General features: G+C 42.8%; 1 protein-coding gene and 3 pseudogenes across 1 annotated transcript; all 4 read left to right on the top strand.

The window, feature by feature from the left end:
- Window positions 1-277: 277 nt before the first annotated feature.
- LOC143390225 (transmembrane protein 132B-like) lies at window positions 278-25,883 on the top strand (annotated as a pseudogene).
- Window positions 25,884-32,595: 6,712 nt separating this feature from the next.
- LOC143390238 (protein transport protein Sec61 subunit alpha-like) lies at window positions 32,596-43,330 on the top strand (annotated as a pseudogene).
- A 21,194-nt stretch (window positions 43,331-64,524) lies between these two features.
- Window positions 64,525-78,951, top strand: LOC143390226 (zinc finger CCHC domain-containing protein 14-like; annotated as a pseudogene).
- A 17,907-nt stretch (window positions 78,952-96,858) lies between these two features.
- Window positions 96,859-98,076, top strand: LOC143390242 (methionine aminopeptidase 1). Its single transcript, XM_076842746.1, has one exon. The coding sequence runs from the start codon at window positions 96,891-96,893 to the stop codon at window positions 98,049-98,051; it is 1,161 nt and encodes a 386-aa protein (XP_076698861.1). The 5' UTR covers window positions 96,859-96,890; the 3' UTR covers window positions 98,052-98,076.
- Window positions 98,077-129,965: the final 31,889 nt, after the last annotated feature.

The following is a 129,965-nucleotide window of genomic DNA, read 5'->3' on the forward strand; positions in this document are numbered from 1 at the left end:
AGTCCAGACCATCACTTCCACAATTCCTGTACCACCTGCCAAGACTTCCTTCCAGACACGGGCCTCTGAATACTGAAACATGGAGGGTAGTTGGCTCACAGTTCTAGCCAAGGCAGCAAATGGCCTTGTAGAGAAATCTTTACACACTCCATGCCACCCCAATAATCAGGAGAAATTTCTAATAGTAGAAGTGTGAAGCCAAAGATTTGCCCTTCTTTTAATGATTCTGGATATATCTCAGCATCTGAATTTTGTCTCCTATGGAAAGGAGAGAAGCATGAGCTGCCAAGTCCTAGAGCTGGGTGGGCCCCATGTGGATCATGGGAATGGTGGGTTCTGTCTGGTCTGCAGGGTAATGAGCCATGAAGATGACCCCATGCTTGGATGTTGGGCTCTCTCTGTGAGGTTGAGATCTGGAGGAGTAACGTTTTCCCTTTGAGGAGGCAGCTGTGTGCATCAGGGCCATGGAATCAGTGACCATCTGGGCTCCTTCCCACTTCACATGGTTTTGGGGATGGTCCTGAAGAACACATTTTTGTGGAATTATAAGACTTTCCCTGTGGCCATCAGGTGGCTCACTGGGTGGCAGGCAGGGACTCCATTGGGTCATCTTCTCACACAGCGTAACAGGGTCTCACTCTTGTTTTGCTGCCCTCCTCACAGAGGTCGAGGGTCCAGTCACCATAAATGGCCTGCAGAGGTTCTCCTCACTGCCCAACTTCCTCCCCTTCAGCTTGCACATCTCCAACTCCTTACTTGAGGAGGCCAAGCAAGACCTCAGGTGCAACTCCTGCCTACAGCCTAGGGGGAGTCCTTCTTGATCCACAGAGCCTGGAGCCCCCTTCAGTCAGCACCAGCTATGGCCTGTTATCCATGGAGCTCCTGCTAATTCCCATGGCCTTCAGTAACTTGGAGAAGTTTCCCTTCAACTGGGAGGTGAAGTCCCACATCTTCCACAGCTCCATCCACTCCAACAGACCCAAAGTGAAGTCCCACATCTTCCACAGCTCCATCCACTCCAACAGACCCAAAGTGCAGTTCTATGTCACTCACATGGGCTGGAATGAGAGTGACCCTGCTGAGGATCTAACCTGCATCAAGATGTTTGCCATTCTTGAGTCCAGGGAGATGGTGGCCAGCTGCTGGCTGCAGGGGGGGCCCTGACTGTGCATGGCTGAGCTGGAGCTGCTGCATGAGTGGATTAGCTCCAAACTGGGCCTGGAGCCCAAGGAAGAGATCCTGACCCTGCTGGGGGGCATGGCCATGGAGCTCTCCTTCAGCTTCTCCTTCTGGCCAATGAGGCAGTCCAGCATCCCCTAGAGGAGGAGGGTGAGTGGGAGGACAAGATCCACTTGGGCCAGGACAGCCCCACACAGGTGCCTTCTGCCTGAGAGTGCATCTGCAGCATTGCAGTCTACCTGACCCAGGACAACCTGTAGAGGTCCCTGTTGAGCCTGGATGAGAACATCACCTTCTCTGTTCTGCTGAACCTCATCTGTGAAGGGGATACAACCACCTTTCAGATCTCTGACCAGCGGCAGCATGGCAGACCAGTTCACTCTTCAGTTAGAGGCTTTGCCATGTTGGGTTGAGTGGCAGTCAATTCTTAGAAACCCCAAGCTACAGGCTGTTAGATGGTGTCGGTCATTGGCTGGGGTTTGTCATCAATAAACATAGCCAGGAATTAAAGTGGCCAGGACAACTTTTGTCTGGAAGGAGGGAGCTAAGGCCCTCACGTGTGTGCAAAGGTGGGCTGGGTATCAGAAAGGGACCATGAGGGAGGGGAGCACAGGAGTTGAGACAGAGAAGTGACCCAGCACCAAGGGTTGGTGGCATGGACCCAATACCACTTCTGTCTACCTACACTAGCTGTGACCTAAGTTAGTGGTCTGTCCTCCTTTGGAGTCCAGAAGACAGAGCTTGTCCTTTCTGATGGTTCTATTTTATGAAATTCTTATACCTTGCTCTGAGTTGTCAGTGACAGCTACATACTATTGCAAGCCGTCATTAGAATATTCTCCAAAAAGGAGGGTTCATGGGCCAGTTACCACATGTGCTTGGCTAAACAAGCAGCAGACCTTCCCTGCCAGGCCTGCTGGCAGCATTCCAGGGGCCTGTGGGGTCGGCTAGTGCTGTGTGTGCTGACCTGTCCTGGGCTGAGAATACTGCAGTTCTCCATGTGTGGGGAGTGAGCCCCTCAGGAACAGGGGCTCACTCTGTTTTATTTTTGATGTCCATATTTTCTGAGCCCAACAGGTTCTTAAGTACTTGTTGATGTTTAATAGAGCAAGAGTGCAGAGGGATCCACAGCAAGAAGTAGGCAAGGTTAGATGACTGGAATGGACGAAAGGCCAGACCAAGCTGTGGTCAGCACATGCACAGGCACTGGGGTAATTGGTACTTTTGAATACTGGAAAGTGGCATACTGAGATTGAATTATTGTATGTATAAAGAATAATGTTGTAGCAATGACTACTAATGAAAAATGTCCGACATACTTGAGAAAATGAATAGATTCTGCTTGCCTTTGCACCAGAAAGAGTGATGATTTATTTGATCAACATTGGTCTTGTTTGAAACACATCTTGAGCTCTCTGAGACCTTAGGCTTCTTTAAATTTTCTTTCTCTCGACAGGCAGTATTTGCAGGCTATGTCTAAAGACTATCAGAAGTGGTGGTGTACATTTTAGGAATCCGGAGCATAGGGTGGATACTGTCAAAGCAAGAGGGTCCTGAGCTTTTTCGGCTTGAACATTTAGAGAGAAGTTTTGAATGTGAGCACCCAAATTGGTTCTCTGGGTTATTGAATAATTAAGAATTGTTTGGTGCCTAGTCTGTGTGCAGATGATGGACTTTGGCCTGGCAGGAAGGCCACTCAAGGCAATGTCAACCGGTGCTTGGTTTCCTTGGTCTTTGTGTGACCCCATGTAGATTAGAACCACAACACTCTGCCATTCCTCAGTGATCTTTTCTTCTACTTTAGGCTGAAAGCTTCTGTTGGTAACTTTTGTGGCTGCAGTAGCAGATATAGCTTTTATAATCTTGTTTGTAATCTTAGTTTGTAAATATCACAAACATTGTTGTAGATAGTCATTCATGGAGCTGCTGTGACTGGATCAGGTAGGACATTGGAAATCTGGAGTAAAAAATGATAATCACTCTAAGAGGCTTATCCTTGAGATTGAGAAATACCTATCTCCATCTGTCTGTCCTTCTGTTTGACTCTATCCATCCGTTCAACTACCATCCATTTATCATTCATCCATCCTTCCATCTACCATCCATCTATTCATCCTTCCATTCATCATCCATCATTTATCCCTCTATCCACCCATTTATCTATCCATCCATCTTACACCATCCATCCTTCCATCCACCATTAAAGTTTTCTGTCAAGTGTGGTCTCAGGAGGTATACCTTAGACTGTAAAAATAGAGAAGAATTGTCCTGGAGAATAGTCAGAAGGACAAGGGTAGGAGCTTCTCTGATACCACCTCTGTAGAGGGGGCCCCAGCTGCAGCTCTGCTGCCTAGTGGTGTGAACAACATGAGAATGGCAGGTCCTGTTGCCAGAGAGCTGCTTCCTCTCCAGGTTGAAAGGGGCCTGATGCCACTCAGAGGGGCAGCCTCTGGATCGAGATTTGTGATTGTGATCACCAGGTTTCCAGTCTCTACACTACCTGCCTGGCCCATGGAAGCAATGGAGATTTGTGAATGTGATCACCAGGTTCCCAGGCTCTACACTACCTGCCTGGCCCATGGAGGCACTGGATCTTCCCAGGGTTTTGGGAATGGGACATAGTGACCTAAGAAAATCCTCTGGCCTGTCAGGTGAGTATCAGAGCCCCCTTCTCACCCATGGCTGACCTGAAAGATCAGGAGGCATAGTGCTGAGGCTGCAGGGCCTGTGTGTGAAGATGACAAAAGTCCTATTGGTCTTCTCTTTCTCCTCTTTGTCCAGCCTCAGAACTCCGGAACTACCCACTGCCTTTGATCCCCAAGAGGATGCAGAAAATCTAGGAAGATATCTCTTCCAGCTTTATTTTAAAAACTAGCCTGACCAAAGGGGCTGAGAATCAAAACTGATTTGAATAATAGAAAGTTACAAAAATGATTTCTGAGTTTATGGCCTGGGAGACACGCCTGCTCTGGGCTTTTCTCTTCACCCAGGGACAGAGCTAGGGGCAGGGTGTAATGAGATTTCTACCCCTCTGAAAGACTGGAAGCATGTAGTGGGGATAGGGAAGCTGGACATGGTTGGAAGTGTGTCAGTCAGCTTTCTGTAACTGCGATACATTCCTGAGATGATTTCAACATATGGAGTCAGAAGGTTTATTTCAGCCCACTGCTTTGGAGGTTTCAATCCTAAGGATTGGGCTTGTTGCTGTGAACCTGTGGTGCTGATTGGTGAGGGATTAAAGCTGTTGCCCTTATGGCTGTGAGCACAAAGGAGAAAGAGGAAAGGGCTGGGACCCAGCTCTCCCCTCAAGGGCACCCCTGATGCTGGACTCCCTCCCACCAGGCCTCCCATCCTAAGAGTACCAATGCCTCCCAGTAGTTCCCCACTCCCAATGTCTTCTACTTGTGCCTTTGTGGGACAGGCAGATTTACACTAGAGCAGAAGGAGGGCCACGTAGGCATTTGCAACAGTCAAGGCAAGTACTGTGCTTCAGGTGTGTGTGAATGTGTTCATTCAGTGCCTGGGGGGGGTGCCACCCACATTTGCATGCTTGTCCTCATCTTGTAGACAGGGACATTGAGCTCAGAGAGACTGAATAAATAGCCTCAGGTTCACAGGTCCAACAGGGCAAAGCTAGGCTTTGAACCTGGATGTCAGGGCTTGGGGACACTGTTTTTGGCCCTTCTGTAAGCTGCCTTTTCAGAAACTGTCACAGGGAGAGGGGTAAAACCAAAGCCTAGATCTCACCTCCAAGAGGGTGCACAGCTGTGTGGCCCTGGCTGGTTGACTCTTCCTGGGTCCTCCTGGCAGGGTCCTATTGCAGCCCGGTTCTGTATCAACCCTGGGAGATTGTGAGCATATGGATTGTTTCTTTGCTTCAGTCATCTCTTTTTTTTGAAGGGAAAGTAAGGTAAAGTGAGAACACTTGGAAGCCTTCATGGTGGCTGCCTTGAGCCGCCCTCAGTGGTGGCAGTAAGGAGTGGGATGGGAGGGCAAGTGAATGCAGCAGTCCTGAGGCCCTGAAGACAACCTCCATCCCTTCTCCCTGGCCTGCCTTTGTGCCCAGATTTGCAACATTGGCTCTAATAAGACTTCAAAAAGGTGTATCTCTCATTAGCAGCTGTAGGCCATGGGTGGCAGGGGGGCCATTATCCCCAAGCTGGGAGACCTGAGAAGTTTGCCTTCAACGGCAGTTTGCCAACCTCTTCTGAGCAGGAAAAAGTCCAGATATGTCAGTCTCAGGGGCCCATGGCATTTGTTGTTTAATTTGATAATTGCATCCTGAGCACCAAGTGTGTGCAGGGCATGGCACCAAGTGGAGGGTGTGCAACAATTAGCAAGATGAGGACTCGCAGTCCAGAAGGGGAAACACTAATGAAGCATGCATGGTGGATGTAGCATGGTGGGTGCTCCGAAGGAAAGCAGTTCATGGAAGCAGCAGACAGCTTGATCTTATGCCCTGGGAGGGCTTTCTGGAGGAGGGACCATCACCTTGAGACTTGAAGGATGGACAGTGAAAGTCCAGACAACCAGGGGCCCCCAAGTGTGAGGGGGAAAGGTTCAGAGGGCCTAGAGTGTCCTTGCAAAGGCAGGCAGCAACTGGTGCACACTGAACAGAGCACAGTGGGGGGATTTAGCTAAAGGTGGGCCAGAGGCACCCATGATCAGGAAGCAGGGTGATTTACAGGAAGAAGGATGTCAGATGAGAGGTTCCAGCAGAGCCAAGTTCCTGGGGGATGAGCCCTATTATCTATGTAAATCAGCCTGCCTCTGTGTCCAGCCTCCCTTCACACTGGCTTCCAGCTAGTTCTGCCAGAAGGGGCATAGCACAGGCCCCAAAGCAGAAGACTCCAGTGTGATTTTGAGTGTGGTAGGATGGCTTGAGCTCCAGCAGACCACCCTGAGGCTGCATGGGGTGTGGCTAGGAACCTGGGTGCTTCTGGGGACATGCATGGGAGGACAGTGGCAGGGAGCATAGGGACACACACATCCTATGTTGCCAGTCACTTGATGTGAGCAGCACCTTGAGACTACAGTGGCTGGTGAAGTCCACATAGTGGTTGCTGGTCATTTCTAAAAGGGCACAGAAGGGGGAGTTCTGTGTTTTTGTTTGGGTGGGTTGATCTTGAGTTTGGCTTGGGCTGTTTTATTTTTCTTGGAAATTCTAGGAGGCAATGTTGGTGTTCCTTTGCCTATGAATTTGGTACTTGGAAGAAAGTTCTGTGCAGTTCTGATGACCATCTTAGTACAGATGGTAGGTGAGCTGTGAAGGTGTCACGGTAGGCGTGAGTACCCAGGTGTCCGACAGCTCTTCAAAGATAGGAGTGCCTAGAGCACCAGGGCAAAGCCCAAGTGTGTTTGAGTGAGAGAAAGAAAAGTGACAACATTTCACCCTGGCTCATGGACTACTTTGAATCACCACAATGAAGTGGTTCTTTCTTGAGCATTTGAAAGTTAATGTCAGCAAGCATTATACAAAGAGCAGGTTGGACACAAAATGAGTTTAATTGTATAAAAGATCATATTGCTTTGCAGCTATAAATTGATTTTTTCTATCTTAGCTTTGTTTATTAATATTTATTCTTATTGTGATAAATATTGACAGGAGAGGCTCTCTGGCTATTTCCATGGATCCCCTTTACTTAATATTTTCTCTCTGTATTCACAGAAATGATTGGAACAATAAATACCCACTCACCATCTGTTTTATTTATTTATTTATTTTTAAATTTTACCTTGAATTGCAGGGGATACACTTGTGTGTGTGTCTTCTGTGGACCTCAGGTGGATTTTGTCTGGTCTTCTGAGTGGTGAAAATTTCAGTGCCTAACTGTTTTTGCTAGTGAACTTTCAATTTCAAATAGAATAAACCCAACCCAATGTGGCTTAAGGGAATTTTCTGGCACATATAACTGAAAACCTCAAGGATAGCCTCGGGGCTGGCTAGATCCAGGTGTTCAGAGATATGGCCAGAAAGTGATCTATGTCCATCTGTTGCCTTTGTGTTCCTCTATTGGCTTTAGTCTCTGGGAGGTGCTGGATACTTGGAGCAATCAGTGCTTTGTAGAAGGACAAATGAGCTCAACAATTCCTGACAAGTTCTGGTCACCTGTCTCTTTGTGAGTCAATCAACTGTGGCCAGAAGATGAAAAATCTGATTGGCTTGGGTGATTGCACAGTTCCTTCTTAGACCAGTCTCTCTCCATAAAGATGTTGTGCTTTGGCCACACATGTCAATTCCAGAAGCTGGAGTACAGCCGGCCCAGCCTGAGCTGCCTGGAATGCACAGGGTGCCCCTCCCCTGGGAAGCCCTGGTGCTGAGTCGCTGGGTTTGGGCAGGTGTCACTGTTCCCAAGGACCCTCTTTATGGAGAGACACAGAGCAGGAGCTGTTGATGATTCATGAGAGATTCTCTCCAGGTCTGTGTGTCCCTGAGGCAGGGTGGGACCGAAGGTGACTGAAGTGTGGCAGGTGGACAGGAATGGCTTCTGAGGGGGCAGTTCCTGGACCCCATCACCTATCACCATAAGCCTGTGTGGTACAGATTGCCTGGCAGAGTCTGCAGTAAGTTCTTTGCACATAAGATCCTGATCCTTGCAGAGATGCTGAGAGGTACCTGTTGCTTCCAGCATCCCAATTTTACAGATGAGGCATTGGAAGGCCAGAGGTGTGGTAATTTCTATGGCTTTATGCTGGCAGGTGTGTGGTCCCAACTTCACTAAGCTACCCGGGTGCCTCTGGGGTGTGTGGTCCCAACTTCACTAAGCTACCCGGGTGCCTCTGGGGATGGCCATTCCCACAGCAAAAAGTAGGTAGTCAACTCCTGGTGTGTAGCAGGGTCTTGGTGAATAGACATCAAAGTAAAACACATGGTTTAGTGTTGTTCCTGAGTTCTTCTGAGCTGCACCTGCCATATTTGACTTTCTCAGATGGACAGTTAGGCTGAGTGGTGAGACCAGAGCTGACAGCCCCTCCTAGGAGCTAGGGCACTTTTGGGGGTCCTCACCTGTACCCAGATCCCTTCCTGCATTACCCTGGAGCTGTGCTCTGGCCTATCCAGCTCATCTTTTTGGCAGATGCATTTTCTCAGCTCCCGTGGTCTGCTGGTCCTCCTGGTCCCTTTCCAAGTCAGAGGCAAAAAATTTACATCCTCAAGGTTCTCTGCTTCCTGGGAAGGCACCTACAGAAGGAAGATCCACTGGGCCAGGACTTCCTGGCAAGTGTGAAGAGAGATCTCCCCGCCTGCTCTCAGGGCTCCTTACTCTGTCCTATCATCTTTCAAGTTTATATCCCATTTTGAAAGGCACACCCGGCAGGGCACATATTGGCAGCCTCCATATCCCTATTGGGATGCAAGGGGCTCTCTGCTAATTGATCATAGGCAGAGTGGTTGGCCAAAGAGACAGAATCTGTATGCTCCCCTTAACCAGAGCAGAGGCACTGCTCCTGGGGCTGGGCTTAGCTCTGGGGCTGTGAGGTGATCTCACCTTCCTCCCACATGATGGGATTCCCTTAAATGTGCTCCAGATCACACTGCCTGGTGAGGGCTGCCTGGAGCCCATTGCAGAGTCACCCCCTGAAGCCCATGTGTCCTCTTTATCAGCTCAGTCTCAGCTCTGGAGGGTGGGCACAGAACTCTGAAGTATCCCTGGTGGCACCAGTGATCCTGTGTGCTTCTGAATCTGAGGATTGCTAAACCATGGGATCCCTCCCTCCATACAGTGTTGGTGACATTCCTTACTGGGGCTGGGGGGAGGGCTCAATAGAGGTGATGGTCACTGATTCCTGCCCCAGGTATGTGAGGGCAGCCCCTGGAGGCCCTGAGACTGAGAAGAGAGGCCAAGGCTCAGGATTGCACAGGGAGGACCACTGGGGCACTTCCTGCTCCGACCATCATCCTGGGCACAGCAAGCCTAGTGGGTCCCTTAAATCTGAGTAAGAAGAAGGGCTGTCTACATGTTGCTGGTGCATGGGCAGGGGTTTCCAGGGGGTACCTGGTCCAGGTTCTTGGCATCCCAAACAAAGAATGGAGTAAGATGTGAGGCTGGTGGGCAAAGCTAGTGGGGGTTGACGAAGGGGAAAGTCCACACTGTGGCCCCAGAAAAGGCTGAGCATGTAGCTCAAGGCCCATGGACACAGTGATCTCCTCTGTGCTGGAATGTGCTGGTTCCCCTTTCCCCCCAGCAGATCTGGGGATAATGTGCACTGATCGATCACTTCCTGAACTTGATGTGAATGCTATAGTGCCCATGTATTTTCTCCCAGCAAAGGCACAGGAGAGGCACATAGCTCAGGGCTAACCATGTATATACAAGCAAGCTGCAGGTCAGTGCCTCGGGCCATGTCATGCCCAAGATAGGGACTACCCCCTGCAGGGTATTGACTTGAGGGTCATCATCTGACTTCCTCCCTTAACCACAGATGCCTCAGTTCCCCTCACAGGAAGATTCTAGCTGGGGAAGGGGGGTCCTGGCCCTGCCCATCCCCGTCTTCTACACCACAAACAGGACTGAGGTGCAGGTGACTTCTCTTGACTGAAACCCACCTCAGGTCACCTTAGGTAAATGTAAGACAGTCAGACTCATGCCTTAGCAAGGCTGGCAGCAAACTCCACCCAGCACACAGTGGTTTTGTCAGCATTTATGGTGCTGAGAAATGACCTATGTCAGTACCCCTTGGGGCACTCTGGAGCAACCATGTTGTTATGTCTCCACATGTCATGTAAGCTGAATCCATAAGGTGACACCTACCCAGACATGAAGGAGACTAGGGAGTGAGCCCCACATGCACCCATGGGAGAGTATTTCTGGCAGAGGGAACAGCATGTACAGAGGCTCAGAGGCAGGAAGGAAGGTGCTATTTTGAGAAGGAAGGGAGAGTTCTTTTCTTCTCCAAGATAGAATATTCACATATTTTCACACAAAAAATATGCATTTTCATGAGCATTGCCATTCAAAAATAGAAGGGTATTATGGGAAATTATTCTGTACCAAGAGAATATTTGCCTAATTAAAATGGAAACCAAGATTTCACAAGAATTACAAAAATTAAAAAATGAGAAAAATGTTGATTGGGTGTATTTCTTGAGAAATGAAATTCAGATTATTATAATAAGTTTACTTGATCTTATGTTAAAGAAAACACAGGTTTAATAATTTGCATGTTCTAATATGCAGAACAAAGAATTTATAGCATGCAGATCATCTGTGACTCTTCTTCAATTTTATATTGTCACATAATATTGAATTTTTAACTTCACATTTGACATTGCCAATATGATCATTGAAAGGGTCAATTCAGCAGAAATATTCAAGGGCTTCTGCAGTCCCCAGCAGCTTCACTGTGCCTGGCAGTATAAGCTGCTCTCTTATAAAGCACTGCTCCCCTTGGTCTTCTCCTCTCCACTTGTTAACTGTCAATGACTCTCCCTTGAGGAGTGACTATAGACCTTGCTGCATTCTTGTTGCCAAGCACCCTCCTGGCATGTGTCAATCCTCCAGGATCACAAGACTTGCAATAAAGATGCACTGCATGCATATTTTGTTTGAAGCTGCCAGTAAGCAGAGCCCACACAACCAAGATGGCAGAGATGTCAGAGTAGTGGGTGGGATAGATGCTGCTGTTGTCCAAGGACAATGGCTAAGTGAGGGCAGACATTCTTCCTTCCTTCCATCCTCAACACCCAACTCCATCCTCCCTTCCTTCTTTTCTTTCTTCATTTTTCTTTAAAAGAAAATTCTTGGAATGGTGGTATAAGGATTTATAAGAATTTTTTATTATAATGGAAGCCATGTTCCTTTTTTGTGTGTGCACCAAATGTGGGACCATATGCAGAGACTTGAGAAATTACATGTAGTTTTTACTTTAATGATGCCAGGACATATATAACAGATGACACCGATTGGTATTGAGTTGTTAGCAGGGAATTTTTTTGAGAGCATTGTAGTACTTTCTAGTAGTTTCATTCATCCTGACAAAGTCATAAATGCATGGGATTTGATTTCAGCTCATGGACTCCCTTCCCCCCTCCCTTCCCCCATTCTACTTTCTCCACTCTATAGATGTTTCTCATCTATTTATTTATATTGAGTGGTTCTCTGTACTTACATATAAAGTTGAAATTTCCTGTGGTGTACTTATATATGCACATACATGGTTTTTCAGAATTCACTCCCTTGTCCTGCCCTTGACCACCCCTACTCCCTCTCAGTCTATTTCTACTCCACTGACCTTCCCTGGACACTCTGCTCCCTCTTTCCTTTATTTCACTCTAGTTTCCACATGTGAGAGAAAACATTTGACCTTTGATTCTCTGAGACTGGGCTCATTTTCCTTGGCACAGTGTTCTCCACTTCCATGATTTCATTTTTTCTTATGGCTGAGAACAACTCCATTGTGGGGCTAGAACACATTTTCTTAATTCATATATCTATGACAGGCATCTGGGTTGATTCCATGACTTGGTTGTTGTGATTTTTGCTGCTGTAAACGTTGATGTACCCACATCATTGTAGTATATTGATTTTAGTGTTTTTTTGGATAAATACCAGGGAATGGGATAGCTGGGCCCCATGGTGGTTCCATTCCTAATTTTTGAGGAATCTCCATCCTGCTTCCCAGAATAATTGTGCTAATTTGCTTCTCCACCAGCAATGTGGAAATGCGCCTTTTCCCAAAAATTCTTCTGAGCATTTATAATTCTTTGTGGTCTTGATAATTGCTATGCAGATGGAAGGAGATGAAATCTTGATGCAGTTTTGGTTTTCATTCCTCTGATTGCTAGGGCGGGTGAGCATTTTGTCATATATTTATTGTCATTTGTTTTTCTTCTTTTGGGAAGTGTCTGTTTAGTTATTTTGGCCATTTACTGATTTGGTTATTTGTTTTCTGGAGGTAGTTTTTTGAGTTTTTATGTGTTCTGGGTATTGATCTCCCTCACAGGAACAGCTGGCCAGGGTCTTCTGCCATTCCATAGGTGCTCTCTTCACACTCTTAATCATGTCATTCACTGTGTAGAAGCTTTTAATTTGATGTTACCTCACTCACTGATTCTTGTTTTATTTTGGGGGGTGTAGGGTTTTTTGAGAAAGCTGGTTCTGCATCTGTATGTTGGAGTATTGACTGTATGTTTTCTATGAGAAGTTGCAAGGTTTCTGTTCTGATTCCTAAGGTTTGGATCCATTTAGACTTGACTTTTGTGAAGGGTGACAGAAAGGGCTCCAGTTTCTTTCTTCTACATATACATATACAGTTTTCCCAGCACAATTTGTTAGAAAGACTATCTTTTATCCAACATAAATTTTTGGAAACTTTGTCAAGTATACAATGGCTGTAAGTGTGCGGGTCTATTTCTTTGTCTTCTAGTCTATAGTATTCGTCTTCATGTCTGTTTTTATGCCAAACGATGCTGTTTCTGTAACTACAGTTCTGGAGTATGATTTGAAATCCTCTACATCATTGTGATGCCTCCTATGTCACTCTTTGTGCTTAGTATCACTTAGACTATTCTGTGTATCTTATTCTTTCAAATGAATTTTAGGGCTGTTTTGTCAATTTCTGTGAAAAAAAATTGACATTTTAATAAAGATAACATTGAATGTGTATATTACTATACTGGTAGTATGGCCATTTTGACAGTACTAATTCTGCCAATACAAGAACATGGGAGGTCTTTTCCATTTTCTAGGGTCTTCTTCAATTTATTTGTTCAGTGTTGCATGATTTTAATTTTAAAATATTTCACCTTCTTAGTTACATTAGTACTCAAGTATTTTATTTTTTTGAGGTTATTGTGAATGGGATGATTTTCTTGATATCTATCTTGGCTGAATCAGTGTTGGAGTCTGGGCTTAAATTGCTCCAAACAAATACAACCTAAATTGAAGGAATATTTGGACCAAGGACTGTGATTAGGAAAAAAAATTAACTTGTGTTAAAGAAAGGTGCAAAATGTCAATAGTTTGGCATCAGGCTTATACTTTTGATACACAGCACTCCACTTTAATTATAACTTCAATCTTCTTTGAGGAGCTTCTCTTTGATAACCCTTCATGGATGATTAAAATGGGATTAACTTTGCCCTTGGTGCAGGAATAAAAATTGTATACTCAATAGGATTCATCTCATAAAATTTTGGCTCCAGAATTTTTGTTATGGGCAAGAGAGTTATGCTTTCTTTCTTTATGGATGTCGGTATAAGATCTGGAGCTGTGGCAAGCACACTTTGACCATGAGAAGCCTCAGGTGTAAATTTAATAGGATCAGCTGCCTGAAAGAAATGGAGGCATCAATTAAACCTCAGTAGTGAGCTGCACTGAAAATGGCTCTATGAATAGAACTTGAGCAGTCATGAAGCAGAGTTGGTGTTTGTGTGTGTGTGTGTGTGTGTGTGTGTTTACAATTGCAACCACCATAAAATTTCTGCGAATTTTCATATATGCACTGAGGTCTTATGGGTCCAAAGGTTTCAGAGTTTGATGTTCTCTAGAGAAAATATTATATGAAAGAAGTGGAATTGCCATGCCAAAGTGAGGAGTTTTCCCTGCCTTGGTGTGTGGGAAGAATTTTCTGCCAAGAAACAGGAGGTGTATAAGGAAATCATATCTCGACAGCAGGTGGTTGGGGTGATGCTGGGGTTTTAGAACAGTTCCCAGAGGACCTCAGGGGAGGTGGTTGGGATGCTGCTGGGGTCTTAGAGCAGCTCCCAGGGACTTCATAGAGGTAGTTGGGTGCTGACTGGTGTCCTAGAGCAGTTCCCATAGAACCTCATCAGGTGGGATCAAGTGCTGAGTTTGTCCTCTCTGGGGAGTATCTGGAGGTTCATGTTCAGAAAGTATCAGTAATTAACATGGATCAGTTTCTAATACTCCATGCAGGGCACATGTGTGTCTCATTTAACATTCATCATGGCAAGGAGGGTGAGTGTCATCACCTACTATTCATGTACATGGATGCCAAGTCCCAGCAGCTCAGGTGCACTGCCCAGGTCTCACTTGGAGTCAGCTGAACCCCAACCTGCTCCCAGTGCCTCTGTGATCCTCTCTGGCCCAACTGCCTCCTTCATCCTGCATGACTCCTGCTGTCCTGGGGGCTGGTGGATGGCGTGTTTAGGGCTTCTTAAGCCTCCACGGCAAACTCATACCATTCATTCCTCCTCACCTGCCATGTTGTATTATTTGCATAGTTGTTGTCCCCTAGAAATTCTTGACACCTCCTCTGTGCATCATATGTATAATAACATGCATGCCAGGACCTACCCTCTACCTGTTCTCTACTTGCACCACACCTGCCCTGCCCACATCTGCCCTCTTCCTGCTCTGCACCTGCATCCCACAACACCATCGTAGGACTTCATGAAACAGCCCTGCACAAGTGGCCTTCAGCTACCACACCAATGACCAAGGAGGTGGTGGTTAGAGCAGTGGGGATCTGTGCTCTGGGCATGGGGTGCCCAAACTCACAGTGCAGATGTTGTGGGGTGGAGAAGGTGCTCCAGCCTCTGCTCTTCATCTTATCCATGACTCTGTGTCTTTTCCTGTTTTGTCTCTAAAAGACACGACTCCCTGGACTCAGCACCCACACTAAAACAACAAGCCTCCTCTGAAGATCCTTAAGGAACTCCAGGGGTGGAGGACTCCCCCTCTACATAAAGCCACATCATGGGTGCTGGGTGGATGTGGGGTTGGGGAGCTCTTCAGACACCACTGAATTTTACTCTCAGCACTTTCCATTACAGTCTTAGCTACTGGCAGAGCCAGGGCCTGGAACTGGCCCCTGTGTGGCCAGCCATGCTGTGCCTCCCAGGGGCAGTGTCTGGGCTTTGGCCTGCTCTGCAGTAGGTGTACCTTCTGGTCATGTTGCTTGGCTCCCCAGGCTTCTCATCTGGGAGGCCAGATAATGAGTCCTGTTGCTGTGCTGGAGGGGTCAGCCTGCTGCAGGCAGGGCCTGAGGCAGTCTGTGCAGAGCCCACTGGTTTGGCCATGGCCCCCGTGGATTTTGGTTCTGGAAGCTACACAGACCCATGAGAGCCCTGTGGGCCTTCAGCTGCTGCTGTCCTGTTCACACCAGACATGGTGTTCTCACTTGTGACCTGGGTTGGTCGTGGTGCCTTTGCATTTGGATCATGAGTGCTTTTCCCGGGGGTCATGGGGCCTTGATCTAGTGGATGCACTGACTTCACTCTCCTGCCTGTTGGCTACCAGTAGAGATGGTGGCATCTGCTCTCCAAATATGAGCCATCTTTACTTTTGCTGGCTGAAGTGGACAGTTTTCTCTTTGGCCACCCACATAAGAGCCTGTCCAGTGACACCTCAGCAGTGTAATTACATGGAAAATGGGAGCAGAAAGCATGCCTGCCACCCAGTGGGATGAGGGTGCCATGGATCTATGAGAGTCTTCAGGCTGAGTGGCCTGTAGCAGAAGGCCAGAGGCATGTTGTCATTGGTTACTAAGTCATTTTCCTACTGTTAAATTGGTCCTGGGAATGTGTGTCCATGGTCTTGGCCTGTGGCCCATGCCATCTGAGACTCACAGTCCAACCTTAGCTCTGTGCCTTCTTATTTCCTTGGGCTATGTGCATAGCACTTGAGCCCAAAAAGTTCTTAAGTGTCAGGGGATGTTGGAAACAGTGAGTGGAAGAAGGTGCTTGGCAGCCTTGAGCATCACTGAGTCCTGGTCACAGGCTTCCTAAGTGATCCCTACCTATGGCACATAGGGACCACTGTACTCACCCACTGGAAAGTTTGGAGTTGTTGCCACCTGTGCACATTATTAAAAAAGCCAACAGGATACAGAAAAAGGGACAAAAGAGTCAGGGAAGATTTGTGAGGGTCTCCAGTGGATGCCATCTCTCCTGGCCGAGGTTTTTCAGAAAATGCCAGGAACAAGAGATGGCAGCCAAGCAGCTGGGAGTCTGGGGACAGACTTGTCAGAGAGAGAGGGGGGATGCAGAAGAGGGGGCATAAGGAAGAGGGAGGCAGGAAAGAAGGGCAGCTGGGGAGGGATCCATGTCAGGAAGGGGACAGCAACAGGAGTGGAGGGCAGCAGGACAGGGAGCAGCTGGAGGGGACAATACCGCATTTCCTTTTTTTAGTTAGAGAGGCACACCTGAGTCCCCAGTCCCACTGCAGGGTTCCCTGGGCAGGCAGCAGCAAGAGCTTCATACCACCCCCAAGCTCCATCCTTCAATGCCTCAAATTCTGCTACAAGAGCATTGCTCGCTTGGGCCATACAAAGGTTAGGATTTTGACAAATCCTTTTAGAAATTTTTTAAAGTTTCATCCACATGGAATTATGGTGGGTCATTTACCTGTCCCCTCCGCAAACTTTTTTCTTTTTTGAAAGATTGAGTCACAATTCATGTAACCTAAAATTAACGACTTTAAAGCCATCAATTCAGTGGCACTTAGCACATCACCAAAAAAAAAAAAAAATAGTTTGTACCCACTAGCTAAACAGTACCTCCCAATTCCCCTGCTGTTCCTAGACCCTGGAGACCACTGATCTGCATTTCTGTCTCTGTGGTTCACTTTCTGTATGAATCATACCACTCAATATGTTCACTTTCCCACACTTCATAGAATATTTTTTTGATGGGCACTGTTGGAGCATGCATCTTTTTTCAGCCATTTAAACAGCTCAGTAATACTCCAAGTTCATGAATGAACCATGCTTTAGTTTTTCCTCAACAGTCAATGGACATTTGAGTTCTTGCCCACTGTGCACATTATAAACAGCACTGGCCAGGTGGTGATGCACAGCTTTAATCTGGGTGGCTTGGGAGCCTGGGGAGGAGGGTTACAAGCTCAAAGCCAGCCTTAGCAACTTAGGAAGTCCCAAAGCAATTTAGCAACCCCTGTCTCTAAACAAAATTTAAGAAGGGCTGGGGATGTGGCTCAGTGACTAAGTGCCCCTACATTCAATCATTGGTACCATAACAAAACAAATCAAAAACCCCAAACAAACAAACAGTGCTCTTGTGCACGTTTGTATGTGTATTTTACTGAGTTCCTGTTTTCAATTCTTTGGACTCTAAGCCTAGGAGTGGGATTGCTTGGTCCTGTAGTCATTTTATAAGAAACTAATTGTTATACATATTAGGGGACCTCTTGCATCCATAAGTATGCAAACATGATTTGGTCCAGTTCATTCCCCACTCCCTCCTCTTCTGGTTTTTCATCTATTTTCATGAGACCCTCCCCAGATTTTTTTCCTTTTTGCTTTCTAGTTTTGTAACGAGGGAAAGCATATGTGGGTCCTACAGTAGTTCTAGGTTAACGTTTTGAGAAATTGGCAAACTGTTTCCATGGCAGCTGTGCCTTTTATATCCCCACCAGCAACATGTGAGGATCTGATCTCTCAGGACCTTGCCACCTCCTTTATGTCATATTTTAACCAGTGAGTGAGTGTGGAGTGGTGGCTCAATGTGGTCTTGATTTGCATTTCCCAATGACTGACGATGCTGAGCATCTTCTCATGTACCTGTTGGCCATCTGTATGTCTTCTCTGTAGAATTATGCAGTCAAGACATTTGCCTATTTTTTTTTGCATGATTTGTCTTTTTGTTATTGATTTGAAAGAACACTCTGCATATTCTGGATATTAGCTCTTATCAGATGATCTGTAGATCATTCCTCCCATGTCACTGTCTACGATATCTTCACTTTTGCTCATCTTGTTTTAACCAGCAGCACCTTGGACCGTATGTGGTCTGATGATTAATCTTGAGGGGATCTTGGCTCCCTAGGTCTCAGCAGTGCTGAACATGAACTCCCTATGCATGTCTTTGCTCTCTGACTCCTGCACATGGGCCTCGTCTGCCCTTGGCATTCCTTTTTTCTGTTCATAGGAAAGACTGCGGGAGCTTTGCTGAGCATTCCCCATCACTGAGTGCTCAGTGCAGTGGCCTCCTGGGTCCTTGATGTGGCAGCGCCTGGCTTTCCCCATCCCATGGTGACTGTTTCCCACTTGCAGGTGAGGGGCAGAGTCCATCTATTTCCCCACATGCCTATCACACCCAATGAATCCCAGTGGCAGGAAGTGACCTGTCCAAACTCAGACTAAATTGAAAATTAATGGAAATGGCCAAAGCTTTGGGCTCTGATTTTCAGGAACTCATAAAAATAACAGGACACTTTGTTTTCAGAGGAAAGCCACTCACAGTGTTCTTCTTGTCTCCTGGGGAGAGGACAGTATGCCCACACTCCCCCTTATAGGGTCGTGTTGGCCTATGGAGTTGTCCTGGGATGTTTTATTATACATTTTGTTTCCTACCTCTCAGAATTAAGGTGGCAGAAGGTGTGAAGATCGCAGCCTTGAGAACCAGCAATAGAGACCAGTAGGCAGTGGACCACAGCAGCACCCAGATGATGGTCACTTTGGCCTGCATGGGCCACCAGACACCCAGGGCAGGTGAATGGTCCAAGGCCCAAGGCAGTTGAGAGACTGGGTACTGTGTGGGAACCCAGGGCTGGTGGTGGCGTCTAGACCAATGCAGCTCCACTGAGGGGGTCATTGTTTCTTTCCACTTAAATAGTCATTTTTCTGATGTCACACCTGGGGACTGGTGCATGTCTTTGGTCTTAAGCTAGGTTCCTGGCACTGCTGGGGGGCAGCCTTTCTTTTCCAGCTGGGGCTCGAACCTCAGGTATGTGGGCTGTGCTCAGCTCTGCTGCAGAGAGAGGCCCTCACTGATGATGTTGCATCGGGAAAACTTGTGGGTGACCAGATCCCTTGCCTGAAGTCCCGGCCCCTGCCCTGTCCCATATGTGGGGCAAGCATCTTCAGTGGTTATTCAGGTTAATTACTGTGGAAGCTATGCAGCCACAATCATGGCTCAGGCCTCACCCCGAATGAGGCATCAGCTCCTTATCTGGGTACATGAGCCCCTCAGGCAACTGCTCTGTCACGCTGCATTGTCATAGTCTTTTCTCTTTCCTTTCTTCTCTATTAGATTCTTTGAGGACCACAAACACAGGATCTTTGGTGGGTGTGTGAGTGGTGGGGACAGCCTGTTCCCTGAAGTGGCATGGTGTGGCTGCCTCTTCCTGGTGACCCTGACAGCATCAGCTGGTGTTTCCCTATGCCTGCTCTTTCAGGGGAAAAAGGGCCTCAGATAAGTGCTGGTCAGAAGCTTGTTAGGAACCACTGTCAGGGTGATCTGGACACTTCTCCCTTCAATCTCATTCTAGCAGCCTCAGGTGACCACAATGTCTCTGGAAATCTATGTCTATCTGATGCTCACCCCTAAATGTTGGGCACCCAAAATCCAGAGCATCCCCAAATCCTGAACATACCCAAATACTGAGCACCCCAATTCTTGATCACATCAAATTCCTGAGTTGTTAATATTAGCTCAGGGCATTCAGCTGCAAGTAATAGATCATCTGCCTGCATATGGCTGCTACAAAAAATTTTGTCATCTCACATCCCAAGCAATTCAAATCTGGTTGGTCTTGTTATTGGTGACAAAGTGGTACCACATGTTTGCTCAGTGTTTCTGTCCTTCTACTCCAATCCAGCCAGAGAACTGACCACCATCCTCTACCTCATCTCCTCATGGTCACAAAATGGCTGCAGCTCTTTCAGTCATTGAAAACTTACCCAGAAATATTCACGGGTTGAAAAGGAGTGGGACTTGTCCTAAGTGTCTTCTTCTATAATCAGTCTTTAGGGGAGTCTTCCCTTAAGAGCTCAACAGTAAGTCGTGGGATCTCTGCTTTTGCCCAAGAAGCAGGTGCTCTTGGGAAGTAACTGTTGGGTAGTATTTTGGGCTTTGTAGTGGGAGATGGTCTCTGCCATCAGGGAATGAAGAGGGGAGAGGGCAGATAGTACTCTTCAGAGTTGGTGTCTGTCAAGGGCTGTGGCTTTATTCTGTTTTGCACAGTGTGTGATGAAGCTTTTCATTACTGTGACCAGGATACATGACCCCCTGCAGCTCTGAGTAAAGAAGATTTACTTTGTCTTACCATTTCAGAGCCTTCAGTTCGTGGTTGACCAAATAGATTGCTCTGTGCCTGAGGTGAGGCAGAACATAATGGCTAGAGGGTGTGGTGGGGAGAGCTGCTCAGCCCCAGGCCTTGGGAGTGGAGAAGGCAGGAGCTGGGGATGAGAGGAACCTTCTCAGGCCACATCCCCAGTGATAACCTTCCTCCAACAGGGTCCCACTCCCAATAATCCATTCCCATCTTCAATCCATCTGGTGCATTATTCCAATGAGGAGGTCAGCACCTGGGGATGGAGTCATTTCCTATGATCCCCACTGTTTCCACTGTTGACCAGTGATGAGTCCTTGCTTCCCCAATGTTGAGAAATAACTCCAGAGAAGCATGCCAAGGCAAGGTCAGAGTGAAAAATTAGAAGTTTATTAAAAAACAGCAGAAAAGACTTCTCCCAGAGGAAGAAGGGGATCCAAGAGGTGGAATCAGTTGAAGGGAGAATGTGTTCACCTTTTTATAGATTTTGGTGATGGAAGGTTGAATGTGTTCCCCTTTTTATAGTTTTTGGTGGGAAGGGTTGGGACACAGGTGGACCAAAGAAGTAATCTGGGCATTTCTGAGTAAAGTTTGATGTTCATTAACATTTCTTTGGGATGGGGTATCTTCAAATCTGTTGGGGGATGTTTCCTGGACTTCATTAACTTTCTTTTGGATGGGCTGTCTTCAAATCTGTTGCGGACTGTTTTCTGGGCTTCATTAATATTCCGAGAGTTGCTCAGCTTTTCCATAAATTCATTCTCAACATAACCTCCATTTTAGATTTCTTTTGATATTAGACCCGATTTACCTAACTACACTGACTACCTAATTTTAAATCTGGCTTCACCACCTCTGAACATTTCTGCACTGGGGACTAAGCCGTTAGGTGCATAAGACTTTGGGGGACTTTCCAGACCCAAACCACAACAAACAGCACTGCTGTGCGTATTCCTGGTAGAAAAGTTCCTCTCCGGTGCTTGGTTTATCAGGTGGTTTTGTCCATTTGGTCCTGTAACAATGAAGGTCTTCAGGCAGGTTGAATTTTTGATGGACGGGCACCAGGAGCATTGGATTGGGGCTCTAACCTTCTACTCAGAGCCTGTCCCCATGTTCCCATGGTTGTACACCTCTCAGGTGCTCTCCATTCTTGAGGAGGATAGTGGACACTGACTACATCTGCATCCATCTGTTGATGTGGTCACTCTGATAGAAGCTTTTCTTCCCAGACAGGCCCAGCAGAGGTCCTGGTCATCCATGGCCCTGGGGATATAACTATGATCATGTGATCCCCTAGGCAACTGCCATAGCCATCCCTGAAGTCAGGGGTTCGCATCAACCTCAGCTGATGGTCTGGGATGGAAGGTGGGAGGGGATCTGGAGGCCATGGACTCTGATGGGGGACTTGAGTGAGAATGAGCCAGACAGTCACCACAGTGTCAGGGGTCCTGATACCCCCAGAGCATGCTGTGGGTGCCATCTGTCCCTGCATCCTGGGACACTGGGTAGGTGATGGTGTCCAGGTTCCATGCAGAAGGGATTTTGTTGAAATATTTGGTCAAATGGTAATGTTTCAAATGCAGAGAACCACACAAATTCTTGGAGGTTGTTGTCACTGTTGTCTTCTGAGAGCAGAGTTTGAAGTTCTTAGAAGTGACTGAGAAAGAGATGTGTGATTGACAGATTCCTGGCCCCACCCTTCTCCCTAGGTCTGAAGAAGGGCAAGGATTGTGGCTGTGGTGTGATATTTTATGCTTATCTAGTATCCCTCTAGAATCCATTCCATAATATAAATAAATAACTGATTCTTTTTATGCCTTCAGTTGCATTGTGATATCAAATGAGGTGTGAAGCACAGGCCTGTGGAGAAAACTTTCTGCTAACAGGAATGTTTTGAATATATCTCAGCACATCATCTGGCAGGAAGCCGTGATCTCTGAGTTGTGACAACCTTGAGTAGAACTGAGTTTTTAATAGAACATAATGTACAAACTGCCTGAAATTCTCTAATAAGAATTACACATGTTGTGTCAGGTGCCCTGATGCACACAATTAGGAGGGAAGTGCAGGTCTTAATTTAAAATATTGTAATGACTACTAATCCTGAGGGAATGTCAGTAATAAAGATGAAGCCAGAAGATAAAGTGTTGTGTTGCCAAAAGACAAAAGATTAGAAAAAGAAGCAAATTGGAAAGGTTCAGTACAGATAAGCTGAAGCCAAGGGAACAAGACAGAGGACATGGCTCTCTGCATAGAAGCAATGTGCCTTTGGTCAGTGGGGGCAAGTGTTTCCCTGCCTTTACTGGTTGTTGGACCTAGACCTCAGTAGGTGAGTCACCAGGACCCATAGTTCAAAGCCCTCCTCTTCTGAGCACTGTGCTTGGGGCAGAGGGAGGCTCTGTTGTCCACAGGGAAGAGGAGAAGCAAAGACAAGGCTTTCTTCTGAGGACAGGCCCTCCCCATGCTGTCGCCATGGTCCAATGTGCACTGGGAAATGTGATCATGTTTGGAAATCTGGAATCCATCCCCAGCTCCCTTCTGGGATTTTTCTTTGCTGCTATCATCCAGACAACATGGTGACAGTTTGCGGGCTTCCATTACTGGAGCAAAGATCAACTTGCAGAGAGAAGGGGTTTGTTGGGGTATAGTTTTAGAGGATTCAGACTGTGGTCAGGTTTGGGGGCTTGTGGTGAGTTAGCACCCTGTGGCAGGGAGCACAGTATGGAGAAAATGTCCACTCACTCTTGCCCTGAACAAGGGAGAAAGAGGAGGGAGCTGGCTTCATACAGCCTCCCTTAAGGCCCATGACCTAGAGCCTTCTGCAAAGTCCCCAAACGTTCCCCAAACCATCAACACCAGGCTAAGGAACCTCATCAACACCTGGCCTCTGGGGACCACCCAGATCCAAACGAAAGCAATCACTAATGAAAGAGGGAAGGGCCACCCTGTCAAACAATTTGATGAACCCACTTGCTTTTTGATGATATTTAGCCATTGGCCATGGAACCAAAATACAGTGCTGATTAAGACAGCCAGCACATCATGGGTCATGTGGCATGCATCAGGCTGTGTCTCCCAGTGGGCTGACACTTCACACCTGAGCTGAGAAGAAGGAGGCAGCTGCCAGCTGGTCCTCATCCGGCCATGCAGCACCTCTCCACCTTGACAGTGCAGCTGCCCCCTCCTCACCACCGTTTGGTGTTAGCTTCTCCTCTCCTAGTGTTAAAGGGCTCACTGAAAAGTGAATGAACACAGGGAAGGGTCAGTCTGTCTCTCAGGAACATCTTGTGTGATTTGGTCATCAATACCTTATTTTATGTAAAGAATTTGTTACACTTGAATCAAAGTGTGAAATATGATATATCAAGAACTATGTAATGTTTTGAGCAACCAACAATAAATTTAAAAAAAGAATTTGTTAAAATCACACACACACACAAACACACATATAGACAGACTTATATAAAATCATATATACACACACACACATATATATTCATATACATATTCATATACATGTGTGTGTGTGTGTGTATATATATATATATATATATATATATATATATATATATATATATATATATATATATCAGGAGCTAGGAATAATTTTTAAAGTCTTTAAGGAGAACAACATTTCAAAAATTAGAAACCTGAGTCCTTGAAGTGGACATCTGTCATTATTCCCACTTGACAGCTCTTTGAGTGGAGGCCCAATTAAGCAACTCTCATGGTCCCACAGCCAGTTTGTGGTAGAAGCCATTGACTCCAAAGCCTGTGCTTGGACCACTGCCCGGGGCTCTGAAGATGCTTGTCAAGGGGTCCCTACATGGGTCCGCATCCTGCAGCTCTCTGTCCCACTGGATGGAATGCTCAGTAGCAGTAGCTCCCACAGTGCCAGTAGCCATCTAGCACATGGACCTAGGCAACAGAGGCTCCTCCAAAGATAGGCCCACATTCTCATCTCCAGAACTTGTTTGCCTGATCTTTGGTCAATGGGCCTTTCCAGAGGTGGTTGATGTGGGCTGTAAGGTGGCCTTCACTGAGGAACTGGCACCTCCCTCCTCGGGTGAACAGGGGAGGGAACTGTCACCTTGTTCTGGGAAAGAATCCATTGCAGCTTCTCATTCAATAAGGAGCATCCTTCTGTCCACAGAGAATCCTGAAAGCTCATCCTGAGATGGGGCCACAGACAGGCAGCTTTGGGCCAGTTTCTTTGAACACTGCCATGTGTGAATCAAAGGTGGCAATCATTTCCTTGGTTGACAAAGGGGAATGGGCCATTTACTGCATTCTTCACATTATGCTAAGTTAAGTGCTTCAATCTGAACTTTAATATGTGTTTGTTTCCAGAGTAAATGGCTCAGTGTATGGGATCCTACAAGTGGGACTTTGGCATCAACAACAGCAATGGTCTGGCTGGGACCCAGCAAATCACCTGGCAAGTGGTATACCCAATCGAGGACTTCATGAGTGAGCTGGTAATTTCTGAGATCTTTATCAGCCATACCACCTTTGTGGGCATCGTCCCTCTTGCAATGGTACACAATTATGGCTTTAGGAGAAGAGGAACAGAGAAGTTTTCTCTATATACTTTGATTACTCTAATGTCATGAAGCAGAATGTCATCTGTTCTCTCGCAGTCACTTGGTACATGTTGTTTAAACAAGAAAAATATTCTTAAATTACATTTCCTTTATCTGCTTTCCATGGTGCCTCCTGGAAACTATGTAGGTCTGTGTGTAAATCCCTTTTCATTTTTGGAGACTGTGGAATGGTTTCTTGGGGAGCCTGCATCCTTTATTGTCTCCATTTTTGTGCATGTCAGGACCATGTGATGTGCTGAGGGAAGATAGTTTTATTGAAATGTATGGTAGGGTGTGTGTTGGGACAGAGTTCTGTGTGCCCAGTTACCAGCCCCTCATCAATTGGATTTGCTTTGAGAGTCCCCAGGTGGGCTGGGATTGGCAAACTTTGAAATGGAGGTGGACCAAAAGAATCTTGTTGGCAACTGCCCAGATGAACTTATTCAGGATCCCAGAGCCCACGAAACTGCCTGTGGTTTTGCTTCATGGGTCAGAAAGCAGCTGGGATTTTCCCTGTGTTTCACTGAAACTCGTTTCACAACTAAGGCCCAGGGACCACACTTGAGGATGAAGTCATTGATGATATTCCAGTTCATAAAAAGGAGGGTGCTGAGGGTCTGTGGGAGGGCCATGCACTCCATACTCTTCTGTCCTGGAAATTATCAAGTAAATTCTGCACTGAGTTGAACTTCCTGCCGGGATCTCACACACAGCTATTCTGGGGAAATCTGTGGCTGCTTTGGATCATTTCTCACTCAAGTTCGATACCAGAGTTGAGCCAATTGCAGATGAGAGCCCTGCTCATTAATTAATCTACTGTTATTCCCCCATCTTGAGGTCCTTGTATGTGCCCTTTGCCTGAAACACATGTTCTCTGCCTCTCCCTGGGTTTGGTTCCTTTCCTGGACCTTGGCTGCTAGAGAGGCACCTTCCCTGATCACACTGGTTTGTGCAGCCCTCAGCCACTCCCTGCTCTTCTGTTTCTGTCCATGTCTTCCTATTTCATGATCTTCAAAGATTTCACCACTTGCCATATCTGGAGTCATCTACTGACTCTCTCCCCAGAAGATGAGATCCTTGTCAGTTTCATTCACCCCTGTCTCTGTGGCACCTATAGAAAGGCCTGGCACAGTTGATGGTTGTCGAATAAATGAATGGAGCCGTGCTTGAATCCAAGTTCCAGGGCATTGAGGTTTTGAAAATTCTGTGATCCTGTCAGCAGTGATCCACATTTTGGTGTGGTGGAGGCATGACTTTGTAGGAAATCAGCTGCTAAGGAACAGAGGTGGCTGGTGTGTGTTTCAGGGAGAAATGAGGCATCCTTACAGCCCTCTCCCTGGGAGCTCTGCTGCAGATTCTCCAGCTCAACCTAGCTTGGGCCACAGTTGGGGAATATCTTCACTCAAGTCCTTGCACTTTGTCCAATGTTTCATCTCTAGCCCTGAATTCCCTATGGTGCCAAAGCCTCCTGAAACTTACGAGGGTGGAATTCAGCAGAGAGCTTCATGTCTCTTCTAGAGAAGGCACCAATTTCTAGAGTTGCTGGGGAGCAAGATGTGCTTACCTGTCAGGGCCTGGGACCAGAGCAGGAGTGGAGAACAGGGCTGGGCAAGTGCAGAGAAAAGGATGAATCCAGCCTGGTGCCTGATTTGTACATATAGTTGTATTGAAATCCAGCCATGATCATTGTCAGAGTCTATGGCTGCTTGGATCGTGATGCTGGTGGATTTGAGAATTTGCAACAGAGAGTATCTTTGGCTGAACTTTAATTTTAGCATGTTGTAATAATGTGTGAGGAGGCAGGTGAGGAGAGGGCTGCTGTCCTGTTGCTGTTAGGCAACATTGTTCTTGACTCTCAGCATTTTTTATTACTAAACAAGACTTTGCCAAAAGCACTCCAGCCCTCTTTGACCAGTGATCACATTGTCTTTCATTGGGTCACATGACTCAGGTGCTGGGCTAATTGAGATGTCACTCACAGGGTCATGTCCCAGGGTGGGGACAGAGCAGAACTCGGGGGAAGGGCTGCCAACAACTTCATGGCTGTGAATGAAGGGCTCGGTGACACTAGTGGCCTTTGGTCAAGATGCAGGTCAGCTAGACAGTCTTTTACAAGCATTGCCCCTGTCCCCAGAAGGCTATCAGTTTCTTGGTGACTGGAGCAGAGGCCTGTGGATAGAACTGGATGCTACCCCCATGGGTGGATGCCTGCAGCTTGGGTGAGGTGCACTCTCTGTCACCGACCTCATCATCCTGTTTCCTCCCTGCTGGTGCAGGCTGAGTGTCTTGAGGCCACACAAGGCCATGATTCTGCTGTGTGCTCTTTGTCTAGTGGCTATTAACACCACTACCTGGCTGATCTTTACTCAGGGGCACTCATCGTGTGGCTATCTGCGGTTGGAAAGTGCTATGGACAAAGGAAAGTGGTGTCTGGTGTAATCACGCTCAGGACCCCAGTTATTTAGTGGAGTTTTCTGAGGATTAAGTGAGACATTACAGGTAGTCTTTGTACACTGGCCTGCATATTACATGCAGTTAATAATATTTAGTTTTTGTTATTTTCATCCAATATCCTCATCACACTCACCTACTTACAGGTAAAAGTGCCATTTCAAACTGTCAAGGTCAATGTGTGTTCAATGAGCTCACATTACACATGGCCAAAAATAACCACTCTTGTTAGGGGAACCACAAGCTTGTGCAGCTGGTGTTCACATTTGCAGCAGAGTGGGTGCCACATGGGTACCACATGGGTGCTACGCCGGTGCCCAGCTGAGCATCTTTCCAGCACATGGCTGTAGTGAGCATGCTTCCTGAACCCACATCTGCTGTGGGCCCAGCTGGATTTAGACACTGTGCCTCTGCCCAGCATACACTAAAAGACACCAGTGTACAAGGCTGCCTCCGAGAGGGCCAGCTGGGGTCAGCCGAGTGCAAGAGAAGGGACAGGCCATCAAGGTGTTTGGTTCAGCCAAATGGCATCTTTGTCAAGAACATTTATCGATTTCTAATTTTTGAAGGTGAAAGGAAGGAATGGACTCAGAGGAGGGAGTTCAGGAAAGAGAGAAGCGGGTGGTGACAGTCAGAGGCACCACCCCAAAGGGTTTGGGCACTCGTGTGTAGAGATTCGAGGATGTGTTCCTCAGGGCTGTGTCAATAGCAGTAATATTTATGATCCACCCACAAAATAGCCATTGTGTGGCCCATACATCAAGGGCTTCTATCCTGGGAGCATTCAATTTTGTGGGCCATGAGGCCTGAGTGACAACTTTAGGAGTGATTATGCGAGGGACTCCAGGTTCTTTTTGACACCATATTTAAGGTGGTGAATCATCAGGACAGCCTGTCTGGAGACAATGTTTTCTGAAAAACCAAAAGACCCATTTGACTGTTGGCAGGTGAAGTAGGCTTTTTATCATGGCATGGAGCCGTGGCCATGGGAGCTGCCCATGGGCACTGTGGCTTCCAGAAGCCTTCCACAAGCCTTCTATTCTTGTTTGGAAATGAATGAGAGTTCCTGCCAACAAATGGCCTCGCCAGTCTCGGTGCTTGCCCTCGGGGGAGAGCCCTTCCCCACATCTGGGGACCAGGGAGATGTCTGTGCTCTTACTAAGACAAGCTGATCAGTTCCTGTCTGACTCACTCTCTGATGAAACTGTGCCTTCAGCAGTTCTCCCTGGGTTGTCCCATCTGCAAAAGGGTCACATGGACTCTGCAGTGTTGTGTTACCAGTTATTGTGAAGGCGAGACACAAGAAAAAACCTACACAAATGCCACATAATGCACGTATGGGAAATGCTAATGCTAATGCTTTTTAGTTTTGCTTAAAGAGGGAATACACAAGAGCAGTGGTGGCATTCAGAATGTTTCCTAATGAGTGGCACAGGCTCTGACCAGCTAGAATAGGTGTGACTTGTAAATAATCACAATGATTCTGCCCTTTCCTTGGCCCACCAGCTGCATGCCAGCTTCAAAGCACACTGCAAGTGCCCTCATGCCCCAGGCTTGACTGGCTCACTGCAGAGCCCAGAGAACTCATTTCTAAATTCCAGTGGTCAAAATGGCTTTTTTAAAAAAATCTGCTTTGATTTTTTCTTTTTCCAGAAGGGAATCATGTGTGACTGTCCCTAATATACCCACTAGATGATACTTACATGCCAGGTTTTGGTCACAGATGTGCAGTTCTCCCCTCCTCAGAGGGCTCCAGAACACCTGTGGCCAACTGGCTTTGACTAGTCTCCCCTGAGAGTGAGCAGAGAGGCTCCCTTCTGTCACCCGCCTGGTCCAGCCAGCACCTGGCACCTGGCAGGCTGGAAAGGTATTGCTTCCCTTCTCTACACTACTGTAGGCCCCACAGCTAGATGGACGCCTAGTGGACTTTTCCCCTCAAAAGTCTTTAATATTTTTATTTCTAAGGATTGGTGCTCATTATAAAAATTTTAAGCTACGAATAGAGAAATCAAAATCCCAGCACCCCTAGTATGACTCCCATTCCAAATGGCTCATCTAAGTCAATGCTGGGCAGAGACAGCTGGCTGGACAGAGTTGGGGGTGAACATCACACCCTGTAGGCGTGAGCTCCTGCTCTGCCTGCTAGGATTCCATGAGATGTCAATTCCCCATTCACTTCTACTTAAGAGGAGCCAAGAAATCGATTGTGAGATTCTTGCACTTCAAAAAGCATCAACCACCACAAGGTACTGATTTTTGATAGAACAAAAACAATCTATATTTTGCCTAGAAAAATCTCAGTTCACGTCCAAAAGAAACACATAGGACAAAAGTGAAGAATAAGAGAAAGTTATTTCAAGAAAATGAAAACAAAAATTAAACAGAAGTAGCTATTCTTATATCACAAAATTTACACCTTAATACCAAGGGATTCTCCTGCCTTAGCCACATGAAGTGCTGGGATTACATGTGTGCACCACCATACCCAGCTGACTTTAGTTTTTAATGCAGTTGGAATTTAATCAAATTATGCAAAAAATCTTTTAATTGTTCAATCATATCCAGTTACCCCAATAACCAAAAGGTTAATTTCTTCTGATTTTAATGTTATTGTTTTGTTATATGAAGCTTTAAAATCAGATTTTTCTTATTTCACCTGATTTATAGGTTAGTGTTATTATCCCTAAATAATCACTGTTATTTACTTATAACATATTTTTATATAAATGCATATTTCTTTAAAGCATAGTATTAAGATGTATAAAGATTAATAAAATCACACTACTACTTCTACTACTAATAATAATAATGTGCAAAAAAATGCAAACATAAAAGAGTAAATAGTATTTGTCAGGAGGGTAGATATTGTCACAGGTAAGAAACCTAAGCCTCTTCAGACCTTTTAATTATTTGATTCTGCACATGCTATATCAATTAGATTTACATATTCATTTAATTTTCAACTCTCAAAGAGTTGTGGTACAAATCTATTTAGTACAGGATAACAAAAATAGAAGACAGTAAGACAGGAAGAAATGTCAGACAGCACAAGTAGTAAACAATAACTCAAATGACACTAGTAAATATTCACCTGTCAAGAACCACCTTAATGGCGTAAATTCTCAAGACATAAAGTTCTATAATAGATAGAACAAAACAAAATCTATATCTTGCTTATAAAAATCTCATTTCACCTCTAAAAAAACACATAGGATAAAAGTGAAGATTAAGAGAAAGATATCTCAAGAAAATGGAAATAAAAATTCGAAGTAACTTTTCTTATATTACAAAAAAATAGACCTTAATACCAAAAGTAAAAATAGAAAAAAAAACATCATTATATAATGACAAATGGTTTTAATTAAGCAAGAAACCATCATAAGTATAAATATAAAATTACATAATACTACAACACATAGACATAAGACAGACACTACTTTATCTAAAGGGAGAGAGAGAGAGAGACTTCAATGCATATTAATAGAGGACTTCTGATAACAGTGTTTGAAAAAATGGATGGATTTTTCATCCAAAACATCAAAAAAGAGACACAGGAATTGGTTAGCAAAGATGTTATGTGTAAAATATATATGCCGTGTTACAAGCAAAATAAATTTGTCTATTAAAAAAAAAAAGAAATATAAGGACAGCATTCCTCTGGTGAGCAGACACCCAGGAGGTAACAGGCACCCTGTTTCCTATGTTTGGAATATTCAGCAGTTTCTTTCAGAAACTAGCAAGATAACTAATACATGTTCAATACCTAGCTGTTGTGGCAATCCCTTGCATGAGGAAGCTCTTTGCTAGAATCTTATCAGCCTCAACCTTGACTTTAGGAACTTAGCTCCTGGGGGGACTCTCTTTTTAGACAACCACAGTGTTTTGTCAAGCTATGCTGCACCTAAAGCTGTCCACATAATAGTAACTTTAAACAATGGACTTTAAACAATGGACCTAACATTGCACATTGCAACCTTAATAGGTAACTAACAAAGAAGCTGTATAATGTTGCTAAATCTGTAGCCTAATGGCACAGTGAACAATAATGTAATACTGAATCCAGTGACCTAATGTAACCTACTACTATAAGTAAAGCTGGCAGCTTGGACAAGGAGAATTTCTGCCATTATGTCATTCTGCCTCTGCACCTTGCTTCTGTTTCTTCTTCTTTATTTACACATGATTTAAAGTACACTGCAGAGCAGATGGACTCAACAGAACTTTAAAAAAAAAACCAAAACAAGACAAATTCTTCACAACAGTACCAACAACATTCTCCAGAATAGACACTAGGTTAAGTCATAAAACAAACCTTAACAAATTTTAGAAGCTAAAAAATCATTTCAAATATTTTTTTGTTCTGAACACAATGGAATAAAACTGTAAACCTACAAAAGGAGGAACTTCAGAAACATTCTGTGTGTCTGCAAATAGAATGGAAAATTTTAAAAATTCTTAAGAAAAAAAATTATGATAGAAACACAAAATGGAAAACCCTATAGCATAGAGCAGGGGCAATTTAAAGAAGATTAGATCAGTACATACCTACATCAAAAAAGAAAGCAACCAAGATTTCAACTTCAAGGAGGTAGAAAATCAAGAACAAGCCAGACCCAAAACTAGTAGAAAAATAATACTAAACATCAGAGAAGAGGTAAATAAAATAAAGACTAAAATATTATTTTAAAAATATCAACAACAGAAAGTATGTATGTATGTATGTATGTATGTATGTATGTATTTATTTATTTATTCGCTAGGCTTGAACTCAGAAGCAACCACTCACTGAGAGATGTCTTCAGCTCTAGTTTGTTTTTTTTATGGAAATAAAGGGTCTCATAGAGTGGCTCAGTGCCTTATTTTTGCTCAGGCTGGCTTTGAACTTGTCTTCCTCTTGCCTCACCTTGAGGATCTAAACTATTCATGTCAGTGGTTAAGAGCACAGCTTTGCCATTGAACTCACTTAAGCAGAGGGAAGATCATGATATTGTATAATATGAGGATTCCCAGACATGACACCTGCGGACATATTCACATTGGCTTTGTCCGCAGAAAGGGCTCTGCTTGGTGCATGGTTTGGTTTCTTCTCCTTTTGGGGGGAAAGTTCTGCTGGAGTCTGAACCCAGAGCATCATTCATGCTAGGCAAGTGCTTCCCTGTGGAGCTGTGACCCCAGCCCTCGTTGGCCTTTCTTGGTGATCAGAGAAAGGATCTGTGGGACTCCATTTTTATTGACTTACTGGGAAACTTTGAGTCCTCTGATTCTGTCTCTTCTGCAGATCCAGTTGAATGAGAAGGTGCTGTGGGTGGCCATCTCCTTTTTCATCTTCTTAGTCTCCTGTGCTGGTGTTGGAGCATGGGGAAGAGGGGGGACACAAGTGCCAGTCTTTTGGTTTCTGCTTGTTCCCAGATCTTCTATTTGGTATTATGGCCTCAGATTCTGTGAACCCTTTCTACTGGATGTGAGGGATTCTGGCCTCCAACAGAGGGAGGCTCAGACTCACTCTGCCTCTTTTCTACTGGACCAGCACCATTTAGTTGAATGACAGCCTTTCGGTGGAGCTCAGAGGATGGGCAGCTCTGTGCCCTGGAAAGTCTGCATGTGCCATGTCGAATAGCCTGATTAACAGTGCATTCAGCTTGGGCAACACCATCTTCTTCAGAGTTGGGTTTGAATGCAATACAAAACCTGGATGAACAAGATAAGTCTCTGCTTGAGAATTTCTGAAAACTAGAAAAAACTAGAGTGTTTGAAATCCCTGAAATGAGATGGTGAGTCCACCTAGAATATTCTCTAGAACTTTTCATTGGTTTCTCAGCTATGTCTTTTTCGTATCTACGGGTGAAATATACGGATCAAAACCACGAGTGACAGTGGAGGGTCGATTCTAACCAGTCACTGGTGGGTCTGGAAATGATTTTCTTGTGTATGTTGATGGTACATTTAATGGACATGGTTTAAAAATGGGGTTCCAATGAGGTTCCAGTCACTCAGAATCAGAGCTCATCTGAACATGATGGAAAGGGAAGGTTGATTCCCAACTAGATCCAATTGTGCCAGCCCCATCTGCAGACTCAGAAAATGATTGGAATGTTCTCCAGTTTTATGAACTGATGAAGGACGGGACCCTCTGACCTCTGTCCAGCCAGAATGGATCTGTCCATGGGGATGGGAATGCAGCAGGCTATTGAGGGGTATGTGACTTTCCAAACAGAATGACACGGGGTCTGACAGGCTCAACAGAGGGACTCAGTTGTGTTCTAATCTTTGGTTTTGGGGAGTTATTCTATAATTGCTGTAAGAAACCTGAAGCCCATCCTGTGGAGAAGGGGGTCGCATGCAATTCTGTAGGTTCATTTTATTAAATGATGTCTTGCTTTCCTGGGCTCACAGGGGCTTTGTGGCTGCCCCTTTCCTTATGCACATTCAAGTAGCTGGGTATCTCTGAAATTGTCACCTTGGGCCTCATCATGCACTCTTGGCTAGTGCCAAGATGATTGAAGTGGGTGACACCCCAAAAGACCAAGCCCTCTTCAATGGAGCCAAGAAATATAAGAAAGATCAAGGGTACAGTTCTGATGTCTGGTTGACAATTTGAATTGGCCCTAAAATTAGGAGCATTAAAACAGCCCAGTTTGGCCTGTGTGCTTGGCCTGCCAACCCTGTAGGTGCTCCATGGCCTGTTAATGAGAGAGCACTTCTGGGAGGTGCTGGGTATGGGGGAAGGCCAGGCAGGGCAGGGGAGGGCAGGAATGCCCCAGAGGATAAAATTGAAGGATCAGGGCATGGAGGTCACCCCTTCACCAGCCATGATTTCCATACCTCGTGAAGGAGGTGACATCTACTTCAGAGATGTTATAAGAATTTAATCAAAGCCTGGTGCTGTGGAGTATGCCTGTAATTTCAGCAACTCTGGAGGCTGAGGCAGGAGTATCACCAGTTGGAGGCCAGTCTCAGCAACTTAGTGAGGCCATAAGCAACTCAGTGAGACCCTGTCTGTAAATAAAATTAAAAAATGGCTGGGGAAGGTGCTCAGGGGTGAAGCACCTTTGCTCAGTCCTCAGTACTAAAAAAAAATGATTAAACTGAATAATACTCTCACAGTGCCTAGCGCATGGTAGTTATTTAGCAAGTTCTATTTTTTTTCCCTGCATTTAAAAGGATTTAATGAGCAGAACGGTGATCCTCTCAGTCCAGCTCTGCTGTTGATTAGTTTTGTGATGTGGAAGAAATTTAGATAATAGTTCTGCAGTCTCAGTTTCTATGTGCTGTTAAACTAGGTTAAGAATATTGGCCATTTCAAATGATAGGCAGTCCCAATAATGGGGACCAGCCTCAGAGTCAGCCAAGCCTAGCCTCTGTTAACTGGAATGTATTATTTAGAAAACAATGATTACAGTTTTCTACTCTGCCATCTTCCATACAGCATGCCTTAGAGCTCTTAAGTTAGAAGGTTAAATAATTGAGTGAAAAATCCATCTAACTTAAATTTGTGAGTTTCAGACAGAAATCAAGATTGTAGAATATATTTATGTATTAATGTATTAATCATTAATGAATTAAGTAATGCATTATTAAATAATAGTACTTCATTAATTATTCAATGTCTTAAATTAATGAATCATTCTTCTGAAGCACTAATAAGTGGTTTTCTTTTTTTAATTTTTTATTTTGGACATTTTAAAATAAACTTGACTTAGTGCAGTGGTGCACTCCTCTAATCCCAGCAGCTCAGGAGGCTGAGGCAGGAGGATTGTGAGTTCAAATCCAGCCTCAGCAACAGCGAGCCCCAAAGCATCTCAGTGAGACCCTGTCTCTAAATAAACCACAAAATAGGGCTGGGGATGGGGCTCAGTGGTTGAGTACCCCTGAGTTCAATCCCTGGTACCAAAAGCAAAACAAACAAAAAAAATTTTGCAGTATTTTTCTAAAGCCCAAATCAGGTGTTTTTTTCTCTTTCTCTCTTTGTTTTTAATATTATTTTTTTGCAAACCTGGAAATGGAAATCAGTGTCTCTACCACTGAGCTACAGACCCAGAAGTTTTCTCCTTACACTTGATAATTTTTAAAAATGTTTTTCCATCTTAAAAATTCAAGATCATTTTTTACAAAAAAGAATTTAGGATGACTGGGCTGAGGTTTAGTAGAGCACTTGCCTACCATCCGCAAGGCCCTGGGCTCAATCCCTAAAGTACAAAAAAACCCAAAGGTGCTTTCACTAGATAGCCTCTGAGTTCTCATGTACTTTGACATGTGACAGTTGGACAATCCTTACCAAGTCCCCGGGTGCAGTGTCAGTATTTGTCATCTGTGTTCCTGTCACACTCTGCTAAGGGTTCTCTTGGGATCCTAGTGTTTGGCATGATTGTTACCATTGGCCAGTCCATAATGGATGTGATGACGGGCATGGATAGGGACGCCTCAAAGATGAGCGCTGTGATCTGCCTGCTGATCACCACTCAGGTGAACCCCCAATTGCACGCCACTTCCTGAGTGACTGCACCATCCCTCTTTCTCATCAGCAGTACTCAGCAAGAGATGGGGCCAGGCCAGGCTCAGGTCTGGGCTCAGGATTAGAGACTGGCCTGAGCAGGGTGAAGCCTCGAGTTGGAGGCTGGACACCGCCCCAAAAGAAATCAATCAAATAAAGACACTGAGCCCATCTACTACGAGAAATATTGAAATCAATAAAGGCATGCTGTCCACTTGCACACCCCAAACAATTAAGAAACAAAAACAAAAAAATGTAGTGGTTGGGGCTAGGACTCGGTGGTAGAGGCTCAACTGTCATGCACGAGGCCTTCGGCTCCATCCTCAGCACCCCATAAAAATTAAATAAAGATGTTGTGTCCATCTCCAACTAAAAAATAGATTTAAAAAAATAAAGAATCGAAAGACCCTGGCTTTGTCTTCTGAATTTCCGTGAGGAAGATTGAGAAGGGTCTCTTATTTGGCCTTCATAGCAGAGAGCCCAGTCATTGAAGATGGAAGGAACCAGAGCCCTGAGGCCAGTAATGCAGAGTCCATTTTATTAATTTATTTATTTCAATTTTGCAGTTCTTTGTGGTGGGCTTGATCGTCCTCATTTTGGATGACCTTCTTTAGAAAGGGTACAGCCTGGGCTTTGGCTTCTCCCTCTCCATTTCAAGCAACATCTGTGAAACCATCCTGGGAAAGACCTTCAACCCCACCACCATCAACACCAACCAAGGTAATGGCCCTGCCTCCTGTGGGGCACTTCTGCAGGAAGTTTTCATACATGCAGAGTATTTCTCTGGGGGAAAATGTCTGTTTCAGAAACATGTCTTCTGAATTTTTAGTGTGCAAAGTTTTAAAAATATAGCTGAGTGCAGAGGCTCAAGTCTGTCATCACAGCAGCTCAGGAGGCAGAGGCAAAAGGATCACAAGTTGGAGGCCAGCCTCAGCAACTTAGTGAGGCCCTAAGAAACTCAGTGAGACACTGTCTCTAAATAAAATAAAAAGGGCTGGGAAAAGGGCTCAGAGGTTAAGTGGTCCTGGGTTAAATTCCTGTACAAAATAATAATAATAATGATAATAATAATAATAATAATAACACCTCTTATAAAAATATTTCAAAGACAGTCAACTTGCCACAGAGTAATCCTGCCTCATATTTCTTAGCAGGAACCTGCACTGCAAAGATAAAGAAGTGTTGATTTTAGCCAATTGTCTTTTGGTGGACATTTCAGTCCTTTCTCAGTCACAGGTAGAATCGAAGTGAATATCCTTGGGCAATCATCTGCACATATTGTAGCAGTTGTTCTTAGTGAATAAGATTTTAAAAAGGAAATTGCTACACCAAACCACTTGTTCAGGCAAGGAGCAGTTAGTTCGATGATTACAAGTTCAAGGACAGCCTTGGCAAATAAGTGAGACCCTGTGTCAAAAAAGGCTGGGGTAGAATGACTGTTCCTGGGTTCAATCCGCAGTACTGCCAATTTGGGGTGGAAGGCACTAGGGATTGAACTCAGGGACAGTTAACCCCTGAGTCCCGTCCCCAACCCTCTTTTGCATTTCTCAGAGACAGGGTCTTGCTGAGTTGCTTAGAGCCCCAATTTGGCTGAGGTTAGCCGTTGATTTGCAATTCTCCTGCTTTAGCCTCCAGAGCCACTGTGATTACAGGCATGCACCATGATACCTGGCTTACAAGTCTTAATAAAATAAAAACTGCAAAACATGTGAGACTTCTTAGGAGAGGGGAAATTGACTTTTTTTCTTTTCTTTTTCTTTTGGCCTCTGAACCCTGAATCTGTTATTTGCTCGGAAGTCTCTCTCATGGAAAATATTTGTGTGCATTTGTGTGTTTTCTTGGAATTGACTGTGGAGCTTATTCTTGGCCTCCAGTGCCATGTCATCAAATTGAGAAAACTGCAGACAGGTCTCTGCAGGGTGCCTGAGGGATCCTATGGGAAGGAGGGTTGGGGACACTTACAGAAGAGTAGGCAAAGGGACACCAGTCTCTTCCTACAATTTCAGAAAATCTAAGGTGAATTGAGGATCTGGGGGTGCAAAGCAGATGGGCCCCAGCCGTGGATTTGGGGGCAAAAGCTGGGTAGGAGTCCGAGTGTCAGCCAACACCTCCTGGCTTTGGGGGGGGGGGGCTGCACTCGAAAGGAGCGGGAGCAGTGTTGGCCACAGGGGGCCAGTCAGCAAAGGCTTGGGCTGCGGCAGCCAGCCAAAGGATCACTTTGCTCTGGAGCAGGATAGTGAGTGAGGGTACAGCTTTGGAAGGAATGATTTGCTGTTCCTGAGAGACAGGCTGAGAAAATGGCTGGGGAAGTGGCACAGCCATCCAGCCTGAGCCAGCCAGTGTGACATCAGAGTGAGGGCCTTAGGACTTAGTGAGAGATGAAGGCCACAGACAACCGAGACATGGAGGTGGCTGCCCTTGGCCAACTCTTGAAACTGGCTGGGGCAGAGGCACTACCTGGGGGGATTTGAGTGGTGCTGTAAGGAGCCCAAATGGTGGAGCCATGGGGACACCCCCAGGATGGGCAAGAAGAGGATGGAGCAGGCACAGGTAGCTTGCAGCTGGAAGGGCCACCTTTTCCCAGGAGTGCCACCACGGCTCAGCTTGCAACCTGGAAAGTGGGGTGTGGAAGGGCCCCTAGGATGGAGAGCACAGCTGGTCCTTCTTCACTGAGGTGGGGGACAGTCCAGGCTGGGAGGGAGGTGGTCAGTACAGACGCCACATGACTCTCGCCCCCAGGGCAACACTAGCACATTAAATTAATCCAGTTCACAGAGATTAGCAGGTAGTGATTTGCATGAAATGACCATGTTAAACATTCAGAAGGCTCCTAAGGCCCTCACCCTGACTTTGCTGTGACCCACCTTTCATTCCTGACACTTGTCAGGCAGGTGATGTTAAGCACCAGGAGCTTCTGTGGGTGCTAAGAATACAAAGGGAGATAACATAAGACATGGGAGCGTCAGTGTCATCCCAGGGTCCCGGGTCAGAGTAGAGCAGAGAAGGAAGATGGGGTGACTGGGGAAGAGTGTTATGGGCCCATCTAGAAAACCCAGCAGGTGCAAAGGCCCTGGGGCAGAGATGAGCTGGTGTGTTTGAGGGTTGGAGCAAGTTAGGGGAGTTCAGAGAGGTCATTGGTAGCAAGAACAGTCAGGAAAAGTCCCTGCTTTCTCCCCCCTGGGTTCACTTCCTCCTTTACAAAATGCTCAAGCTTTAATGTCTCCAGATTCTTGACCACAGGGACATCAGCTGTTGATCCACACAGCCAGAGGTGGCAGGGAGAGGGGCTGTCAGAAGACCACCATGGGGATGCCAGGGGCCAGGGAAAGCTAGGATAGTGTTTCTGTCACAGACATCCCGTCCATGTGGTCTTCAGGACAGATGGCCCATCGGAGTGGCCATCCAGAAGGTGATGCAAGTCCTGCAGTCCCAACTCTGAGGTGACAGGAAAATGCTGTCCCAGGGAGAGACTGGGACATCTTAGTCCCCAGCCATTAGCCACTCTGCCCACAGATGCCATGTCTAGGGAAGCACTGGCATCAGGGGCCATGGTGACAGTGTTTCCCACTGTCCTTTTGTTCTAAAGTCATTCTCACACAATTTCTGAATTGCTTGGACCTTGTCGCCCTCTGCTGCAGTGTCCTGGGATGATCTGTTGCCTGTTCCTCAGGCCAGGCTCCTTTCTACCTGTTGCTGAGGCTGAGGCAGGAGGATCTCAACTTGGAGGTCAGGCTCAGCAACAGCAAGGCCTCAGCAACTCAGTGAGATGCTGTCTGTGAATGAAATACAAATAGGCTGGAATTGGGGTTCAGTGGCCGAGGGCCCGTGGGTTCCATCCCTGATGCCAAAAAAAAAATCCAAACAGTGACCCCATGACTGTGGTGCCGTGAGTCTACCAGTTGAGTCTCCTGGCTGATTCTGTTCTCCTGACTCTGCTTTGGCCAGGAGGAGGCCTAAAACCCAGCGGGGTTCACCCCTTTGTTCTTCCCTTCACATTTGGGTTCTTCTCTGCCAACAGGTATGGAATTGGAGCGCGCCATCATTGCACTATTTCATCTCTGTGCCACGTGCACAGATAAAGTCCAAGCAATTAGTGAGGCTTTCTCCTGCCAGAATCTCCCTGACCTCATGAACCTCATCGCCTCCATCTTTGTCATTGCTGTGGTCATCCATTTCCAGGTGTGTCCAACGTGAGCCCAAGAAGTCTGCAATTATTTTTCTTTATTTTTTTTTGGTACCAGGGATGGAACCCAGGGGCACTGAACCCCTGAGCCCCATCCCCAGACCTTTTTATATTTTATTTAGAGTCAGAGTCTTGCTGAGTTGCTGAGGCTGGCCTCCAAATTGTAGTCCTCCTACCTCAGCCTCCAGAGCTGCTGATGATGACAGGCCTGCACCACTGTCTCTGGCTTCAGCATAATTGTTTTTTTCTTTTTTTTTTCTGTTTAGATATGAATGGCCATTGAGTACATTTTGAAACCAGTTTTTCTGGTCTTTTTTCTGTGTGTGCCCCACACAGTGGTTGTGAGGGAAGCGGCAGGTGCTCTCCAGCAGTGTCAGAAGTCGGGTCCCCAGAGCTGTTGCCACTTCTTGTACCTCTGGACCATAGGGGACAGCAAGGCAGTGAAGAGTGCCCTGTTCTGTGTCCTCAGGGCTTCCAGATGGACCTGCCCATCAAGACTGCACACTACCAGGGGCAGTACCACACCTACCCCGTTTAGCTCTTCTTCACCTCCAATGTCCCGATTGTCCTGCAGTCCGCCCTGGTCCCCACCTCTACATCATCTCCCAGATCCTGTCGGCTCGCTTCAGCGGGCACCTGCTCATCAGTCTGTTGGGCACCTGGTCTGTCAGTCAGATGTTCCCAAGGAGGCTCTCCTGGCCACAGAGTGGGTGTTGTTGCTCCGCATCTGTGTGTCTTGCTCCTGACCAAGTGTCTCACCCACAGATCTCCTCCCCTGTGTCCTTTCCCAAATTCTGTGCAGGAAGCTTTTTGTAACAAGGACTGAACCCAGGGTCCCTTGACTTCTGAGCCCTGTTCCACCCCTATTTAGACTCAGGGTCTCACTGAGCTGCTTAGGGCCTTCAACTTTCCATCCTCCTGCCTCAGCCTCCTGAGCTGTGGGGTGACAGGAGTGTGTCATTGTGCCCGGCTGCAATCACAGTCTTTGATCTGCTCTGGGTTCATCTTGAAGCTCAGGTACAGTAGACGCAGCGTCCCAGACCTTCTGTTCCTTCTTCCAAGGACACGTCTTCTGGAGGCCCCGCCTGCACCTATGCAGTTTGTGGCCTGTGTTACTACCTATCTCTGCTGGAGTCCTTTGGCTCCGTGTTGGAGGACCCTGTCCATGTGGTAGTGTACCTCATGTTCATGCTGGGATCTTTGCCTTCTTCTCTAAGATCTGGGTCGAGGTCTTGAGCTCATCTGCCAAGAATGTAAGTATGAATGAACGTTCTTAAAGTGGCATTCGGCTTGTTGCTTTGTCACAGTGGTGGTTTGTGACATGCAGATGGACCACCCACCTTGGTGAAACAGTTCAGAGCGTTAAGGACAGATGGATGGAGCTCAGCCATCAGCAGCAGGTCTGAGAACCTGAAGCCAGAGTGGAAAATCACACATTGTCTGGTCTCCTTATGGCACCTTGTTGGTCCAGGGACACTTAACCTCTGAGCCCTTGTTAGATTTCATCTGGAGACAGGGTCTTGCTGAACTGCTCAGGGCCTTGCTAAGTGGCTGAGGCTGGCCTCCAAATTGCGATCCTCCTGCCTCAGCCTCCCAAGCTGCTGGATTGACAGGGGTGCATCCCAGGATTTTGGGCATTTTTAAAGTCTTTGTAAAGATGTAGAGCTGCAGAAAGAGCCCTTTAAGTGTCCAGCATCTTGAGACCTTTCCCTCTGAAACCACCTCTGAACATATCCTCTGCTCTGTGCATCATGCAGGTGGTCAAGCAGCTGAAGGAGCAGCAGATGGTGATGTGGGGCCACCGGGAGACATCCATGGTGCATGAGCTCAACCAGTGAGTGCAGTACCCACCCCCAGTCAGCAGGTGCGGCTACCGGGCCTCGAGCACCAGTGGACCGTGTGGTCTCCAGTGTCCATGTGTCTCATTCTCAGATCACAGGGTAGGCAAGGTCCCTGTGTCATTGGATATTTATGAACCTGCTAAATACTGGATGCTGGGGACATGGAATAAGATGTCTAGCGCCCTCAGCAGGGAGCCAGGTGCATGCAGCCTAGTGACCCAGCATGGGGCTCTGTAGGGATGGTGTTGGCAGCAGGGGACCCTCACCTCTGCTCATGCTAGTGGGATGCTGCCCTAGGCATCCAGGAGCAGTGCCCAGGCTCTGAGCACAGAGTGGGGCTCCAGATGGATCTGAGCTGAAGCGCCAGGCTCTCTGAGGCATTCCTGGAGGCCAAGGCACGAGGATGGCAAGGTGGAGGCCAACCTCAGGAACTCAGTGAGGCCCTGAGTAACTCAGTGAGACCCTCTCTCTAAATATAATACAAAAAAGAGCTGGAGACAGGGCTCAGGGTTGGGGAACCCCTTGGTTAAATCCCCAAGACCGAAAAAAGACAGATGTTGGATGTGGCTGAGAGGCCAGCAGAGCCGTAGAGGGATGGTGGTGTTTGAAGCAGGGAGGTCAGTTCCAGCAGACAAGGCCACAGCAGAGAGGAGGCCAGAGACTAGATGTGCCAGGGTGGCCATCACCTTGGGGTGGAGAGAATGGAGGGTGGGGGAGGCCCCAGGGCACAGGTGTTTGGGGCAGAAGGAGTGCCCGTTGCAGCTGCACCTCATCCTGGATTGAAGGCTGCCCCCAACCTCCCTGGTGCCCTCTGCCATTTTCGCAGCTCTTCCTCTGCCACTCGGCAGCAGCCACCATGAAAAGGGCTGTGTCTACAAAGTCAGGTGGCAGCCCAGGTTCTCCTGTGGGTTCTCAATTGGTGACCTTTCCTGAAAGAATCAACCATGGGAAAAGCCACAGTTGCAAATTTTTGGTTGCTTATGAGTCCTTGGTAGGGACAGTGGCCATTTCGATAGACATCATCAGCATTTGGGTCTCATAACCAGCCCTCCAGCCCCCTTACTGAGGATCAGACTCAGGGTCACTTGACCCCTAAGCTATGTCCCCAGATCTTTTTATTTTTTATTTAGAGACAGGGTCTCGCTAAGCTGCTTAGGGCCTTGTAAAGCAGCTGAGGGTGGCCTCCACCTTGTGATCTTCCTGCCTCAGCCTCCTGAGTTACTGGGGTGACAGGTATGGACCACTGTGTTCAGCAGCCTTTCAGTTTGGACTAGTCACAGTCCCCTAACAGGGACTAGGTCCCATAGCATTAGTGGGGTGTTAGCAGAGGATACTTAAGGGAGGTGGTGGGGCCTCCTGAGGTTCTGGTCTCAGTCATGGGCAAGACTGGTGGCCAGGTTGGAGGCTCTGTGGTGGCCTGGGGCTGACCACCTGCCCTCCCCCAGGTACATCCCCATGGCAGCGGCCTCTGGGGGCCTGTGTCTTGGGGCCTCTCAGTCCTGGCTGCCTTCCTGGGCACCATCGGCTTGGGGATGGGGATCCTGTTGGCAGTCACCAACATCTCCCAGTCCTTTGAGATTTTCGTCAAGGAGCCAAGTGAGTTGGGAAGCATGGGCACCCTGCTCTTCTGAGAGCCATGCCTATCCAAGGACCTGGGACGACACTGGGCAGTGCCTTGGAAGGCAGTGGTGGCGGGGGGCAGTGGTGCTGTGTCACATGGGGACCTTGTCGTCTGGCTGATGTCTGCCCCTCCTCTTCACCATGGGGCAGCCACCCTCAGCAGGGCTCCTCTCCTTCTTCTAGCATTGGCAGCTGCAGCCTTGACAGGGATGGGGAGCACTGTCCCCATTTTCTGTCTGACTTTGGTTTTGGCCTTCCCTCCCACCCTCAGTGATGTGTGCAACCACCGTGGTGTCTCTGGTCTCCATGGTGGCTTTTTGACTGGGTTGGAAGCACAAAATCTCTGTGTGTGGCCTTAGGATGGTCGGCCGTCGGCTCTCACCTCCTCTGGGGAAATGGACAGCATCACCAGCATGTCCTCAGCATCACTAGCAGTGGCACTCTCTTGGTGCAGACTGTTGCCGTGGGGGGCATTGGATCCCCTGGGCTCAGGATAAAACAGCTCCCTGCCCAGCAGTGGGCAGCTGCTCTTCCACCAAGTGTCCAGATGAGCCTTATGCTGGGACAGAGCCAGGACCGCCATCCCTGCCACCTCACGGCCAACTTGTGGCCAGGCAGCTTTGTCCTCATCTGGGGGAGGCCTGGGGTTGCCACCTCCACCCTTGCATGGCCGAGCTCGTTGCCCTCAGGGGACCACCCTGCCAAGTCCAATTGTCCAAACTCCAGTCAGCCTTGGTGGATCCTCACTGCGCAGCTGCCCCTGCGTCCCTGGGAAGGAATGTCTTTTTTTTCTCCCTGTGTTTCTAGAATGTTCTGACTGTACTTAGGGACCAAATGCTAGTAAAGGGACAGTGGGATGCCACCAGCTCTCTCGGCCTCCACCACATTCAGCCTCCACCGCACTCAGAGGCCAGGAGGGGAGGTTCAGGCTCAGGGCCTGAGCTCAAAGTCAGGGACTCGGGGTCCATGGGAAGATACTCTGGTGTCTGAGACAGAAAGACAATGTTGTCTGAAGTGACAGGTGACATAGATATGAAGCTGGTGAACTTTCCAGAGTTCTCAGATGCCCCTCTCAGACTCAGCTGCAGGCTTCCTCGGGAGGGTGCCCCAATTCTGCATGGGCCCTTTCATGGCTCAGTAGGGGTGGCACACTGTACCTAGAGACCTGGGTCAAGAACCAGAGGGGCCCTTGACCCACCCAGGTCCCAGCACCTTCTCCCATGTGGCCTTGGCTAGACCTAGTCCCCAGCAGGGCAGCCCCACCACCAGCCATCTCCCAGCCCATGGAGGCCACCGCCATACCTCTCCTGCTCCTATTAGAGGGCAGGGCCCCCCAGGCCACCACTGGGGACTTCATGGCCTCTGGAAGGCAGGCCCAGTCCCTGGCTCTCGGGCTGTGGCTGGAGAGTGCCAGACTTCAGAGGAGTTTGTGGTCCTGCTGGCCCCATGTGGCCTGGGCTCTCAGCCCATGGGCAGTGATCACAGAGGGTGGGTGAGAAGGGGCTGACCCAGCTTCCAGGGCACAATCACTGTGGATGCCAAAATGGCATAACTGACATACGGTGGTTAAAAGATAAATAAAGGCAACTTTTTACAAACTGCTTGTTCACGGTCTTGTTTCCACTCAAGCTCATCCCCAGAGACATGCTGCCCTGCAGCCTGGTCTTCCTCCTGCTGGGAGCATCCCCTTGTGCACACGCCTGTGTCCAAATGACTCGGGAGGCTGAGGCAGGAGGATCATGAGTTGGAGTCCAGCCTGAACAATTTAGTGAAGCCCTCAGCAACTCATGAGACCCTGTGTCTAAATATAAAAAGGGCAGGGGTTAGCCTCCATGGTCCCGCAGTCCTGGGGTTCAGTCCATGATACAAGAAAAAACCAAAACCCCAAGTCAGAAACCTCCTGCCTTGGGAAGCACTGGGCCTTTTCTCTGTGCTCTGGGGACTTGGGGCTGTGCCTGGGGCCACTGCAAATATGCCTCACAGCAGAGCAGTTGGAGCCCATTTTCAGGTAACCTCTGTGTGGGGGGTGGGGGGTGGACTGAGGATCAGGCCCTGCCTTCAAACACCCCCTAGTGTCTGCTGCCATCTTCAGTAGCCAAGTGACTCTTCCCCCCTGGTGCAGACTCTGCTCACCGCTTCCTCCATATGGTCCCTGCTCAACCATGGAGCCCCTGAGGAAGCAGCTGGTCCCCATTTTACAGGTGAAAAAAGTAAGGCCCAGGGCAGTAGGAGGCCAGGAGGCAACTGGGAGGCCAAGATCCAGGCTCTGCCTACCCCAGGCCCTTGCCTGCAGGGACCTGCTTGAGGTCAGAAATGAGGGGTCCTGGTGGCATCAGCTGCCACCCCTGGCTCCTAACCCCTGGGTTTCCTTCCCACCACTCCCTCCACCGCTGATCCCCACCTGCACTCTGGCCTGGCCTGATCCTCACATGCATAATACCCATGAGCCTCCAGTTTCAGCTTCCAGGTGGGTGGCCAAGTGAAGCGCACAGCTTCCTGATGAGGGCTGGTGCCTGAGTATGTAGCACCATCCAAGGGCTGTCGTCCAAGGGCCGTCAAACACCGGCCTGAGCTTCAGCATCCACCACACCCACCAATGCGTCTTCTTGGAGGCTCCCAGGGGTGCCCTAACTATGCCAGCACCCACCTACTCCTTGACCCAAAACTTCTGGGGCCATATCACCCATCTGTCCTTTCTAGAAGCATTACAGCCTGGATGAGAAGCAAATAGACCAGAATCAGGAAAGGTCTAGCAGTTTCCATGAAGCCAGAACAGGTGCATGCCTGTAGGGCATGACTTGCTGCCTGCTTCCCATCTTGGGGCCACACATGTGGCTGGAATGACGCCTGGCACAGCCAGGAGGCGGTGCTGTGTGTGGTGACGGAAAAAACATACCACCTCCAGGAAGGTCCAGGACTCTTTCGCCCTCATGGACAGCTCGTGCCTTCTCTTACAGACCATGGGATGGGTGGATATGTGAACTCACTCCACCCTTCTGACCTTTATCCTGATTGGCTCCTGTGTGGTATATTAGCTGTGTGTACTTCCTCAATAAATAAGATTCTGCTTTGACTGGTCTCCCTGGAGTGACTGATTGTCCTCCAGTGAGGGAAGGCTGGGTGTGGGCAGGCAGTGGACCTTTGCCTCTCTTGGCTTGTCCTAGTCAGGGCATGTTTTCCCCATTTCTCCCACAGGTTAGGAGAAAACCCTGACACATGCCCTCTCTGCTCAATTCTGAAAAGAATCGTGCCTACAAGGACTTGGTCAAGAGCCTTCATAACCCCAGCCCCATGGTGCACACCTTTAATCCCAGTAATTTAGGAGGCTGAGGAAGGAGGATTGCAAGTTCAAGGCCAGCTTCAGCAACTTAGAAAAACCCTGTCTCAAAAAAAAAAAAAAAGGGCTGGGATGTGGCTCTGTGATCGGCCACTCCTGGCTAAATCTCCAGTCCCTACAAATTAAAAAGAATGTGCTGAACACTGGGTGACAGCATGTATCCTGAAGTCTTTGGGGACCAAGGAATTGCGTGTGCAGTTCCTAAAAGCAGGACACTGGAAGTGGCATGGACAGCGCAGAGGTTGATGGGATGACAGGAACGCCTAATGGCGGGTCTCAGGCTCAATGGCTATTCTTCAGCCGTGCACTTGATAAGTCTCAAAGTCAATGTCAGACAGACACCTTGATCTGGTTTGGGGGTCTCCAGAGAGGAGGCCTGGGGAGCTTTTGGTCAGGGACCAGAGGCCGAGGGTGAGCACAGCAGGGCAACTTCCACTGAGAATCCTTTCTGTGCCTTCCTGGGTTGTGGTCCCAGGGACTGAACCCAGGGTAGCCTCCCTGCCAACCATTCCAGCTCTTTAGAGACAGGGCCTCGCTGAGTTGCTGAGGCTGGCCTCCACCTGGCGAGCCTCCTGCCTCAGCCTCCTGAGGCACTGGAATGACAGACACACCCCACCGGCACCAAGCTCCTTTTGACGTTCCAAGCGTCCCCCTCCCCTATGCCATTGAACATCTACCAGGTATGTTGGCTTCCCAGAGGGCTCCCCCACAGGCACCTCCCCAGGCTCCGCTCCTATCCTGATGGGGAGCAGGTGGCAAAGGAACTGGGGCGAGTGTGGCCACGCCCCAGGGGCGGGGAGTGGGCTGCCCAGGAGTGGCGGGGGAAGTGGCCATGGGGGGGTGGGCGGTGCAGGAACCGGGGCGTGGCTACGCTTCGGGGGCGGGGTGTGGGCGGGGCGTGGGCGGTGCAGAAGGGAGTGTGGAGTGGTCACGCCTCTGGGGAGGGGCGTGGGCGGAGCCAGGACCCCACTGTGCAAGTGCTTCCCCGGAACTGCAGCCTCCTGGTTGTCGTCCAAGCTTTGCTTTGAGGCACTGATGGAGCCCCCGGGAACTGCGAGGAGGCGACATCTCATCTCTGCTGCAAGTTTCCTGAGGCCCACACAGCCGGGCCAAGGTCCACACCTCCTCCCTGCTTGCAGCTGGGCTCCTCTATGGAGGGCGCGGTTGTCACCCACCCGGTGGCCGGCGCTGCCACTGCGGGTCTCCACAGACCTCCGTGGCCCCCGGCCGGTTGCGCTGGGTTCTGGTCGAACGCTGAGTCACTGGTTTGCAGGGACGCTGCCCAGGGGACAGGTCACCTCAGGGGTCACCCGGTCCCCTGGAGGAATGCATCGGAGTTGGGTGGGATGCACCGGAGCCCGGGGCCCCTGGCAGCTTGTTGCCACCGCCACCGCGTCCTGAGTGTGACAAGTTCCCTCTTAAGGTGAAGACTGCAGGCGGTAGGTGGCCAGAGCTGCCCCTAGGCTGTCAAGTGAGGGTCTGGTGGGTGTGGGATTCACCCCTGGGGTTGGGACCGAACTGAACCCAGGGGCGCTGGCCACTGCTCCACGTCCCAGCCCTTTTGGACTTTTAACACAGGGTCTTGCTAAGTTCAGAGGCTGGCCTCAAATTTGCCGTCCTCTAGCCACAGCCTCCAGCCTGTGATGACAGGCGCCCGTCTAGGACCTGGGGTTCTCCAATGGCTGGGACAGTCGGGAAAGGGGTCCGCAAAGGACAATTATGGTGGCCCTAGAGGCTGAATCTGTTACAGGCAGGGGTGGGGGTCAGGAAGCCTGCCTGGTTGTCATTGTGCTCCTGCTCCCAACCCTGCTGAAGTCCCTCTGGTCCTTGGGTGAGCCTGATGTGGGAGCTGAGTCCTAGGGGTCCCCCTGCACTTCTGCAGGCCCCCATCTGCCCTGCGTCCCCTGTGTCCCGCACCCTGCGATTTCCCTCCTCGAGGCAGCTGGTGTCCCCATTAATCACATGTGGCTGAAAGCACAGACCTGCAAGCAGGTGGCATGATGGTGACGGCGACAGCAGGTGACAGAGCGGACAATCTGTGGGTGCACATTGGCTCATCTTATCGCCCCTTATCTTATTGGCCCATCTTACAAATAGGAAAACTGAGGCTCAAGGACAGAAAGGAGCCCCACTGGGTGACAAATACCTGTCATCCAGTCATTTTGGGAGTTTGAGGGGGAAGGATTGAAAGTTGGAGGCCAGCCTCAGCAACTTAGAGAAGTCCTGAGCAACTCAGTGAGACCTTGGCTCTAAATAAATATATGAAGGGTTGGGGACAGAGGTCAGTGGGTAAGGGGACTTTGGGTTCAGTGCGTGGTGTCAAGAAAAGAGCCCCTCCTGTCCTGGGTTCTAACTCTCACAGGGGCCCCTGAGAGCCTGCAGGAACCTGGGATTGATGGGCCACCCAATCCTGCACTGTGAGGCACCCCAGAGCCTGGGCCCAGCTGTGACCAATTCAAACACTTCAGGGGACCAGCCCCCTGACTTCACCTAAACATCACAACCATTTTTCAGGCTAGAGCTGAAATGGTGCAAAAAAAGGCGGGTGCTGTCATGGCCGCTAGGTGGCGTGTCAGAGCAATAAGATATGACAAATTCCCTGCTTCTGCTTGGGCTGTGTCCTGCTCATAATGGAGGGAGACCTCCCCCCCCCCCCCACGGTGGGCGAGGGGTCCCTTCGAAAAACTGCCTCTGGGAGATGAATGTGACCATCAGGCCCGGTGGCCAGGGAGTCAGAGTAGATCCAGGCCACCCAACCTGCCCACCCAGGGCCACCTCTGCCCAGATCCAGCTTGCCACCTCCCCGACACCTGAGGAGAAGGAATGAGAAGACTACACACCTCTCTGGTCACGAGGGCACCTCTGTACCAACCCACAGCTTGGGCCTGCTGTCGCTGCGGCCTCTGGTCTCTTCCTGGAAAAGGTTGGGGCCTGGGTCAGAGGAGGGACTGTGGCAAAACCTGTTCTTAGAGGTCAGATTTGAAGACATGCAGTGACCTCCAAATACCCAGGACTCAAGTGAGGCCAGTTACACGCACCAAGGGAGGAGGTGCAGCCCAGGGCACTCTGGGCTCTCATGGCCAGTAGGCTTCCATCTTTTTCAGGGGGTATCAGGAATTGAACCCAGGGTTACTCAACTTTGAGCACCATCCCCAGCCCTATTTTATGTTATATTTAGAGACAAGGTCTCGCTGAGTTGCTTAGGGCCTGGCTAAATTGTTGAGGCTGGCCTCCAATTGCAATCCTCCTGCCTCAACCTCCAGAGCTGCTGGGATGACAGGCCGGCTACACTGCACACGCCTTCTTGGAACTTTTGATTACCATGTGAGGCCCTGGGTTTCATGCCCAGTGCTACAAGGGGGGACATGCTTAAAATTTTAGAATAGTTTTAGATATGCAGAGCAGTGTGATGGTGGCAGTGCGTTCCTGTGTGTCACCCATCATCTTTTGTAGTTGGCACCCAGTCACCACCTGCACCCTCTGCCTTCCGTTTTACCTGATGCCCTTTTTTCTGTCCTAAAATCCCAGCCAGGGGCCTTATTGTCCCATCTCTAGAGGCTTCTCTGGGCTGTGACCTTTTCTTCAATGGCCCTTGTCTTTGGTGACCTCAACAGTTTGGGGGAGGACTGGTAGGGTGCTCTGCTTGTGTCCCTCAGCTGAGCTCATGACCTGACCGGGACCTTGAGTATGGGAAGTCCACCATACCCTTGTGTCTGCCGAGGCGCTTGCTGTTGAAGCATCCAGTTGGCATTGACAGCCACCTCCTGGCTGGGTTGAGGGGATGCTTCAGACCCACATGGTCCCTCCTCTCCTATCCACCTGTGGAGGGCAGCGTCATGTGCTCAGTGTCCTGGGCTGCACATTTACTTCATTGACTTGGAACCCACAGGTGGCCGAGCCCAGCCCCCTGTGTTGACCAAGTTCCTTTGATGTCAGTGTGAGTCTAGTCACTGTGCACTGGGTGACAACCCAGAACGACCCTCTCTGGTTGCTCAGGCTGGTCCAGCTGGGCCTTTGAGAGCCTTCTGTTGACTCCTGGTCCTTTCAGTGTATCCCTATCATTGACCATCTCAGGGCTAGAGAACCACTGAGTGAGAGGGAGGGGGCAGCCCCTGCAGCTGGCCATTCCAGAAGGTTCCTTCTCAATAGGCTGAATACAGTGTGTATGAGCACACAGAGGCATCCCCCACATGGGCAGGACCTTAGCTGCCAGGATGTGGGACATGGGATGGAGTGGATGAGGAGATTGTGGGTAGAGGTGGACGTGAAGCTCAGGATTCAGCCTGGCCCCCACTGTACCCTGAAACAAGTGAGCTTGACCTGAGAGAAATCCCAAAAGCACACAGTGGGGGACACAGAGGCAACCTTCCTGGGGACAGTGCCCAGAACCCACACCTTTGGCCTTGAGCCATGTTGAAAGAAATATATATATATATATAACAATAGTAGATAATTAAGATATGGCAAACTGGGTACCGTGGCACACACCTGTCATCCCAGTGGCTTGGGAGCCTGTGGCAGGAGGATCACAGTTTGGAGGCCAGCCTCTGCAACTCAGCAAGACCTTGAGCAACTCAGTGAGACCCTGTCTCTGAAAAAAAAATGTCCTTGGGTTTAATCCCAGTTATTTCTTGCCCCTAAAAAGAAAGTTTTAAAGAGGGAGAGAGAGGGAGGGAGGGAGATGGAGGGGGAGGAGGAGGAGAGGGGGAGGTGGGAGGGGTGGTGTCATCCAAATAACATTTAAGATTTTATTTAAGAACACCTCAGCAGAGGGAGGATTCCACCAAAGCAATCCCAAAAGTTAGAATTTAAAACAAATAAAAAGCTCTTCAGACAGAACTAACCACACTGCAGAGCTCATGGGAGAAGGGAAGCCAAGCCCAGGCTGTGTGTGCTGTCTTCGTGGGGACGCAGTCTCCATGGAGTGCAACCTGGGTCCCTTCGTGGACTTGTCCTGCTGGTCATCCAGGATCTTGGTTGAGGATTTGGCATCATGAACAGCTGGATGTTCTCCTCCATGGGCTCTCGCTGGATGCTGTCCTTCCCATTGATCTTGGCCAGCAGGTTGGCTGGAGTCAGCTGCTGCACCAAGGACCTGCAGTGGACAGTTGGGCCAGGAGTCCAGCTGGTCCCAAAGTTCCCCCCACAGGTCCACGGGTGGCAGGACTCTGCCAGCTGGACCCCCTCCAGGCTCTGACTGGTTGTTGTGGAACCAGCAAAGGACAGAGTTTCCATGACTGGGAACATCACAGTCACAGCCCCATCATGGAGGCCACCAGTGTAACATAAGTTTTGGTCTTCACATCTTCACCCTAGTCTAGAAATTACTCAAGCCAGGCACAGTGGCTTCCCAAGGGCTCTGGAGTCTGAGGCAGAAGGATGGCAAGTTGGAGGCCAGCCTCAGCAACTTAGCAAGGTCCTGAGCAACTCAGCGAGATCCTATCTCTAAATAAAATGCAAAAGAGGGCTGGGGACAGGGCTCAGTGGTTTGGTGCCTGCCTAGCACTTGCTCCTCAGCCCCATGTCAAAATAAATTAACAAAATCAAGGCCCCGTGTTTCTCCAGCTCAGAGAGGTTAAAAGTCAGTGAAGCCACCACCCAGCCATGATGGCTTCAGCTGTAGGCTCAGCTGGACCCCAAGGACACATGGGGGGTGAGGAAATGGGTCCCAGGGCCTCACAGACTGTTGGGGACATACTTCCTGGTCTGGAGAGCCCCAGGTCCTCGTGCATCTGAACAGAAGCCAGGGGCCGGGGAGGGGCGAGGCTGGCAAGGCCCCAAGAGAGACCAGGCTCTGGCTCTGTCCATCTCCTGTCCCAGAGGACTGTGGCAGAGTTAGTGACTTCCTGCAGAGGGAGTGTCAGCTGCAGGACAAGGGGGACCTCTCTCATCAATCAAACTTTCACAAGCCACCTCAGACGCTCAGCAGTCTAAGCCACTCTGTCCTGGGTCTTGTCACACCTGGAGGCCCAGAAATAGCCTGAGCTCTGGTCAGCCTCCACCTGGGGCCAGGAGGCCACCACCACATCTCAGAGTGGTCTCGGTGCCAATCTTCCCCAGGTGGTTGAGTGCCTCCTTACTGTTGTGGATCCCCCTCCATCTGGGCTTGGATCTTAGTGATCCTTCAGAGGAGAAAAAACATGATCCACCGTGACTGGGCCCCAGGCAGAGTGGTGCACGCTTGTAATCTCAGCTCAGGAGGCTGAGGCAGGAGGATCGCAAGGTAGAGGCCAGCTTCTGCAACTTAGCAAGGCCCTGAGCAACTCAGTGAGATGTGTTCTCTAAACAAAATAGAAAAACAGCTAGGGAGGGGGCTCAGGAGTTAAGTGACCCTGGGTTCAATCCCTGGTACAAAAAAAAAGTGACAGGGCCCAAATATCCCCTTTATACAGTGCTTTAAAATGACAATGTACAGCATCTTGTGCTGCTGGACTCAGGAACAGGAGGTTGGCTGCACCTTCCAGGGGACGCGGGCCAGCTGCACGGCCAATGTCCTGCTCACTGACTAAAGAGTGTCGGACCGCCCTCTGACAGAGTTTGAGGAGAATCACTAGACCAGCTAGTGAGTGTCTCCGGGCTGAGTGAGAGGGTAAGTGTCATGACCTGGCCCGCCACCCAGCCTGGCAAAAATCACACTGAGACGGGAGTTGAGTCAGCTGAGATGGCACAGCAACTCAGTTTATTGTGGAGGGAGAGGACTTATATAGAGAGAGGAGAAGGAGGGGGGCAATGGCAGGGGCCAATCAGAGATCGGAGAGTCCCCCAGGTTGGGGTAGCCTAGGCACACCAGCCACAGAAACAGAGCCCCGTTACCCTAGTTACAGAAACAATACCCCATTAAGTATGTGGGCCCCGTTTCTGGGGAGTTATTCTTTGTGTTTGCAGAAGCCATATCCAGGCACATATATGGAAGCCATTTCTCAAGCTCTAACTGTCACATACATGAGAATCACAAAATCAGAATCACAAGACTGGGGATTTTTTTCCCCAGTGATTGCACTTCCGTGGTCAGCAGAGGTCCCAACAATTTCCCCTTTTTTATTTGTTTTAAAGTACGAGTGGGTAAGGCCCCTGTCTTAGGTTGTCCGATACTGCACATGGTCCATCATCGGATGAGCTGCCCTTCAGGCAGCAACCTCCTGTCTTATGTTGGTACCACTGCAATCAGATCTTACCCATCACTGAGTACATTACAGCTCACCTGGTGGCTAGAAAACTTCTCCTTTGGCCTGTTAGGTTGTCCAATATCGTATATGGTCCTTACCAGTAATCAGATAAACTGACCTCAAAGTGCCAGCCCCCTGTCTTAGGTTGGTACCATTGCAACTGGATCTCACCCGTCATTAGCCTCAGGAGATGATTGAGGGGAGGGACTTGCTGGACCCCTAGAAGGCTATGGGTGCTTTGTTTGTGTGAGTCTCTGATATTGTACCTGAACAGTCATGAGTTGAATTGATTTTATCCTACTTTGAATAAATTGAATGGCCTTATTAGCAATGTGGGGCCCAAAGGTAAAGAGGAGAAGCAGCAAGAGAATGGGCCCAAGGAAAGTAAAGAGGTAGGGCAACCACCCATGTAGCCCCATCCAGAGGAAGTTGGCTTGTAATTCTTTTCTCTGCTTTTTGAGGTCTTCTTGTAGCCATTTTAGTTTATCTTGGACTATTTCTGATTGGTTGGCATAAAAGCAGCATTCTTCCTGTAAGAAAAGACATAATCCTCCATTCTCGGCAGTAAAGAGGTCAAGTCCCCTGCGATTTTGTAAAACTACTGCAACTAGGGAGTCTAATTGTGCTTGGAGGTCCAAGTACTTGCTACAGCTTGTAAGTCATCAGTCAGTTGTTGGGATAAAATCTTATAAAAGTGGAAAGAGGTCCCTAACAGTGTTATGCCGGTTCCAGCCCCAGTGACTACTCCGAGGCTCAAGAAGAGTTGAAAAGCTTGGATAGCTCTATTAGTTTTCCCCCCAATGTGTTCTAATGTAGGGACAGGAAGGCTCTGATTATTAGGAACAATTGTAACATCAGGCAACAGGATGGCGGGAGCACAGAGTCCAGTCCAACTTTGTGGGAGAAAGCTTAGAGCTTCTCCCCAACACATGAAAACAGTACCATTAGGAGGGCAGAGTTGGGTACCATTGATGGTATTATTGTGTTGGCAGAAGGAGTAATGTATCTGGCCAACATCTATGTTACTGGAATTATCAGGAAAAGGATCAGATCTAAAACATGTGACCAGAGGAGAAAAAGGAGACAAATAGACTCCAGACCTCGGGGACAGGAATAGGCAATAGATCTCAGTTTGTGAGGAGTTAATAAGAATAGCATTGGCCTGTAATGGACCTGGTTTTAAGCAAAGTCAGTAATCTTCTGCTAAATTGGTATTTGTTGTGTTAAGCAGCGAGAGGGTGGCTTGTAAGATTGTTTGTGTTTTAGGGTCAAGAAACAACTCTCCCTGAATTGCTGGGAGAACTAGAGGGTGGTAAATGGGGGACCCTGGAGTTCAATTATTTTTTCCATAGTTTTTTTTTTTTGCACATAATCTTGGGATAGGTCTTGTTCCCCACTGCCATCTGACATTCCTATGTGCGTTAGGAAAGTCCAACAATAGGTCTTGGAAGGGGAGTCTGTTAGCCAGGGACATGGAATGGCCCTTGTGTTGGAGTTTGGTCGGCCTGACCAGTATCTGGTTGAGTTTTGTTGTCATAAGCTTGCCTGATCATAGCAAGAGGTAGAGACATAGGTATAGGCCTTGAAGACCCCTGAGGGTGAGCAATCCTGTGGGCAATTTGGGGTATCCTTTGTAGCTGGAGTAATAGAGGTAACCTATGGGGCCTGCCAGCAAACATTGGATAAGGACTCTAGGGGACATCCTGCCTGTTTTCCCTGTATGAGGGTAACTGATATTCTTCCATTTGAACATGTCTTAAGAGTAGCATAACAATTAGAGAGGGGAACAGATGGTAGGATAGCAAAATCTGTAAAGGGGTCGCCCTGGATGCTTTGTAAAAGGGCTTCAGCTTGATGTGGATCACCGAATCCAGCGTTGATCATCAGAACACTTCTCAGGAGCAGCAAAATTAATATCGTAAAATTCATCTTGGGTCCTGAAAAAGAGAAGAGAGAAGAATATCCTCAAAAATCAAAGGGCCTTCTGGGTTTTCATTAGTCTCATCGGGGTCCCCTGCTAGAGGGGGACAATATTTGAGGCCCTTGCAGAGACCCAAATAGGCTTTTGTTCAATAGTGGGGAAAACACAGCCCAATCCTCGTCCAGCTGTAATAAGGGGATCTGGGCCCCTCCATCGGACTTGGATCATTTGATAAGGGACAGTTGTTGTCCAATGTTTTTGGAAAGGTGAGAAATGCTCACCTTTGGTCAAATTTAAAATATTGAGAGTAAACAGGGCCATCTTCAGCTGATCATGGGGGGGTTCCCCCTTTTTGTTTTATTAGTTGAGACTTTAGAAGATGATTATGTCTTTTTACAATTTTTGTCCCTGAGGATTATGAGGGATTTCAGTGATGTGGCCAATGTGCCATTGCTGAAGGCATTCCTTGAAGGTTTTGTTAACAAAGCATGGACCATTATCAGTTTTTACTTGATCAGGAAGGCCAAGAGTTATAAAACATTGTAAGAAATGATCTATGGCATGTTTAACTTTTTTGCCTGCATGGGCAGTAGCCCAACATGTATGAGAGAAAGTGTCCACTGATAGGAAGATTTACTTTAGTTTTTTTTTAAAAGAGGGAAAATGTGTGACAACAGTTTGCCAGAGATTATTAGGTTTTAGACCCTGGGGATTTACCCTGCTGGTCTAGAGTGGGGGAACCTGTAAAAAGGGGCATGATGACTGGTTTAAATTTTTTTTGATATCTGATTTAATTTATTAAGTTATGATTAGTTTACAATTTAAGAAAAAAATGTAAAATATTTGTCTAGTGTGTCCAAACTTACATATTAATAGGTATTTATCATGTCAATAGGGACAAAATCTTAGCTCACATCAGTATAGTCAAATTAGGAAAATAGCTTGAAATATCCTTGAATTAATCAGTTAAAATTTTTAGTCAGTCTAGTATATATATATATATATATATATATATATATATATATATATATATATATATTTTTTTTTTTTTTTAATTGTTCTAACTTTTTATATCATCTGTTTCGATAATAATATATATTTTTTTATTTAGGAAAATATTTTTATCATTAAAATCTAGAATATAAAGACCATGTTTTACCCAAAGATGATTTCTTTCTTCTTTTTAGGATCCAAAGTGTGCTTTCTCTTTGTTGAAGCCTCTTTTTCTTTTAGGATATTTTCTTGTTATACTTTGGAACAGTTTTTGAAAACCTTAGAATCTATAAACAAATTATTGTACTTTGATAAGAAATTTTAATGAAAATATAGTTAAAATTTTTAGATATTTTGTAGACAGATTTATATTTGTTTATCATCTTATCAGTTTGAACAATAATTTTGAGAATTAGAAACTACTTGAAGATTGGATTTTTACTTAAAAGCAAATTTATAGTAAATATATTTATCTCAAATATCTGTAACTGAAGAGGCAGATTATCTGATAAATGTATGTATAAAATATATAAATTATGAGTTTCCTGTTGAAGAAAAACAGTTAGGCAAATATATATTAACTAAAAATTAAACATGTATTAATTATTTTATAGATTATATTAAGAATAAGGACATAACTTATAATTGTATTAACTTTATGTAACCACGTGGCTTTTAAAAAATATTTGGATTCATTTTAACTTATTTTTACCTAGGAGTGCACTGTTTTATGTGATGCCACTTGATGTAACTGAAATAAAATCCTTGTGTATACATATTTATTTTTTATAGTCAGGAACTAGAATAAGGTTATTTTTGGTCATCACAGGAATATTGCTGACTTTGTTCTTGTGGCCAGCAAATGCATCCTCATAACCTCCAAAATTAAAGTGAAATACAAACAAGCATGTTAGATATCTCTTATTAATAGATTATTTAGTAACACAACTATAAGAAAAGTTAGGTTATTTAACTTAGAATTAACTTAAATTTAGGGCTGTAACACATAAACCTGTGGAATTAAGTTTTGTTTGAAAAAGATCTGTCATTAGCATTTACAGGTACGCATTTTTTAAAAATTTAGGCTCTGGGTAGCTCTGGTTGCAATCTGAAAGAGGAAGTACAGGTTAGTGGCTGGAAGGCAGGACTGGAAGTCCTGTCTGAGTGACTGTGAAAGAATCAATTGGAAGCCCACGAGAAAGTGTGGGAAGAGGGACCAGGAAGCCCGCTCTTCCGGCCAGGCACTGCATGGTTATCATGTGACGCAAACAACATGGAGTTCGCTGCTTATTGTCAGGGCAGGAAGAACCACCCGGGCCAAAGCTCTGCAATTTTTAGTTTCTTAAGATCCCTTGGGTCCCAGGGATACCAGGCTGCAGGGTGATTACCACCTGGATTAATATTAACAGAAAATAATTGACATGGCTCTAGGCCAGGTGGTGCATTAGGTTCCGCCCTCCCCGAGTCTGGGTACAGTGGAGGAAGAGTCCAATGTAAATCATCAGGAGTACAGGTGGATGACTTGAAGGGATTGTGAGAAAACTCAGAACTAGGCAATGGAGGATAAAGAGAATTTTTTGTCTAGGGGCCCATGGAGTGGCATCATAGGGGTTTAGGGGCCTTTTGTTTTGGCTTCCTTTGGGCTCCTTATTTTCCTTTTTTCTTTCTGGATTGGCTCCAGCTGAAGGTGTACGGTTAGGTCCCTCAAGGGGAGGAGATGTTGATCCGGGTGCCTTCCCTAGTTTTGGGATCTTTGCCTCCAGTTCTGGACGTGGCCTAATGGGCCATGGAGGGAAACAACCCTTGAGAGCAGATAGGGTTGGATAAACTCCAACAGGAGGAATTTCACCCTGATTAACCTCGGCTTTTTGGATCAGTTGTTCAACTTTGTCCCAGGTCTCCCAGTAAAATAAATTACTCACTGGTTACCAGGGAGCTGCTTTAATTAGAGTCTCCCAAGTCTTGTATGCCTGAGTGTCAGAAATTTTGAGACCTCTACTCTTAAGGAGGACTCGGAGGGAATGAAGGGAGGGATTGTTTTTTGAAGAATCCTGACCCATTTTTGGTGGGGGTACACTCACCCGTTGCCCGATTGCTCATCAGCGAAGTTCCCTTCCTTACACAGGCCACCAGCTGTCGGACCACCCTCTGACAGAGGTTGAGGAGAATCACTAGACCAGCTAGTGAGTGTCTCTGGGCTGAGCAAGAGGGTGAGTGTCACGACCCGGCCTGCCACCCTGCCTGGCAAAAATCACACCGAGTCAGGAGTTGAGTCAGGAGTTGTGTCAGCCGAGTTGGCACAGCAATTCAGTTTATTGTGGAGGGAGAAGTCTTATATAGAGAGAGGAGAAGGAGAAGGGACAAAGGCAGGGGCCAATCAGAGATCAGAGAGTCCCCCAGGTTGGGGTAGCCTAGACACCCCAGTTACAGAAATAGAGCCCCATTACCCTAGTTACAGAAATAGAGCCCCATTACCCTAGTTACATAAACAATACCCCATTAGGTATGTGTGCCCCATTGCTGGGAAGTTACTCTTTGTGTTTGTGGAAGCTATATCTTGGGGCCGTTCAGGCACTTACATGGAAGCCATTTCTCAAGCTCTGTCATGTACATGGAGAATCACAAAACCAGAATCACAAGACCGGGGATTTCATTTTCCCCAGTGATTGCACTTCCATGGTCAGCAGAGGTCCCAACATAATTATACCAAAACTAAGGTTTCATTTACACTATTTTTATTAAACAGATGGAAGTCTGATGGCTTTGACAAATAGATAACAAAGAAATGAAGATTCAGTGAGGGAAGGAGAGAAAGAGAGAAACACACAGGCAACCTCACATAAAAAAGTAGCTTTGAGGGCTGGGATTTGCTCGCCTAGCACGGGTGGGACCTGGGTTCGATCTTCAGCACCACATAAAAATAAAGGCATTGTGTTCTGTCAATATACACCAAAAAAAAAATATTGAAAAAAAGAGTAGCTTTGAGTACTAAAAAGTTATTTTTTTAACCAATAAATCTCTAAAACAACATGGATCTGAAAGTTTTTATAATTCTTACACATTTTTTAAATTCTAAGTCAAGAACTTTCACACACACAAAAAGAATTCTGAGCTAGAACAACAACAACAAAAAACTTTAAAAAATGTTTAGAAAAACTGAGAGCTTACAAAGGTTTACATTGCACCAGAGCCAGTACAAATGTGCTGAGGATGGTAAATATTTTAGTATATGAGAAGATAAATCTATACATAACATACAGAATGAACTTCAGTTTCACATAATTCACATATTGTTATTTTTTGTTATGAAGCTCTAAAGAAATACAAATATCTCAAAAGAAACACCTGAACCTTGCCAATATACTAAGAATTCTTGCCAAAAATGAACGCATGTAGTACTAACTCTTTATGTATATTCTTTTCCAAAAAGAAAAGTTGTATACTAAATAAGATTTATTTAAGCTTTCTAAAGTCAAATAGCAAAAATGCAATTGAATAAGTGATATTCTAAATTTGTTGGCTCTTGAAATATGCATCTTTTTTAACAAATTGAATTAGGAATGATCAGATTTTAGAAGAATCTTATCATTTTTAAGGAAGCTAGGTACTTTCATTTAAGTACCATTTAACTCAAAACTTGGCAACTCAGAGTTGTCACATGACTCAATTATATGCATGTTCAAGAACTGTATCAATTCAACACACACTCATTCAAATGCACATTTTACTGAGCACTATACCAATATCAATGGAGGTCATAAAATCATTAAAATACTGTCCCTATCATGGAGGATTTTATAGTCTAGTTGAAAATTTAAGACCTTAGAAATAACAGCAAACAAAAGAAAGTGCATAAAAATGTAGCTTAAAAGAAAGTCACGATATTAGTGGGTGCTTAAACAACATTTTTGGCTGTGAATTAGCTTGATTATGGCTTCATTATTGCATTAGCATTCTCTTCAAATATAATACCATGCATAAAAAGAGCATAATTTCATTTGGAAAAACAACAACAATAAGAAAATAATGGAAACAAGTTTATTCCCAGAGAGTGTTATTAAGGTCAAAACAATGAATAAATAAATCTATACAAAGTATTCTTTCATGTAAATGCTAAAATTAATTAAAACAAATAGTCATGTTTAATAAGGGGAAAGATAGCAATAAGTTGTAAAAACATTAAAACTAACATGAATAGAGAAAATCATCAAAGAGCAGCATTTGTTTTCATAGAAAAACAGTTTCTCCAGTTAATAATTATTTTGAGTTTTGGTGACTGGGAAAAACTTCCAAATAACAGAGCTAAGGAGGAACTTTTTGAAAGTGTCATCCTTAGAGAGAAATGAGGAAATCACAATATGCAACTTGGTCATGTACTACTCTTTCGTTAGAAAGGCCTGGGGACTCATCCAACCTGAAGGCAATGGAGGAGCCTCTGCCCTGCCAAATGAAACTCTCACAGCATTCAGATCTCACAGATCTTTTCTTTTCATTTTCATCAATTTTACATCTTCTTTTTCTTTCTAATCTCATTTCTACTAGAACTTTAGCTTTTCAAATGAATTGTGTTACTCTTTCCATCTTACATATATGGTTTGGTTTCTTCACTGGAATTTTGGTTTTGCTTTTATTCTAAGATGTATTTCATTCAAATTTATTTCTTAGCTTTAAATACTACTTTCAGATTTTAAGCCCAGTTGAGCTAATTTTCTTTTTCTTTTTCTTTTTTCTGCTTTTGATTTCTATATTTCCTATCAAATACATTTCTTCTGAATTTAAGGTCCAAAAAGTTAGGGGTAGCCTCCATTGTGCTTAATCTGAAATATTGACATTTCCTCTTGCAAGCTTATGTTTTGCTGGTGATCAATACAAAAGAGAAAAAATAGCAGAAACAAGAAATTGATAACTCATTGCTATAAAATTTAAGTTCAGTCTTAAAACTAGTTCCAAAATAAAAATATAGTGACATAAATATGTACAAAAAATTGATTTTATTATCATATTTTAACTAACTCATGTTTTCATCTAAAATATTTTGAGAGGTCTCCAAAAAATCAATCAAAGTGTACATTTATATTAACACCAGAATACTCTTTCTCTCTATTTAATAAGATGTCATCCACTCAAACTCATTTCTGTCTCTAGTGTGGTGCCTTAAGGCCACCATATATTCAATAGTACTAAGAATAAATTTGGGATGCTTTCTTGGGAACTTTTAAATACTAGAGATATATAGAAATAATTTTGACTTTGAGCAAAGAAGCCTATTCCTTATTTTACTATTTAGAGAGTACAATTAGTCTACATTGCTTTTCCCCTAGGATACTATAATTTTGGCAACTCTTTCATTCATTGTGCTTACCCAAGGTACACGTGGGCCACAGACTTCGAAATAGAAAAACATGTTCCATTTGGAGGACAAAGGTTTGTCCTAGTCTAGACTCAGTGAAACTTACAAATGTGGGAACTGCATCAAGAAATTTGGGCAAAAAACTTGAAAGAAAATAAAAACCATTCTCAGTTCACTAATGGAATAAAAAAATTTTTTTGTGTGTGTTTTGTTTTTAAAATGGGGGACTATCTCATAGTCTCTAAGAACCAGCACAATGTCAGAAAAAAATTGCTTAATAAAACCACAGCAACAATCACAGCTTACCAACAATAACTCTGAGGTTTATTTTTGCCCTTCTCTAATCCAAAGAGTGTCTCTTATTTTTGGAGCATAGTGCTGTCTCTGGTTAATACAAGTTTCCCTAGCCAGTGCCTCTCAGAGACAGGTTATCAAAGAATGGCAGAAGGCATGAAGACTGTCATGATAGGTTGTTTGCATGGCTTCCTATTACACAGGAAAGTACCTCTTGTCTTCTCTGGGACTCAGTTTTTCTCCTCTTAAATTACAATAATAATTAAACTTAGTTTCTAGGAATTCTTGGGGAATTAAAATAACTAGTAGAAAGAGTGATTCATGCACTTGGCAAATTAGTTTTCTTACTTCCCTCTATTCTCTCTGTATTAGTCAAGGTTCATTAGAAAAAATAGAATCAATAGATTGTTTGCATATATGTGTATAAGGTCATAAGGTCCCTTTTCTAATAACATATCTAAATTTCTCTGAGGATAACCAGCTGCTGCATTTCGCCTAGCTGTCTCCTTGCAAAATTTCTCATTGGCAACCTTCCATAACAGGTATTGTCTTCCATTTAGCACAGCTTTACACATACTAGTCCAATCTGCCGGCGTCATGTTCAAGTTGGTAATGGATTCGACCATGCTTACAGTGAAGGGTGCTTGAGGACCATAAGTTGTTACAGACTCTTTTAGCGGCTTCACTGTTTTGAAATCTAAAGCATGGAGAATTCGCTACCCTTTTGCCTGCTCAAATACAGGGCATGCTAATATTTGAGGTCCTGTCTCGGGATCCCATCTATTAACTACGGGGGTTGGGGGCCTCCCAGCATATGGAGGTGGTGCTGTTGGGCACTTATGCCCTCTGATGAAAGAAAGGTGTTAGTAGCAGCACCTGTTGTAACTTTTCCCCAGATGGCTTTTTCTGCTCTAAACTTTATTCCTCTGTCTGACTAGCTCGAGAGACCTTCTCTTTTACTTGAATCTTTCCCTCTGACTAACTTGAGAGATCTTCTCTTTTACTTGAATCTTTTCCTCTGTTGGACTAACTTGAGACCCCCTCTGTTTTACTTGAATCAATATGACTTCTCCTTCCTCTACCATTGTCTGAACTGAAGGCTTTGGACTAAGCAACCAAGATACCAATGCCCACAATGGCAATGTGCCAACTGGCAGAGTTCCTGGGTTTTTCTTTTCCTTTTCCCTTAAATCTTCAACATGATGTTTCAATTGTGCTATATTTAACAACTCCTCCTTAAAAAGCCATGGGCTACATTTTTGTATTGTATGAACGTATGCCCTGACTGCTCTTGATTTTACTGAGGTGCCTCCTTCCTTTAATAATTTACTTAACACTCTTTTGGTTTGTTTTATACTAATTTCTGATCCCATATTTCTACTATAATACAACCCAACAAGATGACACCAAACAAAACCAAAACAGAATGAAACAAAAATGGAACAACAGAAAATCATTTTAATATCCTTTCTATCCTCCTGAAATGCCCATCCGTCCTTTCTCTCTATCAATTCCTCAGATGCAAATAGTTTTTCCTCAGATGTGAGTGATTTTTCTTTCATCTCACACATCTCCAGGGACAGACAACTTAAAACAAAATCGAAACAAAATGAAAGAAGAATCTTAAAATGCCTACCCATCCTCTCGCCCTGCCCTCAGGGGCGAGCAGTTTACCTTATCACTTACCCTCAGTTGTTCCCCATATGGGCCGCCAAATGCCGCAATCCTGCTGGGCACAATTCACAAGCCACTTGTCAAGCAGAAACAAACTTTATTTTTAGAACACACACATGCCGCACCACACGAGCTCTTCAGGAATTCCCTCAGAGCCCAACTGCCACCACTGGCTTCCCACAAGCCTCAGAACCCCCCCCACTCCTCTGGCTTTTGAGGCTGATTGGCTGGGTCGCATGGGCAGAGCCAAAAATGTCCCCCAATGTGCAGCTCCGTGGTCTGAAAGGGCAGGGAAACAGCCCAATGAGCATCACCACAGAGGAGCTAATCAGCTGGCAGCTGCAAATTTGCTGGGGCACCTTCAGCTGTGGCTCTCAACAGGGTTTTTCCTGGTCTCTATCCCCCTCACTTCTGCTCACCAGGCTTCAATTACTAGGACTCTTCTCCACATTCTTGGGTTCACTCTGGACATGCGGCACCTGGGCCACCCCATGCTCATGAAAGAAAAGGCCAAGGTGAGAGAGGGATCACTCTGCATTCCATGCCTGTGGGAATCGAAGTGCCCTATAGGAAGAGTCCCCTAGGTGTAGTCAACTGAGCGCTCTTTGTGTTGGGTAGTCACCAAGTCATCACAGCTGTGGAGAGAGGGAATTGAAAAATGGCAACCTGTTCTGACTCATTCCCTCTGATAGCCATGCTCACTGAAAGCTGGCAAGAACAGTTTGGGGTTATCACAATGGGGGAGGGGGAGTTGGAGATCTGGCACCTTCTCAGTTTCACTGGGCTGATATTGCCCATGGAGAGCTGGTGAGAAAGTTTTTGGTTACCACAGCTGGGGGGAGGGGGAATTGGAGATCAGAAACCTTTTCAGTCTTGAGAGGCTTTTCTTGAAGTGGCCAGCATCCCATCCTCCCAGAGCTGAGTGCAGCACCACTTGCAACCTTCATCCAGTACACCCTTTACCTTGCCTTACTCCTCCCACACCAGAGGCGCTTGCTCAGTACTGGTCTACCAGGCCCAGGAGGACACCCCACCTGCAATTCTTTTATGTCCTCTCGTCTTCAGGCCCCTCAGTCCCAGGAGCAAAACAGAATTTTGGATTAGCTCAAGAATCTGCACTCACACAAGTATTACGCTGTCTTTTAGAAGCTCACCCTAGTGAACTTTTTGAGCCTTACTAAGTATGATTTCCTCATTATGAGTGCAAAAAAAAAATCTTAAGACTCAACTGGAGCTGGAAAAAGGGAAGTCAGACTCCTTGGGCCTCAACTTATTGGCCTTGACCTTGGTCACCAGCAATGGACTGGCCCTAGTTTACCCCACCAGACACGTTGGGCCTGTGGAGGGTGGGTGTGGTGGCCATGCTGCAGATCTGTGGTTGGTGGAGGTAGATGGAGGTGGAGCAGCTTGTAAACAGGATGCCCCAGGAGGGCAGATCTTCTTAGTACTCCAGCTCTTCCTCCAGTCCCATGGGTGTGCTAACAGAGGAAGAGAGCTCAGACAGCTCCAAGGAGAACAACATATTTGTACATGTGCAATTGGAGGATTCAGATAAGGAGAAGTCTGTCATGCTCCTGAGTCACTTCACTGAGAGCTCTGCCTCACCTATGACCCATGTATTACCTGTGCAAAATGAGGCTGGCTACAGCCCTTGACTAGCAAGCCATCACCCTCTGCTCCTACAGCTCTTGCCCAAAGCCTTACATCTGACACCCAACTGAATGCTGAGTTGTGTGCACAAAGCTGACAGAGGAGGTGCCAACAGGAAGTTCCTCTCATCCTCTGTGCACGAGTGTTTTCTTTGGAATAAAAGGGGTAAATGGTCTGGCCCCAGGAGTCGTATTACAGTGTTAAAGAGCTCTCTGGTAGTGCTGTGCTCAACACCTTGCCCTCATCCACACCTCATCCCCCCATGCAGGTCCTCTCCTGACTCTCCGAGAGCAGCTCCATGTCATCAACTATCTGCTGTGGGCCCTTGACAAAAGTTGTGCCTGCAGCCACTCTAGACATGGTTCTGAAGATGGCACAGCAGATAGCCCTGGTAGTTCAGACCACCATCACAGCTGCCACCATGATGCCCAGTACTGCCCTTCACATGGCATTTAGCTTTCTGTTTGTTACAACAGAGGCAACAAGGGGTTAGCAGCTAAACAGCATCTTCAACAAAGTTCCTTTGAACTTCTCTCCCCGACTCTCCTGACACTGATGATCCCTTTTCTTCTCCCTCCAGATTAGAAGCTTCTTGAAGTGAAGAAGGGTGGTTTAAACCATTTCCTCATGACCTAGCAAAGTCTCAAATGCTATCTTAAAATTTGTTTTTGGATAAATGATCTTCTTTTGGAGACCATCCATACCAGGTCCTCTCTGAGCAACTTAGTGTAAGGCAGCAGGAGGAAAAGAAGAGACTTCCACCAAGCACATTATCCTAAGGTAGCAGTGTTTGAAGGGAAAGGCCCTAACCTGCAGTTGCTACAGGTGTGATGACAGGTGCAAGCAGAAATCTGGAAGGAATAAATTGGAGGAGGGTAGCTATTTTCAAACTGACTGCCTGTTATCATCACCTGTGGGAAGACTTGCCTGTCCCCTCGCTCAGGCCTCACCCTTCCATGGAAAGCAGAGTCTCATGGTGAGGTCCTGACTCCTCAGTGATCTGCTGCAACCTTCTGGTCCTGGCTCTAATTCTCCCAAATCTGTGTTCAGTTGGCATCCTGGTAGCTTAAAATTTACTACTGTGTGATATTTCTATCACATCAATTGAAAAATTCAACAAATTGCAAATTAGTTTCATCCCCACTTTTCCCCTTGGTTATAGGTGGCTCTTAGCTATATTTCTGCTGGTATTTAAAAAGCTCCCCAGATGTTTCAAAGGGCATCCATATTGAGGAGCTTCTATCCAAATTGTTCCACTTTTGGTCTGAAGTGTCCCACTAGATAATATCTGTTGCCTCCTTCCTGCCTTTGAGTTAGTGTCATTGCTTGCTACTCAGATGGCCTCTATGGAACCCTTATGCAGTACAGAAGAGAGAGTAGATTTGTAGTTTTGTTCTAGTTGTTACGTTTCTTTGTATACAATTTAATTTCTTTTAAAACTGGCCAAATCTCTTTCAGTGTCCTTTTAGGGTTGAATCTATGGAGACAAGCAAACTTAATGGAGGAAATGGGGGAAACTTGAAGTAATGTGCAATTAAGAACCCTGATTGTCCCCTTGTGTGATTGTAATTTCCCATTTGGAGGCATAATTATGTGTGGTGTAATCCCCTGGCAGGGATCTGATTTTAGACGAGTGGGCTCCACCCATCCAAGGGTAGTCTCACAGGTACCACATACTGGACTGATTTTCTTGCATCTGAAAGACCTGCAACCAGATGCACAGCTCTATTCCCCTCTCAGGCTGGATGAGTCATGTTTTGCTCTGCATAGTAGACTGCAGTGTTAACTTAAGTGAAACTACCATCACCACCACATGATGCAGAAGTTCAGATAAACAAACTTGGACTCAGCAAACCCTGAAATGCGGAAATTCCACTCTTGAAACTGGTACTGCGCTCCTAGAGAACTTAAGGGTAACTTTAGTATGGCTAAGAGAAGGCAGAAAGAGGTTGAAAGGGCTTTTTAAAATTGTATTGAGGATGACAGTCTAATCAGGATATGTTCCAGGATGACATCTGGAACAAGAGGCACATTTCAGTGCATACTGCTTTGTACTGTCTGCAGGAGATAGATTGTCAAGGGCAACTTACTTCAAGGGCTCTAAATTGATTTCTGTAAAATCTTTGTTGTTCAGACATTATCCTCTATAGTGTTAACAGCAAATTCTTCTTAAAATATTTTTTATCTGAAAACTAATGGTGATTAGGATAAGTGGAAAATTATCAACTTAAACATTGACATATATTTGCAGGAAAAAAATCAATAGAAACCTCTAAAGGATATTTTTGTGTCAGTAAATGGACTTGAATTAGATGCTGACTAGATCACAGAGAGGAGTTTCTAATCCCAGCTGCTAGGGCCTTGTAAATGTGACTTGACTATCCCCTCTCATCAGCCCATAGGCAGCGGGCCACAGACTGAGTAGCAAGTATATATCTGCTGCAAGTTTGGTCCTCAGGGAGAAGCATCCTTGCTGCTCCATTCACCTGCCATCAATAGAGAGAAATTCAAGATTGTATTTTCTTTCAGTGTTTGCTCCTATTTCCTTTTTCCCAGCCTTTCTGCTCTCCATATGAGAATAAAATATCTCTTGGTGCAGTTTTGCATATTATTTTATAGTGTTATAGTCTCCACTGAATTTTTTTCTAAAACAATATCTGGTATCCATTAAATTTTGTGAACTAGTTTTCTCTGCAGAAACTATTGTTTTCTCTTATGCTAATCTGATGGATAGAGCACAGTGTTGAAATAGACTCTTGGAGAAGGAAATACTATACAAAATGAATATGATCATTTTCTTTATTTTCTTAAATTTTACTTTATAGCAGGCATGAATGTGATTGAATCTCCTCATTGCCATGACTTGCTTCAGGTCTAGGGAGAACCTCGAAGCTGTGCTTCTGAGGCAACTCTCTCCTTTCCACCTCCCCATGTTAAATAACCAGTTAAGACCAAAAGTGTCCGATCAATTCCCATTCCCTTAGCCTGGCCTTCAACAGCATACATCAGCCCATCTCCCTGTTGCCATCATGCCAAACTCATTAGTTCTTCAGTATTTCTTACTTCAGCAGGCTCACATTCTCTGTGTGTATTATACTTTTCTTATTTTTACAGAGCTACATGATATAAACAATGCCAGTTGCTTTCACTCAACATGGTTTTGCAGCTCAGTCATATCATTGCATGTCTCTTGAGCCCATCTTTTGAATTGCCAGGTAGTATTCGACTATGTGACCATTCCACAATTTGTTTATTCATGCTTCTACCAGAAACATTTGGGTTTTCTCCAGAGTTATGCTATTATTAATATAACTACTATGAACATTCCAGAATGGTCTTTCATGGACATATGTTTTCATTTCTCTTGGGTAAGTTCCCAAAACTGTTATTGTTGATTTATTGTTTAGGTATATGTTTAACTTTATAAGAAATTATCAGTTTTACAAAATTTATTTTGTTCTCTCATTAGTAATTACAAAAAAAATTATAGTTGATACATATCCTTTCTAACATTTGGAATTGCTACTATATCTATGTATGTATGTATGTATTTATTTATTTATTTATTTATTTATTTATTTATTTATTACCAGGCATTGAAATCAAGAGCACTCAACCACTGAACCACATACCCAGTCCTATTTTGTATTTTATTTAAAGACAGGGTTTTACTGAGTTGCTTAGTGTCTCACTGTTGCTGAAACTGGGATTGAATTTGCCATTCTCTTGTCTCAGCCTCCTCAGCTGCTGGGATTACAGGCATGTGCTATTGCTCCCAGCATGTTTAATTTTAATTAGTTATATGAAATGGTCTTCTTGTGGCTCTAATTCACATTTATTTCAGGAAAATATGATTATCTGAAGCTTAGTTCTTACCCAAGCAGAAGTTCAAAGGTCATAGCCATGAGGAACAAGATTTAGATTCAGCATACCCTACAGGTTGCAAACGAGAGGGGAAGGAAAAGGCAACTTGTTAGTACTCAAATCATGAAGTGAATAGCTTCTGGATGACATCATGAGATAAAATGCATACCAAGTTTCAACAACACATTCTTTCCCTTTCTGTGACCAGCACTGTTACACGCATGCATTCATATACCTTCCACATGTTCACACAGGATACATGTTATATGGCAGGCTTTAAATCTTTCCTCACATAAATCTTCAGTGACATAGTCTATTAAGAAGTATCTAAAATATGAAAACTACTAGTAGTAAAAAGTGATTAAATATAAAAATTAAAAGAAATATGCTCTACTAAATATTCTATGGTATATTCATACTTGCAAAGGGAGACCTACAGGAGCTAACATCTACTTCATTTATTAAGCTAACATTGTCAGAATTATATGCAGTTCCCCTTCAAAAAATGTAAATCCAGGATCAATTAATAAACAAATTAACTACAATTAAGCTCGTCAAACTGCATGTACAGAATATGTTGAGAATAGTGAAGTGGTATCCTATTTTCTTTAGAAGTTCATTATGATTTCTATATCTCATTATGTGCCTTACTAAATAAATTTTAAAATTAAATTTGATTTTCAAATTGTAAAATATTTGTCTTATGAAATTTTATTCGTCTTAAAGAAAAAGCAAATATTCTACTCATCCATTTTTAAAAGTAGAAATGAGAAAGCCAGGTTTGGTGGCACATGCCTATAATCCCAGCATCTTGGGAGGCTAAAACAGCAGGATAATGAGTTTAAAGCCAGCCTCAGCAAAGGTGAGGCACTAGTCAATTCAGTGAAACCCTGTCTCTAAATAAAATACAACATGGGGCTGGGGACGTGGCTCAGTGTTTGAGTGCCCCTGAGTTCAATCCCTAGTACCAAAAAAAAAAAAAAAAATAGGAGTTGCTGCAGTAATTCACGTGCAGGGCAGCATGAGAAAGAAAGAAAAAGTAGAGTAAGCAAAGCAACAGCAGAAAAAAGTCCTTTATTCTATACAAGCAATTTTTTTATAGTATTATGAACACAGAAGACAGCCTTCCAACAGCAATAAATCAGGTCTTTCAGCTAATTAAACATAGCATACAGAAGTTTTATTTTCTAATCAGAAGTGGCCCGCTTCTCATGACTAATCTACTCTCAGCCTGGAGCATGCCGAGCTCTGTTCTTGTTTATAACAGTTAATAAATTTTTTCTCAGTGCCCTCTTAGCCCACTTGGCAGAACATCCCGTTTGCAGGCAAGTGCTCCCAAGAACAGCAGACACCTCGTTTTCAAGCATATCCGCTGTTATCTAAACCTTGAAGGAGCCTCTCATTTCGAGTAGGCCCTCCCAAGGACAGCAGACACCTCGTTTTTCAAGCATGTCTGCTGCTACCTCCCTATACCTTGACAAAATATCCCATTTGCAGGCAGACTCCATCAAGGACAGTAATAGTAATGCAGTCACATCTGATTCTCTACAGGAGTGAGTAATATAATGGGTAATATGTCTCATTTTCATTATAGAAAAAAAAACAAGGTGAACAAGTAATCACAAAAGTGAATAAGAAGAAATGGAAATAAGAATAGGTGGGTCAGAAATGGATAAGACACCTGGAGTTGTGGCTCAGAAGTAGAGCACTTGTCTAGAAAGTGTGAGGCAGTTGGTTCAATTCTCAGCACCATGTATAAATGTATAAAATAAAGATAAAACTCCATCAACATCTGAAAAATATTTTTCAAATGGATAAGACAGGACTGGACGTGGTGTATGTATTCCACACAACGTTTGGAGCTCTAAGCCCAGCACTGAAAAAAAGGATAAATATGTTCTCCTGTCCAGAGTTAGCTGGAGAAAAACACCGATGAATCAGACCAAAATGATGGATGTGATCATAGGTAAATCTGAGAACATGAACAGAGGACACAATGATTAGAAGCCAAAGAGCAGTTAAAATCATCTTGGGAATTCATGTTAATATAACAAAGGAATCAGGGCTATCAGAAGATTCACAGAATGCCATTGGCTTTTGAAACACCACTTATTCACCCCAATTTTCTTTGGTTCTTGTACCTATTACAGAAAATTGCTGTTTTCTGTCTTTCATTTTGTGAGTAAACATATGGGAAATGCTCATATTTCATATTTCAGAGATTTATTTTGGAAACTCAGATGTATAGGTTAAATTTTTATATGCATAAGTCCTCTGACATCTAGAATTCTGACTACCTTACTTATGTGCTCCTAAAAGATTAATATTCAAACATTTAATAAAGCACTTTGTCATTCTGACATTTAAATAAATTAACAGTTTTTGATCTAGTTAAGTCCCAGTAGTGAGAAGACACAGTGAAAATCCCTTAAATAATGGTAGAAGAAACATTCAGAGATAAGTAAGTCAGCACTCATCATATTTTACAACTGCTCTTTGACAAGCTATTTCAAAGAGTAAGATTCATCAGTCTGCTTTAAAAGAAGTCTTGCTCCAAGTTAAAGCAAATTTTATATAGTACATGCCAGAGGCCTCAGAAATTTGATCAACAAATAGAGCTATTATTCCACGTGTCTGAAGTCTTGCAGAATTATGTATATAACTCACCCATATATAGAAGACACATCCATTACAACATCAATCATGACACAGCAAAGTTCATAATACCGCATATACGTGGGGGGACTGTCTGCAGCAATGTATACATTGGTGAAAAGATTTTCCAATACCCGAATTCTTGAAAAAACAAAATTGTGGAAGTGTTCAGTATCTTTTAAGAATCAAAGTTAGCAAAAAAGTCAAAGACCAAAAATTATTAAATAACATATAAGTCTGTACAACACAATACCAAAACAAAAATAGTACTTGTTCCAGAAACACTTCTATTATCAAAGAATAAAAGTTGAATTATATCTCTATTTTACTAACATAATTGCATATGTTAAATGTTTTTCTTATTCCTCTTTGATTAAGTGAATCATTTTCTAAGAGATCACCAAAAAATTTAACAAAAAATTATCCAAACTCAAGCTATACATAATTATAATCCATCTCTGATTTGAGTGATCATGCTACCAGAAAGTTCTTATGTGGGCAATCAGTATAACACAAAAGATTTACAGTTTGATGTCAACATCTAGCATAACACAAAAGCCAAAGAAACCACTGAACACTGAATAATTTCAAATTAATGTTTGGAAAATATAATAGATACATATTAAATTTACTGGGATGGGAGAAGTGATCCTTTTTTCTTAAACTTAATCTTCAAAATAAGAATACAAAAATATAAAGCTAAGATTACATTTGGTGGCTGGGTGTGGTGGCATACATCTGTAATCCCAATGGCTCAGGAGGCTAACGCAGGAAGAGCAAGAGTTCAATGTCAGCTCAGCAACTTATTGAGGTCTTAAGAAGCTCAGGTAGCTCCTCTCTCCAAATTAAATATGCAAAAATGGCCTGCAGATTAAGCTCAGTTGTTAACTTCCCCATACCGAAAAAACTCCCCAAAACAAACAACAACAACAAAACACATTACAGTGGGAGAAGAAAGGAGGATACTTTTTAGAGGAAGATAGTTTGAATTTATTTTTTAGAATGTTTTAGTGGTAAATGGAAAAAATACCTTTATTTTATTTATTTATATGTGGTTCTCAGGATGGAACCCAGTGCCTCATATGTGTGAGGCAAGAGTTTTACCACTGCTCCACAACCTCAGCACTGAATTTTATGTTTTAAGCACTAATTTCCTATAAATGATTTAAAAATTTAATCCAGGCAAACTAGAAGTCAATGAGACTTTTTTGCATGGTTTTCTAGGGGAGTTACTAAAAGCTCTTGGACCCTGAGGCCCAGAGAACATTATTGAGCTTATAGGGAAGACACCATAACAGACTCAGGATAAGATAATTACTACATTGGGTTGCTCCTCTGCTTCCCCAGTAATCTGTTACTATCATTAAAGAACATTTTCTTGGTATGTTTAAATGCTCATTTGTATCAATATCACAAAAAATAAGATGGGCAAAGTTATTTCCTCTATGCTTATAGAAAGCAAATTCAAAATCATTAATCTTAATTAGCAGGTGATCTTTAACAGTAGTTTCTTAATTAAATAATTATAAATAAGCATACTTTCAACTATTTCAAAGAAAAAGGGTGCAAACTTATAGAATAAATCCACCTAGCACAAAGGATAGAGTTTCATAAAAGTAAAGTGTTTAAAAACTAAGAAATATTAGAATCAGTCCAGACTTGAAAGTGTACCACATTTTCAAAAGACCCTTGCTACTATTAAAGATAGTATGGAAATTCAAGCTAGACTTTAACACAAACATAACAAGAGATTATTTGCCTAAGGCAACTAGAGGTTGGGGGTGGAGCAAAAGCACCAATGGATACATGTCACATGAATTCAATCACCAGGAAAATGTGAAAAGAAAGAAAAATAACTTCTCAATTTCACCAAGGTTACAAGATAGCTTGGAATTCAACAAAGAAGAGACCGGAATATTTCAGAACTAGGAATGGACCTATCAGTAACAGAAAGCTATGAGGTTGTAATGACAGAGATGGGAATATATCTTCAGGGCTCTCATATCGAACACACAGGTTGTTTTTTGAGGGAGGGATCTCATTTCAAATATACATATTTTTACCTAACATGGATTTTTTTCTAGTCCAGCATCTGCAAGGTCATTACTGGCCTTCTGATGAATGTCCCTCTTTGTTTCTATTCTGTGAGAATCAGACAGACCATCAACTTTGGGAATAAATCCCTCAAAATTCATGTCTGGTTTAACTTTTTAGGCTTTTTTTTTTAAAAAAAATATTTATTTATTTATTTTAGTTGTACACAGTACCTTTTATAAAAAAAATTATTTATTTTTATGTGGTGCTGAGGATCAAACCCAGGGCTTCACACATGCTAAGTGAGCACTCTACCTCTGAGCCACAACCCCAGGCTCAACTCTGTAGACTTTAGAAACAGTAATGTGAAGTCTTGTTGAAGTCTCCCTGTAGTTATCCTGTAAGTCAGAAAAATCATTTTATAAAAAGAATCTTATAAAGGTCAAGGAGTTAAGAAAGTGTCAAACTAACTCTTTCCCCAACACAGAAAATATATTACACTATTTATTCAGAAATATCCAAGTATTCAAATATGCTAATAGTTAGTTCTTCCATTTCTCAAGATAAAAAATTAAAATCCCAAATTAATGCCTCAAATTTTAATACTGATAATATAAAGGAAAGGGGAAATGAACAATACTTCTAAATAGTTTTTTAAAGCAAGCCCAGCTCTGCCATTTAATAGATGTGTGACTTTAAACAAGTTGCTTCAACTCTGCGATTTCTGTTTACTCATCTAAAAAACAGGAATTACAATATTAACTTCACAATGTTGTGAAGATTAAATTAGATCATGTATGTGAAAGTTCCCAATATATGGTCTACTACTCAGAATGCATTCCTAAATAATATATCAGCTATGAAAAGTAAGATTCTTAGGAATAGGGACAAGTACCATTCATCTGACGTTCTGGCACACAGTAGGCCCTCAAAAAATGCTTGTTGGACTAAATTCAATTTGGACACTCAAGGAAACTAATCACTCTAGTATATATTGACTCAGTTTTTTCTCATAGTCCATCTTATGGGCACTGACAGGATCTTTTTGATTAGTTGTAGTACTACTATAATAGCTAATAGTAATGTGTAGCAAAATTTACTGGAAAGCCAATGCTAAGTGTTCATTAACTAGGGCTCAGGATGTAAAGTAAACCTCCTAACCAAATGATTCTTTCAAATTACAAAGACATGCCTGTTCCAAAAGCACCTCTGCAATTGCATCAAATACTGTTATGGAATCTGGTGGTAAAGAAATGAGATGCAAACAAATGAAAATAAGATGAACAATTTTCCATTGTTTCTACATATTTTTGCCACCAGGGAAGACAAGTAAACATAATTATTTCTAACTATCTGTGCATCAATAACATATATCAATGTTCTTGTTCCCCTGAATATAATCTCGCTGTCAAAGGTTGGGTCAAAAAAGTCCATTGGCCCAGAAAAATCCCAAATTTGGAAATTCACAAAGTAGCTATTGGAAATGTCATCTTTATAAATCTTGTTGGTGCTCTCCAAATAGAATGGGTAACATCTTATAAAACACTACCTGCTAGGAGAAAAAAAAAATGTTATGTGTCTTCAACTTCAGAATTTAAATTTAAAACTCCATCCTGGATTACCATTAGAAAACTTGATCTTTTGGCATAAACAAACAAACAAACAAACAAACAATCTAAGATAAATACTTAATGTTTATAAATGCATTGGTACTATCTTTTTACTTAGAGCTCAGGAAAACACTAAATTATTTTCCATTCAATCTATTTTAAAGCTGAAATATTTTATGCTATTTTCTCTGCAACATACTCATTACTAGCTTTAGCACTCTATTGTACCCACATTGTTGTTGTTGTTGTTTGGAGGTTATTTTTTGGTTTTGTTTGTTTGCTTTTATTGGGGATTTAAACTTGCCCAACTCTAAAATAATTTAATGAAACTTTTGTAGCAAAATTTCCAGAAGTTTGGTCATTCAAAAATTACTCCAATGCCTACCCCAGGCTCTGAGGAATAATAAACAAGAAATCTTCCCTCATTAAGTTTGCACTGTTGTGGACAAAATAAACAAGGAATATAATTATACAGAAAATGTCCAAAACATAAGGGGGACTTGTGGGAGCTGACAGGTTAGATAGGCAATTCTCTTGAGAAAAGAAATGGTAAATGCAAATAATAAGAATTACAATATTCACAATCCATACAGTCATAACATTAAATTAATTTGCCTCACCGTAACACTGTAGAAAAGAAAATGATTTCCAAGGTTTTGTAACAAATGGGAGGAGCTAGAATCAGTTTGCTAAAAACCTATCATAAATACACCCAAGCCTTTGTAGAGGTGAGAAGCAAAGTAAATAAAACACAGTAAAAAGCAAATTCAAGAGGGTACTTTTAAAAAACATGACAACTATAAAATATCACACAGACTTTTTCTTGCATAGACTTTTTCAACAGAGTTGAAAGGGGGAAATACTAGGTGTGCACAATAATAGTTTAGAAGTTTGTTCTGTGTGTAATGAGGGTTATACAAAATTACTTACAAGAGGAAGCGAGGGTAAAGGAAAAATAATACAAGGGGGAGAAATGAATTACAGTAGAGGGGGTACAGAGAGAAGAGGGAAGGGGAGGGGAGGGGAGGGGGAGATCGTAAAGGATAGGAAAGGCAGCATAATACAACAGACACTAGTATGCCAATATATAAATCAATGAAAGTGTAACTGATGTGATTCTGCAATCTGTATACGGGGTAAAAATGGGAGTTCATAACCCACTTGAATCAAAGTGTGAAATATGATATATCAAGAACTATGTAATGTTTTGAATAACCAACAATAAAAAAGTCAACTTTGCCTTTATTTTCCTCTTTACCTAATAGTAGATAGTCCTCCATTCGTTTCTGACAGACCCAAAGTGAAAACAAATTGACAAATATGTATCTGCAAAACATTTTCAAAGTTTTCAAAGATGTTTCTAATTACAATCTACAAGGCGAATACCACCAGTAACTACACTCACCATGTCACTAGGATTTAAGTAGATGGAGTGACAGTACCCAATTTCCAAAAGTGTTGGAGCCAAGACTCTTCTGGAGTAGTAAAGTATTTAAATACCTGGTGCCTTACTCACAACCCTTTTGGACCCTGCTGCCTAGGGCTTGGCTGGGAATCCCTGCAAACTCAGGTCACCTAAAGCAAGCAAGGGCAGGAGATGGAATCCAACAAGTTCTGCTTGTGAGATCTGGAGAGTGTGTTTCCCCTCGTCAATGTCCCAGGACCTGTGTCCCCATGGGAGGTTTCGGTCTGTCTCCAGTCAGTTTTGCAAAAGTTCGGGATCCCCGTGCATTTGGCTCCATGCCCACTTGTGGGAGTGTGAGAGAAAGTGCGCTGTGACCCAGGTGTAGGCCAGCGTGACCATCACCCTCCTCTGTGCCTCCAGGTAGCGGCCACCTGGGACACTGGAGGGGAGCCATGGGACGACAGAAAGACCCAACACCACCAACTCACCCTCTGAACAGAGGACTTGCGGCTGTGCAGCTTCCCCAAGAGCGGAATCCTCAGCTGTGAGCTGTTAGCGGGCCAGGGCCATCACCTCATCCTTCTGTCAACCAGAGAAGAAGTCCTTTGGGAACCAATCCACTCAGTCGGAACTACATGTCAGGGGGTCTCCTCCACCCCATACTGCAGGGACACGGTGGCAGAAACCAGAACATCACCGCCTGTGCCCTGACAGACCAGGACAGAACAAGCAGTGCCACAGCGCCCCACCTACCCACAGGCCTGCCGCCACCGCAACCGCCACTCCCACTGCTGCTGCCGCCAATGCCTCTGACCTGCCTGCCGCAGCTGCCTCTGCCTCCCACCCGACTGCCTCCACAATCACCTCCAACCCACTTGCCGCCACTGACGCTGCTTCTGACCGGCCTGCCTTGGCTGCTGCCTATCCACCTGTCACTACAGATGAAGCCCTGCACGCCACCACCAAGGAAGCCCTGCTGCCGGCGCCCCGCCTCCTGCTGCAGACGCCAGGCCGCCTGACGCCCACGCCCCGCTGCCTGCAGCTGTGGTACCTCGCTGCCTGCTGCCACCGACGCCCAGCCTGCCACCGACTCCAGTTCTGCCACCGCGGCCCCGCCTGCTGCTACCTTTGCCTCGCCTCCCGCCACTGAAACTACCGCCCCACCTGCCGCCAATCTGCCTCCTCAGCCTCCGGTGCCGCCACCGCCGCTCCACATGAACCCGCGCCCGCCACTGCTGCCTCCTCCCCGCCTTCAGCTGCCGCCTTCCCACTTGCCAGCGCCCCGCATCCTGCGGCTGCCCCGGCTGCCAAGGCCCCGCCTCCCGCCACCTCCTCGGCCTCGCCTGCAGCAACCTTTGTCTCGCCTCCCGCCCCTGGAACTATCGCCCCTCCTGCCGCCAATGCTGCCTCCGCAGCCTCGCGTGCCGCCGCCGCTCCACATGATCCCGCGCCCGCTGCTGCTGCCGAAGCCTAAACCACCGCTGCTCCACCTGCAGCTGCTGCCTCCTCCCAGCCTTCAGCCGCTGCCGCCCCACTTGCCAGCAGCCCGCATCCTGCGGCTGCCCTGGCTGCCAAGGCCCCGCCTCCCTCAGTCCTGCTTCCTGCCACCTTTGCTGCTCCTCCTGCTGCCGCCACCGCCTGTTGCCGCTGCGGTCACCGCCCCTCCGCCTGCTGCCTGAGCCGCTTCTTAGGAGCTGTTGAGGTAGGTGTTGCCTTGCACGTGCCCCGAATCGCCTGACTCATGGTAGTGGGGCTGGGATGAGGATTCTTGAGGAGTGTGGCCCTGCCTCAGATTCTTGCAAATCTTAGTCCCTCTACCCTTGGCCAGGCCCTTCACCACCCGCATCATGGTCCTGCCCTGTAGCGCAAGGCTCCTCACAGTGTCTCTACATTCTTCCCAGATCTTGAGAGCACCCACAACTGGAGATGCTTTCTGGGATTTGGGGGAAGAACTGATTGTTCTGCTCCTCTAATTATACTCGTGGAACCAATAATTATTGATGCCTTGATACTGAGTATCCAACAAACGTCTTGAAACTGGAACGGATTTGGCCCCTACCTGCCCTCAAAACTGCTTTAAGATTAAGAGATGTCAGACCTCTGAGAAAATTGCCTCCAGAGATTAAAAAAGAATAAAAATAATTAGAAAGCAAAAATTCCAGAAACTCCTCAAAATCAAAAATTCTAGAAACTCCCCAAAAGCAAAACTTGAAATGACCACATCCTACATAACACCCTAAATGAACACAAGTGAAGTATTGTGTAGGCACTCTATTGGATGTTTATAAGTAGTCTGGAGATGATTTAAATTATATGGGAGGTTGTAGGTAGGTCCTATGCAAAGTCTATCCCATTTTATGTGAGTGTTGAGCTTCCACAGATTTTGGTAATGGGTTAGGAGGGTCATGGAGCCAAACCTACACAAATACTGAGAGACAACTTATGTTGGTTCAAAGAAAATCTGATATTTCAGAAATGCAGAAAGTCAAAAGTAGAAGCCCTACTTCATTTTGGGGGCCTGTGAAGTACATCTTTTCCTAATTTTTCGTCTATGTATTGAAATATGTATGCGTACATGTTTTGGCTTTTCTACAAATATATTCACCATTTCTATCTCTTCCTTCCATTTGGGTCTTTCCTCATCATGACAGTGACTGTGTGTGAATGTGTATGTGAAATGAGTCTCATTTCTTTCTTTCTGTTATTGGTACTGGGGATTGTACTCCGGGGAGCTTAACCACTGAGCCACATTCCCAGCCTGTTTTAATATTTTATTTAGAGACAGGGTCTCACTGAGTTGCTTAGGCTCCTCACAAGACAGGCATCTGGCATTAGATGGGCAGCATCAGGTGAAAAAGGTGGCTGCCCTGCCAAGGCCTCTGCTCTTTGGCTCAGTCCTGGTCTGTCAAATTCTGCAGAGGTTTTAACATTCTGTGTCTCAGGAAAGTCACTGCCTGGTATTACTAATGCGTCTCCCAGTCGGGATAAGGTAGGACTGCTGTAAAAACAGTTGCAAGGGACAACCCAGGCCCTGAATCCAAGCCACTGCTTGCACAGTTGGCTGTTTGTGTCTGTGGGTTCTAGTACCTACACACTAGAAATATTCAGGGCAGAGGAGCTGCACGAACATGTAGCCTTCTTTTCCTTATCATTATTCCCTAAGAATACAGTCCAACAGCTATGTATATAGTTACATTTTACTAATCATGATGATTAATATAGAGGTAACTTATATGGGATGATATATGTACGTAATGTGTAAATGATGTGTCATTGTATACAAGGGACTAGAGCATCCCTAGATTTTGGTATCTGCATGGGGCTCTGGCACCAGCCCCTCATGGATACCAAGGGATGAGAGTCCAGGGGCAGTACCCAGATATACTCTGTATTTCAGTGTCACAGGGAGAGCACTCTACAGAGGTCGTTGTTTCAGTTGGTGAAAGTTATGAGCGCTTGCTGGGCTGAAGGCTGAGCCTGTGAGAGCTGCTCCTCTAACATGGTTGCAGATGCTGAAGGACTGCTTGCTGGGAAAATGTTACTAGAAAACAGGCCCATTTCCAGCTTTGTGGTTGCACAGTAATAACCCATCTTTGATAGAAAGATTGTAGCATCAACTCTGTCCATTCTGTTCCTAAGGCTTATTGAGACTTCCTAAGCAGTTTCTAAACTGGGGAGTCTGTTCCAATTGTGTGTCTGAGAGATTCAGGCCTTTTCCCAGAGGTTGATATTCACAGTATCACATGCAGGCAGCCCAAGCTCTGTGTTAGGTACAGTAAAGGACCCTGGAAAATTGACAGTGAAAGCTACTGGGACACCTGGTCCACCTGAGATGGGTAGGTGATGCTTTCATCAGGAAAAGCAGTGCCTTTTTGAAATCAAAATCTGGGTTGACCTACTTACTAAATGAAGAGGGGAGATGCCTACATTTCCATCTCGTACTCTCTCTGAATTTGGTATTTAGTATATAAACAAGAAGGTCTGGCCTGGTGTCCTTTTAATTCTAGAAGAGTGTGTCTCTTAGATACTATTTATAGTACAGTAAACCAGAGCAAGAATTTTCCAGAATAATAAGCAACATAGAGAGATTTAGTATCTGTTCACCAAGGCTGTTTTGAGGTTAAATTTCTAGTTTTTCAGAAAACTCTTAACCCTGCAAGGTACCTAATTCAACTGTTGGGGTTTGCTTTTGTTTTCTTTTTCTTTCTTTCTTTCTTTCTTTCTTTCTTTCTTTTTTTTTTTTTTGGCTGTGATCAAAGTAATGTACATTCTCTAAGTACGAGATTTGCTTGATCATGGGCATGTGAGCATGAAAGACTCATCTCCACTAACAATGTGGCATGTCCCCAGACTTTTCTGTGAAGATGTTTGGTGGGAGAGCGGGACCTCACATGGGTCTGAGTGGGTGGCCTGTGTGGGGATGGAGATGAGCTAGAAGTGGTTCTGATCTGGCTTGCTCTCTCCTTCAAAACCCAGTGGCCTTCTGGTGTGCAGTGACTGCAATGCTGACATGGACAGTTACTCCAAGGAGCATGCCCAAAATTCTCAGCCCACATCCACAGACAGCAGACAGCACACAGCCAAGTGCACTGCATGGCCAGGAGCCCAGTCAGCCTGATGGAGGAGAATCTCCACTTCACCCTTGCAGTGGTGCCTAGGGATAGATGGAGTGAATGTTGCTAATCCACCACACACACTATGGGTCAGAACAGTTAGTCTTTCTTCCTTCTCTGAACCTCACTTTTTGTTAAAAGCAAATGTGGTCTTGTTCATGTTGCTGGATTGTTAGCTGAGGCTTTTTATTAAGGCAAAGGCTGCTGGTGTTGGGAGCTGTGCATTTTTCAATAGTGACATTTTAATTCTGCACCCTTCCCTCACCCAGATGGAACTGGGTGTGGACTACGTAAGATTTAGCCCTAGACCTGGGTGAGTTTTCACTTTGAGACCTGTAGCTAACCATCTTATGAGTGCCAATTCACTGAAAATTACATTGAAACAAATAAGGTCCTTAAAAAAATCTCAAAGTACATTTCTTTAGCCAAAAAGCTGAAGGGGAGATATTAGCCAAATGGCTACCTGTGTAACATGTTCCGATCAGAGGTTATCATTGTTTCAGAAGGTAAGCACATTTAGAGTTTGGTCCTCAACAGTTAACTTATTAATGTTACTTTCACAAAATATGTGAATCTGCTGCTTCTGAGAGGCAAAGTGAAACAGGAAGTATTACTTTTATGTACATAGTTACTTAGTTATAGAAATTTTGGTACAATGTACATTGAAAATCATGTAAAATATTGAAGTGTCTAACAAATGGCATTGAAGTGTCTATAATAAAGGTTGATTTATAAGTTTTGAGCATATGGCTGGGTTTGTTCCTTCTTTTACATAGATTACCTTATCAATTCAGTCATTCTGCTTTTAATATTTTTCCCAGTAGGGGAAATTTAGGCAAGACAGCATCATGTCCTATGGCTCCAGGGTAGACATGACACTGTTAGATTCCTATGATTTCTCTCTGAATTTTTCTACACGTGCACTTTATTAGTAAAGCCATAAAATCCCAAAGTATAGTGACTTTTCCATCTCATCTTCTCACCTTCCAGGGATGACTCTCCTAAGAAAGAGGAAGCATTGCTGTTTCAAGCACTGGTCCAGGCCAGATCTGAGCCTAGAGGCAGAGCAATGGAGTAGGGATCAGCTTTTCTGAGGGACTGCATGCCCCTATTTAGCCACTGGGTCTGCAGATGCCCACTTCCTCTCACACACCACAAGGGTCACTGGACCATGAATTGGTAGGTGCCACCTGAGGGTCAGCCTTCAGAATCTAACCCCTGATCTATTTAGTCAATACACATTTTAGACCTAGGGGACTGTTCCTATAGGGCACTTCAATTCCCACAGGCATGGAATGCAGAGTGGTCACACTCACCTTGGCCTTTTCTTTTATGCTTGATGGCAAATCAGACTCAACTGCTCAGGCATTGGTAGATGTGAGTTTAGGGGCTACATGACACAAACACCACTGGATGAGCCACAAGGGTCTTCTCCTCTAAGAACAACAGGCAGGTTTGATTTCAACAAACTACTCTTGGATGGAGGATTAGAGGAGAACTCGTTGCTGGCATGACCCTGATTTAGTGAACAGACGCTCCCCCTCATAGGAGCCCCCACCTACAAATTTAAGCTTCATGGAGCATATGACAGGAATTTAAACAGCGGCAGGTTAAAAACGCAGTCCATAACTCGAGAAATTCCGAGTTCCTCCATGCGCAGAACCCTGCCCGCAGAACAGCAACTCGCCACACATGGGAGGAATTGAGCCCTGCAGAGATCTGGCAGTGTAGAGACGCAGAGTCTCAGATCCTATGGAGATAAAGCACACCAGACTGTGAACTGCGTCTCCACAGGGCACCAGACCCAGGACTGATGTTTCGACTTAGGAGAGAAATAGCCCAGTTCCCTCCTCCTCACTGGACATGAGGAAACAGGAGGTCATCATCTTGGAAAAATCTACTTCATCAACTTTTGGTGGATCTAAAGGGCAGTGAGATCGGTGACAGAAAAGGTGTGTGACCCCCAGCCCCCTCTTCCACACAGCTGTGATAACTCAGAAACTTTTCTCGCCAATTCTCGATGGGCATGAAAATCAAAGGAGTAAAATCTTTGTTGTTCACCAGTGTACACTTAAAAGATGACTCGTGGTCTAGCACATGGTAGGGTGCTTAATAAATATATATTGGTGAATGAAGCAAGCTCCATCTCCAGCACAAATGATGGCACCTGACCCTTGGGCAGCTAATCCACAGCCTTCTAGGTGACTGAAGTTGCAACCCCCCAAAGAATGAGTTGTATCCAATTCCCTGCTCAGGAAGTTTACTATTATAAAATTCACCCCAAGTTGCCCCTTGTTGTCCTCTTACCTGATGGGCACACACTCTGTAGATCTTACCCCTAGTGAGATGGTATGGGAGCTATCTAGCTCTGGCTCCATTCTGTACAGATTCATAGAAGGCCAGCAAGGAAAATCAAGGCTGGTCCTGGAGAAGGGAGAGAAAATGAAAATGCAGGAGTGAGTGCTAAAGGACTTGGTCTCGTGCTCAGCATCAAGAGCCCACTCCATGGTAAAAATGAAAGGGTCAACTGCCAGGCCAGATTGGTCCTGGGAGCCTCCCCAGCCCAACCTCATCTAGGTGCACTTGGGCAACTGGAGGCCCAAAAGAATGAGCCCTGAAAAAAGTCAGCAAGGTAGACCACACTGCCAGACTCTGGGGCCCAGGTTTTCCTACTTTTGAAAGGTCATGGAAACCTTCAATGAGGAGCTAACATGTGAACATGAATGTGAAGGAAGAATAATATTTTTAACAGCATAGGAATACAGAGGAAAGTTAATGTATGGATATAACTCATATATACATCTCTATGTAATAGCAGCCACTTTCTAAGAGCTTGAAAACCAGATACAATGGTTGTGCAGGACTAATCACACACACCTGGGATAAGAAGCTGGTTTATTATCAGGAGCTGACAAGGCTGTTCTGCAAAAAAGAGAGTGACAGCAGCAGTAAGGGTGGAGAGAAGCCCCAAATCCTCCTTGAATGTAACATTTTATACGCTAGAATCGTGGCCGCACACTAGGGGTGGCTTTAATCTTGACTGATATAGTAAGCATCCATTGATCTTAGAGAAAGCAAGTTTGTTTCTTGGGAAAAAAGACAGGCAAGCTGTTTTTCTGTCTCTCAGAGGGAGAAGAGGGATAGCATGTCTGTTTTATCTTCTCAAGGAGAGAACAGGGAAAACCAGTATGTCCCCTTCTCAGGGGCTGGCAAGTTGACTTGGGAGTCTGAGGCAGGAGAGTTGTAAGTTCAAGGCTAGCCTCAGCAACTTAATGTGGCCCTACACAGATGTGTCTCAGCATTTAGACACCCCTTAGTTCAATCCCTGATAAGAAAAAAAAGTCTCAACCTGTTTGAACCACTTTTTTTGTAATCAGAATGCAAATCATCATCATTGACATCATCACCATCATCAATGTCATCATCACAGTGGCCACACAGGGTTGTGAAACTACCAACTAAATGTATAGCCATCCTGCTTTCTCTCTTTAAATTTTGTGTAGCATTCTAAGAACAAAAGGCAGTGTTTTGGTTATAGGAATGGGAATCAGTAAATACATTATTGCACCACCAAGTGAGTGCTTTTTCTATTTGTGAGTGGAATTCATCTCTTGCTGCAGTCTGGCTGCAGCAACATAACTGGGAGGTGACAAAAAACATGTATACATTGAGTGGCAGCCATTTATTGTACGACAAGAGGGGTATATATACATTACACACAGCTTATCTTAATTAACATAAACTAGATACAGCAGTTAGCCAATAAGGAATGTCCATGCTTAATAGCTTGTTGGTGTTACTTCACAAACTACTCCCTCTGGCAAAATGCCAGGCGCCATCTTGACTTGTTTACAGACTCTACCCATCTCTGTAGGATTGGCTCTGAAAACTTCATTTGCTTTTTTTTCCCCCAAATTTGATCAAATTTCCACCGCACAGTTTCCCAGTTCCTTTCCTATGAACATAATATTAAAGCCATTAAACCACAAACAGCGGGCCATGTCCCAAGGGCTTGCCATTGCTGACTATTTTCAGGAACAGGAAGAGTTCTGCTGTTTTAAAGGTGAAAGACAAGGTCATGTATGAAAGAACAGGGAAATCTGATTAAGGGGAAGAGAAAGAAAAAATCAAAGCCAGGATCCTTTGGCATTCATACACCAACAGTATCACTCTGACAAGACACTTGACAGGAATAAAGAGAGTTATAGTGCTTCACTAAAAAGGGTGATTTGATATTTCTGTCCTGGGGATATTTGGAGAAGAGGCAGGATTGAACTCAGAGGCACTCAACCTCCAAGCCACATCCCCTAAGCCATATTTTATCTTTTTTAGAGACTTTGTCTCACTGAGTTACTTAGTGCCTCACTTTGCTGAGGCTAGCTTTGAGCTTGTGATCCTCCTGTGTCAGGCTACTGAGCTGCTAGGATTACAGGTGTATGCCACCATTTCTGGCTTCTATCATAATTCCAATGTGAACTATATATTGACATTTAATGCCAAGCATAATTACTTGCACAGAGTTAGCACTGAATTATATTTGTGGAATAAATGATAGAGAAATACATATAATGTTGAAGAAACATTTGAATGTCTTTTTTGGTACTTAATAGTAATATTTGAAGAATGTTATTAGATGATGGACAACATTTGTGAGAAACAAACAAATTAGGCACTCTAGATATAGCAAATCACTTCTGTAGTTGTACCCTTAGGGATGAGAAGGAGTATGTCTGTGAAATCTTCTGTTCCCCAGCAGAAGGGAATTGACGATTGCTGGAAGGAAAATAAAAATAGAAAGCTGAGAATGGTGAAAGACATCAAACACTAGCCTGGGAATTGTGCCCTATTCACCAGACACTATAAATTTCCAGAGTGAAATAGGGTAATGCTTCATTCAGTAAAGCACTTCAGTGAGACCCTGTCTCTAAATTAAATATAAAAAAGGATTTCACCAAGAGTTCTCACATTCACTCTCCACACTCACATTGAACAAGATAAATTGAGAACTATTGAGTTCATGAACCAAGTAAGGCAAATACCTTGGCCATTTCTGACTCATTCCCAGGAATCTGCAGGACATTTTGTCGTAGACAGGCACTGGATCTCCCTCTGGGTTGCACTCAGAGGCACTGTGGCACTTAGTTCATCTGAAAATGGTGAACTTACCTCCTGGGAACACAATGAAACAATTACCAGGGGAAAAATGAGCCAGCTTCCTGCTAAAACCATGAAAGTCTGTAGGTAGCAGAAGAAATGACTAAGAGGTAGAATCCTAGCTACATTTCTGAAAAGATCAGCAAATAACTCATTGTGTGGCTAAAGGCTTGAGCTCTCTCTCTTTCACCTGGGCATTTTTTTCTATCATTAAAATGAGATTATACACATCTCTTGGTATTAGATTTACTTGTAATCTCCCATTCACCAGGAGGATAGCAGATAGACCTGTAGTTTAGTTCTGGTGATATCACTTAAGGGCTGTACATGTAGAAGGGAATTTATCTGATCATTATGAGTTTTAATTTCCTCATCTGTAAAATGAAGGATAAAAATACTAGAAATCTAGAGTTATCACATGGGTTAAATAAGAGCATAAGTAAACAATTTAGCACAGTGCCTGTGATGCAGTTAAGACTATGGTAGTTTTGATACTCATACAAGGGTTTTAAAGGGTTTGTCTCTAATTCTTTGTGACTTTTGGATGTAAGAAGATTTTACACATGAGGCAGAGACTTGCAGGACCAAGGTTCTGAATTACTCAACTAAACAGGTTCCTCTCACATAGATCTCTTTTCAATGGAGGCTCCTACCTAAACCTCTTTGCCAATGCAGCATAAATCAGTGACTCTATTGTGCTCCCCAAGGGCATCCTTCTCCTTGTGGATTCATCATTTCATAGTTGCTAAATCATTGCCACACCACTCCCTTTTTAGTGAAGAAAAGTTCCTGGCTAACTTACTAAACCTAAGGCACAAATTGTCAGACACATAATGGAGGGATTTATAGTTTTACCTGCATAATAACAAGGAGTTTAATTATTTCTGCATACCTACAAGGACTTTTATCTATAATAGTTTAATTACTTATTTTTCTTCATGCTAGACTCTAACTTCCTCAAGGGAAGGGGCCATACCCTATTCAGTTCTGAAGGACTTGTCCATGGAAGGCATGATAGTTCAAAAGAGGAAAGAAAAAATGACTTCAGAAGAGCTGAGTGACAACCTGTGAGATTGCGTGTTTTCAAACATGTTCATTTTTTGACTCCAAGCTAGTGATGAAGCATAAAAAACTGAAGGCCTTTCCAGCTTAATTACAGCAGCTGAAGGCAAACTGCATGGAAATGTATGACCACTAAGTGGCTCCAAAGGGCAGCAGCAGACACAAAGGCCCTAAGTTTACTTTTTAGGAAAAGATAATAACATTTTATTTCTCCAAATGTTAGGAGATTCAAGAGTGAAATAAATATGATATTGAGGAAGATTCTTAGGATGAGGGTCCTGAGAATGAACTACCACTTAATTAAATAGAGTGATAAATGAGAATGCAATTTAAAATCAACTAGCAAGAGGTCCCTAAGCAATTTCTGCTTGGCCTACAAAATTCAGTTACTTCATTATTCTAGAACTACAGAGCAATATTCATTTGTATACAGCAAACCAGAAAAAGAGCTAAAAGGGAACAAATGGAAAGAGAAAGGGATGCTCATAGCACCTACCTAGACAGAACTCAATTCCATCCCTAAATTTACAGATTCACACACATGTGTATATGAGCTCTAAAGTCAGAAGTGGGGGCAAACAGGTACACCTACTGAGAAGGGATTATGGTCTCTGAGGAGTTAAAAAACATCAATACTGGGTGTGATCTGTGCTATGGGAAGAGCACATAAAATTCATGGAAAATCGGGGAAGAAGGCTCACCTCCAGCAGAGGGCATTTCAGTGGAGCAAAAGAAACTGGGAAAGCTATAGACCAAATTTTATGCAACTTCAGGAATTTACAGACCCCTTGAAGCTGTATTTTAAGTCTTTCCTAGTGCTCCTAGTTTGGAGTAAAATGCTCAACCTAATACATCTCGCTTGCTTTGTTTTACCAGATGGAAAAAAAAAAACAACCTAGGAGAGGGAAATCTTCCAACTCAGGACACTCCCAGCCAGGTCTCTCCAATCCTTGTCCCAGTACTTTTCCCATGAAGCCACAACTATCTATATACTTTAGTTTCACTTCTCCACATCACAAGGTCAATGACATCAGAATATCTCTTCAAGTCCAGGAACTAGAAACTCAGCAGTGGTTGTTGTGGGGCTTCATCACCAGAAAAGCCACATGCAGAAACTTTTTGGCTTGAAGTAGTTCTTCCCATCACTACTCCTGTCCACTCACAAGTTCCCTTAATATTCCCTTCTGAAACAACCTTCCTCTAAGCCTCCCTGGCTCATGGACCTTCAGTGAGACCCCTTGCCTGAATAACACCCTTTCCAGCAGGCATTCAAGACCTTTCATGATGTAGCTCTAGTATGTTTCTAGGTCTTATTTTCCTTACTCCCTATCACCAAGTTACCTTACACTCTTTACTTTTTTTCATGCCCATTATTAAATAGGACTTCCATATTCATTCAGGCATGTCCCTTTCCCATACAGTGGCCCAGGAGACTGGACATAGCCCCTGTGCAGGGCTGCTTCTAACGTCCTCTTTTCCACTCTACACTTCCTAGTGTTTCCTATTCCTCTGATTGTCTCCTGGGAAGGAAGCAAGAAGACTGGATCAAAGTTTGGCCACTTGATCAGCCCAAAAGGATTGGTATATAAATATTAGTCTCAGCTACTCATAAAATTCAAAATTGGATAAAGCTCTGAATAATATTTGTACAGTATTGTGTAACAAAACAATCGCAATGTGCTCCAAAATAAGATGTTATTCTTATGCAGCCAAACAATAATCTGTTATCATAATTATACAGAGAAATTTCATAAATCATGATTATCACAATCACCATCCTAACTGTGAAGAATACACTGTGTTGCTATTTACTATTATCTCAAGTCATATCCAGAGCACTTGCCTATTTCACTTCTCACAGTGATCTTTGGATGCAGGCTTTAATAATATATGCCCTTTTTGAGCATTCACTAAAGAATTGGTTGCACAAAAAGATTAGGATCTGAGGAAATGAAGGTGGGATTCATGGTGTTAGACATTCTACTGGCAAAGTACACAGAACACTCCATCACCAAAACGGAAATGTACAGATTACTCACTTGCAATGGCCCTCAGGACACATATCCATACCTATATTGTTTCTCCATAACTATATTGTCTGAAAGAGAAATTTTCCTTGAGATTTCTATTCATTGAGTGGAAAAACTACTACTCTTCAGAGATTGTTCACAGATGCTTAAATTAATGAAGAGAAGCTTTTAACATTTATATGCCTGATCTGTACATTTCTATGTAATAATGTTTCTACATGATCCAGCATCTGGCTCTGTGTTAGCTTCAAACTTTAGAAATATCATAATTATTTTTTACTCAAGAGTTTAGTAATCTTGACTTAAAATTTGGATAAGTGTTCCCAAAAGTTCTGTGTAATACAAAATCTTGGTCCGAGGGTGGTACAGGGAATTGTAACAAATCTTCAGGAGATGAGGCCTAGTAAAAAGTCCTGAGGTGTTTGGAAGCATGGTTTGAAAAATAGATTGGGAAATACCAATCTCCTCCTCCATCATCATCATCATCATCATCATCATCATCTCCTCCTCCTCCACCTTTTTCTCCTCCCTCCCCTCTATATTCTCCTTTTACTTGAGGTGGGAGAAATCCCTTCAATATTTTCTCCCTTAATAATGTGCCACCTTTCACAAAGGCCCAAACCAAGGGGCCACCAGATCTTGGAATTGAAACATAAGTCTTAAATTAAGCCTCTCTTGTTGGAGCATATCCTTTGGTTTAAATGCTATGTATTATAGTTACATGATTTCACTACTAAGGCTTACTCCTTTGAACTTGTCTATGAATTTATGTCTTACCGTTCCTTCTCTATATCATCTTATCTTATTCCTATAGTCTATAACCTATGCCTATGGCATTGATTATATTGACCAGTTCACACCACAGCAGAACTGGCCATGGGGCCCAGAGCACTTATCCTCCTTGAGTCTGAAACAGTCCCTGAAAAGTTCCCCAGAGGCCGAATACACAGCCACACTCAGTCTGGCCACAGCCTGGTTCGCTCTGTTGCAGGTATGCTCCATGTGGGGCCTCTCCAGGCAGCGCGGGCTGAGTCTCTGCATCTGCGCCCTGGAGCTTGGCTTCTCCCCAAAGCTCTGGGTGGCTGCCCAAGGGGGGTTCATGCTGTGCATGTCCTGGTGGCATGCTCCTGCCCTCTGCGCGTTCAGTCTGTGGCATTGGCCCTCTAGAGGTGACGCAGGTGGGCCATTGCCTGTCTGGAGTGCAGGGAAAGGGCTAGGAGAAGAGGAGCTGCTGCTTCCACCCACAGCCCGCAGTGGCCTGCAGCGGAATAAGAAAGGAGGTGAAGTCCGAGGGACACTGGTGGGGCTAGGGGCCCAGAAAAAGCAGGAGTCAGAGAAACCCAGCTCCGCATAATAGAGGGCCCTGCAGGCGGCTGGAGTTCAGGGTTCCCGTGCTTCCTGGGAGGCGAGGGCCAGTTGGGCGCAGGAAGAAGCCCTGAACTCCTTGGCCACAGTCACGACCCAGGCTGGAGGCGGTGGCCTGCGACACATGTGGCCTGTGCTCTGCCTGTTTGGCCACCGGCCTGCCGCGACTTGGCCACCATCCTGGCCCGGCTTGGCCCACGGGCTGCCCCAGCTCCACTGTGGGTACCTTGGCCATGCAACTGGTGCAGCGGAGGTCGGAAAGCTTCAGCAAAGAGAACCATCAGAAATGGTGGGGGTTGCTGGTCCTGGGGCTCCAGAAGGTTAGTGCTGGGCCGGCAGCCACCAGAGACCTGGGGGAGGGACCTGGCTGGCCCACAGAGGGCGGGGTGCCTGTCCGTCCCTGAAGTCATACAGGAAGCAAGGTCCTCCCTGCTCTCAGCCAAGGCTCAGCCATGTCCCTGTGGCTGGCGGCAGGGACTCTGCTGCCTGTTGGTCCTGGAGGGCATTTTCTCGATTTGGTATGTTTTGATTTGTTTTGATTTTTTGGCGGGTCCTGGAAGGAAGGGTTGGTTGTGGTCATAAAACTGGATTCAGGTAGCAGTCCTTTCTCAAACTCTGCTGCGATCCATATGTTGTCCCCAGGAGGGATTCAGGAGAGAAAAAGACTGCACCTGGAATATAATTCTTCATACATTAAGTTCCTAGAAAATGAATGCAGTAGTGTGTTTTAAAGGTAAAAACATTTTCTCAGGCATTCCGAATTTCAGATTTTCTAATGTCCTGATTCTTAAAAGTGGACATTGGCTCCCTTAGGGCAAATTTCAAGCCATGCTTTTTAAAACACTGGGTGGAATGATTGTCATCTCATTGGTGCACCAGGTTCTAAAGTATTAAACTGATCTTCTGACATGTGTAGTCCAATTCTGTAAGGAGACAAAATCAATGTAGAAGTGTGCTGAGTGGTGGTAATGAACTCTGACCTGAATTAAAGGCAAAGGGAGAAATGCTTAGATAGTACTTCTATCATGAAGTGTGAGTTCAGTTACCAGGTAGGTCTATGTTGTTGGCAAACATAAAGCAATATATGCCCATTACTACTTTGTGGTAGCAAATAGTATTTACGTGTAGGTAGTATTGACAAATCATCTTCATGTTCAGGTCCATATTTGTTTCTTCTTCAGGATATGTTAGAGCAAAACCAAGACTAGCATCTAATCCTTGTCCTTTGCTTTAGTCCTATTAGGTAGCATTCATATGTTGTGCTTGTTTTCTAGGTGCTTGGCAAATATTATATTGTAGAACTCAACAATTGTGGTATACCTTTTGCTTATAAAATGTGTGTAAGAAATTTGACCATTTTTTTGAAGTATAAAACCAATTTCTATTAATTTATTAATATTTTTAATAGAATTAATGTACATTCCCACAGAAACATTTTAAAAACCTTGGGAAATTTTTGGTGAAGTACTTTAGATTATATTCAGTTTTACGCTATTTGCGACATTGTCACATGCACGTTTGTAGTGCCTGCTAAGAGTTGGAGGTATTATACCTCTTAAGTTGCTCAAGATTGGCTCTGGAGGAAGTTTTTGATTAGAAAATTACCTTGTTTTCTTGTTTGTATAGTTTTCTATGTTTTGATTCTCAAACTCTCTACCAGTTTTCCAAATATTCTCTCAAGATTTTTAGTTCCCTCAGTCGTTGTATCAATTTTCTTTTCTGAGACAGTTTCTTCCAGGGCCTTCTGACCTGAATGTGGACTGGTGATATTTCTATTTTTCTGACCTAAATGTGGACTGGTGATATTTTTGTTTATTAAATAGTTCTCATCCTGTAATTTTCCTTCATTTCATTCTGGGCATTCTTTTGGCCATTCTCCCATAATGGTTTCTTCATTTCTTATATTCCAGATTTTTCTTTTATTAATATTTATATTCATTTTACAATAGCAGAACCCACATAAGCTTAATGAGAAAGAATATATGGGAGATAAGATTTTTTACCTTGGTGTATATAGGAGTATGTTACTATGACAAGTCATTGATAATTTGTTTGAATGTTGAATTCTGTTTTGGAAATTAGTGTTGTTTAGCTTTTAGTATTACTATTAAAATCTGGAAATATTTCACTGCTACTTGTATATCATCCATTCTTTTTTCTCCCTAACCCCCAGTCTTGGAGGAGGTTCTCTGTCTCTGAAGCTGTGACAGTGTTTATATTTGTGTTTGTTTGTGTGTGTGTGTGTGTGTGTGTGTGTGTGTGTGTGTTTGTGTGTGTGTGTGTGCATTTAATTCAGGAGCACTGTACCCTTGAGCTGTATCCCAAACTCTTTGTTAATTTTTACTTTTTTTTTTTTTTTAAATTTTGAGACAGAGTCTCACTGAGTTTCTGATTCTGACCTTGAATTTTGATCCTCCTACCTCATTCTTCTTCTGAGAACCTGGTGTTATGGGTGTATTCTGCTATACCCTTACAGAATTTGAAAATTGTCCTTTTTTTCTTGGAACTGGGTACTAGAATGACCATTTAGACTTATTTTATTGATAACTTTACCCTTCTTTTTTTTGTGCCTGATGATTCTTTTTTAAGTCCTCTTTATGGTGAATTGTAACCCAATCAGAAAATGTATATAAATAAAAAATATACAATTTACAGAACACCAGTATTTAACCATCACTGAGCATGATGTGTGTTGAAGTTAGCACACTGTCAGCAATTTTCTCAGAATATCTCTTTAAAAGATACCCCACTTTTATGGTAGTCACTGATTTTTTTATGATTTTCTCATCTAATAAGGTGTCCCTAAATACCATAGTTAGGTTTGTCTGATTTTGAACTTTTTAAAGAGATTAGAATGAGTTCAATCATATGTGTTTTTATTTTTTTAATCTGGCTTCATTATGTTAATAATATTTTGAAGATAGATCCATGTTTTTATTATTAATGTTATTTTTTGCTACATGTTGTATGAATATGCCACAATATATTATTACACTCTAGTAATAATTTCCAGTTTGGGAATTATAACTAATAATGTTACTTACAATCTTCCTGGTGCATGTCTTCAAGTATACATGTAAGTAATGTCTCTCAAATAGTGATATGTAATAGAATATAATGTGAAATATATATATATATATATATATATATATAAATATATATATAATTTATTTTTTCCAAGCTACATTTAAAATTAAGTAGACAGAGATAAAGTTGATTTTAATGATATATTTTATTCAGCCTAATAAATATATAATCATTGCAACACATGATGGATTAAAAAAATTAAGATAATTGTCATTTTTATACTAAATATTTTAACTCTGGCCTGTGTTTTATACTCTTTAGAGCCTGTATCAATTCAGTGGAGCTACATTGTAGATGTGCATTATCCATATTTGACCAATGTCTACTGTATTAAATGCTTAACTGTAAAGAATATATATGTATATGTTCATGATAAGACACATTCTGACAGATTGTTAGGTGATTTTGTCCTTGTTTGAACATCATAAAGAATGCATACACAGAAATAGATAATATTAGATAATCACATACTGTGGCCCACTGTGGCCTATTATCGCATATTATTTTATAGTAAACTTGCCATGTTTGATTTTTAAGAGATGGGGTCCTACTTTGACTGTCACCAATCCCCTGGATTAAAGTAATCTTTTTGCTTTAGCAATCCCCCTTTCTCATTTTCCAAAATGCTGTGACTATATGTGGATAACACCACACCTGGTTATGCACTTTTAAAATAAGTAGCAAGACTCCAAAATTAAAAAAAAGTATGGGAGAACAAATATACAAATGAATAACATACATGCTCATTATAATTATCAAATGTTATTCACTTTTCAGAATTGTATGTGCTATACTTTGATATGACTGGAAGAACTGTAAGTTTGTTTATACTAAGATCACCACAAACACATGAGTATCATGTTGATGTAAAGACAGCTACGACTTCATTATGTATTAAGGATTTTTTTCAGTTAGATTATAATCTTTTTTGGTGGTACTAGGGATTAAAGCCAAGGATTCTCTACCACCAAGCTACATGTACAGCCTTTTATTGTTATTACTTAAAAAAATTAAAACATTTTCTTGCTAAGCTGCCTAGGCTGGTTTCAAAACTTCAGTCCTCCTATTAGCTCGAATTGTAGGTGTGCACCACTGCACCTGGCTAGCTTCATTATAATCTTATGGGATCACTGTCATATATGTGATCTGTTGCTGAATAGAATCTCATGTGACTCACGTATGTATGAAATTGTGAATTTGTGCCATTTAATGCTCCAACAGCAGTGTAAGAATGTTCCTATTGCTCCAAATTATCATCAATATTTGATAATAATTTTGCTGACTGGTTAGTGGATAATAGTTTTCAATATTGTCTGAGTTGCATTTCCTTATTTCCTAAAGAGTTAGAGCACCTTCGTATGTATATTGGCTATTTAAATGTGAAGTGCTTGTATTTTTTTCTTTATTTTGTAGAACATAGATCAAACCCAGGCCTTGCTCATGCTAGGCAAACACTCTACTACTGAGCTGTATCCCCTATGCATACCCCCATCTTCTTCTATTAGGGTTTTGATACCTTTTTTCCTATTGAAGGTTTAGGTGTCCTACATATATTCTGGATATGAATAATTTTGTTATATGTGTCACATCCATCTCCACTTCTGAAAGTTAATTTTTTTCTTCTTTGAGGTGGCTTTTGATGAATCTGAGTTAAATGTGGTTAAAGTGTGTTATCCCTTCCCTGTATGATTAGTAACATATGTGTTCTATTTAAGAAGTCTTTTTTCTACCTAAGGTCATAAAGATATATGTTTACATTATCAGAACTTTAATAAATATGTTTAGTTAAGAGGTATGAAAGCCTGCAAGTATTGATTTGTATTTTGAATATGAAGTAGGGATTGAGGTTGATTATTTTCCATATAGGTGTCTTTAATTGTTCAGTATCATTCATCCACTTTGCCCCAATTCTCCGTTGTCTACACTCTCCCATACTCTAATGTCACTTGTTGTAAACCAAGGGTATAAATGGTCTTGCTTCTGAACAATCTCATCTTTTCCATCAATCTATTTCTCTATCCTTATGCAAATATCATTAATTGCTGCAGGTTTGTAGTAAATGATAACAACTAGAGAAGCAAATACTTGTGCTTCTTTAAAGATTATGTTACTGATTTTCTTAACCTTTTGAATTTCGTATGTTATTTTAAAAATTATCTTGTCAATACAGGCTGCTTGATTTGATTGTAATTTTGCTAACTTCCTGTGGGGAATTAACATAGCCCTTCAGAAAATATTAAATCTGATAATCACAAAAATAGTATCTTCCTCTTCCTCGGTGAGGCGCTCCTCCGGCAGGCAGGCAGCATGGCGGCCGTGGAGACGCGGGTGTGCGAGACGGATGGCTGCAGCAGCGAGGCCAAGCTCCAGTGTCCCACCTGCATCAAGCTGGGCATCCAGGGCTCGTACTTCTGCTCGCAGGAATGTTTTAAAGGAAGTTGGGCTACGCACAAGTTACTACATAAGAAAGCAAAAGATGAAAAGGCAAAGCGGGAAGTGTCTTCCTGGACTGTAGAAGGTGATATAAACACTGACCCCTGGGCAGGTTATCGATATACTGGTAAACTCAGACCACATTATCCACTGATGCCAACAAGGCCAGTGCCAAGTTATATTCAAAGACCAGATTATGCTGATCATCCCTTAGGAATGTCTGAATCTGAACAGGCTCTTAAAGGTACTTCTCAAATTAAATTACTCTCATCTGAAGACATAGAAGGGATGCGACTTGTATGTAGGCTTGCTAGAGAAGTGCTGGATATTGCTGCTGGGATGATTAAACCAGGTGTAACTACTGAAGAAATAGATCATGCTGTACACTTAGCATGCATTGCAAGAAATTGCTATCCTTCTCCCCTGAATTACTATAATTTCCCAAAGTCTTGTTGTACTTCAGTGAATGAAGTTATTTGCCATGGAATTCCAGACAGACGACCTTTGCAAGAAGGTGATATTGTTAATGTGGACATCACTCTTTATCGCAATGGTTATCATGGGGACCTGAATGAGACCTTTTTTGTTGGAGACGTGGATGAGGGAGCACGGAAATTAGTTCAGACCACATACGAGTGTCTTATGCAAGCCATCGATGCAGTGAAACCTGGTGTTCGATACAGAGAATTGGGAAATATTATTCAGAAGCATGCTCAAGCAAATGGATTTTCAGTTGTTCGAAGCTACTGTGGGCATGGAATACACAAGCTTTTTCATACAGCTCCCAATGTACCCCACTATGCCAAAAACAAAGCAGTTGGAGTGATGAAATCAGGCCATGTATTTACAATTGAGCCAATGATTTGTGAAGGTGGATGGCAGGATGAAACCTGGCCAGATGGTTGGACTGCAGTGACAAGAGATGGGAAACGGTCTGCTCAGTTTGAGCACACGCTGCTGGTAACGGACACTGGCTGTGAAATCCTAACCCGGCGACTTGATAGTGCGCGGCCTCACTTCATGTCCCAATTTTAATTTCTCCTAAGATGACACATCTCAGTAATGCCTTCTTACTGTACTATGCATTTTATTGAGAGTACAGAAAGGATGAGGCAATTTTTTATCACTTGTATTGTTTTGATTATAGATAAAGAAGGACACAGCATTTGATATGTCTTCAAGAGCTTGTCTTGGGTCTGAAAAAGCTGAGAAGAATAAAGGAAACCTTGTTCAACTCCTTTCAGTACCCCCTCCCCATCCCGGCCCCTGTCTCATTCTCTGCACACCTGTTTTCTTATTTGCCCCTTGAGCACTTTTTCTTAGACCTGCTTCTATAGTTGCTTTAATCACTGCCACAAACTGGCTATCAGGAGCCAGCTGCTTTTCAGGCGATTGTTGAAGATGAGAATCCTTGAAACTTTAGCAACACATGTTGCTCCAGATTTTTTAAATTATATATATATGGAAATATATATGCATACATTTTAAATTCCATGTATGTAATTACCGAACACTATGTGACCTTGGTTTGGGTTGATTCTGCTCTGACAGGGTTTTTTGCTGTCATAAGTGGATCTATAGTTTGTAGAGATTTAATTCCTAGTTGGGAATTGGCCTCCTCCCTTCCTAATGCTAATTATTTATCCTGGTAATTGTGTGTAGGGAAGCACTCACTCAGTGAGACTTTCTTTCCAATGTGGACTCTGTGTCAGTGAATGAATGTGGTAAAATTCACTTTGGAAGAAGGTTATCAGGCTTTTTAAAGTCTAGTTTATGACAAAAATAGCTATGCTCCATGTGGTGGCTGGCTGTTGTGGGGCACAGGAATTTGTAATACTCTATTTCAGACCTTTATTTGGTCAGAAATGGGAGGTAGAAAACCTCCTTTTTTCCCTCTCTTTTATTTCAAGGGCATACCTTGAAGATACTCAGAGAAGGGTGGAGGTTGTGCTGTAGAGGGTGATGGGTAAAGAGTTCTGAGATGTCTCTAGCTGTGAGCACAGTAAGTCAGGTGGGCTGTGAGAGTAATCCTGACAGTGAAGAGAAAGGAACTTCTTTGAGCACTGTAACCTGCAGTAGGGATGCAGCTGTCCTTGGTTTGCTGGGAATTAAAAAATAAAAATAAAAAAACCACCTCACCTATGCTTAGTTGACTCATTAGCAGTGACCTCAGCTACCCAGTGTGTGTGTTCCTTTCAGCAATTGTCCAAATAGAAGTTTATCCAGTGAAGACCAATTAGATCATCAAGTGCTTGTTAGCGTGTACTTGATTACTGGGTATCTGGTAACTTTCTGGTAATACAGTTTGATGCCACTGACACATATACTTGTAAGAGAACATCTTTCCCAGAGTGCCTCAGACCTTATTGCTTTAAGAGAATTATGATGTTTTCATTACTTTTATTATTTTAATGATTTACTAAAGTGACTGAATCTGGTATAGACTTTTTGGGGGTATGTGTGAAGTTTTTATCAATCTGTAATATTTGTGAATGGAATGCCTTGTAATATGGATGTTAATATAATGTGTAAAGGGAGATTAAACAGTTTGATTATCCCACCATGTAGTCATTAACTTTGTTGCATTTGTTTGGTATTTCATAGGGAATTGGTGTGAATGGGGAGGCTGATTTTATAATCTAAAATAAAACTCATGACCATCTGAGTAAAAAAAAAAAAAAATAGTATCTTGTTCTTAGAACTTCAATTTCTCTTAATAGTATAATTTTCTCCTGAGGAGTCTTCTTATTTTAGATGATTCAGTCCAAAGTACATGATATTTTATTCTATTATAAGAGCTATTATTTGAAAATTTTATCTGTTAGCTTTGTAGCTGGTACATAAAAATGAAAGTTTACTTTTCATGAATTCAAATAACTTATCTGTATAACAGGTGTATCTTGTATGGGAGTATTAATCTGGTGTCTCTAGAGAAGCTAAACTAATAGTATGCACACACAAATAGAGACATTTAAAAATACATTAACTATAAGGGAATTGGTTCATACAGTTATGGAGGCTAAGATGTCCAAAATCTGTATTGGACAAGTTGGAGACCTATAATTATATAGTTCCAGTCTGAGTCTGAAGGCCAGACTGAGGCTTTCTCCTGAGAGCTCATGATCTGAGTTCCAGTGAGAGTCATAATCCAAATGCAGAAGACTGACACCTCACTTCAAATACAAACAGAGAAAGATTTCTTTATTACTCATTCTTTTAAGTCTATTCAGGTCTCTAGTAGATTAGATGAGGCCACCCACATAGAAGAGGGTATATTGCTGTACTAATTTTGCCAATTTAAATGTTTATTTTATCTAGAATAACCCTCAGATACTCAGACACAATATATAACCAAATATCTAGGCACCTAAAATCAGCTATCACAAGGCACAATAGAATTAACTACAAATTACTTTCTTCCTTACAAATTCTGCAACTAAAAATACAAAATCTGTTGATTTTAACAAAAGTAGTTGTCTGAGAAAATGCTCATATTAAAGAAGAATGGTTAAACAACAATGAGTTAAGTATTTATCTCAGAAAGTTAGCAAAAGAACAGCAAGTTAGCAAAATAACAGAAAAACAGAAGAAATAATAAAAATTAAGCAGAAATAAATAAAAAATACAATTTATATCAATGCAGTCAAGAGGTGATTCTTGGAAAAATTCACAAGATTGATAAACTTTTGAGGTACTAAATCAAGAAACAGAATGGACATACAAATAACTAATATTAGCAGTGAGGGAAGGGAGTTCATTATAGGTCTTTTAAGACTTATTTTAATACTTATATAAGAGGCTATAATACTTTGTTAATGTTAAATGCTTTTACACTGACTTTTTTCAAGGAAGGTCCACTCAGAAAATGGTAAATCCTAAATCATAAGCCATTCATTAATTGGTATTCATTGGTTTCATAGTGGGTACATGATCCAGATATGAGGGAGAATGTTTTGCTAAATTTTGAGAATTTAAATGAAAGAGTCAACTTCATGCTTTTTCTTTGTAGGCTGAATTTAATTACCAACTGAATGTTAAAAATAACTATGAGATTATTAAAGATTTCAGGGATTTTTTTGTTTATTTCTTGGTCATTGGTACTAATATCCTTTTAATACCATGCCATAAAAGTTTAAGAAAATACATGCATTCAGTTAACAAGTACTGATAAGACACCTAATATATAATAGGGAATGTTACTTATGGTATTTCTTATATCCAAAAAAAGGGTTCAGCATAGTTATATGATGACAGTGAGCAACATTATAAAACTTGAGTAGCACCTACTTAAAAAAGCATCTGTATGATTTGTGTAGTAGTATGTTTTTTTCAGAGGCACCTTTATTGCTGGGATTTTTTAACCTGGTGGCAGTATTAATTGACTTCAAAGTATCCATGATTTTTTAAAATTATACAAAAATACCCACAGACAGACAGACAGACAGACAGACAGACACACACACACACACACACACACACAAACACACACACTTTACTTTTTTGTTTTAGGAAGAAGAGTACTCAATGGCTGTGGGCTCACTCGGTCCAGCCAAAGCCCACTGAAGAGCTAAGGAGGTTGTGGTGACAAAGTCAAAAAGAGGCCTCTGGTGACCAGTTTCACAGAATTTGTTCCACATTATTATTGCATAAGAAAGCCTTTTATGCATAGTCTGTTACCTAGTAAATTTAGCTGAGGGCCATTATAATTCAGTGAGCAAGCAACACACTTACAAGTGGCATCCAATGGGCTAAAAGTTCCCTGACAAAAATCAGAAAGAAAAGGAACACAATGTGCACGTGAGGGTGGCCAGGTTACCATGGTGATGGGGCTGGTTGTGGTTGGTGTTCCGAACCACAAATATCCGGACCAGTGTGTGGAGCACTATGAGCCCTCACAAAGGAAAGTAGGCATATTTCCAGCTTACATGCCCAATAAATGGCCTTTTCACATATTTTCAAAAGATCCAAAAAATATATGAAAAAAATACACCCATTAGATAGACTATGCCTGACACGGAGTTGAGATGATAGAAACCAAAGCAGATGTATGAATTAAGTGCTGAATAAATTTATGTCTTGATTTTCAAAGTTTTTAAAAATATTCTACACATTAGGAAATACTTTTCTCTTTCTGCTGATACTAGTTGTTATCTTTGACAAGGAGAGAGAGAGAGAGAGAGAGAGAGAGAGAGAGAGAGAGAGAGAGAGAGAAAGAGAGCTGCCCCTAATATGAAGAGAGAAAATCAAAAGAACTTAAAGGTTTTCCAGCTGTCTATAATTCTTTTTGGTAGGAATAACAGGAGACATTTTTATTCAATGGGGAAATAAAAGCATTCAAACTGAAATGTAGGCTACTTTAAATTCCTTTAGGAATTTGATATTTGGGACATAGGACATTTTTACCTTTATATATTTTTAAATGTTCAGTATAATGACTCTGAAAATTTTTCATAAAATATAGAAAAAAGAATACTAAAGTTTTCAAAAGTACTTACATAACTATTAGACCAACCAAGAAATGATGGGTGTTTAGGAGGGGGGCAATTTGTAGGATAAAGTTGACTTACCATAAATATAATGTTTTCATAAGAATAAAAATGAGACTTGGAAAAATCAATATGAAAGAGAAATTTGACTTAATGAAAAACTGCTTTCCTCAATTTTATTTACTTGTTTTGCAAAATGTGATAACTATATTTTTTATAGTTACTCATAATTTTAATTCTTCTTTGGAAGGTCTTAATTACAGAGCATGGTGACCTGGGTAATAGCCGATTTTTAGATCCAAGAAACAAAATTTCCTTTAAGTTTGATCACTTACGGAAAGAAGCAAGTGACCTTCAACGAGAGGAAGTAGATGGAGGTTTGAAGTCTTGGAGAGAATCCTGTGACAATGCTTTAAGAGCCTATGTGAAATATCATTATTCCAACGGCTTCTCTACTGTTAAGTATCTGTCTGCCTGTTTCATTATCAAAGTGTTATATTTCTTACATTTACCATTTCGCTTGGGAATTTTGGCCAACCAAACATCACTTCTTCCTTACTTATGGTCTCTGTATTTTATTCCCTAAATCTTTTTTAAAATATTTTTTTAGTTGTCAGTGGGCATTTATTTATTCATTCATTCACTTATTTATTTATTTATATGTGTTGCTGAGAATCGAACCCAGTGCCTCACACATACTAGGCAAGCGTTCTACCACTGAGCCACAACCCCAGCCCCCTAAATCATTTTTTAAAGGAGTATAAATACATGAAAATTTTCTTTATAAAATCACAATGCATAATAATTTTGAATTTCTGTATGTTCTATTTCATATTTATCTTATTTACTTATGAAAAAATTGCCTTATATCAAAAATTAAGTTTTTAAATACTTTAACTTAGACTTAGGGAAATATGTTAAAATTGTTGAGAGATTTGTTGTCCACATTTGTGTCTTTTTGGCATAGGCATTTATATAAAAATCTACTTCTGCATAGTTAATATATTTTTCACTAGATAATCAAAACTGTTTTGAAATAAACTTTAGAAACCCAGAGTAATTTTATTTTATTTTTTACCATCTCTTGGGCTCTAACTGATAAATTTGGCTCTAACATGATTTCCCCTTTATAATATTGTGACAAGAAAAAATATGTATAGAATGTTTAATTTTTTATTTGTTTGTTTGTTTGTTTTGGTGGTGCTGTGAATTGAACCTAGGGTTTTGTGCATGTGAAACAAGGACTCTACCAGCTGAGCTGTATCACCAGCCTCAGAATGTTTAATAATTTTTTATTATTGTATTTTAAACTTACATGAATTAATAAAATCATGATGTTTTGAAATATGTATACACTGTGGAATGGCTAAACTGAGCTAATTAACATGTATTAACTAACAGGTTTTTTTTAATGAGAATGCTGAAAATCTAATCTCTAAGCAATTCTCAAAATCAATATATTAACTAGACTATTTTAAATATGTGATGATGATGAGTTAAATAGCAATATAGAAAGTTAGTTAAGAGCACTTACATTTAAACTTTAATAACTGGTTTGAGTCTTAACCCTGCCACCTAACTAGCTGTGTGAGCTTAGGTAAATGACTTAATAGTTCTATGTCTGTTTTCTCATTTAAAATGGAATTATTTCTTACCACATAGTATTGATGTGAAGATTAAATGAGTTAATGATGCATTTACAATGCTTAAAACAGTGGCACAAAGTAAGGCCTGCCTAAATGGTAGATTTCTTTCTTTCTTTCTTTCTTTCTTTCTTTCTTTCTTTCTTTCTTTCTTTCTTTCTTTCTTTCTTTCTTTCTTTCAAACCCATCTTGGTTGATACCAGTACAGAATTCCTTTCTGGAATCCAGCATTGCAGTGGGAGACTTGATACACTTTCTTTTAGATATTGGCTGTTCAATCCTAAATATACTTTCAGTTTGTCATTTGTTACCTATTCAAAGTTTGTCATTCCCCATTCTTAATTTGGAGAGTTTCAATGGCAAATAACCTCAGAGGTCTTTTTTATTTCTCTTAGCTATCAAATGAGCAACACAAGTGCTGGAATTTTTCTAATGGTGTCTACTGTACACTAGTTTTCTATATTCTTATCTGTCTTGCTTAGTAATCTATTTTAGTAATTTCAACTCATTATTACCTATCACATTTTCTATGTGACATTTTCCAGACAATTCTTATTTGTCCTAGATGGGCATCTAATCCCCAACATTTTATTAGGTGTGAGTCTGACATAAAATCTTTTTCTCTTTCCTCCACATTGGAAAACTTTTCCGTTATACTTGAATTTGAGAAAGAAAGGTTCTTACTCTTGGTTTCATACTATCCTGTGTACTTTAAGACAATTTCATATGACTTTGTTTTCTCTTCTTATATAATTCTCATTACTTAGAAATGTTCTTATTTTTTCTTTACTTGAGATAAAACTTTAATCATGATAATACCTCTGAGTTGTTTCTCTTCATCTTGCTGTTTCTCCTCTGTTTTCTTCCTTACCCTCCAAATCATTGGGCCTTCTTCCCCTACTAGTGTCCTGTCCTCATTACTTATCCACTTATGAGCCTTTGAGTTTTCCTTTAGTCTCCATCCTATAGAAAGTGCTCTCTGACAGTATTAATGGTTCCTGAATCACTTGATCCAGTGACCATTTTTGTGGTCCTTGACTTCTGTGGCTGTTTCATACTGAGCCCAGAAAATAGAAATGATCTTTTGCTTAGACTGCTATTATCAATACCAATTAATTCTTTTTACTTTGTCTCTAATTTTCTAATATCCCAAAACTTTTAAAATACTCTTGAAAGTTCATAGCCCACTAAATATAGGGAAAGTAACACAGACTTAGTGTTAGAAAAACAATATGTTTGGGTTTTGTCTTCACCACTTATTCTCTTAAGAGACCTTGGACAGAAACCCTTATGAACTTCAGCTTTACCTTTTGTGGATGATAAACATGCCTTTTGTTTTATTTTGTTGTAGTTTTACCAGTTTTATTAGAGCAAATAGAAGATAATATGTGAAAACATTATGTGAACTCTAAAATTCGATGGCTTCTTTGCATTGCCTAGTAATTGTTTCCATTTATTTCTACTGTAAGGAAGAGTTGGTGTTTCTGTAACTACTGGCTAGACATTTCCATCTAGATTTCCCAGTTTGTTACTGATACCACCATCTTCCTAGTTATCCAGATGTACAAATACTTTGTTTGTTTGTTTAACCCTTCAGTTACAATATATTGCTAAACTTATGCATTCTGTCTGCAACCCTTCCTTTTCATTACCATTTGATAATACCCTAGATTATGACCTAAATTAATTTATGTGGTCTTCTTACCAGCCTCCAGCTTTTCTTCCATTTTTTCCTGTATAACAGTATTGGTCATTCTCCAAAAATAATAATGCTGGTCATATTCTCCCAAAATAATAGTTTTGGTCATGTTGTTTTACTCTCTTTCTGCTTCCTGCAGAATGAGATCCAAAGTTTTTACTTATATATACTACTGTATGGTCTAAATCTACAATTCTTTCTCCCACTAGTCTACTTTACACATACCCTCTAACCTGATGACCTAATTGCCATTCACTTAACAAATCCTTGATTTCATGCCTGAGCTGTTTATTGGTCTTTATTCTCAGTCTCTGCTTATCAGAATCTTATCTGCTTTGTAAAGCTCAGCTTAAATGGCACCTCCATTAAACTCTAAGCCAGGAGAAATATTTTCCTCTATTCATTGTACCTCTGTCTCTGTTAGAATTTAACAGAATCTAGGGCTGGGGTTGTGGCTCAGAAGTAGAGTGCTCGTCTAGCATACACAGGGTACTGGGTTCAATCTTCAGCACCACATTAAAAAATAAAATAAGGGTATTGTGTCCACCTACAACTAAATACATACATATATATATGTATATATATATATATATATATATATATATATATATATATATATATATATATTTAAGAATTTAGCAGGATCTGGTTGTGAGTGCTATGTTTTGCTTATTCTATCTGTCTCAAGGATTTAACACACTGCTTATGTGCATTGTATATCATTTAGATTAATTGTGTTTTTCTAGTCTGATTTTTTTCCCCAATAGGTTTATGCTAAAAGTATAGATGGGCAACAGACTATTATTGCATGTATTGAAAGACACCAGTCTCAGCCTAAAAACTTCTGGCAAGAAATAGATATTCTGTTTTGTTTCCATCTAATTATTTTGTAGAGAAATCAGCAATTTTTATCTATTTTGAGAATTTTTTTTTTTGCTGCAAACTGCACAGCAGTTAATTCAGATACCAGACCAGGTGATAAGGAGATGAAGACAAGACAAATAGAGAAAAAGATGGGGCCCCATGGTTCTCCATCCCCTGATGAGGGATGGACAACCCAGAGCCAGTTCAGCATGTTTATTATATAGGTTTTAACATCAAAAAGATTCATTGTGAGAAATTTTCTTAAAGATAAAAAGAACCAAAGTGGAGGGTATAAACAACCCAATTAGAACTATCAGCTTGTGCCCATAATTCTCCAACTGTCAACAGCTGTAATTAGAACCCAAGGTTAAGAACTGAAAAGTCCCTGGCTAGCATGGAATTTCCCTTTGAACAGGGCATTGCCACAGCAGCTGGGCAGTCTCAAATCTAGGCCTTTGAGCAGAGAGTTCCCAGGAGAGACATCGCCAGACAGATCAAGGATTATATAATTTATTTGCTGCTCCCAACATTTATTAATTTATCATACATCCTAGTCCTTTTTATTTTTGAGACAGGGTTTCACTAGGTTGCTGAGGGTCTTGCTAAGTTCCTGAGGGTAGCTTTGAACTTCTGATTCTCCTGCCTCAGCAGGGTACATTTTTTTACTTACAAGATTTTAGTTCTCCATCTATGAATTTAGACATTATTTAGATTCCTTCCAATTCTAATTTGGTTTGGGGGTTTTGTTTTTTTGTTTTGTTTTCTCCCCAATATGTGGGATTGAACTGAGGGGTGCTTTACCACTGAGCTACATCTCTACTTCTTGTTATTTTTTTTTTTTTTCATTTTGACACAGGGTCTCACAAAGGTGCTGAGGCTGGTCTTGAAATTGCAGTCCTTCTGTCTTAGTCTTGTGAGTCACTGAGATTAAAGGAATGTGTCACCACACCCAGCTCCAATTCTAAGATTCTATAGCCATATCTTTTTAAAAACTACTTTTATATTGAGTGAGAACAAATGATTAATATAAAGTTGAAATTGAAATTATTGAGTTTTACTTGGGTAAGTGTTAGTAATACTTGAGTTGATTATGTAACTCAGCAGCCTGTCCATTTTCAGAAGAGCCTACCATGAACAGGATGGGCATGGATCACTTCAAAGCAAACTAAGGAAAAGTGGAAATCCAGATGATTTAGAAAATGATTATGGTCAGGCCACTTGGTTCCAGACTTAGGTTTGAGTATGCCTTGGGTTTATCAAATTGGAAATGACTGGTCCCCTCCTCCCCAACCCCTCAAAATGTTTTTCAACTTATGTCCTCAGTGGTAAATCACCTATTTCTTGTGCTTCTTTCTAATTCTGCAGCACTGTATGTGTATGTTTTAATAGGAATGGTCGTTGGAAATCAGAGTGGAAGTTCACTATTACACCACCTACAGCCTAGGTGGTTGGAGTACTCAAGATTCAGGTAAGATTCCAACATGTTCATTGATCATGATAAAAAGTTTACATTTTTGGTTTGGGAGTATGACTCAGTGCTTGCCTAATATGCATAAGACCCTGGGTTCAATCTCCAGCACTGCCTAAATAAATAAAACTTCACATTTTAAAATAAACATGCAAGTTGGTCTTTTTTCTAGAATTAAAATAAGTACTAAATTATATGCAGATGCAAAGAGAGGTGGATGGAAGTGAGTAGAAATAAAAGCCTTCCTGGGGAGGTAGTTAAACAGAGATCTATTTTGGGTTGATAAAGATAATTATGTAGAGAATACTCTTTGCTTGTTATTTTTTTTATGTGGTGCTGAGGAGCAAACTCAGTGCCTCACATGTGTGATGCCAGCTCTCCATTGCTTAGCCAAAACCCCAGCCCTGTTTTATACTTGTGTGTGTGTTTGGAAGGGGGGTGCTGGGGATTGAACCCAGGGTCTTATACATGCAAGGCAAGCACTCTACCAACTAAGCTATATCCCCAGCCCTATACATATATACTTTTTAATATAGAATGTCTGGTCACACTTTGGGAGAAGGCTTATTTCATTTTTATTATCTTTTAAAAGTCACAATGGAAATTATTTGAAAGAGACTTTAAGATATTTAGGCCTAGCAAGACACAGTGACACATACCTGTAATCCCAGTGGCTCAGGAGACTGAGGTAGGAGGATCTAGAGTTCAAAGCCAGCCTCAGCAAAATGAAGGCTCTAAGCAATTCAATGATTTATATTATTAGAGACAGGGTCTTGCTGAGTTTCTTAGGGCCTTGCTAAATTGCTGAGTCTGACTTTGAACTCAAGATCCTTCTGCCTCACACTCCAGAGTTCCTGGGTTTACAAGTATGTGCCACTGCATCTAGACTATGTCACACTTATTTTTATAGTGTAATTTCCCATCAAATATTTGGTTTTCAGTGATTTTCTTTTAACTCCCAATTAGGTTTTTACTGCCAGTCAGATCTATGTACCTCCTGCATATTGATGATATTTGTATGGCCATGTCTCATGCACGTGTTAAGTATTAGGATCCATTAAAACTCCTTGGTTTTAAGAAAGAAACTAATTTTTCATGATTTTTATTATTTTTAATGTTTCTAAAGTGGAATCTTTTTTATCTTTGTCGTCACAATGTCTGGCCCAGTGCCTGGAATCAAAAACACAAATTTTTTTTTGTTTTTATTTTTGTTTGTTTTTAAATATTTTTTTTAGTTGTTGATGGACTTTATTTTCTTTATTTTTATGTGGTGCTGAGGATTGAACCCAGTGCTTCATGCATGCTAGGTGAGCATGCTACCACTGAGCTACAGCCCCACACAAATGTTGTTTGAACTTAAATTTTATCTGGTAAGGAAAGAGGTTTTGTTTCTTTTTTCTTTTGTACAATATTGAACTCAGGTTCACTTTACCAATGAATTATATCCAGCCCTTTTAATTTTTTTGAGACAAGGTCTCATTAAGTTGCTAATACTGGCCTCAAATTTTTCATCCTCTTGCATTAGCCTCTCAGGTCACTGGGAATACAGGCATACACCATCAAGCCCAAAGAATTCTTAAATTGGGCTGCGGTTGCGGCTTAGTGGTAGAGCACTTGCCTAGCACATGTGGGGCACTGGGTTTGATCCCCAGCACCACATAAAAATAAATAAAAAATGGGGCTGGGGATGTGGCTTAAGTGGTAGTGTGCTCGACTGGCATGCGTGTGGCCCGGGTTAGATCTTCAGCACCACATACAAACAAAGTTGTTGTGTCTGCTGAAAACTAAAAAATAAATATTAAAAAATAAATCAATCTCTCTCTCTCTCTCTCTCTCTCTCTCTCTCTCTCTCTCTCTCTCTCAATCTATCTCCCTTTCTCAAAATATAAATAAATAAATAAAGATATTGTGTCCAACAACAACTAAAAAATAAATATTAAAAAAAGAATTCTTAAACTTAAATATTCTGTGAATTTTACTTTAATACCACTATGAATTATCATTGATTGTGTTAATTGTTCAGAATTGCTAAACATGGATTGTGAACTTAAAAGATAGCCTAAAGCATGAATCTGTGCATTAAGTAATAGGATTCTATATGAACTAAACATAAACATAAACTTGATCAAATACTTCCTCACACAGTTCACTATTATGAAGATGGCAATGTTCAGTTGATTAGTCATAAAGATGTATAAGATTTAGTAACTGTTTTGGTGAGTATACAATATTTGATGTCTTTTTCACTTTTGTCTTTTTTACTTTTAAACGTTTTGTTTTGGTCTGGAGTGCAATCCATCCATTATTTGTTGTTGTTTTGTTTGTTTGTTTAGTTATATATGACAATAGAATGTATTTTGACTTATACGTACCTGGAGCATAACTTCCCATTCTTATGGTTGTACATGATGTGGAGTTACCCTGGTCGTGTATTCATATATGAACATAGGAAAGTTATGTCCGATCTATTCTACTGTCTTTCCCATTCTTAAATCTCCTCCCTTCCCCTATTCCCAGCCGACTCCCTCCTCCCATTCAGTGAACCTCTGCCCCCACCCCCACAGTTGTGAGTCAGCATCCACATATCAGAACACTTGGCCTTTCATTTTTTGGTATTGGCTTATTTCACTTAGCTTGGTAGTCTTCAGTTCCATCCATTTACTGGCAAATACCATAATTTCATTCTTCTTCATGGCTGAGTATTATTCCATTCTGTATATGTATTGAGTTTTCTTTATCCATTCATTATTTGTTGAAGTGCACCTAGGTTGGTTCCATAGCTTAGTTAGTTAATTGAGATGCCATGAACATTGATGTGGCCATGTCACTCTAGTACGCTGATTTTAAGTCCTCTGGAACATTGCCAAGGAGTGGGATAACTGGGTCAAATGATGGTTCCATTCCAAGTTTTCTGAGGAATCTCCATACTGCTTTCCAGAGTGGTTGTACCAATTTGCAGTCCCAACAGTAATGTATGAGTATACCCTTTCCCCCACTAGGGACTGAAGCCAGGAGAAGCACTTAACCACTGCATCATATCCCCACCCCACCCCCCTTTTTTTGAGACACCATCTCGATAAGTTGCTTAGGGCCTTGCTGTGTCTGGCCTCAAACTTGTGATCCTTCTGCCTCTGCCTTCCAGGTTGCTGGGATCATAGGCATGCACCACAACATCGAGCAATAGAAACATTTTTTTTTTTTTTTTGTGGGTGATAACTTTCCAAAGCAATAAATAAATAAAAATAAATAAATAAATAAATAAATAAATAAATAAATAAAAGATTAACATTAATTTATGTCTTCGCAAATTGTGTAATATCTGCCTTAATAAAAGTCAGCTGGATTCTCATATCAGCTTCATAGAGTCTGTAACCCTCACGGCGATAAAGTCACTGCACATCATGAAGTTTCTAAGAAACTGTATTGTAGAAGCATGAGAGTAAGAGTGGAAAAGGCAGGGCTGGGGCTGTGGCTCAATGGTAGAGCATTTGCCTAGAATGTGTGAGGCACCAGGTTTGATCCCTGGCACCGCATACAATAAACAAATAAAATAAAGGTATTGTGTCCATATACAACTAAAAAAATATTTATTTATTTTTTTAAAAGAGTGGAAAATTCAGACATCGAGCTGGAATGTAACTCAGTGGCAGAGTACTTTCTTAGCAAGCCAAGGTCCTGGGGTGTGGCCCTGATAGCATTGTTCATTTCATCTTTTTTTAAATATTTATTTTAGTTGTAGTTGGACACAACACATTTATTCCACTTATTTATTTTTATGTGGTGCTGAGGATCGAACCCAGGGTCTTGTGTGTGAGTCAAGCTCTCTATTGCTGAGCTACAACCCCACCCCTGTTTATTTCATCTTAAAGCAAAAATATTTTTCAGGGCATTAAGATTCAAAGACACAGTAATTACCTTTTCAGGCCATATTGTGATAGACTGGAAAGTACATGGAGTTTGTTTGTCTGGTTCTTAGTTTTGGTGAAGACCTGGATTCAGATTCTATTTTTATCATTCAAAAGCTGTATAATTTTGGTCATATCATTTGAGAGGATTCTTTTTTTGTCTGCAGAATGAAGGTGATGATAATAAACTATCTATTTCACAGGATAATTCTAAGAATCAAAGTAGGTAATATTCATTGGAATGCTGGTAAACTAGGAATTATCATACCAGAGTTAGTTAATATGGATCAAGTTTTAAGCATCTTTTTACTTAGTGCTTGCTTGTTTGTTGTGGTACTAGAGATTGAGGCCAGGGATTTGCTCTATCATTGAACTATTATCTCCAGCCACTTGTATTTATTTTCAAAATTTTTATTTTGAGGCAGGGTTTTGCTAAGTTGCCAACGCTGGCCTTGCAGTTTTGATCCTTTTGCCTTAGCCTCTGGAGTTGCCATTGTATCCAGCATAAATAAATTTTTAAATATATAAGCACTGCTTGCTTCAGTGACACACACCTATAATCCCTGAAACTCCAGAATCTAGAGGCAGGAGAAATGCAAGCTCAAGGCCAGCCTTGATGACCTAGTGAAACCATGTCTAAAAATTTAGAAAAAGGGCTGTACTCAGAGGCAGAGAACCCCTTTTGCTGTACTCAACCAATAAACAAGGAACCAAATAATTCATTCAGGTTTTTCTTCCTCTTTCTCCATTAGAATGAAGTCCAAACTGCCAAGGAGTTTATTAAAAACATAGAGAGTGCAGAAAATGAATATCAGGTAAGACTTGGAACTAATTTTTATAGATCCTAGTGCCATATTTTTCTGTTAATATATGTGTTAGACCTTTCTCCCTTTTAACTTGAATGCCTGTGCTGTTCAGTCAGACCTTTTAATCTGGCATTCTGCTTGAAATTCAAGTTTGGAAGAGACCATAGCTCTAGTTTAAACAATATAGATTATCTTCTTGGCTCACTTCTGAAATTGAAGAGGAGCTCACTAGGAATAATATAATCTATCCTGTCTTTTAATTTAAAAATGAGTGCCCCCCAGAGAAGCTGGCTGTCATGGAATTTCCAGAAAACTTCCTTTGCCCCCCCCCAAATGGACTTGAAAAGCCTCAGTTCAAACTTTTGAAAACTATAGTTATGAGATGCTATAAATGATGATCAAAGCAGTCAGAGGGAGAAGGATGAATGTGTCTTCCATTTAGCTACAATTTGTAGCAGAGCCTCCTTGGCTGTTGGTGGATAAGTCAATAGCACTGAAATACCAGAAGTGCTTTGGAGCAAAGGGTAAAAGTACTAAGCATATTATCTGTCTAAATCAGTAACAGAACTTCATGGCTAGGAAAATTTTCTAAAGAGTATAATGACCCCAGGATAGATGGATCTTTCTTCAACACTAATTGTAGCAGAATTAACAAAAAGGAAAAAAAAAGATTTACAAGTAGATGCAGTGATAACAGAAAAATACAAGGCACAGAACACAAAAAGATGAAGTCAATGCTATAGGTTCAACAGTATTTCATGAGGCTACAAAAATCTGTTAACTTTGAAAGCCCTGGCAAAATATCACTCTTGTTTATAAATCACTTATTTATCATATGACCACATGTTGAATCCTTTTCTTTCTACATACTGAAGAATCCTACAGTCAGCCTTTAAGTATTCTGCATTTCTTTGCCAAACTTGTAGCTGAGTATCTTGTTCCAGTCAATTTTGGTGTGGGTAACTGGAAGCTGCTGGCGCAAGGCCTGCCCATAAAATATGTTTGCTTTCTTTATTCCCTCATTGTCTTCTTCCCACTTAGTACCATTGTAGTTATAGACATCTGCATTTTTAGAAGAGTTTTATTCATGTATTATTTTTTAAGTATCCAAGAACTACGGACATACTGTGGATGTAGTAGAGTATAAAACTTGAAAATGCAGATGCTGAAGAAATAATACATATCTTATGCTTTAACACTTTGTGGCAGGATTATACTCTAGGCAAATGAATCAACTCTGTAAATCACAAAAACTTAAGATGAACCAAATTGAAAAGATAACTTCCAGGCAGTATCTTTGTACTGTGACCTATTATTTAAGGGAATACTAGTGTTTTCTAAATAGGATGTAAAACTTGTTCCAAATTACTCTTCCTCAATCCTGCCTGCCAAGAAATAAAGTGTAACTGTGATATAGCAACCCTTCCCAGGTATATTAGCAGGTATGTATCTGATCTCAGAAAACACAGGTGACATAGATATGATAGGACAACTGGTAATGGTGGATTTATTTACATTGTTTACACTTCTATGAGCAGGCCTTAAGGAAAGGTCAGTTTTTTAAAATCCAAGTAGTTCTTTCTACCTGTCTCCAAATACATGTCAAATAAGATGGGTGTTTGTGCTTCAGCTCTGTCTTTGCTCAGTAATACAGTCAAGCAAGAGTTTATTTCCAAGTGAATGCTGTGTAAGAATTTTTGTTTATTTCAAATAAAATATATTTATATTATTTGTCATTCATACTATCCATTCATATCACACTATCTTCTGTATCCGGTAGTTCAATAGAAATATTCCAATTTTGTTCTAAAAGTGACTGAGCCTCTCTCTTTTTCGATGCATCTCTTCAACCTTTCTTCTCCAGATAAGAAATTCAATGTATTTGATCTTGTTTTAACTTTCTATTATTTCTTCTGGGATATGTTTTTCTTCTTTACAACTTCCTCTTTTGATTTAGGAATAGTTTGTTCCTTTTCATCTCTGTAGTAAAGTTTATAATTAGGTTAATCTGACCATGAACTCTGGTGTGCAGCAATACATGTTGGGTGCTTTGTTCACCTGGATCTGTTCAGTGATCTAAGAATCTTCACCTAAAGTTCAGCATTACTTTCTGCATTTTGGGGATGCTGTGGGGGGTGCCAGGGATTGAAATAAGGAGCACTGAACCACTGAGCCACATCCCCAGCCTTATTTTGTATTATATTTAGAGACAGGGCCTCACTGAGTTGCTTAGGGCTTCACTATATTGTTGAGGCTGGTTTGAACTCGGCAATCCTCCTGACTCAGCCTCCCAAGCCTCTGACATTACAGGTGTGCACAACTGGACCCAGCTACTTTCTGTATCTCTGAGCATATCAACAAAATTTCATTCTGTTTGGGCCACCAACCCTGTGTTCAGCCCCACTGTTTGGCCTGAGCACACCTACCAACTTCACTGTAATACCAGAATATCTTTAAAGTGACAACTTTCAGATACTTGATGGCTTTTTGAATAGTCATATCCTTGATGGTTTGAGCAGTTTAATGGTATTCTTAAAGTGAATATGCAGATTTAAATCTCTTGGATGATTTTGTAAGATTTTCTAGGTCACCTGAGTAAGAAATCATTCTTACAGATCACTTCTGGTTGCTTGCAGAAAGAGCCCTACTTTCAACTATTATAAATGCAGTAAATATCAAAGACTTGGAAAGACAGCTTTTTTGTTGTTGTTGTTGTGTGTGTTAGCAAAGTAGGGATCACTCTCTACCCAAAAGCTACCAGCGAGTCAAAGGTTTTGTTTGAGATTTATATTAATGCCCAAAAGGAAAAGTTATCTTCTCTACCCATTATGGATGGCATAATGGAATTTGGGTAATATTTCACATTGCCTTAACTTTAAATGCTGCTTTCCTATTCTCCGGGTCTGGCTTAGCTACTGATGACCTGTGGGAAAGACTTTTTATCCTGTTTCCCAACAGAGGACCAGAGGGATTTTCTTCACCTTCCACCCAAGGTCATTTCAAATTCCCACCTTTTTGAGGGACATTTAATGTATTTCATTCTTGTGCTGCAAACACTTTCAAACATTCTTGCCTTTAACTTGATAAACCTTGTCAGCCTATCCAAACTATCTTATTGATTTCCTTATTCCAGAAAGACTTTAAAAATTGAAATCTCAGGCTATCTAAAACCCGTTGCTTGTGTAAATGCTAGGAAATCAACCCCCCCTTGTCAACTCATGCAGAGACCCCCCTGACTTTCTTAACCTTCTTCAGCAGAATAATTGCTTAAATTGTGCCTGTTTTAGCACACACTGATGAAATCACCCTATGGTATCCTGGGCCAAATCTTTCCATAAAGGAGTTTCCTATGAGGCCTCACCTCTATATCTGGGTTTGAAATGACACTGCTGAAGGCTATTTGTTTCATCTGAGCCTTCATGTTTGTCTCTATTTTTTGCCTAGTTCTAGTGCCAGTTCTGTTTTATAATCAACCAAAGCTCTAGATGCTAGAATCATCTAAGTTCATGAGATAACTTGGCAAACTTTGACACATTCTAAATTCAGAAAAGACCAATTTATACATCTGAATACCAATTTATTAATTTAAATTTCTATATAGAACTACCAAGTTGATGCCAGGCATGGTGGTGCATGCCTGTAATCCCAGCAGCTCAGGAGGATCCAGAGTTCAAAGCCAGCCTCAGCAAAAGCGAGGCTCTACACAACTGAGTGAGACCCTGTCTCTAAATAAAATACAGTATAGGGCTGAGAATGTGACTCAGTGGTAGAGTACCCCTGAGTTCAATCCCTTTGACCAAAAAATAAAAAGGAACTATCAAGTGAATCAGAAACTCATAACCACCTTCAAGTTGTTTGGCAATCTACCCTGAGGAAAATCAAAGAAAGATTGGGGGGCTGGGTTTGTGGCTTAGCAGTAGAGCACTCACCTAGCACATGTGAGCCTCTGAGTTTGATCCTCAGCACCACATAAAAATAAAGATATTGTGTACACCTACAACTAAAAAAAATATTTTAAAAAAGTATTCTGTTGCTGGGCACAATTGTACATGCCTGTAATCTCAGCAATTTAGTAAGAACCTGTCAAAAAAAAAAAAAAAGAACTGCATATGTAGCTCACTGGTAAAACTCCCTTGGGTTTAATCCACAGTACCAATGATAAAAGTATTCTGTTATGTATATGGATATACAGGTGATTCTCATTATTCACAGTAGTTATATTTTATAATGTCTGTGGACTTGGAATGGGTGAATACTATGACTTGTGCCTGAATAAAGCTAATCTGAGGAATTTTCACTGGAAAGCCTGCCTGTACTTAGGAACACTAAACAGTACTCAGCACTATCCTTTGGGACCATTTTAAGCAGCAAAAAGCACAAAGTGGCAAAAAAGCATCAAATGTTCCATGAAAAGGACAACTTTTTAATAATATGAGGGCTAAAACAGGCAGAAAAGGACACTTTTTATAATATGAGGGCTAAAACAAGGAAGAGCATCACAGTGCTGTGCCTCAGTTGGGAACGTGTGTAACTGGGAACTTGCCAATGTTCCACTGCTCTACATGTCCATGAAGGACCAGAAGATTACTGAAAGATGATGTGAGCCAGACTGGGTTCCACATAAATTTTACTAAATACATGAGTTTGTAAATACAGGAACCTGGAACAATGAGGCTCAACTGTTGCAGCTTCTCCTTTGGTCTATGGTAGACTGACCAATTTCAGTATTTTAGGTTTAAGAGCTATTTCTAGTTGCCTTAGGGAGTATAGTTTGAAAAAGATTGGAGAATAAATTCTGAATTATTCAAACCAAGTAACAGTTCGAATAATGAAAAAACAAAGCTTCTACCTGCAAAGCAGTGTTATTAGGAGATTTACTCCATTAGTAATGTTTGCCAAAGTTAATTTTCAAACTGTATTCAGTGCTGTTTGGACTCACTAAAATAAACTGTAACTACTTTGAAGTGCAAATAGATTTAAGGAAGGCTCTGCAGCAGCTGGATGTGAAAAGTGAAAACTTAATGAAAGAAGCTGTCTGGATTTTTCCATGTGGTGGGTTTTTATATTGACCTGAAAACCTCTCACCTCAGTATTATGTATTTGTGGCAGTTATTGAGGTTTCTCTATCATTGGCTTGTGCAATGTAAATGATATTACAATGAATCTGGGATCCTCCAAATGATAGTGCCCTCAGTGCTCTGTGCATGCTTCAAAATTGAAAAAGTCCTTTAATCTGGTGACACTCAGTTTTAGTTTGTTTTTGTTTTTTTAGTTTTAGATGGACACAATACCTTGATTTAATTTTTATGTGTAACTAAACGCCCAAATATGTGGCTCAAGGGTAAGAATCACCAGCCTTTAATGAATGAAGCCTGTACAGTGCCAGGGATGAAACCCAGTGCCTCAAACATGATAGGCAAGTGCTCTACCACTGAGCCACAACCCCAGCCCCCAGTTTTAGTTTTAAGAAGGTAATATTTGACCCTGAATGAGGCCATTTAGTTTGTGGGTGGGGTTTTCCTTCACCTGAAGTAGAGTGATCTGTGCTATAACAAAAAACATTCTAGACATCTAGAGCCCCCTGTGTGAAAATAACAATTACAATTTCACCTGAAGTAGACTTTCCAGATGAAACTGATTTTTAAAAAGTTCCACTGTAACAAAGCCACATAGTAACAAAATTTTTACCAATTTTAACTACAAAACAATTGAATTAAGGACATCCAGAAGATAGGTTTTCCCAGAGAAAGAAGGTTATGTGTTCAAAAGTAATGGGGACTTAGATTTGCTGGTCAGAATTGAGCAAGACCTTGGGTTTGGGTATGGTAGATAGTAGGTTAAGTTTTTGAGATGGTAAGCAATAGCAATTTTTTGTTCATCATCCGTACTCCTCTGGGGCTTTACCGAGTAGTTGGGGGAGGAAAAAAAAAAAAGGGTAAAATCTTTGGCTGCACTCCCAGGTTTTTCTCTACTTTGCATAATCAATTTCTACAACATAATGTTTTCCCCTGCTTAATCTTCCCCATCCTTGTGCTTTGATTCTCACTGACATTACATTTCCTGTTGCTAAAGCCTGTTATTCCTTTTTCCTGGCTTTCCTATACTGTTGGCCTGGAAGAAGGTACATGGTTAGCCCAGCTGGAGAATGACTTGGGTTCTGGACATTTCCTCACACTAGGTTAGATTGTGTGGTCTCCTATGGAAAACTACTTGAGAACAACACAAGCTGTGATGTATTTGGAACTTCTTTATGGTGTATTTGTATATTTGATTTAATTTTTTATTTAATTATCATTATCCCATCCTATTGTGGGTTTCTGTTATTTCTTTCTAGAGGATAAACACGCAAAAGGCTTGTTATATTTGTTTTGGTGGTAGCTCCACCCCTTTATTCTTCTAAACAGTTTCTTTTCCTGGTACTGAAGCTGTTGCTGTTAACCATTTATTGCCTAACATTGTTATGTTATGTACTTTTCTCTCAGGGACCTAATTTTATTTTTTTTTAAGGGGCAACCCTTACTTAAATACTACTAGCAATTAAAGAGCAATACAGACTGAAGTGTAATTAAGTGCCCAAATATGTGGCTCAAGGGTAACAATCACCAGCCTTTCAACATAATGAAGCCTGTGCGGTGAAGAAAATGACTGTTTGTCCTGGCAGAACCCCTTGTCCCTCTCTCCCACATAAACGCACCTTTATCTCAGAGACTCCTAGTTCTTTCACCCCAAACTTCTTTGACTCATGCCTTCCTCCCTGTATCTAAGCCAGAGCAGGGAATATGGGGGAGGGGGCGTGACGACCACTTGGCTGGCATGCTGGTTTACATCTCTGCCAGTCTGGGGGAGGTGCTGGATGATCTGCCCTAGTCCAGCTGCAGCCGACCTAGGTCCCAAACCCGCCCAGAGCCCAATCATTCTGCAAGGGCCAGGCCCCTGTGCGGAGTTTCCATGGAGAGCCTCGAGGGCAGCCCGCCCCTTACCCCCGGACCTGGCCCAGAACGGGGTCCAGTGCTCATGCGCTGTCGGTGGCCCGGCACAGTGCTCACCGTGGGGGAGGGGCGCCTGCCTAGGGGCCCAGCCTCATGCGAGGGCAGGAAAGGCGCTGTCTGGCTGCGCGGGCTTGTCGGGCACCGCCCGCTGAGTGTTGAGGGACTGCGGTCCTGGGGGTCCACTGTCTGGGAGACCCACTGTAGGAAGGAAAATCTCAGTGAGCCCTGTAAAGAGAAAAGGGGACAAACTATGTAGGCACCAAACCTCCATTAGCACCTGTGGCTTCTCCACGGAGACCAGGGCCAGGGACAGCCTCCTAGAGGCCCCTTTTACCCTATGGCTTAAAGGTATTTGGTCTCCTTTTCCTGTTACCACCCAAGTGAAAATCAAAAAGACTTCTGTCAAACCACCTCTAAAACACCTCTATCAACAGGCTGCTGCCTTGGGCAGAAAACCAAGAAACAGTTTAACAGGAATGCATATGAAGAATTGTACAAATAAATACGGGAATGATATTGGGGGCTTAAGAACAGTCTCCTGAAAAAGACTGCATTGTAGCCGACGGAAAGGCCAAGATGGGTGAGATAAGGCTGCCATGGTTTTGTGCAGGTCTTAGACTGACTTAATAGGAATATGGTTTGGGGTGGGCGAGGAGGTAGGGATTCATATTGACCAAATAGATCATATCTGGAATATTGTTTTTCATAATGGATGTCACGTTTTTAGAGGAATATTAATGGGTGTGAGCATCATCTGGGGAAGGGACAAAAATGACAAGGACTGCTGCATGCCCTCATAGGGTGCTAGGCACTTTAGGGATTTCAAAGAAGAAAAAATACACAATCCCAAGGGGAGCAATAAAGGCTGTGATATGCATATAATATCAACTTATGCAATATACTATGCTATATGATAAAATTAAAAGAATGATAATAGAGATAGTAAAAGGCTGGAGGCCACACACTTTGGGCCACACTTGTAATTCCACCAACTCGGCAGGCTGAGGCAGGATGATGGCAATTTTGAGGCTAGCCTCAGCAAGTTAGTGAGACACTGTCTCAAAAAATAAAAAGAACTGGGGATGTAGGAGCAAAACTCCCCTGGGTTCAATCCTCAGTATAAAAACAAAAGAAAGAAAGCAATTACCTTTGGATCACTTCATATCAATACTTTCTATACATGAATTAGTTTGTTTCCACAAAGTACATGGCTTTAAATACAGGTTAGCTACTTCTTTGGCAATAGAACTGTTGCAGAAGGGGAGAGACATCCGATCTCATCTTCAAACACTGCCAAGCACAGCTGGGGATTTATAGTCAGTGAGCAGATGAAGGGGTCAGTGTGTAGGAATTTACCAAGAGGAAACATCAAGAGTTGCAGAGGTGGGAATCTTAGTAAAATGACCTATAGGATTCTTATTAAAGGCAGACCAAATACTTATATATCAAAGGTGGAGAATAAGGAACTAATCTTCAGCTGTGAAGTGTGATTTTATATCAAGTGTGAGAGAATTCTCACTCAGCCAACTTAGACTTGTAGCTAAAACTGAGATAGTCTAGAATAGGGTTCAGAGGAGTTTGGCTGTCATTTCATCAAGGAGAGTCTTTGACACTTTAAACTGAAGATAGACAATATGTTTCACTATAGGGAGAAAACCAGCTCTGTTGGATTGCAAACTGAAAACCATGGATGGGTGAATTGGGGGATTTTTTTAAGTAATTTTTAGGCTTCTGTTGTTGCTGCTGAGATGGGGTCTCAATTCAGGCAGGCCTCATATTCCTGGGCTTAAGTCATTCTCTGCCTTTAGCCTCCTAAGTAGCTGAGACTACCATGAGCACTATTTATTTATTTTGCAGTGCTTGGGGTAGAATCCAGGGCTCTCCTGTTTTGCTCTTCCTCTCAGTGATATATTGTATGCACTTGTTTTTTATGCAAATAAGATAGTACTCCCTTTAAATATTAGAATGTGATGTAGATGGTGACAATGACCTCGGGCTTGAAGGATAGATAAAATTTCAGTACATCAAGGAGGAGGAGGAGGAGGAGGAGGAGGAGGAGGAGGAGGAGGAGGAGGAGGAGGAGGAGGAGGAGGAGGTTCATATCCTATTATAAGACCCAGTCAAAGAAACAGAAACGTTTGCCCTAAAAAGAGAAAAAAAAAAAAAAAAAAAACAGAGAGGACAAGGTAGTTTTTATATTCTTGAATTTTTTACAGACTGTCAAGGGAAGAATGTTATTCTCTTTTGTCACTCCAAAAAGAAAAATAGACCTTGTAGACCTTCTCTTCCTGCCCACCAGGAGGGGAGATTTCTGTTATGATTAAAGAGAACTTTCCTACTCATTTTTTTTAACATTTATTTTTTTAGTTTTAGGTGGACACGATGTCTTTATTTTTTATTTTTATGTGGTGTTTAGGATCGAACCCAGCGTCCTGCGTATGCCAGGCAAACGCACTACCGCTTGAGCCACATCCCCAGCCCTTCTACTCTTTTTTTTATTTATTTCATTTGTCCTGGGGATTGAACCCAGGGGTGCTTTACCACTGAGCTGTGTCCCCAGCTCTTTTTTTATTTTTTGAGACAGGATCTTGTTGATTTGCTGAGGCTGGCCTTGAACTTGCAGTCTTCCTGCCTGAGCCTCATGAGCCACTAGGCTTACAGGCGAGCCCTCTGTCTGACTTCAGATTTTCTATCTTTGAGCATATTTGCATCTGCCTTCAGTTCTCAGCATAGACTTTGAATATAGTAGATGCTCATTAAATGCTTACAGGAGAATAGGTAAGAGGGAATAGTATGCCATCATTGTCAGTAATTCTAGGGAATGTAGGTCTTTGGTAAAGTGCCCATGGGTTCAATCTCCAGTACTGGTGGGCGGGGCGGAAACGTTTTCTGTTCATGAGGAGGAGGAGTATGTTGTATTTATCATTGTTATCATGGAAGATCTGAGTGTGTCTTATGAAACGGCGGCTCTGGAAGCTGAGGCAGGAGAATCTGGAGTTCAAAGCCAGCCTCAGCAACAGTGAGGTGCTAAGCAACTCAGTGAGACCCTGTCTCTAAATAAAATACAAAATAGGGCTGGGGATGTGGCTCAGTGGTTGAGTGCCCCTGAGTTCAATAGTTCAATCCCCAGTACCAAAAAAAAAAAAGTTAGATTTAATTTTGTAGAGTGTGGAGTTGTGAATTGGGAAAAGAAATGATTGGATTTGTGTTTGATGATCCTGCCTATTTAGGGGATGAGTCAGAGAAGGGATGCAAAGCCAGAGGTAAAGACAACAGTCAAGAAGTCCTCAAAAAATGAGCAAAGGATATGAGCAGGCAGTTTGCAGAAGAAATACAAATGACTGATAGGCAGAAGGAAAGATCATTGACTATATTAGTGTTAGAGAAATACAAACTTAAAGAAGCTACCAATTTTTGTTACCAGAATGTACAAAATTTTACAAATTGAAAATTTCTGGGATTAGAGACTTGGAAAAGGGCATTCTCAAACTCTTGTTAGAACAGAAATTTGTACAATCTGTTTAGAGAGCATCTTGGTAGAACTTATTATCTAAGTTGTAAAGTCTCTTTGACCCAGGAGTTCTACTTCAAGGAATTTGTTGGTTATATTTGCCTGTAAGTACAAAGATTTTTGTGCAAGGATAATGATTGTAATGTTTTGAAAATCCAAAAAATTATAGGCAGCTTAACTGTGTATTACTGCAAAAATAAACACATCACATGTGTTTATATCCTGCTCTCCTCTGCAGCTGTTCAAAAGAACCAAGAGCCTCTAAAGGGTGGGGTCATGGAAGGGCACCATGTTGGTGGAGGTCTTCTGCAGAATAGTATGGTAGATGTATAATCTCATTGTGTGTGTGTGTGTAAAAAAATCTATTTTTATATATGTACAAAAAATGAAATTTGTTTGATTTACCTCTCAGTTAAGCAAGCAGTTTGCAGTGAGGAGATGAAGGCCTTTATCATTTTATCTTAGGCATTTGTCCTGTTTAAATGTGCTGTTTTAACACTTTTGGTGACTGACCATTCATTTATCTCCTTATGCATTCATACTTATTTTACACCTATGAACCTCATATATGCTTTTTATTGTGGGCCTCTCAGCGTCTCACATCCCATTTCCATTTTCACATTCTACTCTACACTCAGGTAGTATCAACCAGGGTATTTTTTTGATCATTGTTTTTATTAAAAAGGGATTATGGGGTTGCAGATGTGCCTCTGGTGTATAGTGCTTGCCCAGCATGCAGGTCTGGATATGGTCCCAGCACTACCAAATAAATAAATAAGATAGAATAAAAAGGGATTATGTGATGCATATTTTCAACATCTCACTTTGCTTTTCTTACCTCTCTTTTTTTTCCTGGTACTGGTGATTGAACCCAGAGCCTTGCACATTTGTATTCTACCACTACGCTACATCCTCAGCCCTTTTTAAAAATTTTATTTTGAAGCAGGATCTTGCTAAATTGCCTAAGCAGAGTTGAACTTGAAATCTTTCTGCCTCAGTCTCCTAGTAGCTGGGGCTACAGAGTTATAAGCACATGCCTCACTTTTCTTAACTAGCATTTTACATGTCTGCTTATCAATCTATCCCTCTACCTTAGTCTTTCATGATGCATTTCTAAGTAATTTATAACTATAATTTTCCCCTTAACACATAGGCATGATTATCATTGAGAGTTCAAATTTTATTGTGGTTTTCTCCCTGATTTTCTCTCCCTCTCCCTTTCTCTCTCTCTCTCTCTCTCTCTCTCTCTCTCTCAATCCCTTTCTCTCTCTCTCTCTCTCTCTCTCTCTCTCTCTCTCTCTCTCTCTCTCTCTTTCTTTTTTTTTTTTCGTAGTGTGATTGAACTCAGAGGCTCTGGCTAAGTTGCTTAGGGTCTTGTTGAGTTGCCCAGGCTGGCCTTGAACTTGGGATCCTTCTGCCTCAGCTTCCTGAGCCTCAGGATTACAGGTGTGTACCATCATGCCCATCAGGGTTCTTTTTTATTTTAAATTGTAGCACTGGGGTTCAAACACAAGGCCACATGCATGCTAAACAAGCACTCTACCACCGAGCCACTTTTTTTCTTTTTAGTAAAATTTACATTCAGCAAAGTGGACAGAGTTTGCAAACTCATAGAATGTAACACTTAAATCCCCCAGATTGAGATACAGAGCATCTATTCACCCCAGAAGGTCCCTCATATCCTTTCCTAGTCAGTCTTCACGTTTACCCACCCAGAGGATACCCTTGCTCTGATTTTTCCCACTAATTAACTTCATATAATAGAATCTTATACTTTGTACTCTTTTGTGTAAGGCATCTTGCACTCAGCATAATATTTTCTTGTTGTTATCCAATTTCATTGTCTTAATCATCAGTTGGTTTTATTTATTTAATCTATCTATCTATCTATCTATTTATTTTAGTTGTAGATCAAAACAGTATCTTTATTTATTTATTTTATGTGATGCTGAAGATAGAACCTTACATGTGAGAGGCAAGCGCTCTAGGGCTAAGGCACAACCCCAGCCCCTAAGGGTAATATTTTTGAGATTCACCATGATGTGTGTACCAGTAATTCCTTTTCTCACTGAGTTCCATTGAATGATTATAAATGAGTTCTGTATTGTGTATCTGTTCCTATTTTTGCCTTTTTTTATGAGAGAGAGAGAGAGAGAGAGAGAGAGAGAGAGAGAGAGAGAGAGAAATTTATTATTAATTTTTATAGTTTTTGGCGGACACAACATCTTTGTTTGTATGTGGTGCTGAGGATCGAACCCCGGCTGCATGCATGCCAGGTGAGTGCGCTACCACTTGAGCCACATCCCCAGTTCTGCCTTTTTTTGAGGTTATTTTGAATCTAGCTGCTATGAACATATTGAACAAATAAAATTGTTTTGTGGGCATAAATTGTAATTTCTTTTAGAGATAGATGTAGGAGCAGAATTAATGAGTCATACAGGGTAGGTATATGTTTAGTTTTCAGGAAACCATCATATCTTTCTCCAAAGTGATTGTACGATTTTGCATGCCAACCAACAGTGCAATGAGAGCCCCAGGTTTCTTGTCAGTGTTTGCTGTTGACATCCTTTAAAGTTTTAGCTGTGTGACTGGTTGTGATGCATTCTTCATAATGACTGCATAATATTCCACAGTGTGAGTGTTTACAGGTTAGTCAGCCACCATTACATTAATGGACATTGGTTTCATTTCCAGTATGAAAATAAATGTGGATGACTTCAGTATACCTGTGCATGTGGTCTTACGCATTGATATTTTTCTTTCTGTGGGATACTTTCCTAGGAATGGGTTCTGGATCTTAAGAATACCTATATATATATATATTTTTTTGTTTTTGCTTTGTTTTTAATCTAGTTTTTTAATAGGATACCTGTATTTTATTTTATTTAACTGGGATGCCCTCAAACCCTTGGGCTTCAGTGATCCTCTTCCCTCAAGGTAAGGAGTAACTGGGACTACTAGTGCTCCTCATGCTTGGCTAGGATCCCTGTATTTTTATTGATCATAAATGTTTCCATAGTACTACCCCCAAAAAGCTCATAATACTTTACATTTCTACCAGCAATGCATCAGTTCACTTTTCCATAAACCATAATAGCAAGTAATATTAGAACTGTTTTTCACTTTTATCAGCCTAATTGGAATAAAACAAGATCTCATTTTTATTTTAGTTTGCATTTCTCTACATTTGGGGCATATTCATACTCTTTTGGTCACCTAAATTTGTTCTTCAAATTAAATATTCGATTTTTCTATTGAATTGCTCACCTTGTCAGTTTATAAATTAAACTTAACCCTTTGTCAACTGCATTTCAATATTTTTTGGTTTTTATCTGTTGAATTTGTTTATATTACTTTTTTTTCATTGCTGGAGATGTAACCCAGACCCTTGGGCACTAGGCAAGTGCTCTACCACTGAGCTAGACCCTTAGGCCCTGTTTATCCTACTTCTTGACATACAAAATATTTTTTAATATTAAAAAAATGTTTGTTTGTTTGTTTGGAGGGTAGTGGGAATTGAACTTTAGTATCTGGCTAAAAATGTGTATTTTTTAATAAATTTAAAAACCAAGGTTTTCAGTCTTGGCTAGAAAGTTATCCCTAGAAACCTAGGTGACTAGATGTATGTAACACAAAGTGTGGGGGTTTCAACAATAATGTGTTTCCAGATGCACCTGAAATCTTAGCAGCTCAAGATGGTAAGGCAGGAGGGCCACAAGTTCAAAGCTAGCAACTTAGTGAGGCCCTTAGCAATTTAGTGAGAGCTTGTCTCAAAATAAAAAGGGCTTGGGATGTGGTTTAGTGTTTAGCACCCCCCCAAAAAAAAAGAAAACAATAATATTAAGTTTGTGATTTAAAAAATAATAACAATGGCTATCACTTTATACCAGGGATAAATTAATTTGAGAAGGAGTAAGAGAAAATTATTTGAAAAGTATTTAAGGGCTCACATTGATACTAGAAGTTGTAAATATGAGTTCTGTATACCTCTGTGCTCATGCAGAAGTTTCCAAAAATAAATTTCACATTAAAATTTCAATTTTGTCTTGTCCCAAAAGACAGAAGATCAGATAATCTTGGGCCTCTGTCCTCTGCTGGCCACATGGTGGCTGGGGGTGGGGAGCAGTTGTTCCCCTGTAAGGCAGGCATGCTGTTTCCATTTTGTTCAGTCCCACAAAGCCCCCTTTTTTCCCAGCACTGATTAAGGAGCCCAAAGCCACATTTCAAAGTGCCTGCACTGTTGGTTCCTTACACCATGACATATAGTCATTCCTACAGGAATGACTCAGAAATGGGACTGCAGACGCTGTGGGCTGGGGCTATGGGTGTTAAGATACCTGGCTTTTGTAAGAATTTTAGTTTGTGTCCCAACCCATGAACCTGGTGATTAAAAGACTCAGGAGCCCTGGGTAAAGTTCCTGATGGTCTCTAGATTCCAGTTCTTTTATTACTGGTCCCCTCATTTGGTCCTGACATATAATTTTGAGAAATTTCCTGATTCTCCTCCCTCTATTGAGGGTTTCTTCTGTTTTCCCTTCCTTCCTGGAAAGATCCCAAACACTTTCTGGGTCATAAGTACCACTTGAGGACTCCCTAACATTAGGCACTGACACTGACTTTGGCCTGAATTCTCAATTTCTGACTCATGGAGGCAGAGCTGCCTTTGGACCAGAGGAATCTCAAACCCAGCATGTCCAAATCCAAATGTCATGGTCTGTTCCTCCACCACCTCCTCCTCCTTTCTTTGCCTCCTGTCTCAGGGATGTTTCCCAAAGCCAAGCCATTGATCTGGGTATCCTAGACTCCTTCCTCTTTCCAACCTCTATTGTCCCTCCTGGTAGTTACCTAATTCTGCTAATTGACATTCTAAATCTGATGGATATGGCCCCTCTTCTGTTCCTATTACTACCTTGTTGAGGCCTTTTTTCTTTTAACCAGACAATTGCAATGGCCTCCTTCTAACTGGTCTCCTAACCTACAGTCTTGCCTCCAGCAAATCCATCCTCCAATCCTGATGCCAGAGTGATCTGAAATGCAAATATGTTCTTGCCACTCCCCTGCTTAAAACCCACGAACTGCAGTGGTTCTGTAACAGCAGGGTAGTCTCTGATCAGGGCTGAAAGTAAGCTGTTACTACTCCTACTACTGCCACTATTAGTACTACTATTACTACTAATATAAATACTAATAATAGTAGCTAACATTTATTGATCATTTTCCATTATGCTTTCAAATGATTATCTTTTTAAAACAAATTATAGCCAATTCACAGTTTTCTGAATGATACTGCTCTCGTTTGCCTGGGGTGAAGGATACGGGCAGAGTTACAGGCAGGGGGCACCAGGGAACTGTTCCTAGCCATCAGCAATCTTATCATATGCCCTAGAAAGTGACCATGCTGATTTAGCTTCAAGAGTTAATAGGGATTACCATAATTCTTAGGAATGAAGATTTGCTTTCCATCCCTACAAAACATCAAGGGAGGGTGTCTGTCACCTCGATCTTGAACGTGTCCATCAAGTACACCACACGTGGGAGTGTCCTTGGGCTCCTGGGGTGTACCAGGAAAGGGGAGTGAAGGACTTCTGGCATTCAGGGTCAAAAATGCTTGATCTGGTCCCTGCCTACCTCTGCTGCCTCCTGCCACTCCCCTCACAATTCTCACTTTAGTGCAACCAAACTGTATGTGATACTAATCATCACTCACTATTCCTGAGGTCTCCTATTTGCCAGGTGCTGGGCTAAGTGGCTTGCCGCAATGCTATTATCTTGGGTGAGGCTCACAACAACCTTTAAAAGAGGCAAGCCTTGTCATTTCCATTTCATAACGGAGGGAAGCGAGGCTCCCAGAGCAGTAACGGCCCAAGTATCGAGGTCACACCCCTCACCTTGACTCACTGTGCCCTCCCTCTTTTGCCTGGGTAGTGCCCATTTATCTTTGGAAGACCTGTCCCCTCCCCTAGGCTGCCCTGGGAGCCTCAGAGGTTGCACTGCAGTCACACACTGGAATCTCTGGCTCAGACTAAGTGCTTCTCAAGGCAGGGTTTGGGCCTCTTGCATCTTGGAACCCCCAGCATCTAGCACACTGCCTGGCACCTAATAGACCTCTGTAAGTGCTTGTTGAGTTGACTAAACTGAATTCCAGACGCTGAACCTTGAGGTCATTGTCCCGCTGACCAGTTTTCCCTGTCTTCACCTCTCTAGGCACAAAGCTATCTGATCTTTCCCTTCCTGCTTGGGTCCCACCTGCACCCTTTGACTTCCGGGTGAAACTCCTCTCTCATCAGCCATGCTGCCCACACTCTGGACATCTCTACTCTCTCTCATCCCCTCTCTCACCCACAGGCAGGATCCCGTATCTACTCCTCTCAATCAACTTATTTGGCTCCCCATTGGCCTTAAGTCTTTCCACTGTTTTTTTTTTTTTTTTGGTTGTTGTTGTTTGGGTTTTTTTCCCTGTCCCAAAGTTCGCTCCCCACCCCCACCCTCCAAAAAAATCTGTTTCTTTATGTCTCTTCACTAAGTCCTCCCAATCAACAGCCCACAGTGGGGTTTTCTCCTCAGAAGTGCATAACCCA

Source organism: Callospermophilus lateralis, unplaced genomic scaffold (assembly GCF_048772815.1).
Source record: "Callospermophilus lateralis isolate mCalLat2 unplaced genomic scaffold, mCalLat2.hap1 Scaffold_52, whole genome shotgun sequence".
NCBI classification, from domain to species: Eukaryota; Metazoa; Chordata; class Mammalia; order Rodentia; family Sciuridae; genus Callospermophilus; species Callospermophilus lateralis.

Bases quoted from the DNA above. Each gene is read 5' to 3' on its own strand.
- LOC143390242 (XM_076842746.1), top strand. From the start codon at position 96,891: ATGGCGGCCGTGGAGACGCGGGTGTGCGAGACGGATGGCTGCAGCAGC.